Source organism: Marmota flaviventris, chromosome 19 (genome assembly GCF_047511675.1).
Source record: "Marmota flaviventris isolate mMarFla1 chromosome 19, mMarFla1.hap1, whole genome shotgun sequence".
Taxonomy (NCBI): domain Eukaryota; kingdom Metazoa; phylum Chordata; class Mammalia; order Rodentia; family Sciuridae; genus Marmota; species Marmota flaviventris.
In genome coordinates, this window is record NC_092516.1 from 39,469,243 (window position 1) to 39,577,647 (window position 108,405).

The 108,405-nt window shown below is 53.5% G+C and overlaps 2 protein-coding genes across 2 annotated transcripts; both read right to left on the reverse strand.

Annotated features, from left to right (window-relative positions):
* Positions 1 to 3,688: 3,688 nt before the first annotated feature.
* Positions 3,689 to 4,974, reverse strand: Foxl3 (forkhead box L3). The gene is made up of 3 exons (XM_027922761.1): positions 4,868 to 4,974; positions 4,311 to 4,479; positions 3,689 to 4,093 (listed from the first exon to the last, which is right to left on the reverse strand). Exons 1-3 carry the CDS (start codon positions 4,972 to 4,974, stop codon positions 3,689 to 3,691), a joined length of 681 nt encoding a protein of 226 aa, XP_027778562.1.
* Positions 4,975 to 16,269: 11,295 nt separating this feature from the next.
* Fam20c (FAM20C golgi associated secretory pathway kinase) lies at positions 16,270 to 72,394 on the reverse strand. The gene is made up of 10 exons (XM_027922781.3): positions 70,769 to 72,394; positions 68,832 to 69,010; positions 60,070 to 60,148; positions 30,450 to 30,542; positions 28,714 to 28,829; positions 22,381 to 22,561; positions 21,618 to 21,727; positions 21,332 to 21,413; positions 20,892 to 20,951; positions 16,270 to 20,203 (listed from the first exon to the last, which is right to left on the reverse strand). Exons 1-10 carry the CDS (start codon positions 71,359 to 71,361, stop codon positions 19,954 to 19,956), a joined length of 1,743 nt encoding a protein of 580 aa, XP_027778582.1. The 5' UTR covers positions 71,362 to 72,394; the 3' UTR covers positions 16,270 to 19,953.
* Positions 72,395 to 108,405: the final 36,011 nt, after the last annotated feature.

A 108,405-nucleotide genomic window follows, 5' to 3' on the forward strand; every position in this document is an offset into this window, starting at 1 on the left:
GGTCTGTATTTCTCCTGCAGTTAATAGGTTGCTGAGGAATGTGACATAGCTTGTCCACTTAAGCCAGCCAGGGTTGTAGGTAAATTGCTTCTTGGAAAAGAAAGCGTGTGAGCGTCAGCACAGTGGGCCCAGTTTATAGAATTATTCCCTGTGTTTCCACCTCTTGCATCTATCTGTCCCCTATCAGGGTGACTATCCCACCAGACTCTGCAGGAGTTAAACATATCAGAGAGAGAGTCACAGACTGGCACAGATGAGGGAGCTGCATTTGAAAAGTGAAAGGATGGTGAATCCAGACTGAACGGGGCTGGGATAAGCATGACAGGGCCTTCACACACACCATGTCCTTCCTGTACCTGCCTGCAGCCACATTAGCCATTCACCTGTCCTGAATCCTTCCTGACACAGGGCTAGGCTGACCTAAAATGTTTCTTTCAAGGCCTTGACTTTTAGCAGCTTTGGTGAGCTCTGCCTGGTCACCCTCTGAGCTAGCCTTGCACACACCCTCTTCTCAGAGAAGCCATCCAGTAGCAAGGCAGGAGGCAGATGGACAGTCATCTTGGTTGCATGGCATGGGAACTCCACGTGCCCTGGATGACTGTCTGTCTACCACCTGCCATGCTGCTGGAAGGCTTCCTGTGCCATTGTGGTTCCTGGATATACCCGGCACAGCTCATGAATATTTACCTAATGAATGAATGAACAGTCCCTGGGAGGTAGGCCAGACCTAACCAGTGACAGAGACCAGGAGTCCATTTCAGTTTGACATAGAGGGAGGTGTCCAACCAACCACACCGTCAGCCAAGGAGGCCTCTCTGGAGAGATGCAGTAAGGCTGGACCCCACCAGTCAGAAATGGGGAGAGAGCGCATCCCTGGGGTTGGTTTGATCCCTTAGACCTGCCTCTTTCCTCTGTGGGAAGCTGCAGGTGTGATTTTCCACCTTCCTCAAAGCCATCAGGGGCTTTTTTCTCATTCCTGCAGCATTTGGTGGAGGCTCTTGATCTCAGTTGCTATGAGAAGGGACACCTAGAATCTCCTGGTGGCTTGGGAGAGGGAACTCAAGGCCCCAGCACTACCCAGCCAGGAACTTTGGTCGGGACTAGGTAATTTGCACATGTCTCCCCCTGAGCTCCTGCTCAGCAGCACCTCCCAACTTTGTTAATGGAAACCTGGTGATCCATAACACGCGTGTGGCAGACATCTGCTCGGGGGTAATGTGGTGGTAATGTACATATCGATGATCAATCTGCGGATTTGCAAGAGAGGCATAAAGTATTTAATTATAATTGCATTGGGCCAGGCTGTGTGGTGGCAGCGACATTTGAATAGGTCACAGCCAGCCCTCACCCCTGTTATGTTGTCGGTATTAAATGCCATTCACTCTAGAGGCTGGGAACACTTCTGAAGTCGTAGGATATCACACACTGGCAAATTGAAAATGTCCCTTCGCTTTTAAAAACATGATTGATATCCTTTGCAAAACAAATGCTACACTTCAGAGTACACAGATTTTGACTGGTGTGGCCCATTTGCCTCATTTGGCTACCAAGTTGGCATTTGTCCATGTGTGCAGAGAAGATGGGTCACTAAGAACTCTCACTCAGAGGGCCACTAAGAACTCTCTCAGAGGCTGAGGCCTTCAAAGACAACCTGTCCTTCTTTGGGCAAAGGGCTTTGCCTTTTCAAATCAGACTTTGCTAACTAGAATGAAATGCAGGAATAATACAAGATCCCAAAAGATAAAATGCAAATTTTATTTGCTCAGTTGGTTACAGAAAAATATATCTTCAGATACTCTCTATGCCATACACTATGTATAGTACCATCTGTGCCTTATCACCATCTAAATTATTTCTAGTATAACTTAAATCAATTCTTTTAGCACATCCGACAAAGGGATATAAATAACAGGAATGCAGACAGACACAGGACACATACCAGCAACACACATGTGCACTTGGCCCTTCCGACAACCCAGACCAGTCAGAGGAAGGGGCCAGCAGGGGGCTTCATCCCTGTGCAGTTCCCACCCATAAAATGGCATAGGAGTGACAGCAGCCAGCTCCCAGGGCCTGGGGGATGCCGGGAGGTGGCGTGTCCTGGCTGAGGTCATCCTGGCTGGCTGGGGAGCCTCATGTGTAAGCCAGCAGAGGTCTGGGAATAGCAGTAGCACTTGCAGAGGAGAGGCCTCATTCTCAGGTCTTGTTTCTGCTTTCAGGAAAGGGCATTTGAGGCTGGCTCCCTCTCTTCCTGCTGGGCCAAGGGCGGCTCCTGGGCTCAGGCTGCCATTGGCAGGGCCTGGTGACCAAAGGAGCAGGCATCTCACTAGTTTTCAATGTAGAGTAGGAGCCCAGGCAGTTCACAACATCTGTCAGGAACACTTTCCCCTCTTCCCCAAACAAAGGCGCACACAGTCTCTATTTACAGGGAGGTGAGCAAAGGAGTACTTGGAACTAACAAAATGTCAGGCCTCTGAACAGAAACGCAGCCAGGTCCAGGCGGGCCTCACACGTGGCTCGGGTCTGCCTCAGCAGCCTGCCTGCCTTCATTACTCAGAGCCCATTTTTAAGAGAGTCCGATAATATACAAGACTATAATTCCCAATCCAGACAGCCAGCCTCTTTGGGTGTGTTTTTTTGCCGTTCACAAAATTAGCCAATCATTGTCACCTAGCGAATCCGATTAGGTGTAATCCATACTAATGTTCAAATTAAGTCACAGAAAGCAATTAACTCTGCGAAAATGGGCTGGTGAAAAATGATAAGGTTGGTCAAATAGTTTCACTGTGCATAATTGTGTTTTTAAAACTGCCTGTCTCTACACAGTAATTAAATCATTTACATTTCAAATGGAGTGTGCCCAGCTTGGATGCTTGGCTCTGCACCTCAGTGTGTGGGGCTCTACCAACAGTTTGCTGTCCACGCCTGCATTTCTGGGAAGCCAGCTGGTGCCCAAGCAGGAGTGGATTCCTGCTCAGAAGAACTGGCTTTGCCCAGTGCCCTCCCAAATTTGGGCCCCTCCCACCCTTCCTTTCTTCTTTCCCATATTTGTATTTGTGCAAGGGGCTTTTAAAACCATCATCAAAACATTGCTGACAACACAAGACACATCTGTTACTTCTGATCCTATTAGCCCAAACACAGGGCATCAGGAATGTGGGGTCATTATTGTTCATGGGGATCAGTAAATGTCTGTCTTCATCTTTTTTTACCTTATTATTTTTACCTACAGGGAGGTGTTAGCCAACTTCACTGACTGCTTACTGAGCACACACCAGTTCTAAAACACCTCACCAGGAATGAACTGCTATGTGGCTCCAGGGAATGTTCCCTGCATTCTCCCCCTGGAACTGAAATCTGAAAAATCCACAAGCAAACTCCAAAGTCAAACTGGACCCAAGAGGGTTGTTCCTGCTGGGGAACTTTTCTCTGAACGGATAAAGTCACTTCACAGTAAGCAGCTCTCCTCAGGCGGTCTTCCGCCTTTGCCTCCAACCCAGGAACTCAGGGTCCGACTGGGGAGAAAGTTCAAAGTTCGTGGCAATCCGCAATCAGGGGGCTTCATGGCTCAAGGTGGGGCTGAGACCTGCTTCCTGGGGAGAAACTAACCCAAGACCCCAGGCTAATTCTGCAGTGGCCACCAGGAAGCAACCTCAGTCTCATCTTTCACTGCCTCCAAAGTGGAGGTTCATTTGCTGGGGCTCCAGCGGGGGAAGCTCCCCTCCTGCATGAGACAGGGAGCCCTGAGCCCTGGAAAAGGGTCTGGAGAGGACAGGATGTAGTCGATGCTGAACTTGATGTCTCTGTGGCCCTCTTTTCCCAGGGCGGCAGGGCCGGCGGGGGCCAGGGCCTCGCGGCCCAGGGCAGGCGCTCCGTCTGGGGCCGGAGACCCGCGCGCGGCGGGTTCAGATGGACCCAGGGACCCCTCAGCGGCCTCAGTGCGTAGTGTCCTAAGGCCCTCTCGCTTGGGGCCGCGTCGCCGGCGCCGCCGGCGGAAGTTGCCGTTCTCGAAGAGGTCCAGCAGCGACTCGCAGCCGCCTGCAAACGTCCAGTAGTTGCCCTTTCCCTTCTCATGGCCCTCGGTCCTCGGCACCTGCGCAGAGCCGGGGTCAGTGCGCTCGACGGACCTGCAAGGCGCCGCTGGCCCTTCGGGGTAGCCTTGCTTGCCCGCAGGCTGGGGCCCCCTATCTCTGAGCAGGAGCTTCCCAACAGCTCCAGTCACCAAGGGATGACTGGCCCGAGTGTCGCCATGGCTGGGCACACAGGGGTCACTCGGGGGTCGTTCGCGACGGGGATGGGGTAAGGCTCACCTTGACGAAGCAGCTGTTGAGCGACAGGTTGTGGCGGATGGAGTTCTGCCAGGCACGCTGGTTGGCGCGGTAGTAAGGGAACTTGCGCATGATGAAGTCATAGATGCCCGACAGGGTCACCCTGCCCGCGGGGCTCTGCTGGATGGCCATGGCGATCAGCGCGATGTAGCTGCGGACGGGGCGTCAGGCAAGCGGGCGCCGGGCAGGGCGCGGGGAGCCAGGCAGCCTTCCCGCCCGGTGGGCGAGGCCGACTGCTCCGCCTCCCCAGGCAGCCAACGCGGGGTTGGAGGGGGAAAGGGAAGCGCTGTCCTGGCTGGAGACCCCGTGCTCACAGCTCTGGCTTCCACCCAGACCCTGGGACCTCTCCTGCACGCGGGGTCCCGCCAGGTGGGAGATCCAAGCTGCTTTCTCGGCTACCCCCGCAAAGTGCGCCTGGTGCGTTCTCTCCCAGAGCCCGCCCCAGGGAAGAAAGCCCCTCTCTCCCTCCATCCCGGACAGTCTCCGGCTTCGGAGCCCCTAGCTGTCCCCAGAGCCCCGCCACCGGCCCCCTCAGGCACCTGTACGCGGGCCGCGTGAGCCGCTTTTCCTCGTCTGAGCTGCCGGCGGGGTAGTCGTCGGCGTCGTAGTTGAAGCAATTGTAGGGGTACTGCGAGCTGTCAAACATCCTGGCGCTCTCCGCGCCCGGGGGCCGCCGCCGCCGTCGCCGCTGCTGCTGCCGCCTCCTCCGCGCCGCCCACCGGCCCCCAGTTCTGCACTGGGTCCTCCCGGGCTGGGCACGGGCCAGCAGCGTCTGCACGGAAGCGACTGGGAGCCTGGGCTTCTGGGGACCCCCCGCGCACGCCCCCACCCGGTTCTCTGGCGTCCAATCCTGGTGCGGGGGTGGCCCCAGTCACCGGCAGAGCGGGAAGCACAGCCGGGCTGTCTAGGCGACCCTCTGACCCGCTGAGGGAGGAGGGAGAGAGAAGGCGTGTTGGGTGGTCCGATGCACTGGGCGCCCACCCGCCTTCACTCCCCAACCCGCACGATTTGGAGGCTCAACCGGGATAGTACCCCGGAGCTGGAGTTGGGGACTCTCAGGTCGCGCTGCTGGGTAGCTTGTGTAGTGGGTACTCCCTGAGACTTGGAGATCGTTCCAGTGGTCATGGACTCTCAGCAGAGCCCACGGCCAGGGGCACGACCACAAAAAGCTGGGCAGATGCCCCCTTGGCTGCCCACAATGGGGTCCAGGGCTGATCTGTGGGGCTCATTGAGTATCCCTGGCTTGGGCACTGCGTTAGGGAGAGCATGGGTGGAGATAAAGGGTCCAGTGTCTCTTCCAGAGCAGGATGCCCTTGCATCACTGTCCATCCCTGCCAGAAGTGGCCTTCTCCAGGGGCCCTCCTTACTTGGGGCCCACAGTCTGGGGAGGTGGGCCTTTCATTTGAAGAACCTCCCTTGAGCTGGTGCTTCTAGCTCCAAAGCTCTGGTTTCAGAGTGCATAGGTGATTGCAGAAGATACAAACCCGGGAGGAAAGAAGTAGGACATTAGTGGGCATGCTTCCCAAAAATCTGCAGAAGTCTGACTGAGAACCTCCTTCAGAACAGCACCTTGAGCTCTGAAACACCCATGCTCCTTCCAGCTAATCACTCCAGGAGCAGCCAGTGCCTCTGACACCCTGGCTCCCAGCAGCTGGAGGTCCTGCTTGTAGAAGCCCAGGTACACCAGGGCTCCTAACCACTGGGGTGGACATGCAGTTGTCACTGGGGTAAGCAGCTATCTGGCTTCTGCTCAGTCCTAAGTCACAGTCAACAATTAATGGCATTGTCCTCTCCATTAGATGTCAGAATTTGGGAATATAAAATTGCACAGCCCTGCTCAAAAACAGTTTGGTAAGTTTCTTTAAAAACTAAACATGCAGCCAGGCATGCCCATGCACACTTGTAATCCAGGACTTGGGATGCTGAAGTAGAAGGATCACAAATTCAAAGCCATCTTATGCAGTTTAGCGAGATCCTGTCTCAAAATAAAAAAAATGAAAAGGGCTAGAGGTGTAGCTCAGTGGTCAAGAGCCCCTGGATTCAATCCTTACCACTGCAAAATCGAGGAAACAAACAATAGCCCCTACCCAAAAAAGTCCTAAATATGCAACTATAGGACCTGCTGGTTGCACTCCTGGATCCTCAACCCAGAGGGCTCCCAGGTCAAGGTCACACCAATGCTCAGAGAAGTTTTACTTGCATTATCCCCAAACAAGAAAAAAAGCAGATGTTCTTTTTTTAATTTTTAAATTGATTTTTAAAAGATAAATGACAGTGAAATGCATTACAATTTGATGTTCTTTTTTTAAAAAAATATATATCTTTTTAGCTGTTGATGGATCTTTATTTATTTATATTCAGTGCTGAGAATTGAGCCCAGGGCCTCACACATGTTAGGCAAGCACTCTACCACTGAGCCACAACCCCAGCCCGAGGTAGATGTTCTTAAACAGATGAATGGTTAGGTGAACAGTGGCACATCCATACCATGGGATAAGACTCAACAATAAAAAGAAGGAACTATCCATTTGCTCATCCACTAGGTGGATCTCCACAGATCAACCTCAAAGGGTTTCACACTTTACAATTCCACTTGTATAACATGCATGAACCCAGGTAGAAGCTGACATGACCTGGCTTCACCCCACAGTGCCTCCTCTCCAGCACAGGCTCACACAGGGGGAAGAGGAGAATGCAGACTGACCCAAAGGGAGGAGTGTAAGGTCATATTGTGAGGAGGGCAGGTGGCATGGGTGGTGCTGTGCAGCTGTCCTTGAAGAGATGGTGATGCAGCTGTATGTGGAATATCAGAGGCTATCGAGGACCTCTGATCTCTGCTGAAGAATCAGAGCAGTGGAAAGGCTGTCACCGTCCTTCAACTGCTGGGACACCCAGGGTGGGCTGCAGAAGCACAGGTTCTCCTGAGCCCACCAAGGCAATGGCTGCTGGGCAAGGAGCCATATATGGGGAGGGTAGGCATGTCTCAGAGAGGCCCAGCACCTGCTTCCTTGCAGTGGGCCACCCCAAGGGCAGGAAGAAGAAGCAGTTGGACTCAGCCTGTCAGTGGATTGCTCAGAGTGGATAAGGTCAAGTATGGCCAGCAGTGTGTGTGTGTGTGTGTGTGTGTGTGGGGCACCAGGGAGCTCACACACAGCAATGCCCCCTCCCCGACTCCCCACCCCAGGGATGCTCAAGGGATATGGGTTTGGGGGAGTGGAAGGAGGCTGGTCAGGCTGAGGGAACAGAATTGTCCCATCCCCTCTGTCCCCCGAATCCAGAGGAAAGGGCAAAGGGGCAGGGATGGGGCAGCTGCCTGGGAAGGGGCTGGAAGAACCCCTTCCTGGAGGGAGGAGTTGGTGCTGAGCCAGACAGTGGAGGCAGCTGCCCAGGAGGGAGGGGGAGAAGGAGGCTCACTCCCACCCCCCAGGACCCCACCTAAGAAACCCCGGACCAGAGACTGCTCCGAGTTGGAGGAGCAAGGAACAGCCAGCCCCACCCGTGGCTCGTGATGTCATCAAGTGTTCAGTAAAAGTCACTGCCCTCTGCTACCTGCAAGGCTATGGAGAGGAGGAAGTAGTGGCTGATGGGGAGCTGACAGGGGAAGACCTGGGCAAGGTGGCTTCTCTCCGCACAGAGTGCCCAGAGAGCAGCCCAGGGTGGAATCTGACACTAACGCCCCCTGGTGGTGAGGACCGTGCAGTGGGGGCGATTAGTGGCCGGATGGAGCGTCAGTTCCATGTTGGTACCATCCCGCAAGAAAAGCCCGTTTGCAGCCCCAAATTCACAAGACACTTAAGGGAATAAAACCAACGCGTTCTTAAGAGAGTTCCAGCAGAGCTGGACTCATGCAGGAGATAAGCATGGAGTCACCCACAGGTAACTGAAAGTCACCGTGAGTGGTGCACAGCAGAGAAGCTACTTGCTCCCGCAGAGAGCACCCTCAGCAGAGACGTGGAAACCACGGAAAAGAACAAATGTCCTAAGTAAAACTGTGACAGAGGAAATGGCCTCGGGCTCCTTGAGTGAGTGAATGTGAGGGTCGGTCACTGGGACTCCCCAGATGGAAAGGCAAGACCGAAAGAGAGGGGGGGACACAGGGAGTGTGCTGAGGACATGTTGGGAGAGGGACAGGTCCAGCAGGAGGGGAGCAGCAGAGAACAGGGTGAGGAAAGCTTGATGGCTAGAAACTTCTAGAACCAATGAAAGGCACCCCCTAGGTAGCAAGCTCAGAGAAGGAGTCCCTTCATCCACCCCACCCCCAGACAAAACCAAACTCAAAAGGAGTCAGACCTGAGTGTGAACCTTCAAACTATGAAGCTGCTAGAATGATCATTGGCTAGGCAAACGTATCTTTGATTTGGCAGCAAAAAACATGATACATACAAGAAAAAATGGCTGGACTGCGTGTCAAACCCGTCAGAGCTCCTTGTCCCTGAGGAATTAAAAGGTGAACACAGGGCAGGAGGTTATTTGCAAAGCAAACAACCCAAACTTGAAGATGGCTCTTCATCCAAGAAAAATACAGATGGCAAATAAGCACTTGGAAAATACATCCAATACCATTAGGTAGGAGGGAAATGTAAACTAAAATAACAAGATACTGCACCCGTTTATTAGAATGGCTAAACACACACACACACACACACACACACCTCACACCAGGCAGTTTTATGTGTCCATCTGGCTGACCAGGGACCAGATATCTGATCAGACACTATTCTGAGTGTGTCTGTGAGAGAGTCCTCTGACAAGACCAACATTTGAATGAGTGGATTTTGAGAAAAGCAGACAGCTATACAATGGGTGGGCCTCACCCAAGCAGTTGAAGGCCAGACCTGTGGGTGGGGGTGAGTCTCCACATTTAGTGGATCAGTGCCTTAAATTCTCTCCCCCAATTTCTGCACACATGTGTGTACACACATACACACACATACACACACACATTCTGATTCTGTTTCTCTGGAGAACTTAACCACCTGTCAGGTGCCGGTATGATGGGAAGCAGCCTGGACTCTCATTCTTTAGGGTGAGGGTGCAGTTTCTTCATGTCACATAGGCATTTGCACCTGGCCAGCCACCACTTCTAGGTGTTTACATATCAAACGCAAGCCTGTGTTTACGTGGAGAGTCTTCCTGTGAGTTTATGTGCTTTGGTGACCTTATTTGTTGTTACTAAATCCTACAAAGAATCCACAGTTTCTGGGAATAGATGAGCTGCCGTGGGCCCATCCTGTGGAGTACTACTCAGCAGTGAATAGGAAACCCCGCCACTCCTTATTGTCCCAAACTCATGTTGCTGAGTAAAAGAAGCAAAAGACTCAAAATTCCCATTGTGTGGTGCTGTGCCAGGCAAAGCCATAGAACACAAACCTCCTGTTGGCTGCAGGGCTGGAGTGGGGGGTTGGGAATTGAATGGCTGAGCACCGGTCAGAGCTCATTGTCCCTGGGCAGCATGGATATCAGCGTCCACATTGTCTTATCTGAGAACCTGGAGACCTTGGAGAAGAGTTGCTGTGTCACACCATTAGGCCAGACCCCACTGAAGACAAAATCAGGAAGCTGGTCCACCACCGTGCTGAACACAGCGGCTCAGGATGCACAGCACACACACAGAGGGCCAGGGAGGAGCTGAGGCTTCAGTGCCTCTCAGCATGTGGCAGGAGAGCTGGCCGAGGTGCCAAGTGCCAGGACTCCCAAAATCCACAGCAAAACGGAGACGCTTAGACACCAGGTGAGCGTGAGCCGGAGAGGATGAAGCCACGCCCACCTCCACATACCTGGTGGGGGCAGAAGAGCTGGGGGTGGGGCAGCTACAGGACAGAACGGGGACCACACGGAGGGAGGCGCAGGCTGGTGTTTCCAACTACAAGGCTGCAGTCCCCAGTCCCTGCAGTCATTGTTCCTCAAGCACCACGTGCAAGGTACCTTGGGGCGATCTGCTCTAAACCTGCCCAGTCCCCAGAGTCCCGTGTTGGAGGAGGTAGACTGTTGACAAAATTAATCAACATGATTCAGAAGGAAAAATGGACCGTGGGGAAGAACCAGAGCAGGGTCAGAGCTCCAGGGTGCTGTGCACGTGTATGTGTGAGTGTGAGTGCATGTGCGTGTGCACATGTGTGAGAACCTCAGTAGGTGAGTCACAGGAGGCTTCCTTGTGAGAGGACCCATGAATGAAGACCTGGAAGGGGGTGTGAGTGAGTGTGTGCACACCTGGAGGTGCAAACATGTGCACATCCACAGTCTGCGAGGAAAGAGCAATGGGCTGAGGTGCTGAGGTGAGCACGTGTCCACTAGAGGGCATGGGCGGGCCACACCTCCTGGCACCTGTCCTCTATCTCTTGGCAAAGCTGGGAGGGGAGGAGACGGCTGGGCAGGCAGCAAATGTGTGTCCCCAGCAAGGTTCTGGCTGAGCTCACTCTACATGATGCTCAAAAGCTTTTTGAAAATTCGCATCTGCCCAGAGGCTGGGAGAAGAAGATCCCACGTGCCAACATGCTCTGGGTGTGCGTGGACACTTGCTCCTGACTTTGCTCTGGGTGGGACTTGTCAGGTTGGTGGTGATGACTTAGGACAAAGTAGCCCCCAAGGGAAAGAAACATGTATTAGGCGCCGACAGAAACGCCTGTCAATCAGCGGGATCTCCACACTAATGCCTGTCAATCAGCAGGACCCCCTGGCCAATCCTGGAGTTCAGCCAACTCCCCTGACCAACTCCAATGGGACAAGGGACTCTAAAAACACCTTTTCCTGTCCCAAGCCCTTCCCTTCCTGCCTAAGCCCATAAAATCCCAGTCCAGTGGAGCTCCCACGCGGTTTCTCCTCAGACCCTCCTCCTGTCCACTCTATCAGTCTGATTGAGTTCCGCCCAGGAGTGAATCTCAAATAAAGTCTCGTTCGGAGGCCTTTTAAAATCTGCCTCCTTTGGTCGCTGCCCACCTTGCCTGATCTTACAGGATTGGGTTCAGGTGCCTCTGCAGGCAGGTTTGGGTGTTGCGAGTGTGGGTTTGGATGTCTCCATGGATCGTGGTGTCTATGGCTGACATCTTTCCTGGTGAGCTCAGTGTCAGGCATTCATCCTAATTCCTCACCTGCCTCCGTGGGGACAGGAACTGTCCATGATCAGGCACTGTGAGGTCAATCCTGGGGTTTCCGCAGGCTCCGGCCACTCACCTAGGTATTGCAAACCCTGTATGGCTCAGCTACTGTCGGCACCAGGTGTCCACAGGTGATTGTCATGTACTTCAGGAATTGAAGAATGGGTGACCTGCCCCAGCAGAGCCACCGGAAATCATGGTGCAGGAGTTGGGGGTGGGTGGGGCCATGATCACCAGCTTGGGGGCCTGGGGAGGCTGAGAGCGGGAGTGATCCTGTGTCCCCCGTGGCTTCAACTGGGAAGCTAGCAAACTCTGCTCCTGCAGAGACTCCTGACAGCCCACGGACTGGACAAACTGCTCTCTGGGGTCAGTCATAGAACAGGGGACTTTCTGCTTTTTGTTCTAGGGTCAGTGAAGAGGCATCACAAGCCTAAGAGGGGAGATGACCCCTGGCCCCACCTGACAGAACTTGCAGGAGTGTTAGGAGCGTCCCAAGGTCCCTCCCCTCTGCTAGAGAGAGGGAGGAGGGGTGAGGGACTTCATGGAGGATGTGAGCAGCCACATGCCCGGTGCCCCAGTGCTGTCCTCCTGCTGCCCACCAGGGGCTGCCTGAGGCCCCAACTCACTGAGAAGTGGGCCAAGGAGCGGGTGGCTTCAATTTCACGTGTCCCATGCTTCTCAGGCAGAGAGGCCCATGGATGCTTGGAAGGGAGGACAGAAGCGACCCAGGACTGTGGTTGCCTGGGGACACCACAGGGAGGGCAGGTCCCAGCTGTGAGAAGGCAGAGACTTGGGAGCGGGCTGCACCCTGGACCAGGGGTGTCTCCTGAGAGGTGCCCATGAGGGGAAGGTGCCATCTCCCAGGCCCCGGGTGCCAGTGGCTGGCAACTCCCATTCTGGCTGGGACTTGGCCGGGTGGGAATGGGAGCCCTGCAGGACACTGGAGGGAATGTTCATCCTGGATGTCACAGCCTGGCTGGTTGAGGCTTGGACACAGGCAGTGGCTCAAGGAGTGGAGGAGTCAGGCTGCTGGTGTTCCTGCAGGTGTCCGTGGTCATCGGATCGTGTCTGCTTCCCACTTGCCCCCAGTCTCACCCCACTCAGAGCATGCTGTCCATGTCCCCACCTGCTGTGGCCCCATGTGCTCTGTCATCCCAACCCACTGGGGCTGACTCTCCATGGGTGGCCCCGTTATTGCTGTGTATTGTCCCCCATGGGGCTTCTTGCTGGGATGGCACCCTGCAGACAGAGACGGCGTTGTCCCTGTCCCATTGCTGTCACCAAGGACAGGGCTCTACATGGCAGGTGACTGGCAGTTATTGGAGCTGATAAATAGAACCATGGCTATAGGCCCAGCCAGACACCAGAGGCATGCAGGCCTGGTGCAGTGGCCCTGCCTTGGGGACCTTTGTGTTCACACACTCATGGCTGTGGCTGGGGGTCTGTCCATGCTCAGGGTGGGGCTGGCTGCTGTCGTCCAGGATGGTATAGGACTCTCTCAAGCCAGAATTCTGCCTGGAGATGCCCATAGGGATCTCCCCACCTGGGGATGACCATGGGGACCTTGTACTTCCTGGATACCTGGCTTCAATTTCACCAGTAGTTAGATGTTTCTCCGCATCAGCTGGGCCCACCATGATCTATAAATTCCTGTCTATGTCACTTTCTCTTCCAAATGTCCCTGAGTTTTTTTTATCTGATGCACAGCATCTCCTAAGAATGAAACCAGGCTTCACTGTGGATGGAGACAGGTGTTTCCCATCCTAAGACTTCACAGAAAGCTTAGAAGCAAACCGACTGTGACCTGGAAAAGAGACAGAATGCCATCGTGTTTTTGGACAGCGTCAGCTGGCTGCACGGGGCTGGAGTTATGGCCTGCATGCTCCCCGGTGTTCCTGGGACTAGTACCCACCCAGGAACATAAGCACCTCCAATACCAGCAGGGAGGTTGCAGGGGGTGTGGAACTGAGCCAGTCAACGATGGGGCTCCAGGATGAGAACATGTGGGCCCCCCAGACTGCAAGGGCTCAGGCCAAGCTGGTGCCTCTGTGCCTCACTGGGGCCCAGGAATCTGTGCAGAGACAGAAGGTGAGCCTGAGGGTCAGGAGGCACCAGGCCCACAGGGTTGCCCTTCAGCATATTCACAGGGGACCTACGCTGTATGGGCTATAGCCTGCAGGCTGGGGATGCCACAAAGCAGAGTGGTGCGTGTGTCATGGAGCTTCCAGTCCACTAGGGCAGCGGATGCTGTCTGAGGAATCTCAAGATTACAGGCATGTAATTACAGATGCACTCAAGATGAAGCTGAGAGCTGAGTGTGAGGGAGTGCATGGCGTGGTGGGACTGGCCCAGCCTAGGAAGTTTGAGGGGTGCTTTGAATGGGAATAAACAAGGTGAAGAGGTGGTGCAGGGTAGGCAGCTCCCAGCTGTGCAAAAGCCCTGTGGTGCCAGGGAGGTGGTGGCTTCGGAGGCTTCCAGAGGTTAGCTTCCGCTGCCCTCCAGATGTATTCCGACTCCTTTTTGTGTCGAGGGAGAGTGTCTGCAAGACTTCATTGATGTGTTGTGTTCAGAACATCTTGGCACTCACTAAGCATTGTGCCTTTGAGAACACATTTATTCACAGGCATTGAGGGGGTCAGGACCTTTCTAGGTCCTGTGGGATAATGCAGGGTCTGGCCAGGGCTGTAGGCCTGGCGGTGAGAGGCTGGCAAAGCTGGAGGTAGCAGCCAGTGCCTGCTGAGGTCAGCTCTTGCTTGTCTCCAGCCCTCCTCTAGATGGTGCTGGGGAACAGGTGGGAGAGGTGCCTTCGGCCTGGCCTCCCATGGCCTTGGGAGACACCTGGTGGTTGTGGGCATGTAAGGAAGGTCCTGGGACCCTGGGCAGGCAGGGTGTAATGGATGTTTTTTGAGGAGGCTGGCTGACCCCCAGCCCCTTGATAATCTCTCGGGGTTGCCCTGACCTGGCCAAGCCTGGGGACAGTCCCCCCTGGTCCCATCTCCTACATAACCTACCCTACACCTTTCCAGGCCTCTCCAGGGCTCCATTCTCATTTCCCAGCTAGCTTCAGGGCAGGAACAGCTGCCTCTTAGAGGGGGCACCTTGCAGGAAGTGGCTCTTGTCCCACAGGGATCCCCACATGGGTGCAGGGACCCAGGACTGGAGACATTCTGCCCACCAGAGACCCCGAGTGCTGTCTCAACACTGTCAGCTGTGGGCTGGGGATATAGCTCAGTTGGTAGAGTGCTTGCCTTGCATGCACAGGGCCCTGGGTTCAATCCCCGGCACCAACAAAAAGCACCATCAGCTGGTCAGCTGGGTGGTATACTGTCAGCTGGGTGGTGTACTGTCACTGACACCTGGGTTGGACAGGTGGACAGATTTAGATAGAAGCCACCACCTTCCTGTTGGCCTTATCCAGCTTTATCTGGCTGGGTATAGAAACCTGTCCTCCTGGCTTGGGAGCCAGGCCATACCTCTGTCCCTAAGTCCCAGTAAAAGATGCTTTTGTACAGCTGGGGTCTGTCTGCCTGCTCTGTGGCCTCAGGCACCTTCCTTGTTTGGAGGCCGGGTCTCACATACCAGGATGAGGCTTTTCTGAAATGGAGGCCTTGGAGTTCTGCTCTGCTGTGGTCCAGCCTGGATCAGTCTCCCCATTTCCCCTCTCTCCACCTGGACAGCAAAGTGTCCCCTACCTCCTCTTTTCATCTCCCTGGGAATCTCCTGAAGGCAGCACTTGGGAGAGGTTCCGTAGGAACTGGGTGGGCATGGGCAAGGTATGGAGGGTGCGTCTCTTCAAGGTGGGTGGAAGTGAGGCTCCAGCTGTCTGGGGAAATGAGACCCTGAGGGGAGCCCAGGAGCCTCAGCGAGGGACCCCGGAGCAGTGAAGGATTGCATGGGGGGTAGGGGATGCTGAGATCTGGGCTCTTTAGCCCTCGAGGTGACTGGAGTGCAGGCACATGGGTGCAGGGACCCAGGGCTGCAGCCCTTCTGCCTATCAGAGGCCCAGAAGCCTCTGCTCTCACCTGAAGGGCAGTTGGTACTTTGTTCTGTGCCCACCCCAGACTTCTGGGGTGGGAGCTGGTAGACCAGCAGTCTGACGGCCCATTCTGGCCATAGGGCAGGGGTCATAGCGAGCCTCAGGTATGTATTTGTTTGTGCATTTATTTATTTTAATTCGGGGAGAAGGAGCCACTGCTCTAGCTGCCCTGTGACTTCTGCCAGGAGGTGGGAGGCCAGCCCTGGGCAGGAGCCCTCTGTGCCACTGCCTCCCCCTGCTCACTCCCAGACACTGCAAAATAAAGCCCAGATCTACTGAGGAGGTCCCCTCCCGTTTTCTAAAAGTCTTGCTTGAATTCTATCACATTCTGTTCTCAGGCGGCTCTGGTGGAAGGCCATCTGTGGAAGCACCTCGGGCCTGCCCCGGGGGGGGGGGGGGGGGGTTGTTGAAGCTGCTCCTCTCTTGGCCTGGGCTCCAGGCAGGTCTTGCTCCCTCAGCAACGCTCACTTGCTGCCTGGCATTGCAGGTTTGTGCCATCCTGGAGGCCTGGGGGCTTGATTTTGAGGACTGGAGAGAGCACAGGGTTCTGGGTGGTGGGCAGGTAGGGTTTTTCACTGTGTGCTGAACCCAGGGAACCACTTTACCTATTGGTGCCTCAGTTTGCAAAACTGTGAAATGGCTCAACAGGACAGTGATTCTTCTGGGAGAGCAACAGCGAGGAGCAGAGAGAACAGGAGATGGGGGCTGCTGGGGACACTTGGCAACCAGCACCGGGGCCGGGGCTGACCCTTTCTACCTCTGCCCAGTGTAGTCAGAGTTTCGTTTGAATTTGTACCAAAGCAATAGATCATAGTGTTCAAAGTCTTTAATGACACCCTAGATGAAGTCACGAAGACAGTCCCCTCCCCCAGCCAAGCCCAGAGAACATCCATTTCTGCAAGTTTCCCGGGTGTTTTGCTGTTTGGGGATTTGCCTTCCTGTGTCTAAACGACAGGCCTCGGCTGCACTGTCTCAGCTTCACCCCACGTCTGTCGACTTTCCATGCTGGAAAGGTCTTGTGCAGATCCCCCCAGCGGGTGGCGAGTGGCCTGACTTGCTGGTCTTTTCTTGGGTGGCCTCTGCTTCCTGGGGCGTGGGAGGTGCTCTTTCCTGGCTGACCTTGCCGAGGGCTCCTGTGTCTCTCCAGCAGAGTTGTGTTTCCTTCTGTTCATCATGCCCCTGGTGTCCCATCTGTCCACGGCACCAGGATAGCAGGGTCTCCTGGGACCCCATCATTGTCACTCTGACCCTTTGCCTCTTTGCATTCCTGAATCAGGTCCTGCTTTTGGAGGACCCGTCCTCTGGTGCCAGCTTTGTACTGTGCTCAAAATGTTCGCTGAGCATGTCTGTCCACCCTCATGGCCACTCTGATGTGCTGGGGATGAGGCTGTCTGGTGGCACTTGGAAGGAATCATTCCATCACCCAGCAGACCTGGAATGGCCCTGGAGAAGGCCACATGCAGGCAGCTCCTAGGCATCCTCTGGTGACATTGCTCACCCTTCTGCTTCTACCTCTGGCCCCCTTCTTTGTCTGGGGACTTCCGCGATTTTGTCTCCTGTGCCTTCCAGTTTCTTCTTCCTGTTCGGTCTCTCCCTATCATAACACTCCAAGAGCCCTTCCCGTTCTCTGGCACCCAAACTCTTCCCTGTCTTGTGCATGTCTCTGGGTGTCACTGAACTGTCCATTCTGTTCTGTGCTCTCCAGAAGGACTCTGAGGTGGCTGGGGATTCCTGCTGTTGGCTCACAGTCAGCAGCAAGGAGCCTGCCTGCTGGACACCGGCTTGTTCTGCTGGGCAGGGCTCCTTCTGTACACCGTCCTCCCTGGCTATTCTCCCCTACTCTCAGGCTGTCCCCTTGCCCCAGCCAAGGATGGCCAGGGTGTGCCTCATGATAATTTTTTTTTTAATGACCAGCCCAGACATCCCAGAGCCATCCTGCAGTGGGCAGGGCAGACCGAGCATACAGAAGGCTACAGTGGTTCAAGCCCCTGAGATCAACCTCCATCAGCCCAACCCCTTGAGATCTTTTTTTTTTTTTCTGTGTTGGGGATTGAAGTCAGGGGCACTCAACCACTGAGCCACATCCCCAGTCCTATTTTGTATTTTATTTAGCGACAGGGTCTCCCTGAGTTGCTTGGCCCCTTGCTATTGCTGAGGCTGGCTTTGAACTCGTGATCCTCCTGCTGCTGGGATTACAGGCATGTGCCACTGCACCTGGCCCCTTGAGATCTTTTGAAATGCTAATTCAGTTATATCATCGTTGTCTCAAGAACGCTAGCATCTTAACTTCCTGAGGCCTTGTAGGCTCTGTGCTGGGCTGACCTGGTGTGGCCACCAACTGGCCTCATTTGGTCTTGAGCACATGTGCCTCTGGCTGCTCTGCTGTCCTGTGACCTCTCGCATCACAGCTCAACTGTCCTGTGGACCTATAGAGGACTTGGGAGGGGGCCCTAGTGACAGCCTCTCCCGATCTGATGTTCCGTGACTCCTGGGTGTGTGACCCAGGACAGGTGACAGCCTGGCTTCCAGCTCGTGGCTGACGCCTGTATCCCAGTCCCCAGTAGCCTGAGGTGGGGACTTGAATGCGTCTTTGGCTGAACTGGTTGTTCTGGCCAGAAGTGGGCTGGCCGAGAGGAAGCTAGCGGGGTGGAGCTGCCCACGCTGTGGGGACACTGGTGCTGACAGGATGGGAGGCAGGCTTTGTGGCCCCTTTATCATCCTGCTATTTCCTTTAAAGATCTGTCAGCCTGAGGCCATTTACTGGTTGGCTGTGTGAAGCCCACATCTGAGCCCAGCCTCGCTCAGGGTCCAGGGGCCTCGTGCCCCTCCTGGGCTTTTGGGATTTCTGGTTCTGGCTCTGGCTCTGCCGTGTTGGGAGTCTCATCTGCCTTACTGCTTGTCTTCCCCTCTGTGGGCCTCTTTCCCACCTGTGAAATGACAAGATTCAGGGGCTGGGGATGTGGCTCAAGCGGTAGCGCGCTCGCCTGGCATGCATGCGGCCCGGGTTCGATCCTCAGCACCACATACAAACAAAGATGTTGTGTCTGCCGAGAACTAAAAAATAAATATTAAAATTCTCTCTCTCTCTCTCTTTCAAAAAAAAAAAAAGAAAAAGAAATGACAAGATTCAAACCAGTGCAATGTGGCTTTGGAGAAGCAGCAACCTGGTAGTCTGCCTCCCGGGGCCCAGGGCCCAGGGAGCCTCCCTCAGCACAGACTGCCCTGGGCAGGGAGGCGAGTAGCCGGCAGGGTGACAGGCAAGGAAGCACCTGGCAGGAGGAGGACCTCTGGATTTTCATGACCTGGAAGTGTGGGGGTCTGTGATGAGTCTCGGTCACATCTGCTTGTCGGCCTGCTCCCTGGGGTGGCACCACTTGCTAGGCCTTCCCTGCAGGCTGGGCCTGGTGGGTCTCAGGTTCTGGGGCCAGTGGTAGGAAGAGGCTGGCATCTCTCAGCTGCCCCTGTTTTGGAGTGGTTCCTGCTGGACACACGGTGTGTCTGCCTGACAGGATGTGGCCCTCTGGGCCTCTTGTGGCCTCAGTGGTCTCCACCCAGTCCTCAGAGGGCTCTGCAGCTGCCCTGCCCTCTCCTCGTGCCCACCCCTGCTTTCGGGAGTGCAGGCCTCGCCCGGCCTGTTTATCCCGGGGCTTGGCAGGCGGCTCCCCGGCAGCAGGCTGTGGGCTTTGGGCCACATGGGCATCGGGTACGCTGGGCCTTGGTCATGTCTGGCTCCAGGCCTTACTTTCTGGGAGGACTGACGGGCGGGCAGCTGAGCACCAGGGTGTGAGGGCCTGGCCCCAGTGAGGCCGAAAACACACGCTTGCCGTATCTTTATTGCACTTTTACCACATCGCAAACTACTCCACAAAGATGCCGGGGAGGTCGGCCTGCTGCTGTGGCCCCTGAGGACCCGTGTGACGTTCATACCAACTGTCCAGAGCAAAGCCGTGGTGCCTGCTGCAACGGGGAGGGGCAGGGCCACTGCTGGATACTGGAATAACTGGTCATTCACACTCGGGTGTCCATCTGTCCACACGCAGGCCCTGACATCCACCGGGAACCCCCTTCATCCCCAAAGGGTCTCTCCAGCCTCTAAATGCGGAGGCGTGGGAGGCAAGAGCAGAAAGAGAAGGTGCAGAGTGCAGGCGCCACACAGGACCAGGAGAGAGCCCTCGGGCAGGGCTGGAGGTGACCATGGCCTGTGTGGACGTCCCTCCCTTGGTACATTGCACCTTATGTAAATATAAAACAGTGAAATAGACTTCCTCTCCCACAAAAAGGACCGGAGGCCTCTACTGCAGCCACAGGCAGCACATCCTGCCTGTCCTGGGTCTTGGAGAAGCATGGAAGTGTCCTGTCGGAGCCCCTCAGGAGGCTGTGCCACTGGGCGGCAGGTCACTGCAGGGACAACCCTGTCCTGTCCACGACTTCACGGAATCATGATGTGGCGTGTGCAGCCATGCTCCTGGGTGGGCAGTGCGGGTGGTGCAGGTCACTACCTCTCAGTGGAGGTTCTGTGCCCAGGGTCCAGGTCGTCCTCCACCACGCCGCGTAGCCCGTCTCTCTCCACACAATCACGCACGGCCTGCAGCACGATGCGCAGCCGCCGGTCCAGAGCCTCCAGGTGTAGCCGGAACAGGACGGGTGCCACCCTGTCCCTCTGCAGAGACTCAGCCATCAACAGGCTCAGCTTGTACTCGTCCTTAGCCAGCAGCTGCAGGCGCAGGTAGGTGGACTTCCTGATCCTGTGGAGAGGGGGCTGTGAGCATGGGCTGGGGGTGGGGCAGGTGGCCCCAGGGGAGGGGTCGGGGGAAGAGAGGCTGAAAGAGACCTGGAGGGAGAGATGAAAGCTGAGAGAGTGTGAGAGATGGAGACCGAGAGAGACAAAGGCAGAGAGAGAGATGGAGAGAGGCAGAGAGAGGCAGAGGGAGAGACAGACAGATCCCAGATGGGTACCTCACTGGCCCTGCCTCTCACCTGCATGTGGACGGGGCCCCACCTTGCAGGGATGTGAGCAGGCACCCTGGGCCCTAAGGCAGACACAGGCAAGCTCACCCAACTGGCCTGGACCTGGGTGGGTGGATCCTGAGATGTCTTCTGAGAGAAGCACAAACCACTTTGCCCCGTAAGCCCGTGTCTCCAACTGTGGGAGGGGCAGGGGGACGGTCTGGTAGCTGCTGCTGGGGTGCAGGGTCCTTGGTTCTAAGCTAGTGTCTGCTCTGGGGCTTGGCAGCTTCACAGGGCTGGGGTGACAAGAGCCAGCATAGGTCCTTGTGGGGGTCCCTGGAGCTTGGGGTTGTGGATGGGTAGGCAGAGAGCTGATGGCCATGGTATGGCTATGGGCTGCCACCAGGTATGGACGCCTGTCTCCTGTGTCATGCAGGGAAGTGGGGAGATCTGGGCCTGCGCCTCCAGGGGCGGCCTGGGACCTACCTGCAGCACTGCTGTAGAGGTACCAGGATGGAAAGCTCGTCGTGCGCGTATTTCCCAAACCTGCCGTGAGAAAGCACAACCATCAGGTCCTTAGTGGGTTGCACAGCCTTTTTGGAATGGATATCCTCCTGCCTTGCTAACTGGGGGCCACTCTCTCCCAGATAGAGCCTGTCTGGGCCTATATTCCTGGGGCAACAGAAGGGGACAATGGGACACACCTCCCAGGGTTACTGTCATAAACCCAGCACCTGTCAAGGCCAACTGCCATCCCTCCCTGTGACGGGGACCCTGTTGCCTCGGAATGGAGGCCTGTATTTCACACAGGGATGGGTCTTGGGACGCCCCTGTTCACCAAGGCCTGCTTTTTCCTGCTCTGGGCTACGCCACCCACAGGGCAGAGGTGGCCAGCCTGCTGGGCTCTTAGACATGAGGGGACCCACCCTCTTCCGTTGTCCAGGTGGATGATGAATGTCTCATTTCCGAACTTCTCGAAAGTCTCGTAGTGGTGGCGGTCCATATTCCCTGCAGGGATAAGCACAGGTGCTCAGAGGCTTCCAGCCTGCTGAGAGAGGCACCTCCTGTCCACCCCAAGTACGGCCTCCAGGGCCACAACCCCGCAGAACCGTAACTAGTATGGTGCCAGGCTGGTCCACTGGGAGCTCTGGGTTGGCACAGGTGGACCTGGGCCCCACATCCCCAGTGGACAGCACAACCCACGGGACATACCCATGAGGAAATCAAAGATGGTCATATCCATGATGTCCAGGATGCGGTGGCCGCTGTCGTAGGGCGGAGTCTGTTTCACCTCCTCACAGTAGTCGGGGTCAACTTCCCACCTGCAGGAGAGCCAGTGTGAGGGGAAGTCCTTCATGGATAGGGAGGCCGAGGGAAAATTCTGGGGGCTGCAGGGCTCAGAACAGCACAAGCCAGTGGGGCCACTCTGGACAAAGAGGGCCTAGGATGTGGGCCAAGTATTTACAGAGAGACCATGCCTTGGCTGTGGGCTATGAGGTTGCATTAATAGGATTATGGGGCTGGGAGGGGATCATGCTCCAGGTAGAGGCCCCTGCCAGGCTTGAAGCTACTATCAAACTCTGGGTACCATGGTTTTGGAGATTCACTGTTTCAGAAACAGTGCCTGGACATTGCACTTATCAGGATACCTTGGCTGAGAGAGTAGGACATGTTTCTTCTGCACAAGGAACAAGAGGAATTGGAAGCAAGGGCCAAGCAAAAATACTAAGTCATGTTTTGAAGGACCCAGTGGTAAGGCCAGTGCCTTGGGGGCTTCTAAATCTCAGGTCAGGGCCCTTCCTAATCACCTAGCCCACTGTGCATCATACATGCTACTCAGGGTTGGATTCATGGCTGGCCCTGCCCCCCCTCCTGTCCCATGGTCATGAGAACCCCAAGCCCTCCCAGGCCTGGTGTCCTAGTTGCAGAGTGGACAAAGTCATCCCAGGTCCCCGGGGCCCAGCCCCGCACTCACTCTGCTTTCTTGCGCTTGTGGTAGGAGCGTCGCCAGGGGTTGCGCCAGGTCTTCCTCTTGGCCAGGGACAGGTCGGGCAGGAAGGCTGCCAGGGAGCCCTCTATCTGGTCTGGCCTCCCACACAGTGCGTGCTCTGTGGAGCAGTAGTAGGAGCACTCCCCGTAGAAGCAGATGTTGTTGGCTGGTGGGAGAGACAGACCCCATCACCTACAGCTGTCCCCACATGCCACCCCTGGCCTTTCAGGGCTCTGCCTGGAGCTCTTAAGGACAGGACTCACCCCCAAGCTCACTTGGCCTCAGTGATCACCTCCAGCCCCAGGCCATGAGTCAACCCTGCAGTGGGCTCCTAGGCCCCGCAGCCCTGGAGTCTGGCTTCTCCTCGCCCCAGAATCTAGGGGCTGCAGTCCATGGAAACTCCAGAGTCTCTGTTCAGTAGTCCCCAGAATGATTTGTACCATGAAGAAAGAGAGAACCCACAAAAATTGGAGAATCTTTGCAAATCACAAAGCTCATGGGGATGTAGTGCTTAGCGTATGTCAAGGACTTGTATGATTCAATAATTTAAAAAATCCAATGAATACATGGGCAAAGAACTTGAATGGATCTTTTTCCACAGATGATATACAAGTGGCCAATGAGCTCATGAAAAGATGCTCCTCAGTGGTCATCAGAGAAACGCAAATCCAATCCACAAGGAGAAAGCACCTCACACCAATGAGAATGGTCTTGATCATTGCAAGGGTTGGCGAGGATGTGGAACACTGGAACCACAGGGCCCTGCTGGGGGCAGTGATGTGCACAGGTGCTTGTTAAACAGGAGCTAGCATGTGACCCAGCGGCTCCACCTGCAGGCATCTACCTAAGAAAGATGAAATATATTCCCACCCTTTGCTTGAATGTGCTCACAGCAGCGCTGCTCACAGCAGGAACCCAGCCCCAAAGCCACCAGCTGACCAACGGCTAAACAAGACATAGGATTTTCACACAACCAAGTATCATCCATCCTTGGAAGGGAACAGAGTGCTGAGAGCCACGACAACATCTTGCCCAGTGAGAGAAGCCAGGCAGGGGAGGCCACACGCATGGGCTCAGGGGCATCTCAAGTGCTGGGGCAGGCTCTGGGGTCTTTCTAGGGTGGGGGAAAAATTCTGGGTTTGCACAATATAGTGAGTGTACTAAAACCACTGAATCATGCACCTCGAAATGGTGAGTTTTATGGCATGTGAATTATACCTCAATTAAAAGTTTAAAAACTTCAAGCTCTTTGCTGTCGTGGTTTGCGGTATTCCTACTGGGAGCACTGGGATGGCCGCATGCTGATCATAGCCTATGGATGGTCTACTCTATGCTTGTATTTGTTTACTGGGTGAATCTGTGTTTTCATGCTCTGACATGTTTGGTGGAGAAACCTGCAAAGGCATCGGGTTGTGGAGACAGGGAGGAAGCCTCTGGTGGAGCAGGAGGGGCCCTGCCTTGCTCCCTGTTCCTTCCCACTCATAGGGTCAGGAGAGTGGCCAGTGAGGGTCAGAGGGGAGCGGATGGAGAGAGGGGAGAGTGCTGGCACAGCTGCAGCCCTAGGAACACAGGATGTCCCAGCTGCTGGTCTCCCCATGAGCTGCCCCCTGCCTCTCCCCTTCCTGGCCTCCACCACAGCACAAAGTTGGATAATTACCACAGGTCCATCTTGGGGGATCAGCTAGCTGCACAGCTCTGGCTGCTGACACAAGTCAATCCATTTTCGGGGTGCCATGAAAGTTGACCATGCGGACAGCTACGTCCTCCTAAGCCAGTTCTAGACAGTATCACCTTAAGAGGGCAAGGATCCCTCCTCACCAGCTCTAAAGGGCATCTAGGGTGGGGTTGGGCTCTGAAAGTCAGGGTTCCTTCCAGTTGCATGACCTGGGTGAAGCAGCACACATCTCTGCTCAGCTCTTCACCTGCGTGTGAGGGACGAGCTGTGCCCACAGCCTGGGAGAAAGATCATATAAGGCAGCTATGTGAAGTCCAGAGAAGGTGACCATGCAGCAGAGAGGACTGCCCCATGTTGAGGGGTAAGTGGGCATAATTTTCACTTAGTAGCTCTAGTAGACAGAGAGCTAGGGGAAGGCTAGGGCCCCTCCAATAGTGTGCAGTGGACATGGGCTCCCAGGGCCTGGTCCTGACCGGGAGCACACAGCCCTCCTCATGAACCCAGAGAGTCCTGGCCTGCATGTGCAAGGTCCAGGATGGGCCTGTCTGAGGGATGGAGGTTGATTCAGGAGGATGTGGGTCACCATGCAGGAGGTGACATGACCACCCATCCTGGAATGAAGACCACAACATTGCACAGGACAGTGGACATGCCTATCACAAGGATGACCCTCTAGCTGCTGGCAGAAGACCCATGTTGGAAGCCCCATTCTTCCTCAGTGTGTATTTGAATGGGACTGTGTGGACAGTCTTGATGACCATCTGGGCAAACTCAGGCCAGTCTGGAAGAAAACGGGCCAATTTAATCCTGGGTAAAATCTCTATGCTGTGCGAAGCCCCAAGGAGTTGGGGGCTTTGAGGGCTGCCCATGACCTGTATCCTGCATGGGGGAGGCCACACAGAAGCATCCACCTTGCAGAAATTTACAGAAAAGGCCAGGGAACATGTTCCTTGAGCATATGGAGCTTTAGAGTGTTGGGCTCTGACCTGGCCCTGCCCACAGCTGTGTGGTATCAGGCACTTAACTGCCCTCTCTGAATGCGACTTCCACAGACCCCACCATGCCTGGGCTCACTGAGGGCTGTAGCCTGCTTCCTGCCTGCAGTGACCCTGGGACTTGAGGGCCACTACTGTGCCTCTCTTGTCCTGGCTGTCCTCCTGGCCACCTGGGGTCTTCTCTTTCTTGTCCAAACCCAGAGGCAGTCCTCTGCCCCGGGAGACTGAAGTCTCCCGTTGACTTGGCTCCTAGTGCAGCAGCGATGACAATCTTGGCATCGGCTGGGCCGGGAAGTGCAAGCAAAGCAGAAGTGATGCTGATGACTCTGAGCAGATTTTGTTTTCTAAAATGCGGTCAAGGCTGGCTCCCAGACCCCGCTGCTGCAGAGGAAGCCACACGTTCCCAAAGGCTCTGGGCAGAATCACGCTGAGAGCAGCACATGGTGAGGGAGTGGGTGGGATCCCGGGGGGCTGCACTCTGAAGTGGCGCAGAGTTCGAGAGCGTATTGTCCAGGTGCAATGAGCCACTGGGGCCTGGGGCCATCAGGGAGCTTCTGGAGTATCCTGGGTGAATCTGCAGCTGGCAGAAAATGTCATTGAAAGCCAATAAAAAGCCAGGGCAGATGTCTACTGTGGAGTCCCTGGTCCCCGTCAGCCCTGGCGAGGCCTTTAAAGGCGGGATTTCAGCAGTGTCACCAGCAGCCTCTGTAGGGAGCTCCTGGGACTCAGAATGGATAGTTCCCTGCTGAGGGCCAGGAGGGGGACCAAACACTAACCAAAGAGGAACGTGGTAAGGTCTTGATTTATCTGTTTAGGCTAAGAAGTGGCTCAGCCTTTTTTTTTTTTTTTTTAAAAAAAAAACAACAAACAAACAAAACTCCACAGTCCCTCTCTCTTAGATAATGACCTAAATCCATTGGTACTGAAAATTCTGGAGTGGGTGGCTTTAGCAGCTTCGGTGGCTTTGTCCTTTGGAGCCATTTGGGTTGTTGCACCCACCTGCCACCCATCAGCAGGGAAATCATGCCCAGCATGGAAACCTCTTGCTTCCCCTTTCCTATATCCTCAGACCCCAGCTTCTCTGCTTGGTCTTGAGCAAGTTACTTAAGCAGGTCCATCTGATGCCTGTGGACAGGTGAATGGACCAGCAGAATGTACACATCTCCCCAAGGCACAGTCCTCCACACAGATGGAACAATCTCCAGAGATGCAAATAACTGGGTGAACCTTGGAGTCAGAATGGTGATGGAACAGAAGCAAAAGATATGAACTGAGCCTCCAGGTGCTTCACACCACAGGGGGTGGCTGCCCCAGGGACATGCAAGGCAGCTCAGGGGGCCTGCACGGGCCAGGACGTGAGGTCCTGTGCTGATGGTAGAGGGCGCCACAGCATTGGCGTTCAGTGAGTGCCTCCAAGCTTAGCTGGCTAAATGCTCTGTACCTACCACCATAGGCCAACGCACCTCAATAAAACTAAAAGCAGGACAAGGACAACCTACCCCATAGGCCTGTCTTTGGAGCTGGGGAGGAGCTGCACTGCTCTTAGCCCTTTATCTGCTGTGCCTGTCACCTAGACCTTCCCTGCCTGCTCACCCAAAGATGGCCCAGCACTGCTGGGTGACAGCTAGAAAGCATAGTCCTGCCCCATGTAGTGGACTTGTCCCACCTGCCCATGCCACCAGGAGGAGCAGCCCTCCATGGGAGTGCTGTTAGCACTGTCAGCTGGGGTCCGGTGCTGTGGGGTGCTGGGCTGTCCTCTGCCCACATCCCTGAGGCTGAGCCTGCACCCCCTGGGCAGCAGGACTCATGACATTATCTACCTGTGTCCTCAGTCCAGGACCATTCTCAGCTTATCAGGTGCTGGGGAGTTGGACCCCTCCCTCTCTACCCCTGAACCTGTGTCATCCTTTGTCCTGAACTGAGAGCCTAGGAGGAGGTCTTGCTGAAATGCAGGGCATTGGGTCTAAGAATGTTGGTAACTGCTCACCTGGTGGTGGGCACCGAAGCCTGGGGGGTGTTATTCTCTTAATATTTTGAACCTTTGAAAAATGTCACTGCAAAAGTCAAAATAAAGAAAAAAAAAACCAAACAATGAAGAAGACTCACAGGTCTGAGTGCTGCTGGTATCTGCCCAGTAGCAAAGCTCCCAGGTGTGCATGGCCAGAGGGCTGTGTGGTGTCTCTGTAGGGTGTGCATGCCTGGACCACAGGGTGGTGTCCCCGTGGGCAGTAGGGCAGGAGGTGGGGCTGGCAGTGGTGGTGTTGGTGTCTTGATGGAGGAGTAACTTCATGGCCAACCTCAGGGTCAACTGCCACGCTCTGAGGCTGAAGGGGGCTGGGACTCCAGAGCTTAGGTCCCTGTAGGAAATCCTAAGAGAAGGCCCCTTCTTACAGCACCATGTACAGAGAGCTGCCTGTGAGTGACACCCTCCCATCTCTGGGGCGGCTTAAGCACAACCCACCCCAAAGACCCTGCCAACACACAGGCTCTCATTGGGTCCTTTGATTCTGTCAGGAGGGGCTGGTAGAGGGCCGGGGGAGTGGGGAGCCTTCTTCTCTGCCCTTTGGGGATTTCTGTCCTATTTTTCTCTCATTAGGAGGCTCTGAGAGGAGGAGACCAGATGAGCGTGCAGATGTGTGCTGGAGGACAAGAACAAACTCAGCTAACGTATGGATATGGATTCCCGGCCTCGCTTCTGACAAGCTCACCAATGCAGTTAGGAGTCGGTCCCAGCCATGCACATTGATCTGAGACAGATCAGGAAACGAGCTTTCGGGGTCGGGCTTTTATGTGCCAGCAAGTCTTAGGACACAGCTAATCGAGCCCTTAATTGGATTTATGTGCACGAAATTACGGAGCTGGGCATGTGGCTGGGGCCCTCCTGTGGTGTGAGCGTCTCCAGCCGGCCTAGTTCACACACCCACCACTTCATTCCGCTTTGCTGGCATCGCTGGAACCACTGGGCACCTTCAAGAATGGAGCGGAAGCGGGAGGGCTCCCCAGGGCTCAGCAGGCACAGAAGAATTGGTAGGAAGCAGCTCAGCAGGGGCCCAGTGCAAGGAAGAGCTCAGACAGTGAGGTCAGCGGAGCCCCAGTCACCAGGTCTAGAGCAACAGGGCTCAGGAGTGAGTGGGTGTGATCAGTGCACACTTGGGGTTCACAAGCAAAGTGTCAGGGCTTCTATGAGCTGAGGATCTCTGTGATGCACCCAAGAGTCCAGCACCTGTGACACCTCCAGGGGCACAGATATGGGGAGCTTCTGCTCTCACTAGTTGCTTCCTTGAGGGAAGGGGCTGCTGGCCTGTCTCCAGGTGTGGATGTTGCTGGAGAGTGTCTGGGAGGAGGGAGGACAAGGCCACTAGGAGAGACTAAGCATATCTGAGAGGGAGCTCCTTTGCCTTCTAAACCCAACAGTGAACAGAGGTAAAAATAACCCTCCTGCCTAGCACAGGGCACGTGAGTGAGGAAGACCCCCAACTCTGGTTTCTGGAGCCTTGTGGATGGATCAATAGATGGACTAGGGGCTAGGGGCACCCAGCCCTCTCCAAGCAAAAGCTGCCTAGAGGAGTGGCCTTTGCATGACCCCTCTCTAGAGGCTACCAAGGGCGCCACCTGTTGGGAGCCCCATGATGGGCCGTGCATAGCTACCTGGAGAGACAAAGAAAGTCCTCCACAGCTTCTTGTCTCGAGTGACATCCCGAATTTCTTTGGTCATGTTGACCATCCTGCCGGCCACAGGAGGGACTCTGCGGAAGTCCAGGATCCTGGCAAGAGAAGGACGGAGGAAAAAAGTCTTCACTCTCTGTGGTGCATTCCTGGCAGCCCAGGCAGAGGCTGATGAACCAGGCCTCTCCTGGCCCTCGCTCAAATCCGGCTTTGGGCTGTGGCTCTGCCTGGCACCATCAGCAACAGGCTGAACACACCCTGGAAGGACGAGTCCTTGTGCATTTGCCTCAGCCCTGCCAGGCACCTGGATAACTAAAACATGCCCTCATTCTAGGGCTAAATTGAAAACTAAATTAAATTACATGAACCACTCTTAATGGAACTCTTTCTGAGCTCCACGGCACGCATTGCCACTTGCTTAATTAAATGGAGATGCCGGATGCAAGTGTTTCCTGCTGACACAGGACTTGTGATAGCTGCATAGGTGTCCTCTGCAGAAGTGGCCGGGCGTGGAGGAACAGGTGGCATACCTGGGACCCAGGGTCCGGCTGGCTATGTGTGGCAGCATGCACCACCTCCCACAGGCAGGCATATCCTGGGCTCTGCTTCCCTGTCTTATAAGCACGTCGACTGGGGTCCATGTTTTCTAGAGAGAAACCTCATGGCTTGGGAGCCCCCATGGTTCTTTCCATAGAAAGGCTTTCTCTCAGGCTGGGCTGTTCTGGGAAAATGCAATGGTTGGAAATCTAACTTCTGGAGATTTCTGCAGTCACCACACAAGGTTTGTGATCATACATGGATCACCCGATTCTGTTAAAATGCAGATCCTGGTCTGTGGGTGTGGGGTGGGGCCCAGACTCTGCATTCAGCCAGCTGCGGGGGTTGGGGATGGTGGTGGGGATGACACTACTGTCCACCTAAGGCCCTGCAGAGCAGCCAGGAGGCTCCAGACGCAGAAGTTCCTTTCTGCTGCTGCCTGATGGGTGCTCTCTGACCTCCAGATCCCTTGAACCTGACCCCAGGGTCAGACTGTGGGCTGCCCCTCGAGGGTAGACACTGACCATCCCATGGGGCTCCTGTGCGTAGCCCCCACCTCTCTGTAGCCAGGTGGAACCTGAAAATGAGCTGCATCCTGCAGGTCAGAGCTGCCCCTCAGGAAGCAGGGACCAGGCCTCAACTCGTTTTGCTGTGGGCACCACTTTCTTCAAGTAGATTTTTTTTCCCTCAGAGAAGTCCCACCCTGTGATTAGCCATATTAAAATTCACGGCACTAATGCTTCTTCCTCTCTTCTTTCCTGCTTTTCTTTTTCCTGTGTTCTCTGAGACCCCAAACCTACCATTCCTCTGGATGCTCCTTGCTGGGCACACAGGAGGCACCTGCCTAGGTGATGAGCCACAGTGGAAGGGCCCATCTCTGGGCATGTATTTCTCTCAGGGCCTCAGTTTTCTGGTCTGTGGAATTGGGATGTGAAGGTCTGCCCCCCCAGGCATCATGAGAGTTAAAAGAACCAATTCTAGTAGGGTGTTCTGAACACAGACTGCAGAGATCGCCACGAGGAAATGACAGTGACAATACACTGTGGACCCCAGAGGCCAGGCCTGTGCCTTCTCGGGCACTAGCAGACCTGTGTAATTATGCTTGATGGGTGCCTGGCTCTCAGAGGAGGGGGCTCCCTTGTGCAGGTGGAGGTGGCTGCTCTGTGGAGGAGGGGGCTCACCTGTCCAGGTGGAAGGCAGCGATCTCCGCATTGTGCCGCTCGTAGTCAGAGAAATAAAAAAAGTCGGGGGGCGTCTCCTGCTCCCTGGTTTGCCTGGAGAAAATGGGGAGAACAGAAAGGGTTTGTCACTGATAAAACCCCTAGCTGTATGCTGGACACACTATGTCAGTTTTCCAGAGCTGATTTAAATGTCTGATGATTTTGCTAACCCGTTGTCACAGAGTCACTGTTGAAAATTAAATGATGCAAACTTACCATTAAATACGTATACTTAAGGGTAATGAGTGCTTAGACCTCACCGTTGCCTAGCTGCTACCTGCTTCACTACCCTCTGCAGCCTGGGCTGCAGGTGGAAATTCTGCCTGGGAGGCTGGGCACCTCCTCCCAACCCTGGTTAGTAACTCAGGAGCAGCTGTGGACAGATGGAGCGCTTGCCCCCCGGTAGACAGGAGCATTGCACCATGAGGTTGGTACTCCCCAAACCAGCTCCCCTGGGAGCCCACCTCCTGCCAAATGGCTTCTTGTTTAAGCAATGCCTCTGAGCGGCCCCGCTGCAGAGAGATGGCCCTGAATTGGACCAGACACACACCTCTCCAGGGCGTGGGCTTGGGTTGAGGTTGGGGGACAGTCTGCCTGAAGATGTGCCCTCCTGGATCACTGTTACCTCTAAAAGGGAGGCTGGGCAGCCTTCATAGGTCCCCTTTGTGGTTTTCTGTCCACAGGGGCATATGGCACTGGGGCCTGGGTTTCAATTTCTCCACTGCCCCGTCCAGCTTCCAAGTTGAGCTGTAATGCCCTCCTGTTTCCTGTTCTTATCTTTGGGCCCTCCATTCTTGCTTGCAGTTCTCTTGGAAAAGTCCACGTGTGTGTCTCAAGGAATGTCCAGCCTGGACGTCCCAGCACTCAGGGGTCCTCAATCAGAGAAGTTAAAGTTTGGGAAACAGGGCCCCTGGGAGTCCCCTTGCGCATTCCCGTTGTAAAGGCCTGTAGCCAGCGTGTCTGACCCATGGTCTCAGCCCTACACAGACTGTGGAGCCCACTTTCTGCCCAGCATGTCATACTGACCTGCAGTCCTGAGAAGTCTTGGTTTAAAGCCTTAAATGCAGCCATTTCCCAGCCTCAGTTCCAAAGGAAAATCCTTCATAAAACTTTCCCCAGTGCCAGCAAAGAGGAGCCACATCATTCCTGCTGCCCTCCCTGGCTGGTGTGCAGACAGAAACACTGGAGCAGTAAGGCACCACCTGTGATATCCCAAAGCTGGGCCACCAGCTGCTCTGGCAGGGTCCTGGCCCCTCACCTGCAGTGGATGCTGGCCAGCAGCTCCTCCCTGGAGCCCTGGCTTCCCTGCTGGCATGCTGGAGGTTGGTTTCCGGACTTTACTGCTGCTTGGGTGGCCTTGGACAAGGGACAGATTGTGCTGGGTCTCTCCCCTTAAGTTCAGGGAACAGCCAGATAGGATATGAGATGTCATGCCCAGTGCCTATCCATTCTGACTTTGAGCCTGGCTTCTTAGTACCAAGTGGCCAACTGTCCTGTTGAAGGCCTGCCTGGCCATAGTAGGCAGCCAGGTGCAGTGTCCCTGAGTTATGGGCAGGTGGGTGCCCTGCCAAGGGAAGAGCTAGAGGGTAGCTACCATGAGAGACCTGGCTCCCTTGGGTCCTTGCTGCTCATGGAGGGTATATCTGTGACAGAGGAAACTCAGGATTACAACTCTCCCACTTTATAGATGGAGATGATGGGGCCATAGAGGGGCAGGGACCTGTAGTGCTAGTGATAGAGCCCAGACAGCCCAGAGCTCCTCTGGAGGGTCCCACTGGTCTGTCTGTTTGGTCACTCAGTGAGGCTGGTGCTTGCTCAGTGTGTGTGTGTGTGTGTGCGCGCACGTGCGCGCGTGCAATCATAACCCTGGTCTGAGTCACAGGGGCAGATCCTTCCTTTGTGGGCACAGCTAGAGGCATCAGTGCTGTCTGGGATTCCACTTCCCACTCTTGTTCACCCCATGCACAGCAGTCTTGGGGCTTGGCAGGAGCTCAGGGCTGGGGAGCTGCACGCTGGGCTTCCTGGTCCAGCACTGCCTGGGCCCTTCCTCTCAGAAGCCCAGGGGCCTGGCTGGAGTGAACAGGGTGAGGGTGGTTGAGACCCAGGCTTCCCAGGGCTGCTTAGGGAGGACAATCAGGGAATCCACCAGCTGGCATCCAAGGAGGACAGCAGATTCTAACCAGGAGAACCAGGCCCAGACACAGGTCTGTGTCCCCTGTCCACGGTGCCGGTCATGCCACCCTCCAGGCTGCCTCTCTGGAGCTGCTCACAGTGCAGGCTGCACTCAGCCTGCTACAGGTGAGGCCGTCTGTGCTCCCTACAGGGGCAGGAAAGTTTCCATCTGTAAACTGCACCGAAACTCTCCCTGATCAAGTCACCACACACAGGGCTGCTTTGAAGGCCACCATTGCTCTGTAGACTTTGAATATCCCCAGTGTCTCAGGTTCTGGGGTGTTCAACAAACTCGGTGGGGAGACAGGGACAAGTCATAGGGCTCTTTCAAATGTTTGACTTTAAGAATTTGGAAATGTTAACCTATTGTTGCTCAAAATCCCATCAGAGAGCAGCAACGTTGTTGTCACGAAATCTGGGTCCACTGTGTCTCTGCCTCCACCAATAGTCCAGGAAACACGTCTCAGGCCAATCCTGCTGGGGAACTCCAGCTTAGGATCTGTGCTGGCCGCCTTCTTGGGTGCTGGAAAACATGGCCTGGGTCTCAACCTGCTCCAGTCCCACTTCCTTCACAAGTTGGCACTGTCATTCTGGGTAGGCTTGGATGCTCCCAGCAGTGAGACCCACACCCTGCCCCAGTCATGTGCCCATCCTTCAGTTTCCCTGGTCTGGGTCCTTCCTTCCAGATGTGCAGGTGAGCTCAGCCAGGGCTCTCTCGGCTCCCCACCCCAGTGCTGGCTGAGGTTGCTGCCCGACACAGCTAGGCCCGGTGGAGACCCATTGTGGTGAGCTGTGGCTTCTGGTCAGGGAGGATCCAGTCCAGGCTGCAGGCGATGGCCAGACTTTAGCTGGGCCCCTCCCCAGCTGTTCTTGGGAAGCAATGACAGCTGTCCTTAATGGTTCCCTGAACATCACTGGCCCCAATAATGGATTTCTTCATCAGCCTTTCTAGGAACCAGTGGAGGAGGTGACACACCAGGAACTAACCATTCCCCACGACCTATGAGTACTTGCTGGAGAGGACTGTGGCTGGGAATGTCCATGGCCTTGCACCAGGTCTCCATGCAACGTAGTGCAGACAGCGTACTGTGGACAAAGCACATTTCCTCTAACCAGCTGGGCTGGGGGTCCTGGCCATCAGTGTGTATTTTCTGAGACAAGAGAGTGGAGGAGATGGCACATAGGGCCTGGGGCACTGGTGGCAGCAGCATGAGACTTCTCTTGGGCAAAGGAATCTCCTGGATTTGAAATTAATTTAAAATTTCATTTTTTTTTTAAAAAGCACTACAGGTCACAGCAGGCTCATCAGTCCACTGGTTGCAGCCCTTGGCTCTGTGGTGGCAGCTTCTGTGGGAGCCCTTGAGGCTGAACACCAAGCCCTTGTATTCAACCCGGAAGCCCTGGCTCCCAGGAAAGCCCGTTCCCAGAACACAGTTCTCCTAGACTGTCGTCACTTTTAACTGGAAATGATATGGACGGAAGTGAGGTTTCCACCCTGTGAGTTTTTTGGAGCTTCACGTGTGCAGTGTCTGAGCCCAGACACGGTGCTCAGTGCCAGCCCTAACCCTAACCTAGCCATGGCATTAACTCTGTTGTGGAAGGCAGAATTATTTTGGTGGTAAATGCTGGCACTGACCACACTCATATGCTAGGTGGGCAGAGCTGGCTTCAGTCCCTGGGGATAGCCTGGCATGGAGGCAAGCGCTTGGTGGCCTCAGCAGCTGGCTGGTCAACCTTCCCTCTGTGATGCAAGTGTCATTCATTCTTTACCATACAGCACTGCAGCCATGGGCCACGCGTGGCTATAGGGAGCTCAAAAAGTGTCTAGAGCCCTGAGGAGGCAGCTTTTAATTCTATTTTTTTAAATTAAGTCAAATCTAAATGTCTAGTGGCTGCATGCTGGGCAGCAAAGCTCTGTGGACTGCCTGAGGCCTCCCTGGTACCTCTGATATCCCTGGCTGCTCTCCCTCCCCACCTTCCTCCCTCTGTGCTCTCAAGCTGTTCCCCTGGCCACCACCTCTGGGAAGCCCTTTGGAATCTCAGTCCTTTGCATGACGTCTCCCACCCATTCCCAGGAACACAACCCTGTCAGCAGTGGTGCAAAGCTTCAGGGAACTGTTACGGAGCCCCTCTCTTCTCCCTGCCCTGTATGCACAGCGCTTGCAGAGAAGCATCAGGTCCACTTCTGCTGTAATACAGACAGTGCCCCAGTTACATCTTCACTCTGCCACTGACCAGCAGTGTTGCCCCAGCCCCAAGTCCAAGCCCTGGCGGGAGAAAGATAGGACCTGCACCTGGGTGGCCTGGGATGCAGTACACTCCAGAACCCCATGGGTACCCGAGGTGTAGTCCACACTGGCAGGGGCAGGCTGGACATCCACTTGGAGTTGTCCAGGCTTGCCACCTTGGAGCCAGCCCTTAATGATCAAAGAGCAGCAGGGCCTTGGGGGAGCTGAGATGGGCAACTGGGGTCTAGGGAGGGACCGACCAAGTGAGGGACCCGGGGGATGGGCCAGGACACTGTGTGGCAAAGTTCTGACCATGCACTACAGGCAGGCTCACAATAACAAGGAGGCACAGGCACACACTAACCACTCGCACACGCACACCCTACAGAACCGAGCTGTCGGAAGGATCTCAGGAAGAAGGGATGAGGACATGTTCCTCTGATTTTTCTGGGCACATCTGTACACAGGGACTGGAAAAGAGCAGTCAATGGCTGTGAAAAGATAGTTTGATTTCCCACCACAAAAAGAGCTTCAGAGCTCCTGGGCAGATGTGTGACTTGCCTACCTGAGTCAATTGCACAGATCTGGCCATCAAAGCCGAGCCCACCCAACAGCTCCTGTCTAGTGGCACTCGCAGGCTGGGGCAGTGGCAGAGAATTCACCCTCGCTCTGGGCCAGGTGCCTGAAGCATCTAGCCCATGGCCCCTGTCCCCTGCCAGTAGAGAAGGGCTCAGGGCCCCTGGGCAGGGGACACCTTGGCCCTGTCTGATGCAAGCAGCAGAGCAGCCCTGAGGACAGCGGAAGCAAGTGGCTTCCGACAAATGAACCTTGGAAAGCCAAAGGATGCAGGGCCACCTCACACCAAGCTCTCCCACCCTGGCCTGGCGCTGTTCCATCAGGTACAAATGCCAGTTCAGCCCTTGGGCCTGCCCTCCTCCTGCTTCACCTGCTTCTACTGCCCCTCCATTGAGGACGAGCTGAGGCCCAAGCAGGCCCCCAGCTTTTACAACACTGTGTCTTGTTGGACTTCCCTCCTTGGTCTCCTTCCCCCTCAGCACTTCTACACGACCTTTTCCGGCAGCCTGGGACAGAACACTGCTCCTGGCCCAAAGAGCATTTGGCACACGCTACACTGGGCAGCATTGTGTGGATGCAGCGGAAGGGCCTGGGGGCAGAAGTGTTCTGCCCTGCAGATGCTGTGCCCAGTGAGACTTGTTTAGGGACGGGCATTTCATGAGCTGAGGATGAACAGGGAGCTGACAAGAGGTACAGGGCGGCCTCTGTCTCCCTGAAGCCTTTGGGGCCTCATTTCTTCCATCTCTGTCACCTCCATGTCACCTCCACAGTATGTGTGAACAGACTACAGACAGAGCAGAGGCAATGTTTGTGGAGCCCAACAGTGAGGGGATCCTTCAGCCAATGCCCCAGTCCTTCTCCTCCCTCACCCCTGTGGCCTTTTGAGCACATCACATGGACACCTGAAGTCCAGGTGGCTCTCAGCCTTGCAGCTCCAGGAAAGGTCTGGGCACTTCCCTGATGTCTTTCTGATGTCCTGGAACAGTTCCTGTTTCCGTATCACTCACCTCCTCAATGATCCCAGAAGCAGGCAGCTGTCCTAGCCCCACTGTGGCCCCATATGCCACCTGCAGGCTCTTTGGCTTCCAGGAACCTTTCTCCTGAAGGGCCCAGAGGTTCAGAGAAGTGGTGAGGGGTGCTGTCTGACTATGCTCTCCTCTCCCAGGAGTCTCCAAGGTTGCTCCAGCAAACCCCTCAGTGCACCCCAAATCCTCTCTGACCACTGTCAGCTCCTCAGCCTTGTTGTTGTGCCCTGAACTGTGTCAAGAGGGCAGGGGGAGCACTTACTGATGGTTGTGGTCCTCAGTTTCCCTTTGTGCATGATATGACAGAGAGCAAGACCCTTAAGGGGTCCCAGGTATCCCATAAAAGAAAGGAAAGAAGGGGTTATTCCAAGTTTATACCCCAAACAAACTGCCTGCTTCTAACATAGTGATCAGGCAGCTCCCCCTCTGCCCCACCAACTTGGTCTTTCCCCAGGCTACCTGCCTTTCATCCGGGCAACCACTGGATGACATTCCAGGACACTTCTCAAGATCCCACTGCGATATGGCACAGAGGGCAGTGGAAGGGCACAGGCTGCCCTCTTCTCCTTGGCTGAAATCCTGACCACTGCTCCCCACAACCTGGCCACCTGCTGATCCTGCCCACTACTTGCGACATCCTGACCACATCTCTGGAGAAGAGGCCATACCCTGTGAGCCAGCATTTCTTAAACTGGGTCCTGGAGCCCAAATGCCCTGGGAATGTGTGTTATAAGTGATTATAACATGACCCACCCTGGACCAGCTGGGTCAGAATGGTGGGGTAGGGGCTGCAAAAATCTCATTGCAGAGATCTCCCATGATTCCATGTCTTCCAAAGCTAAAGCTATCACTGTGGACATCCCTGAAGGCATCCTGATGCTCTCCAGAAATCCTGACCCTCATTTCCTGATGCTCCAGGAACCCTCACAACCTCTGAGGGACACAGCCTCCAGCCCACACAGGAGCCAAGACAGGAAGAATAGCCCAATGTACACCATGATCCCAACGGACAGGGCAGGGCAGGGAATGGGCTCATGGTGTAAGGCCTTGCTCAAGTGGGGGTGCTACAGCCCCTGCAGAGACCCCTGGGGAGCCAAAACCTCACAACTCCTCAATGGCTGGCATTCACCCCAGGTTAGAGGCAGACCTGTGCATTCTCAGATCTGTCTAATCTTAGCCTGTGGCAAGAAGTCCCAGCTCCAGGATGTTCAGAGAGGGCGTGGCCACAGCTGCCTCCCATGCTATGGCCATGTCCCTCATCTGAGAGACATATTTCTTTCTCTTCATCTCACCTCTGCAGAGGAGAGTTGGTCCCTGATCACGGCATTCCACCGGTAATGCACAAAACTCCAGGAAAGCAAACAGCACACGCCTGCTGGCCCAGGCCCACCCTGCATGCTCTGCAAGAGCTCTGTAAGAGCTGCAGCTCTGAATCCTGACCTGAGGTGGCATCTATTGCACTCATAGGCCCATGGTGCAGCCACGTACCTCTGTTAAGATGTGAAGAACTTGGGACAGCCACCATGTGACCCCAGGGACCACTGTGGGCCACAGAAGATTTTCTTAAACTGAGACCTGGTGCTTACAGCAGAGTCTGGTTGGGAAAAACTGGTGGCTGACCTTCCTGGGTGGTGCCGTCCACTTGACCTCCCTCAGGTCCTTTCAATGAGCCCACACCATGGGCAGCAAAGTGGGGCCTCAGCACAGGACGTCTGGCAGATCCACCTCGGCCTGGTCCCTGAGGCTACCTGCAGCTAGGTCCTGGGGCTACTGGGATATGGCTGAACCTTCCTAGCCCAAGTCTACTCTGCACCCAGCTTTCCTCAGACCCTCCCTCACGGTCATAAGGTCCTTCAGGCTTTAGGGACAACCTGAAGAAAATGTCACAGTTGATTGAGCTGTTGAAACTAAATTCCTGTCCTGGGCCCAGGTGGATGCATTGCTGGGTGGGGGTCACCCATGTCTCTAGTGACACCCACTTAGCCCCAGTGCAGCTGGGAGTCATCTGGTGAGACGAGAAAGCTCCCAGAGCTGGTCACACATGGATCCTCAGATTGCAATCCTGGAAGTGGTATCAGTTCTGACCACCAGGCTCCTTAGACCACCTGGCTCTGGATATGTGGTCCCATGTGACCACCCCCAACCTCCAGGAGTCACTGACAGGGAGGGTAATAAGCAGCTTCTCTTCAGGGCAGCCTGGCACCCACCGAGCCTCAGCCATTACTCCTTCCTGACTGTCCTCGAAGCTCAGCCTTATGGCACTGGGTGACAACTTGGCACTTCCCTGGGTTTGGTGACAGTTAGGAAAATCCCAGTCCCCCACATTGTCACCCCCACCCTGGAACACCCCTTCCATGGTCAACCTGCCTGAACATTAGCACTCTCCAAGCCTGGGATGGGGGCAGTGCTTTTAGGCCAGCCTGGGGGCCTTCTGTGTTCAAGGCAAGTCTTGTGTTGGGCCCAACATGTGTACCCACCAGGAATCGACACTGGTCAAGATGCAGGACTGCCACTCCCTTCCCTGAACTCAAGTGACAGTGGCCAGTCCTGCCCTGGCAGGCCAGGTACAGCTGCTGCAGACACCTTCAAACCTATGCTGGTCACTGGCAAGGAGATGCACTTCCCAGAAGGCCAGTCCCATCCTCACTACCATGCCAGTTTCAAGGCTGACATCAATACTTGCCAGGTGGATGGAGGGAGGCCGTGCCCTGGGCTGCCACCTTCTCTTGGCATTTTTGAACATCGCCCATGTGTTGATCTTTGCACACATCGCAGCCTGCTCCCTGGACACACAGGGGAGGAACGGTAGGCACGAGGCCTCTGCCAAGGCCAGGTGAAATCCTCCTTTTGTTCATGCTGAGAGTTGCTGTGTCCAATGTGGATGACATTCAGGTTTTGAGATCAGCTCCAGACAGCTCCTCAGGAAGCCACCCCACACCCATCAGGTGCCTGGGGTCAGGGCTCTGGGTCTTCCCCGGATGCTGCTCACAGGCTGTCAGCTCCTCGGGGTGGTGCCCAGTTTAATTGGTCCTGATAAGGTCTCCAGGCAGAGGCTGGCCAAGGTGGCACCTGAAGGAGAAGGCTGTACTACCCAGTAGGGCACAGCTCAGGAAAGGTGTGTTGAGGCCTCGAAGGGAAGCTGTTGGGTGCTGAGGACCCTCTGGGTCTCACTGTTTAAGGTCTGCACCAAAACAAGGGAGGGGAGAGAAGGCCAACTGGGGTAGGGGAGCACCAGAGAGGAGGGGGAAACGAGAAATGAGCAGCAGGGTCCACTTGCCCTCAAGTCCCACACCACTGAGGTAGCCACTGCCTAACTGCTGTAGGGTCCTAGCCACTAGCAAAGGCTAAAAGGATGCTGGTCTCAGAGCTACTTCTGCTGCTATGGGAGGCATCTGTGGGTGTGCTGCTTATCAGGAGATGCACTGAGACATTTATGGGGTTGCCAGTGACAAGATTGGGTCACCCCCTTACACCTGCGGGCAAAGAGGGTCCTATGGAGGCTCTGAGGAGGCTGAGTGGGTGTCAAGGTGTCCAAAAGAGCCAGCAAGCTGGTGCCCCTGATGCCCTCTCATTTTGCATGGAGGTTGTTGGCCTCCTTCCTAACCAGGGACCAAAGTGGCACCAGTGGCTCAGCATCAGGCAAGCACTGGAAAAGTACTGAACCTGCTGTGCCAGGTCGAGACAGACCGGTGAACCCAGTCACCTGGCAGTCTCCCCTTGCCCGGTGTCCAGGGATGGAGTGCTCAGGTGTGGAGGGCAGTTGAAGGGCGTGGCCTCTTCTTCCAGAGTAAAAGCAAGATGTTATCTGATACTTGGCTGGCTGAGCACCAAGAACAAAAAACTGCTGTGATCAGGGGGTGGGGGGGATAGAGCAGTGGGGGCCAACACTTCCTGGAATAGGAGGGTCTTGTGTGGGTGCACTGGGAGCTCAGGGTCCAAGGTCACTGTCCCTCTCCATCAGCCTGGCCCACCGCCCACCAGCTGCAGCAGAGCAACCTCATGTTTCCAATGCAGCTGCCCCAGATCCACAGGGTGGAGAGGAGGCACCACTCAGGACAGAGCCTTGCCCATGGCCTCACTGGATCAGGGAGGGCTCTGGTGCTTTCTGCAGGGGGTGGGGCGGGTGGCAAGAAAACAAGTTCAAAGGAAGGAGTTACTGAAAATCAATCAACCCATCAACTTTGCACTGGGCGAAATAAGGGGACTCCTGAGGCCCATTGAGGGAGGGACTTATATCCTGAAACCCACATGCAGATCCTTGAACCTATATGTCTTCCCCATAAACCTCACAGGTGTTCACGGTGGGTGACAGCCAAGGGATCAACACAGAAGGAGCCAGCTGCTCTAGGTTGGGTCAGGGTATATAATGCACTAAAGGTGCATCATATGGTGACATACAGGTGCCTCCTAGCCTGTCTTGACCCCTCTTGTTTCCAACACATGGGGCCTCCTAGGTGAAGCAAGTGCCCTATGGTTGTTCCCATGGGGCTCGTCCCCCACAATGGCCCTTGGGGTTCCCATGGGCCCTGGGCCTGTGCTGGGGGGGGGTGCTGGGCTTCCACATCTTAGAGGAGGGGTCTGGGCTCCACAGCCCCACAGTACAGGTGAGAGCTCTGCAGCTGACAGTGGGGAGGGGCTGGGTGTCCATCCAGGTCCTTGCCTAACTCACAGCAGGAAGGTGCTGGCAGGAGACCCAGCACCTGTCATCTGTTCTTCATAAGCCACTCAACTGTGCACAAAGGAGCCACCAGTTGGGTGCTGGGCAGATGCTGGGTGGGGGTCCTAGGGTGGGGCCTGGGGCTGCAGAGCACTGTGACAGCCCCTTCCTGAGTCTTCTGGGCAGAGTCCCCAAAGCAGACTTGAGACACTTACACCCTGTGGTCAAGACCCCAAGAGGCCCATGGATGGGTGTTTCTAGGTCCCTCCATGACTGATCTGAGCTGGTGCCCCCATCCCCCGGGGTCCCCCACACTCTGGAGCTGCCAGCCCCTGAGGCCTCTCAGCATTGCCCCTGAGGTCAGAGCAAGCCACATCTGACCATGCCTGGCTGCACCTGGCTTCCGTACTGAACAGGCAGGGAAAGGAGCCAGTTTCAAGGCTAATGTCAATACCTTGAGTGGGCCGAGGGAGGAAGCACAACTGTGGCCCAAGGTGGATGCCACAGTGAAGGACAGGCTGTGGATTCTACAGCTCAGGAATCATGGAAGGAGGAAAAGGAGAACCTGGAGAGAGCCAAAAGGGCCAGGACCCCAGCAAGATGTTAGTATACCTCTCTCTGGACACCTATGAATGCCTGGTGCATCTCTGCTACTTGGAGGCCATGCAGGACCCCAGAGGCTACTAGAAAGTTTGGCATCGTGAGGAATGCCAAGTTGTGGACGTTAATGTCAGCTGACACTTCATAGAGGAGCTCTGCCTTCTCAGGAGCCTCCTACAGCCTTGAACCATCTACATCCCTTTCTCTCCCAGAGGTGAATACCCACATACCTTCCTTTAGAGGAATTTCCCTTAGCTCTGACAAAAACACAGTAAGTATTGATTGTGCTCATTCATACTAAAGTGAGAATGACTTCTGGTCCCCCAAAGATGTCCAAGTCTGAATTCCCAAGCATATGCCATGGTACCTCACAATGACAGAAGGGACTCTACTGATAAGTTATGAAGGATACTGAGATGGGGGGATTCTTCTGATCATTCAGGAGGGCTTGATGCAAAGCTCCAGGGTCCTCCCAAGAGGGCTTGAGGAAGATTTGATTACAAAAGATGCTGCCTTGCTAGCTTTGGGACTGAGGAAGGAGCCATGAGCCATGGCAGTCAGGTACCTCTAGCAGCAGGGAAAGGTGGTGGAGATGGGTTTTCTGGAGCCTCCCAGGGGACACAGCCTGCTAATTCAGTTAGATTCTGACTCCTCATTATGAGAAGGGATCTGTACTATTTGAGTTGCCAGATTTGCAGTGTTTGTTACAGCAGCAACAGGAAACTAATACAGACTCTTTGGCAACTATGGCAGAACAGATGGGCAAAATAACTCAACTCCACTTTGGATCATGTGGGGCTCAGGGCCCCTCCATGCAATGACACATGGTTTCATTTAGGTCCCCACATGATCCAGGAATTCTCACGGCAAAACCTTAGACTTCAGCCCCTCTCCAAAGATAAGGTGACAGACAAGGGTTCTGGGATACAGCTGGACATCTTGGGGAGCCCCACCCTAGGGCCAATCTCAGGGAGGCCAAAGCCCAGAGAAGACAGATGCTTCCTTTCTCCTGTAAACACAGCAGGTCCCTGACTCACCAGAAGAAGGCATGGAGGCAGCAATTAGTCTCTCCGTCCCGGGTAATCTTCTCATCACTCACAGCAGAAAACAGCCTCCTTGCAGTAATGGGATATATTAAGCTATTTAATACCAGGTTTTCAACGGGTGAATGTTCTGGAAGGTGAGGGGGCTTCTCCTTGGCAGTAGCTCAGCATGACGTTTAGTCAAGTGCACCAGACACTTTGCGCTAAATTTGGCTTCGCTTGTTCTAGACCATGGGGGTGGGGGGTGTTGCTCATCTGTCTCATTTTCCCCTTGGGCACCTCGTTCACCCCCCTGGTCTCTCTTGGGTGGGGCAGAGTCCTCAGTGGTCAGTGCCATCTGAGCTGGGGGCGGCTTTCAAGCCACTGTGGCTGTGGACAGGAGTAGACCTCTTTGGGTTGGACCATACCTGCTCTTCACAGAACTTCTTTCCATCTTTGGGGGGCAAGTTGGAAAGAACTTGAGAATGAGGATGGTAAGAGCCCAGGAGGGGTGGGGAGGGCAGCGATGTGTCTGAATTATTTATGCACCGGCTGGAATAGATCACTGTCAAGTTCCCAGAAAAGGAATTCCTCACAGTGAAGGGAAGACGGCCTAATATACAGGCAGAATGCACTCTCTAAATGCCTCTGTCCTGGAAAATGGGCCTTTCACAAGTGTTTTGTGGCGAACAAGGTTATGGTTGAGACTTTCTAATCCTGAGGTGAAGGGGCCCTATGGCAGGAACAGCTGTCCACTGATTCTCCTAGCAGATTTGCCCCTGGAGGCTCCTTGAGGGGGCAGGAGCTGCACCAGGAGTCAGGCAGCTGCCTGGGAGTCCTGGAGTTGGTGCCCTTCTGCAACTAAGATTGCTGGCAGGTGGCATCCAAAAAAGCTTCCAGAGCCAAGTTCAGGGAGGAGGTGTCTCTGCTATGGGGCCCTCAGCGGTGAGAGGGGTGGGGGCATATGTGCTGAAGACAGAAACAAGAAATGGCCCTTGTCAGCAGGGCCAACACTGGCGGATGCAGGAGGGACGTAGTCTGGAGCAGCGGAGGCTATACTGCAAAGAAGATGGCTTCAGCAGTGGGTTGTCTACACCTGCCACCTGACTTTGTGATGCATTTGTTCTTGCCTGTGGAGACTGTGGCCTCCTGGAGCCCAGGGCTGCTCCCAGTCTCCCAGATTCTCCGTGGAGGCGTTGGGGTCTCTTAAAGGAGGGGTGAGGGTGTAAGCCCTGCTCTGAGCCATGACTCCGGTCCCTAGGCCTAGTCTCCTTCAGCTGCCTGGACTCTGGGTGTCCCCTTCTGGGCAGAGGGGCCTGAGCCCACATAGCACCAGAGAAAGACTGGGCTACCAAAGGCCTCTAAGCACTCAGAGGTTTCCAAGGAGCCTGAGGATGGGGGAGGGCAGGAGGCGCCACGCCAAGGTTGCACAGGGGAGGATCTCCTACTGACCTCTTCATTTTGACAAAACCCCTTCAACTAGTGGGAGATTTTGAGGACCACAGGGGACTTTGGAGGGTCTTCCTCCTGGGCTCTGTTACCCAGTGAGACCTGCGCATCAGACCTTGGGGGCTTTCCTATAGGCTCTAGTGGCCCTTGTGTGTGGCCAGAGCTTCAGAATGAAGCAGGGACATGCAGGCTTTCCGATGACCACTAGGAACCCTATTAACTGGTCAGACTGACCCCCTACCCCGGTCCCCTTCACCACGTCTGCAGAAACGGGGATGACAGCTCTTCAAAGTGGGATGCTGGAGCAGAAAAACGACTGGTTTCTTTGAGTGGAAATTAACTGAGACTAGACTCTTCACCTTCTTATGGTCGATTTAATGAAATCAATAAGAAGAGATTCAAAAACTAGTAACTATAAGGAAAGTCTGAAATCATTCCATTAAAAGATAATTGTGACAGTGTAGTCTCGATTTCAAAAGCAAAGGGGGAAGGATTTATTTACTAGAAAATGTAAGCTCCATTGTGGGTTATTTTTGTTGTTGTTGTTTGTTGGTTTTCGTGATGCTGGGGATGGAATCCAGGGCCTCACCATTCTAGGCAAGGGCTCTACCACTGAGCTACACAACCAGCCCCTCTACTGTGTTTTTTTTTTAGTTGTTGATAGACCTTTATTTTATTTATTTTTATGTGGTGCTGAGGATAGAAACCAGTCACACATGCTAGGCAAGAGCTCTACCACCGTGCTACAACCCCAGCCCTCTACTGTGTTTTTAAAAAACCCTCCTGTCACTTATCCAGGATTCAAGACCAAGGTCAAGGGGGCGTGGCCAGAGTGGGAGAGGCCGATGGAGTGGGCGGAATCCTTCTTCCACTTGCCTGAAAACAGGTGTTTCTTCTGCGCTTCACCCCTGTGGTTCATCATTTTATTTAATAAAAAATGATTTATTTTATTTAATAAAAAATGATTTATTATTATTTAAAGGCAATAAAACGACGAGATGACACTAACAATGAAGCTAGGGATGACATATTTAGCATGAATGTTATTGCATCATCTTGTTTTTCCCTCCAAGAGCCCTGGGTGTTTACAAAGTATCAATACGGAAAACAAACTGCATTCAGAGTGAGGAGCTTGCGTTCCAGCCCATTTTTTTTTGGGGGGGGGGGGCTTGTGGAAGATCTTAAGTCTGCAGAATTTCCTTTTGGGGCTTCAGAAACCACCAGATCTGATCAAACCACTTTTGAGCAAAATTTCCTGACTTTCATTTTGCTCCCCTGGTATGAGGAAAAATGAAGAGCATATTTTCTCTCCCTTCTTTTCATCTTTCCTCTTTTCCATGATGACTAGAACCATGGCCCACACACCAGCATGAACCCAAAGATGTAATGATCAGAGAAAAACAGACGCTTTCAATATCGCTGTGGGGAGAATGTTTCTGGAGAAAACAACTTGCTTGCTTTCATTTTTGCAATTTCCAGGAGCCCCCAGAGGAACGTCCTCCCATGTGGTCAGGCAGCTGGGTTGAGGTCTGGACAGAGAGGTGGCCAGAGAGGCTGGGGGCTGGCTGCCCAGGCTTGGCCTGGCAGCTCTGGGCATAGGCCATGGGCACACGCTGTGGCCTACCCATTTGAGGTTGGGCACGGTGGGCACGGTAACAACTGTGCTCTGAGGTTTTTCCTCCATTTTAACCACTCGTTCACCTCGCTGTCAGGTTTGCACAGCTGCTACTCTTTATCTTATTAAGCAAAAAAATCCCTAAATGCCATGCCAGAGCAGGAAGATGGCTAACTGTTGTGGCCAGCCTCAATGCCATTCTGGTCACAACTAAGGCCAGGGGCATAGAGTGACCCCTGGATGCCAGAGGACCCATGCTAGCAGACTTGGGCCTTATAAGCAGCTGGGACACTGTGATGACCTGTGCTATGCAAATAGGACCTGGGAGAAAAGAACAATCCCTAGTTACCTCATCATGTCAGGCCCTTGACACTGGGGCCACACAGTCACGGACACAGCTTTGCAGCAGCATGTTTGTGGGGTGGTGGTCCCCCAGCATGCTGGACCCTTATCTGTGAATGGAAAACGATGCTCCTTTATGGGGTCACATGAGTGTTAGCTAACAGACCCTTGCAGCCAGCTCAGTCAGCCCTGGGCTTGGGAGCCATGCATTCGTTGTTAAGCTAGTTACTTAACATTGTTATAGTCTGAATTTAATCAACACAGGTTATAGGTTATAGATTATAGATTAGAAATTATAGGTTAATGGAATATTAATTAGTAAGCAGAACAGGATTATAAGATAAGTGTTATAAAATTAGGAATGTTAAGTTTCTCCAGTCTGCCCTAGTTGTAAGAAAGAAAAAGTAACAGTACAACAATATAATCACTGTAAGACATAAGATTTAAGTTGCTAACAATAAGATATATAGATAATGTAAGGTGATAAGTGTAAGCTCAGAGGTCTAATATAGTTACAGATAGTTATAGATAAATATAGAGATGGATATAGGTTACTAGAACAGTAGTTAAGTATAAGAAATAACTATGTAACTCAGTGTAGCCATAGGGACTCCATCTTCTTGGTTCTCGTGAGAAACTTGTTACATAGGCTGTTCTCAAGGTATTATTTTTAAATTGTCTTGGTTTAGACCTATACAAATGAGGATTATAGACCTATATAAATGAGGATATAGATCCCCATAAATGAATATATGGTTTTCTGGTTTTGCTCTGCTAACTTCATAACCCTGTATTCTGTTTGCTTGCAATTTGCAAAATTTGATAGAAAAGACCCCAGGGGATGATTTTCTTCCCTATTTTTCTCCCTTAAATACCTTGGTTATAAACAACTTAGAGCTGCTGTTCTTTCAGAGAGCTACTCAGTCTCTGATGAAAGCAGTTCCTGGCCAGGTAAAATTGGCAACTGGTAAAATAGATAAAACAAAATTCTTTGATTTGTTTCAAATTTGGACTTTGTGTGTTTTCTGAGTGGTCTCCCCATAAGGACATTAGTTAAGCTAGTAGTTGTTCCTAAGCCCCCCACCCACCATCCTGAGCTGGGTGGCTCCTAGCCAGCATGTTCTGTGCATACAGTAGCTGAGAGGCGAGGAGAGGAAGTGACTATCCTGTACAGGTTGACATGGGCACTTGGACACAAGGAGAAAGGCCTGCAGGACCCCCCCAGCTGAACAAAGCAGGGCTGGTGAGGGAAGACCCTCCTTTCAAGGGCCCATGTACTCCTGATCAGTGCGCCCCTGCCCCACCTCCCCCAGGATCATGTGCACATCTCGTTGAGCTCTTTAACATCCACTTGTTCTGGGTGACAATGCCTCATGGGGCTGGCAGCCATTCTCTGATGGCATCCCGAGTCAAGGGGTAAGGGCAGACACAGTATAACTGAGAACCAAAGGCTGGGAGGGCTCAGAAGGGTACAGATTCTTTGCAGAGGCAGCACCTATAGGTTTCCTTGGGCCTCCTCGTCTAGCAGGGCTCTGCAGAGCCTCTTTCAGAATTGTCACTTATTTGTTTTTCAGATTAATAAAATTCATTTTTTATGACTATAAAAATAATCCAGGAAGCTGGAAATGACCTGTGTGTCCATAACTCAACCAGGAAGTACGTGATGGTATCTCTGGGATGCTTGGGAGGGATGCAGCCAAGTGCTCTGAAGAGGTACCAAGACCCAGTGTGGTAGCTGGAAAGCCCTGGTGGCACTAACAGGGCCTCTACTCCTCCTGCTTCGTGTGCAGCCATTGCCCTAGCCCACACAGGCACACACACACGTGAGCACACATATGCACATTCATATGCTCACATAGAAGCACTTGTGTGCACACTGTGTGCCCATGCATGCATGCCCATGCACAAACTCATGCATAAGAATATGCATATATAACCCTGCTCACTATGCACCCTTTCATACTGATGCTGACCGTATCTTGCTTGGTCCACTGGGGCCCCCTCCTTTCTGCCTCTGCTCAGCTCTGGGCCCAGGGTCTCAGAGCCTTCAGCGGACACCAGCTGCATCCTGCTCAGAGCTGGCACTGGCCCTGAGGGTGTGGACTGTTCTCTACCAGCCCTGGCTCCGCACACCGGGTCACTCAGTTGGCTTTTGGAAACTGAGGCTGGAAGCATCAGCCAGAAGCTCTGGAGATGTCCAGTGGCATTGGGCTGCTCTGGACACTGATTCCCTCCATCCTCACAGCCAGCACCCTGCCCTGCCTTTCAGGGGCTGTGCTCATTCCCCACTGACCCAGCATCCTGGGAACTTGAGAGAAGCACATCGCATCACAGCACAACACCCTTGACCTACAGCTGAAGTCCTGGCATGGTCCTCAGGGATCTGCATGGCCCCCAGTATTGCCCCAACCTTGGGTTCTAGACATCCACCTGTCCCTAATGTAGACGTCCTGGTGATCCCATGTTCTGCACACATTCCTCCCCAGCGCCTCCGGCAGCATCTCCTCTGTATCCATTAAAGCCCAGGTCCAAAGAACTGCCCATATTCAGCCCTGCTGAGGAGGCAACTCTGTGCCCTGTGGCCTGCCCAGAGTGGGTGCTCTGCAGAAACTGTGGGAGGAACCCGTGGAATCATGGAATGAGGCTGCTTGTCTTTACGCCCATCTCCACCATGCTCCTCAGCTTGAATCCTCCCCCTGGGATTTGCTCCTTTTAGAACCTTTCCTGCTTGTTTACTCTTTATCAACTGTCTCCCACTGAAACTTAAGTCCCACTCTAGGTGGGACCAGATGTGTCCTGCTTACAGTGGAATCCTGACCTGCCAGGCGGGGCTGGGGTTGTAAGGAAGAATGGAAGAACTTTCCCATAAGACTTATGAGGGACACCTTTCAGACAGGGCAAGAAGGCTCCTTGTGTGCTGGAGCCCACTGCCCAGGGCGTGCAGAGCTCCCAAGCAGCTCATCTGGCAGGAGGGGGCTCAGGCAGCTGCCCACTGACTGGGTTGGGATCTGACTGGGTCTTGGCCTGGCTTCCCTGCCAGGGAGGATGCTGAAGCTCCAGAAAGCCGGGAGGCCCTGGGTGGGGAATAGGCCTGGAGGTCGGCCCGAGCTGAATGGAGACACAAAAGGGTCCTTGTCCACTTCTGGTCAGGCTCAGGCCACTGCTGGCTCCACACCCACAACTAGCGATTGGGCAATCTGTTTGCTTTTGGGGCCTGGTGAAGGCACAGTGCAGTCAAAACATGAATTATTTATCAGCAGGACAGCAAATCCTTGGAAATTCCTCACCACTGCCTCCCGGGTCCTCAAAACCCTTTTATTTCCCTAAGCCTTAGTCTGAGGGGGACGTGCCTAGAAGGTTTCCACCATGATCACTCCTAGGAGAATTGCTCCTCAGCCTACATGATCCACCAAAGGCCTCTTGCTCACCCCAATGACCCCAAAAGATAACCTCCATGCTCAAAGACCTCTCACAGTTCTCCTGCTCACCCCAAGACTACTTCAGGTCTCCACTTACCCTAAGATCACTCACAGGTCTCCTGCTTATCTCAAGACCCACCAAGAGATAACCTGAAGACCCCTCATGTTGTCCTGTGTACCCCAAGACCCACTCAGAGCTAACATGCACACATCAAGGTCTCCTGCTCACCCCAAGACCCCTCATAGGTTTCCCATTCACCTGAGACCACTCCAAAGTCACCTGGTCACCCTAAGAGCTACTCAAGGGTCATCTGCTCACCCCAAAATGCACTCAAAACTCTCCCACCAGTGTGGCTAGGCAACTGAGATTTTTCTCTTCTCTTTCCCTCCAGCCCGCACACTCTTGCCCAAGGGTTGCAGATCTCTGAGTAGAAATGTGTTTGACCCACAGCCCAAGTGCTCTCTCCAAGGACTGTGCCGCAGCTCAATCCTGTGTGTCCAGCACAAGAGCAAACCAGGCTCTTATGACAAGTAGTTGATCATCCTCTAGGATGGTCTGTCCTGGGACCTCATCTACTCCCAGGTGGCAGGTCAATGGGTCTAGTGTCCACTCTCAGGCTCTGGACTCCCATTTCCTCTGATGGGCCTTTGTATGCTACAACTGTGTGCAAGGCCACAGGGTCTGGGCTGTACTGAGTTTCTGCCACCAAAACTATCTCCCTTCATATCTGGGCACCAGAACTTTAAGGTTCATGGAGGAAGCCTATGCTAGGTGTGGTCAGCCATGTCCATTGCTGGGCAGGTCTATTCTTTAGTCTTCTGAACACCACAGAATTTTTTTGCAAGGGCATCTACCAGAGTGAACACACTTGGATCAGGGACCATGTGAAATTCCACTCAGACTCCTGCCAGAGGACCAGAGAGAGCAGACACTCTGCTTGGGCAGCCTCCCAGGTGGTCTCTGGTTGTTCTTAAGTGCCGCCCTGTATCTCTGCTGAATTGTTTTATATTTGGGGATTTTGTCTGCACCAGGCTGGGCTCTGCATGGGCTCTGGCCTTTAATCCATGCTACATCAATTCTTGGTCCTCCTGAGGGGCATCAGCTAGTGGGGACCTGTGCCCCAAATCTAGACATCTTGCATCCAACTCCCTAATTCCCTGTCAGGGCCAAGGGTCTCCCATTCTGCTCTTGGCCTGTCCATGACCCAGACAGGGGCCCAGCCAGGATGCTTGGCCACTTCTGCCATCTTGGGCAGTCTTTGTTCTCCTTCACTTGCTCCTTCATTCAGCAAACACAGCGTGCACACTTGTGATGGAGTTAATGTGTACCCCAACCCCCGGTTCTTTCTTTATCCTCTGAGGAGTCATACCTTGTCCCTCAGACCTGTGCCAGCTCCTTCTCTGCCCCTGATGGTGACCAGGTTTCCTGTCACCAATCAAATGGAAGCACCAAGAAGGGACAATAGGGACTGTGGCATCACATCTAGTCTCACTGATACAGTGAGAGCTCTGTGCCCAGCTTCATGCCCAGTGCTGGGGTGAGGACCCTTGCTGACCTCCTGGTTGTGGCAGGGATCCTCACTGATGTCCTGGATGAGCACTAATGACCTCAAGTCATACCTCATATCTACTGAACTTAGGCTGGACCAGAATGGCCTGTAGGCTCTTGATCTGTCACCTGTCACCCACATTTCCCAATAAATCAATCAATGAGTGCTGGCTTCATGAGCCCAGCATAGAGAAATGACCCAACAGGCCCTGGGTTGGGCTACACTATGGACAGGAGTCCTGCACAGAGAGGACAGAGGGGCTGGAGCAGTGGAGAGGCCACCTGGTGTCCACATCCGTGTATGCTCAGCCCCACTGTCTTCCTTGGGGACCAGGCCTGGAGTCTAGAGTTAGAGTTGCATTCATCTCCAGCTCAGCTATGAGCTTACTAGGGACATTGCAGAGTCCCAATTAAGAATGTCAAAGGGGCCAGCCATTTCCCAGGGCTTGTGAGGACCCCTGGAGGTTAGTTACTAACAGCACTGGATAAAATGCCAGAGTGGGGGTTTGTGGGGCCTTGGGGGTGCAGGTGCTCAGAGGGTCAAGGCAGCTGCAATTAGGGTTAAAGTCTGTAACAGCTATGTGAGTGGACTGAGCCACCTGGCAACATGTCCCAGTGTGACACACTGGGCCACCATTTCAAGGATGAAATACTCTGAAGCCAAGGGAAACTGGCAGGGCCAGGCCTCCAGTATGTCCCATGTCACACACACCTCACAAAGCACCTGTGGGTGCCTGAAAGGGATGGTGGTCCCTGTGCACTATACAGGGCCTGAGGTGCATATCTAATGGACCATCAATAGAACGTTAATCAAAGAACGTGGTCATGGGTCTCCCAGTGCCAACATGCAGCAGGGAGCTGGGCCCTTCTGAAGGACTGGTGCCAGTTACCACAAGACCTCGGTGGAGACCTCTCTATGTCCTGTGCTTGCAGTCTGCAATGGCACATGCTGCAGGATGAGGCACGGGGAAGGCTCACTGTTAAACTCTTATTCTGCTAATACTCCACACGCCTTGCCCTCCATGGAACACGTGGCTACCATGGAGGGCCTGCCCCACCCTGCCTTGCCTACCCAGCCTCTCAGCACCAGGGGAGGCGTCAGGGGAAGCCTGCATGTCCCCAGGGCCTCCCTACACCTGGCCACCAGCTGCCACAAGCACTTCAAGGACAAATGTGACCTCCTGGTGAGCTTCAGCCCATCATTTCAGATGTGCCTATACAGGCTCTGAGCAGCATGTGTTGTGATTTTGTGCTCCCCTAGGCCTGTGCACGGTGTCCTCCTGCTCATGTCAGCCAATGAGTTTTTGCTGAGAAAGGGGACATCAGGGAGGGGCTCAAGGTCACAGACAGCCAGTGTGTGGATCACTGCTTCCTAGAGATGAGAGAGTCAAGGTTGATGGCCACTAGAGGCAAATGATGCCTCCAACTGGACATAGGTTGTGCACTTGGAAGGGGTCACTTCAGCTGCAGGGTTGTGGTCATGGGCTATATTAGCTTCCTGTTCAGATTGGTGGCCCTAGTGCAAGACTCCAGGGGAAGCCTGACCCAGGCCCCTGAGTCTGCATGCTGTATCTGACCCCTTCCAAGAGAGGGGAGCTTGCTGCCACACTTGGCTCTGTGGGACGATTCCTTGCCATGGTCCCAGCACCATTCTGGGCCAATGCACGACACTGTAGAGGAGGTAGCTGTTCACGATGGGCCCTGCTCTCCTGCCTCTGCTCTGTACACACTCTGCTGCCTTCAGAACAGGCCTTGGTGTGTATGGAAGGAGGGCTCGGATTTCTGCAATAGAAATACCCTCCCGGCCTGCAGGTTTCTCAGCAGCTGACTGTGTTTATGCATCTTGGCTGCGAGGAATTCCTAGGCCTTGGGACAGCTGTTCACAGAGTCTTCTCTGGAGACACAGAAACAGACATATATGTTTCTATCCTTTGCAAAAGGAGAGAAAACTAGACGACCTGGGAGGGAGGACCCTGCAGCCCACAGGGGGGCCCACGGCTGAGTCAGAGCCCAGAGGCTCAGCCAAGACCCAGCAGGGAACGGAAATCAAGGGAGGTGGACATAGAGGGCGGGGACCCTGCTCTGAGGACCACAGCTCAGCCCAGCTGCACATGCAAGACACACTGGAGTGTTCAAGGTCCCTTCACCAGGAAGCAGTGCCTCCAAATGCTCCATGGGGTGGTGGGGGGGCAGGAGCAGAAAATTCCAGGGCCTCTCTGAAAAGACTCCCAGCCACAGAACTGAGGATTCAAGCTCCTAGCCTGACCTTTCCTCAGTGGCACGTTGCCCAGAGGTCCTGGAACCAAAGCCAGGGGCCCTGGACTCAGGCCCTGGCCTGTACTGCTCACTGTTTACCTTTAGTTGAGCTTCAATTTCATCCTCCCCTCCTGGGAGGGGGCCTCTGGCACCACAGCCTGGTGGGTGAGGAAGAGCATCTGGGATGGGAGGAGAGGCTGCCACTGCAGATCCTGTGGACCACCAGTGCACAGCACGGTTTGGGGCACCTGTGCTCACCTCTGTTTCCCCTCGTGGACTATCCAGAGCAGGCATGGGCCAGAAGACCTGCTCTTGATTTCGTAATGTGGGACAGTTTTCCGTACCTACATATGCACACCTGCTGTTCACCTGCTCTCGCCCCTGCTCCCGCCTGGTGGGCTAGGTTCACTGCAGAGGGGCACACAGCTTCTCCTACCACCCTTATCTCTGTCCCTCGCGTTCTTCAGCATCTCCACGTGGCTGGCTGAGAGATGGTCCCTCTGAATCACTGGTCTGTGATTCTAGCTCTGTCTCTGCTGTCAAGGCCCTGAGTGGTTTCGTCCACCCTGAGGCATGCATCAACACGAGGACTTGACAGTCTCTGCTCCACGCTGCTGAGAGGCCGATGCCTAAGGCAGTGGTGTGGCTTGTGGGTGTTGTGTGGCTATTGGCACTGAGCGGCTCAGGGTGTTGTATAGATGGACAGTTGGGTGGTTGTATGGTACTGGATGGCTATAGACAGTTGGGTGGCAATAGGGTGTTGTGAGTATAAATACTGCATGGCTGTAGGGTGCTGGGTGACTATGGGCAGAGGGGTGACTGGGCATTTGGGTACCTGTAGGGTGTTATGGGTATAGGTAGTTGCATGGGTTTTGGGTATTGGGGGACTAGGGTATTGTGTGTGTGTAGGCAGTGGGGTGACTGTGGGCATTCGAGTGACTGAACCATTGTGTGACTTGTGGGAATTTAGTGACGTGGCATTTGGGTACCTGTAGGGTGTCGTGGGTGTAGGTAGTTGCATGGCTCTGGGTGTTAGGTGGCAGTGAGCAGCTGGCCGGCGATGGGTAGTTGGGTGGCTGTGGGTAAATGGCAGAGCTCTTTGGCACACATCATGTCCTATAACCTTTTATTCTGCTGCAGTGGCCCAGGCAGATGGGCTTCACAGAGCTCCTCTCTGGGTGGCTCATAGCTGCTGCTTTCTGAGAGCCGCTGCACCAGTGCACCTAAAGTTCTTCTTCCCACTAACAGTGGGAAGTGAGAACCTAAAACCCAACAGGGCCAAGAACCAGTGGAATGGACAGACTAGCTGTGGAGCAGGGTTGCAGCCCCTCTGCAGAGCTCCATCCAGATCCATATTTTCCCCTGAGACATGGGGTCTGGGCAATGGTAAGGGCCCTGAGTATTCCACTCTAGCCTCACATAATGAATATAACCAGGCCCAGAGTGGGCAATAAGTTTGACAGAGTGGCACAGCAAAGGGTGTGGACCCAAGACTTGACCCAGCAGCATTCCTTTATGCTCCAACACTATATGCCTCTCTGCCTGCACATCTTGAGAGGGACCTTGAAGGCCACCAGCCACCCAAGCTGGAAGCCTCCCCGCCTTCATGCACCCAGGTCCTATCATCTGGTACCTTGAAGGTCTCCTCCAGCCTTCCCACCCCAGCCACCCTGCACAGCAGCCAGAGGCCCAGCACTGCTGACTGCTGCTCCTGGGGACAATACCAGGCGCTAGCCCCCAAATGCTCCAGGAACTGGCCCTGCAGCCTGTGCTCAGACCCAGGACTGTTGGATACCACAGTGGCAATGGGTTGTTCTGCAACTGCACTCCAACATGGTACTGCACCACATGCAGCCAGCGGGCACTTGAGGTGCAGCTAGAGATGGAGCAGCCGCAGTTCAATCTTAACCCATAACTGACTTCATTGTAGGCTGCCAACTGCCACATTGGACCCTTGGACAGCCCAGCTCAGCCCTGTGGAGGCTGTCTGTCCTGGATAGTGTCCACCTGGCCTCTGGGATTTTGCGCAGGCTGGTCCTATGCTTAAAGGGAATGACCTTCAATTGACCTTACACTCACAATGAGGCTCAGCTGGAGGCTGCTTCCACTGCACACTGCTGATCAGGCTGTTCTTCCCTCAGCCAGACCCTTCTGGGCAGTGGAGCTGGTGGGTACCACCCCAGCTGGCCCAGGCTGTCACTCATTCCGCACACATCCACGAGGAGCAGACACTGGCTGCCTTGAGGCTGGATGTGCACTGCTCTGTCCTAACAGCAGCAGGAAATTTAGAGAGCCACTGGAGAGGAACCATGACCAGGGCTTAAGGCTTCCCCGTGAGCCCTGGGTCTGAATGATGTCTGTGTTCCCATCAGGGACTTGATGAATGTTATAGAGTTGGCTGGATGAACACTTCTGTCGGGAGGTGGTCATGGCTGCGTAATGGCAGCTGTGGGCATGCCTGAAAGGTTTCTTTCCAGGAAGCAGTTTGTGCAAAGACGCTGTGGGATGTCCTAGTTCCATGCCCCATGAGTCACCCAGTTCTCTGTTGCCTTCAGGATAAAGTATGTCTGTTCCCAAACCATTCCTACAGCCTTACATCTGCACAGGCCTTGAGACTTTTCTATAAGACCTTGTTGAAAAGTGGGTAAACTGAGTTCTGGTGGGAAAAGCATTTCCTGGAGGTCACAAGCAGGAATGGAGGCTCAGACCACTGAACTATGGACTGACTCATTTGAGTCCCAAAGCAGCTACTCTGCCAGCTCTGCCCAGAGGTACCTGCGCCATGGTTCCCCCAACAGCTGTGTGCTCCATTAGCATAAACACTGCACCAAGAGTGCATGCAGCAACAAAAATAAATAGAATGGACACCTAGGAATCCAAGCTCATGCTTGGATTTCAAAGTCTACCAATACATGACCACTGACCCATTCAGAGTGTATCGAGAACTCTCACCACTTAAGAGCAAACAGACAAATAACCCAACTAATGAAATAACACAAACTCCAAACTGAAGTCTCCAAAGAAGATACACAAATGGTCAAGCTTGTGAAAAGGCACTTGATGACACTAGCATTAGGGAAGTCAAAACACCATGAGATTCCAACTGACACACACCAGGATGGCTAAGATCAAGATGGCGCAGCTACAGTACAAACCAGACTCAAGTGGTTGAACACAGTTGCTACCTGACTTGGCATCTGCTCCTAGGTGCATGTCCAAGAGGACAGAAAATGTCCATGCAAAACTTGAGCGTGAATGTTCAAAGCAGCGTTACTCACTGTAGACAATGTTGTTGTTATCACCAACCCCAGGCCCATAAGCAAGACGCGCGCGGCCCGTGTGTACAGTGGAAGATCACTCAGCAATAAGAAGGAACGAAGCCTGACACACACCACAGCACAGATGAACCGTGAAACACTGTCATGTGAAATAAGCCAGTCACAATCAAAGGCACACTGAACAACTCCATGTCTGTGAAAGTCCAGAGTAAATAAATCCACAGAGGGGCAGAAAGGGGGATTAGAGCTTGTCATGTGCTGGGGGCACCAAGGGGGCTGGTGAGCAATGAAAATTTTAAGGAATTTCTTTTTGGAATAATGAAAAATTGATTCGAATTGACAGTGGTGATATGGCACAACTCTGTCAATAGACTAACAGCTACTGAGCTGCAGACTCTCAGTAGGGGAATTTATGGCCTGTGATTACATCTCAATAAAGCTGTTTTTAAGAAAGCTTAAGTACTCACGTTAGCACAAAAGCAAGAGTCTCCAGGAGCTCAGGGCTGACAAGCTGTTACATGTTTTCAAAGTCTACCAATACATGACCACTGATCCTTCCATGGTCTCTCTCACACCTGCCCATCATGCTGAGGGACCCCCAGGCACTGCCCTGGGTGCTGTTCTCTTGATGCTTTCAACTTACACCCTTATAATCCCAGAGGCAAAGTACTCTGCCCGTCTAATTAATTCCCAATACTCTCCTGAGAACGTATGCAGCGCAGGACTTTCTCCCAGGAGAATGTCCTTTCTTAAGGAGAACTGTTAATCATGGATTTTAATTTCTTAATACGTTGGTCAGGAACCACAGCTGTTTTCGTATTCAAATCACAGTCACTGGGGAATAAGAACCCTACAGGCATGAGCCTGAGGTCATGGGGTGAGGAGGGTTCCAGGTGTCAGGGAAAACCTACAAGACCTACCAAGAAGACCAGGTCAGGAAGACACGTGGGTAGTTTGCAGAACACAGTGATACCCTCTAGCATGGGTCTCCACCTCTGTTCCCATCCCTAATGCTTCAAAGGAGGAACCCCGGTTGGCTTCAGGGCGTGCAAAGCCTTGCTCTGGCCAGCCTTGAACACATTCCCCAGCTGCTGCAGGATCTCGACCTTGTTTCCACGGCCATATTCTAACAGGCCTCAACCTCCCATCAGCCCACGTCTCACACCAGCCTCACTGCCTGCTGCCATAGCCTAGACCCTCTGAGGCCTGTGCCTTTGATATCTGGAGCTGCTGGACCCCTCCCAGGACCTTCTCCATGGGGTCCTGGAGTCAGGGACTGCCATGGAAAGTTACTTGGCCTCTGAACTCACCAAGTTGGGATATGACAATGCCTGCCAGGCAGTGGGTGGACACTTAGGGGACTCTGTGTCTACCTGCTTCTCGGAGCTCCTGTCCCCTCATCTCCATGTGGCAGTGGGCAGTATGTCGTGCAGTTATATGGTGGGGATGAAACCTCGGCATAGAGCCTCCAGGCAGCAGGAGCCCATGGGATGTGGGCAGCAATAGCCCTGCAGAGCTGCAGCAGAAGACACCATGGCTGCTGCTGCGCACAGCTGGCCAGCCCAGCTCTGCAGGAGAAGCACCAGAACCTAGAATCTCTCCACTCTCCACTGGCCAGGTCACCTGAGCCCTTAGGACTTGCTCTCCCAAAAGTTCCAGCCCTGTGGAGCTCTCTCCCACACGCCTCCAGCTCAACTGAAAGCATCAGCAGACTGGAACAGCACCCCTCAGAGGACAGCAGAAATCTGTCTCCCAGACTTACCTCCCACGCCCACCTCCAGCACAGCTTGGGGCCTGGAGACATCACGTACAGCTGTTGTCCTGGATTCTGGATAGCAGCTGCCTGTCCAGGCTCATTTATTCACCTGACTCAGCCTGGCTCCTCAGTGGTGCCCCACACATTAGAGAATGGGGGCCTTGAAATAGCTCACTGGAGAGGCTGAGATCTCTCACAGCTGACCCTCCTAAGCCAGAGATGTGAGATGTAAAGAAGCCACAGGAGGCCTGTTCCCCACCACCCTCTGGGATGTCCCAGGAGAACCACACTGGCCCCAGCCACACTCCCCTCCTGTTGTGTGGGTGTCTCCTGCCCAGCTTACAAAGGTCAGGTGGGGGCAGCAGAAACCAACTGGCTGTCCACACTACTTCTGGTCACGAAGGGACTGTGTCTAACCGTGCACCTCACTGGGGCCAGTTCGTAGTCCCCTTGCACAGGGCAGATTCAGAGGAAGGCAAGAACTCTACTTCCACGCATGAAATCAGGGAAGAAGCCCCATTATCTCATAGCCAACACAGACTCGTCAGCCACAGCACACACTAGCCACCCTGGGCTGGCCCCATGGCGAGAGGGACAAGGGTGGAGAGCCTTCATTTCAGCCCATGGCATGCTTTCCTGGTCTGTCTGCCATTTCTACTGATGGCCTTTCCGTGGCCTGTGGCAATGTGTGGTGCTCAGTCCCAGGCTCCTAAAGACCTGCAACTGAGGCCGGTGGAAAGGATCCTTGGGAAACCTTCCCTCTTTGAGTCTTACAAAATATCTTAATGCTTCTGAATTAGTTACCATTTTTAAACATATGAATGCTAAAAAGGAAAATCTCTGCATCTCCAGCTTATCTTGAAAATTAGAAATCAGGCCAGATGGCTGAGATCTGATGAGTCAATGGACAGCTGTCCCCTTCTGCAGGGACCCACACCCCATGTGCCACAGTCCCTGTCTAGCCCCACACTCACGTCTGAGACCCGTGTGTGCTCCTGGGCACTTGGGTTGCAAACTGTGTTTAAACAAGGAATCTCCTGTCAGTGCAGAAATGCCCTGTTTGCAACTAACAGAAGACATGGTGCATGCTGGGACCCCTTGGGGTATCCAAGCCCCATGATGATCATAGTGGACGTGGTTTACGAAGTCATCTACTTTCCTGTGGGGTCATGTGTTGCTCAGTGTTCCACGGGACTTTGGTGACATGGTTTCTATTTTATGTAGGCAGACAGTCAACTCTAGCTGCTACCTCTAGCCTGCCTTTTTTTTGACACTCAACTTTCCACCGTTCCTGTATCGTGGGCCATCAGGACCACAGGACAAGCGTGAGACAGAACAGCCAACTGAACAGCCCTTTATGAGTCAGAGAGCCCACGTCCCCTTTCCAGAGGTTTCTTTGGTGTCCACACCCCCATCTCTTATACTTGAAAACCCAAACACCCTCACGGGGAGGGTGATGCCCCAACAGGTTTTCAGGTACATAATGCTGACGCAAACAGGAAGAGCAAGGGTGCAGGTCACTCTAGCTGCCTTTTGGGCTTCTACCACAGTCCACCCCAAGATCTTCTCTCAGAAAACACTGCCTCCCCGACTGCACACTCCACCCGCCCTTGCACTCGCCCAGCGGCGGCACTTACTTCATGGGTTTGAACAGTGCTTGCCCGTAGTTCTGGAACGTCATGATGAGCTTGAGCTGCGTGCCCCCGGACTTCATGGCTGCAGGGAGGAGGGAGAGAGAAACAGGGTCACTGGCTGCCTCAGGCCCCTTACTGGCCCTTATAGGGCCTGAGGGTAGATGGGCAGGCCAGCCCAACACTCTATCCTCCAGTCAGCTGGGATCCTCTGGCTGAGGGCCCCTCCCCATTCTGCCTGGGAAGTGGGGGGCTTCAGCAATGATGTACCCTTGGCTAGCGCAGGCTCCCCCCTGGTCCAGCTGTGGGAGCTGGGTGGACTCCTGCTGATTCCAGCTGGAGGTCTCAGCAGGAGTGTGCGTAAGTGTGTCACAGCACCAAGGGCCTGGTTTCCAGCAGGGATGGCTAGGTTGCTTACCTGCTAGCACAGTTATACACATACACACACACCCCTACATACACGCATACCCTTCACACACCCTAATACACACACAAACTTACACACAACACCTATACATTCCTAAACACAAGCATATATATATATATATACACCCCTACACATATTCCACACATGCATGCACTGCTATACCTGCGCTGCGCACACCCCATTGTGGCCTGGAACAGAGTGGAGATTCTCCAGCAAAAGCTCCTGGGATTTGCAGGAGATTGCAGAGTTACTCTAAGGAGATTATAAAGACCCTTAGGTGGGAGGCCCCTCTGTCATCAGGACATGATGCGCACTCATTTCCAGCATCTCATCAGCTCAGAAGGATGAAGAATTCCCCAAAGAACCCCTTTCCTGACCTTAGATTTTCCTTTCTGCTAATGGAGCAGCAGAAGGAAGGACATTTTCCAGGTTGGGGCCACAGTGAAGGCCCCGGGCCACCAGGATACAGGGCTGGGAAGGGAGTCATCCTACAGCACAAGCTGGCCAGGACGATGCCCACAGGAGCTTGTCTAGCCTGTGCAGAGGCTTGTCCAGTGTGTCCTGTGTCCATACTGCACCCCGGCCACACGATAATGTCACAAGTGGTGTCTAAGAGCCAGGTGTGCAGGCTACACATTACGAATCGCAAGATGACTTTAGGCTGCTGGAGGCAAGAGGCAAAGTGGGTATGTGCTGGTGCCTGAGGGGTGGCCTTTCTGGGAGGAAGGAACAGAGCTGGCACTACAGAGGCAGAACAAACACATTGTCCTTGGAGGAAGAGAGCTGATGCACTTGGGCCTGAAGAGCTGTTGCTGCCGCCCACTTCAGTGTCGGTGGGGCCCATGGCAGGTGAGGGCCCTATGGGGTTCCCAGGTGCTCACCTGGCAGCTTCAGGCTAAGGATGGAAGCTAGAGCCCGGGAGAGGTTGGGCTGGGGCAATGGCAACAGAGGAGGGTGGGCATGGAAAGATGGGGGTTCTGAGGAGCACTTTGATGGAATGGTGTGGGGTGTGGAGATGTGACCAGGATGACCCTTGGGTCTCAGATAGAGCCATTGTTTGGCTGGAATAGAGCAGAGACAGAGAAAGCCCAGTTAGGTGGGGAGGGTGGCAGCAACCTGGGGGAGATGCAGGTGGGCCAGCAGCCTGAGGTTCTGAACACTTCCCACAAGTGAGAAAAGCCTCAGGCAGCAAGGTCACCTGGGGGTAGAGTGCAGAGAACAAGGTGTGCACCCGTGCTTATTTAGGGGGAGAAAAGGCCAGCCAGGGTTGAGAAGCAGTTGTTGGCGGGTGGGCATGGGGGGCGCAGGCCATGCTGTAGGCAGGAACCTGCTCAGAGGAGCAGGTGAGATCATGGCAGCCCGGCCTGGGAACTCTGGGGACCCCAAGGGGAGGGGAGTAGACAGATGTGCTTCCCCTGTCTGTTCCTTCATGTGGCTGATTGGCATGTATGTGTGCTACGAGGACAGGACCTGGAGGGAGCAGGGCCAGTGTAGGGCCAGGTTTTGCCGGTGGTGGCCACAGGCATAGGGCAGGATGCCAGCAAATGGGTCAGTTTGTAGGTTTGGTGGAGAATAGTCCAGGGGGCTCCCTGTCGACCCTGAGGTTGGAGTTTGCTCAGCTTTCCTAGGCTGGGGCACCCTAGAGGGGAGAGACCTTCACCTTTCCAGCCTCAGTTTCCTCTTCTGCTAAAGGGGGCTCAGGAGGCCTGCCCAGCCTCTTCACAAAGAAGGGCCCCAGGCTGGGAATGTGCATGGTGCTACTCTTAGGTTAAGTGGGGGACCTTGCTTATGAGGCCACTTGACATTGCAGATGTCATGCAAGGTGCTTGACCCAGACCTGACCTGGGCCCAGCCTGGCATACTCCTGGGCAGCACTGGCCACTGTCCAACAGCTCACAGTGTGTGATGGGCTGGGTGCTGCATCCAGAAGATGGGCTGACATCTTGGCTCTGCCAGGCCAGTGCATGGTGTGGTGTGAGGCCATCCCTCCCAAACACAGGAAGGGACTAAGCACCCTGCATGGAACAGGTGCACTGTAACACTGCAGGACAGACTACAGTCTCACCCTCCTAAACAGAACCAAGGAACTTTCAGTAAGCACAGCATGGTGCTTACTATTTATAATCGGAACCATTTTCTTTTAAAAACTCGCGAACACAAAGCATGGGTTTTCAAACTCGAATGCGTAGACAGGCACCCAAATCCCTTGTTATCTCTGGGGAGTAGAATTCAGATGACTTTAATTTCCTACTTTTCCTTATCTGTGCTTTCTAGATTCCTACAATGAACATTTACTACATTTTTCATAAGATGAAAAAAGAAGTGATGATTAAAAAATTAGTGGCCCGATTAAATCCCATTTGATGTTCCCGTTTCCATTTAATAACCAGGGTTGCTGGATTTAATTATTCCTGCCTGGGCCAATCCGGGACAGCACATCAACTCTTTCCAGGGCTTGTAATCCTGGTTTTTAAAATAACCAAATATTATGCAAATCTGGTCAGTTTAATCATTCTTGTCTGGAAGCGAGGCCCATCTGCCTTGCCGTTCCTGGCCCTGTATATCACCAGCTCCCTGTAACCCCCATGGGGCAAACAGATGACTAGTATAAAGGGATTAAGCCTCCGGTGGACCCAGGTGCAGGCCCCAGGTTCAAGAGCAGATGGAGATGCCCTCACTGATAGGCCTCCTGCTTTGCAGTCCTAACCTGCCAGGCTGGGCCTCAGGAGCGTCTCAACTTGGCAGCGATTCTAAAAAGGCCCAAGGCCAGGTGGAGATGGGGCTGTCCTGGCACCCACCCAGTGCACCTCCCTGGAAATTCTTTATCCCAGAATGAGACCCAGACCCAGGTGACTAGTCCACTGAATCTCCACCTGATACCTTCTCTCCATCTCCTTCTGTGGCCACACAAATCCAGGCCACACCCCACCCAATCAGCACATGCATCAGAGCCCTGCTGGCCTCTAGGTGGTGTAGATGCCTATGCTCCAGCCACTTTCCCAGTCCTCCCCCCACCCCCGGGCTAGTCCCACCTTCTGCAGACCCAAGATGACAGCTCTGCATCTTCCCTGGCATCCCTGAATAGAAGGGTTCCCAGACGTGCTTGAACATGCATTGCTGATTGTTATATTTCTGAGCGCATCATTCGCTACACACATTAACAAATGCTAACAGAGCGCACTACGTGTTCATTCACAATGCCCATTGGCACCATAAATCCTATGACCCCTATGGGCATGGGCATTTTGCTTATGGTCTTTCCTCAGAATATGTCAGAAGGAAGGAGATTTTCGCATGTCCTGAAGAACCCTGAGAAATTCCTTAAGAAGGTAAATTCTATAAATGCACAGTTGTCGCTACAAGAATACTAACGCATGAGTTGCCTGTGTGACTGGGCTCTAGCACTCTGCTAGGAACTCCCCAGACGAAGGACAAGGGCAGCCCTGGGTGGAGAGACTCACCCCAGTGTGAGGGAGGTGGCCAAGGGGCAGGAGCTGCCAGGCCCAGCTCTGCCATGTGTGCAAACACAAGGCCACTCCTCAGTGCCCACAGAGGACGGGCAGTGATGGAGTGCAATGCCAGAGCAGCCCAGCTCAGCACTTGTTTTCCTGTGGGAAACCAATAGTCTCCCCGTTTCTAACAGGAACCCCAACCTGTATTTTAAAGGTCCCTCTCCTGACTTTTATAAAAATGAATTCTATTTTTTAAAGACCTCTGGACCACACAAACATGTCCATGTGTGAGAGGCTGCCCTGTGGCCAGCTGGGCCTCCAACAAGGCCACCCTTGGCCATCTCCTTTGAAAGGTGGAACAATGGCTGTCCTTTGGGTCACAGTCAGGTGGGTGGTTCAACTGTTTTTCAGTCTAACTGCCTTGTTTTAAGGGCAGGGTGCAGACTCTCTCTGAAAGATTAATTAAGACTTGCTCTGAAAGGGTGGGCTCACGTTTGGAGAATGTGACACCCTGTCCTTCCTGTCCAGCCTCACATGTCCCTGGGTTAGAGAGGGGGGTCTGCCATGTGACCCCGACTCTGGGCATTCTCACGGAATCCTTTATCCCCACTGTCCTTGGGCCCATGGAAAAGGGTGTGGGGTGTACCCACCTCGCCACCACCTCGCCAGCAGCAGCTTCAGGAAGAAGCTGAGCAGGAGCCAACACCAGTTTTCGGCTGGGTCTTTGTGCCCCCAAATCCTGCTGTGAAGCCAGGGTGCTTCAACCCCAGAGGGCGCAGCCCCATCAACACAGTCCAAGACCCCTGGGCACACACTCAGGCCTGCTTCTGTCCAGCTTCCTCCAGCTTGAAGTTATCTGTCACACTTGTCCTCCAAGCCGCTTATTTTTGGGGGTGGGGTGGGGGAAGTAACAGTCATTTGAAAAGGAAGCTACAGTGCTGCTCAGTGGAAGTCATGTCCCTCCATGCAATAGGAAGAGAATCAGCCTGAGGCCACCAGCACACAGCTGTAGGTTCTGGAGGTATCTGAGGCTGCAGCTGCAGCCTCTGATCAGCACGGAGAAAGTGGATGCCAGGGATGTCCCAAGTCCTCACCAGGGAGGGCTTTTTCTCCTGGCCTTCAGGCTGATAACTAGAGGGAGCTGGGCAGGGGCCAAGCTGCCTCCTCCCTGAACCCTGCAGCATGCTTGCAGGGCTTGGTCCTTTTAGGACACCTCAGGCGCCTCCAGCACTGGGTGTTGGTGTTGGCTACCTGGCATCTCCAGGTCTCTCTGCAAGCTGAGCCAGACCCTGGGGCTGTGCCTTGCAGCAGCAGGTGCCACCTGTCTAACTAGACAGGGCAGCTGTGCCCAGCCCCCCATCCTAGGCAGCTCTTCCCGGGCTGCCCCAGCCAAAGGCCTTTTGTTCCTCAAGCTTGCCGACCAATTATTCCAGAGTCTAGCTGGATTTGTCCTCCCCTTGGCAGATCAATTAGCAGGAGGGCTTCTGTCCTGGGAAGCAGGCTTCCTTTGTTCAGCACGCTCTCCCACCCTGGGCTTTGTCCTGACCTGGATGGAGCAACTGTGAAGTCTGCATCTTAGGCCCCAGGCTGCCTGAACCCTCACATGCCAGAGCACTTTAAAAAAAAAAAAAAAAAAAAAAAAAGCAATTCCAAGTGCAGAGTAGTTAATTGTGTCATTTATTTTTTGCATCCATAATTGTGCATGATAGAGATTTAATTATCGTGGCCCAAGCAGAAGGCGCAGCAAGTCTGACCTAAAGCTGAACAGAGGTGGATAAAGGCTGAGCCTCTTCAGAGGCAGCAATGGCCAGTACCAGGCAGCCAGGAGCCTGCTATAAATGACCCTCTGTGGCCACAGACAGCTGTGCCCTAGGCCACACAGAGCCTCCAGAACCGGATTGAGTGGTTCTGAAAGAAGAAATTTACTGGAACTACTGTGAGGAGAGGGCTCAGGATCTCCTGCACACTGATCTCCATTACAAACAATATTGCTGGCTCACACTCAATAGTGACAGGAACAACCTGAAGATTAAAGTAACCGTCCCCGGTGAACAGAACCCCAAGCCAGAAGTAAGTGCTTCCAGGGGCAAGCCTCTCCTCCTGAAGGCTGAAGTTCCCTGGCTGTAGAATGGGGGTGGGAAGGCAGGGCTGACTTTCAAAGGCTCCACCTGCTCTTGGTCACTATGCAGCCAGGCTGTGCTGGGCTCTGCCACAATGAGGGCCCAGCTGGGCTGGCTGCCTTGAGCAGCTGGGTGTTCATCAAAACCTCTGACTCGTAACACCCAGGAGGACCCTCCCAGCAGCTAAGGCTGAGTCAGATTGGCCAGAGCAGCTACCTCCAGGAGGAAGTGTGATCTCCAGGGACATGGCAGGGTGGTCAGGCCAACTCCTATTGGTGGCTCCCGGCAGAGCAGGATACTTGAAGGGCCTGGACACCTGGAGGGGCTGCAGGGGTTTTCTGTTGGGCATCAGGATTTCCTGCTCACTCAGGGGGTGGGTCTTTCCAGGAGGGTGAACTCATGGTGGGAACTCCAGAGTTGAGGCTGCAGGTTGAGTGAGGCCCTGGGAAGGTGGGTGCTTGCCTAGTCCTGAGCTCCTAGGTGGGGGACTGGACTCACCCTGAAATGCTGCTGCCATATGGAGACCCCTGCCTGGCTCGCTCTGCTGGATGCTCGTGCTAATGCCTGCAGCCTCTCTGCAGTGGGGCAGGAATCACCCCAGAGAGGTACCACAGGACATTTCTTCACAACCCTGGGCAACAGCGTTTGGAGCTTTTGATGAGGATGCGCAAGGGATGCATGCACTACAGGACCAGCTGGGTGAAGCTGGATCTGTGACCCTCTGAGGAACCTGCATCTCCATTCTGGGAGAATAGCACTGGCCACCAGGCCAGCCATCAGCTTCTGCTCCCAGAACATCCAGGTCCAGTCAAGTTGTTCTCAAATGGTTTGTTTTAGACTCAGATGGCAGGTCCACAGAACCTAGGCTATGACACCCTGACTAGCAACTTCAGATTCTAATCACAGCCACCCCTCTGGCCGGAGTGCTGCCTCCTGCCTCAGTGACAGGGCTGTCCATCACTCCATCCCCTCAACACCTGCTGGCACTTGCAGAATGATGTTTCCCTCCTGTTCCCAATGGCCCTTACCCCAAAAGGCAGAATTAGAATCAGCTTGGTCATTGTGGTCTTGGAAAAAAGGGCATGAAACCCTCCCAGGCAGCCCTCAGTACAGACCAACCAACGTCCAACCAGAGCCTGGGGCTGGGGTCCCCTGGCAATCAGCACCATCCACTGCACTGGGATGTCAAGAGGCCTCAGCCACTGCCTTCTGGGAGAGCTGGGCCATCCTATTGAGAGGGATAAGGATACCCAAGGTGGGCAAAATTGCTGGTGACCTGGGGGCCCCAGCCTCTCCCTGCTCTCTGGGTTCAGATCCCACATCTCTGCACAGGGTAGGATCCAGAGAGCATGTGGCTGATTGTCCTTGAGGGAATATGAGCTGCAGCGGATACCAGGCCTGCTGGCCATGGGGACCACAGCCCTCCCTCCACACAGCCCTGTCTTGCAGCCTTCTGAAGCACACTTCTATTCACCAAGAGTGTGGATGTGCCCTCTTGATGGTTGCAGGGTCTGCAATCACATTCACTTCTCAGAGGAACCTGTATCTGTCTATAGTGACAGCTTCTCATGGACTCACCCCAACTCCAACTCCCAAGGAAGTAGCCTAGTGAGCAGAAGATTCCCAGGAAATCTGCTGGATGGACCAAGTGGGTTGACCCAACTGGACATGTCTTTAACAGCCCCATCTATTTTCTGGAGCAGGTGACATCTTCTGAGGCTGCCTGTAAGACAGTCCCTGTCATCCACAAGAACAGCTCCCAGCTCAGTGGAAGCCCCCCAGTTTTGCAAGGTATGGCCTGGGGTGAGGAGTACTCAAGAGTCTTCCTGGACAGCACAGGGGTAGAAAGAAAGATCACTTCAGCTCTCCACTGGTGAATGACCCAGTGCTGGGGAGTTGTGAGGCCCGACTTCTAGGGCCAGGTGAGAGCCCTAGAAGGGCCAACAGTTCACAGAGCCACAGACAGCCTCTAAAGAGGCACCTACAGGCCAGTGAGTAACTCCTCATTGCTCTGTGTCAGCAACTGGACAGAAGCCCAAAACCAAGAGAGCCCTTTCAGCAGAACTGCTTTTGAGACACATGGAGACAGGGCCTGGAACTGCAGCCCATAACACGTGCAGAGGCCTGCCCTCCACCTTGGCTATGTGTACCAGGACCATCCCTGCAATGCCCCAGGCCTCAGCCTGTCCCCACTACCTCCCAAGCCACAGATGACTAATGAGACCTTCACATAACCACCTAAAAGCCATGGCATCAAGCCTCCATGCTCAGGACTGCTTCACATGATTCTGGGAATCAGACATTGAATAGCTTTTCTGTCTGATTCAGCAGATCAAAGCACTTGATCAAAGTTGCCTTCAAACTGCCCTACCCTAGATGCTCAGGCTCCGTTTGGAGGGAGTGGGCCCTGGTCACTGCCTGACAATGGAGAATCCCAGGAACCCCTGGCTGAACCTGAGGTTCTGGGTGCTGGCCCAGAACCACAGCAGCAGCCTCGGGTCTCAGCTGAGTCGTCTGCTGAAGCTCACATGCATTAAAGCAGAAAGAGTCCTGGCTGGAGGAGCTGCAGTTACCAGGGATGCTCCTGTCCCTCTTACTGTCCTCACCATGCCGTGGAACAGGAGTATTTCCAGTGCTGTGTGCATCCCAGGCCCCCATCCATCCCAGAAAGTGAGGCTCCAAGAAGGAGCAAGCTTTCCTAGACATCCAGGAGTGCAGGCCTGGCATCCCTCAGTCAGCACACACGACCGTTGGAGGCCAGACACCTACCTACACTGGTGATCTTCTGAGAGCCAAGGTCCTGCAGCAGAGCTTCGATGGCTGGGTTGTGTCTGGAGTACAGTTCGTAGCGGTTGATGCCAATGTGGAATTTGAGCCAGTTGGGATAGGAGTCCAAGGCCACCTCCCCAGTGGGGAGCAATTCTTCACCTTCAGCACCTTCACGTGGCCTACAAAAACAAAGATGTCACAAGTCAGTCAGAAAAGGAGTGTGCAGGACCATGAGGAGCCAGGGGAGTTGGATCTGAGGCTGGATTTGTGACTTCAGTTTCCAAATACAGGTTTATCGGAAGGTGCCTCCCCCTCGAGAGGACCCTGCAGTGTCTGCACTTTCCTCCGGGGCTGCGGTTCTACAGCTAATAACACACCGGAAGGCCTGTAATTCCTATTTACCTTGAGAGACGCCACAGACGGCTATAACTACAGCAAGTCCAAACCCAGGGCGTCGGCGCTATCCCTGCACGTCTACCCTGGGGTCGCTGACACTGCCCAGCAAGAATGAGGTCAGCCAGGGTGCAGGGGGCTGCTGCCCTTCCTAGAGCATAGGAGAAAGAGCTCTGACTGGGACCTAAAACCACTGGCACACCCCATGGGCCAGATGCCTTCCCTAGCTCTCAGATTTTGTCCTAACAACTGGGAGGAGGAATGAGATAGGAGCTAAATCTGATTTTGAGGAGAACAGCTTTAGCCGGGGAGCAAGGAAGCCTCCAGCACTCACTCCAGTCCAGGCTCAGTGGAGGATCCCACCAACAAGGCCTGTCCTGCTTCTTTGGTCATAGGGGTGTCTGGAGGAAGAGCTGACCTCTGCCTGCCTGCTGGGCTGCAGGGTGAGTGGAACTTTCTTAGCTCTAATTCACTGACAGGCAAGCCCTTTGGGTCCCAGTTCTGTCCTTTGGTGGACACAGAGGGTGGGCTAGAGGCCTCCCAGGAACCTCTCCTAGCCCACTTGCTCTGTACTGTCCCCTCCCCATGGACAGCCATAGGCTGGGACCATTCGTCTGATGTGAGTTTCTGAGCATTGCCTTGAATCTGGCCAGCAAAGCTCAGGGGCCACCAAACAACCTCATGTGTAGGCGCAAAGCACAGGTTAGGGCCTGGTCAGATTTCAGGTAGAAAGGGTTTTGCTGAGATGTTTGGAAGCCTAGTCTTTGTCTGTTGCTCAGGTAACCTTTGCAGGTAGCTATTTGTTCTGACCTTGCTGGTAGTTAATATTTCACTGCTCTGGGCCTGAGCATCTGTTTATTTGGGTCTGTAGAGCTGAGGGAAAGACTTTGGGGGAAGGGTTCAAAGCAAGGCAATTCAAACATCCTGGGGCAGCTTCTCTCTTGTTACAAAGCTGTGGCTTCTCTGCAGATGGCCCAGGGCAGCTGCTGTCCACACCCTTCTAGGAACAGCCTCTGTGCTGCACCTAGCTGCTGCGGGCACACACTCTTCTGTTAATTTTTGTCCTTAGCAACTGGTTTTAAAAGACTCCAGGGCTTTTCAAGGTGTCCACCCAGAACAGTGTCATCAAGCATCTGAAAGCTGGCAGCCCAGCACCTTCTTGGGGGGAAAGGAGCCTCACCCACTAGCTCCCTGGTTCTCTAATGCATTCATTCACCCATGCCAGAAACTAGGGCTAGCCAGCACTCTTTCCTGTAAGTGGAGCACTGGGCTCCCCTGGCTCTAGTGTCCAGCGCCACTTCCACCCCAGGGCTAGGGAACCTCCCAAACTAGAGACAAAGGCAGATCCAGAGCAGGAGGCTGGCTGCCCCGCCCACCAAGCACCCCATCCCTCTTCCACGGGTCCCTGAGCCTTCCTACACAATAATACCCCCCTGGGAGTGGAGAGTATTTTCCGTAGTGCACCTTTATCCTGAAAGGGTGAGTGACTCCCTCAGGGGTCGGACCTGCCAGCCCCACCCTGGTCACCCTCAGTCCCCGCTCACCAGTCCGGGTTCTCAGCTGCCTTGGGGTTGAACCTGATATCGCTGTTCACATTAAACAGGACGTCGTCCTCTGTCAGAGGCGGAATGGCCCCGCGGTAGAGCGGGTGCTCGAATAATCTGGCCAAGAGGGAGCCCTCCCTGCTGGGGCCAGGGGGCGGCGCGGACCGCCAGGGACCGGGGTCTCGCAGTAGCGGCTTGTGCGCCGGGTCGCGCGGCCGCGGGTCTCCAGGCTCCTGCCCTTTGGAGGCGCGCTCAGCCGGCTCAGCTGCAGGCGGCAGTTTCTCCAGAGAGTGGGACGTGAGGTTGGAGGCAGGGTCTGAGCTGAAGTCCTGCAGGATGCGCAGCGTGTGTTTGTTGGGCCAGCCCGCGTCGCCCGCGGCCGAGGGCTCCCCCGGGCGGCCCCGTGCCTGGGCCCAACCGGGCGCAGCCGCCTCGGCCGCGGGCTGAGCGCAAGAGCAACCGGGTTCACCAGAGGGCCGCTCGGCGCGGCGCTCCAGCTTGGGCAGCAAGTCCAGCACGATGTGCAGCGCGCAGGCCAGCAGGAACACCATCAGGATGAGCACGCGGAACCTGCGCACCAGGATCATCTTCATGGCCACGAAAGCGAGCGGGTCTGGGACTCGGGCGCCCTTCGGGAGCGCGCTCCACTCGCGCTGCTCAACCGCGGCTCGACACGAACGCGGCGCTGCCTCGCGGGTCAAGGTCCATTCGGTGCCGAGAAGCTACCAGCTCCGGGGCTGTCCCCGGGCGTGAACGACGTGGAAGATATCCGCCACCAAAGCGCCAGCTCCCCAGGCCATCTCCGGGCCGTTCCCTTTCGGCCTTTCGGGAGCGGCCAGCGGTTGTCGTTCGAGGAACTGGGATCGCGGGTGGCAGGGGGCGCAGCCGGGTGAGGCACCTCGCTCGTAGCGACCCGCGCAGGTCTTTCGAGTCGCGGCCGCTCTCATCAGGCGCGCAGGGCCGGGACACAGCTACCCATCTCCGCCCGGGTGCCACGCATCAGATCCACAGAGCGTTCCTCCCGGCGGGCTCAGTGGGCCACGCTGGGTGCCCGGCGGGCGAGAACGCGCGAGGCTCCTTCCCTCAGGGCTCGGCTTGGTCAGGCTGTGGCCGGAAGACTGGACCGGGGTGAGGGTCGGGAGGGGGCGCACGGAGCGGCCGGCGAGGCCGGGCAGGTGCAGCGGGTGTCCCAGAGCGCAGCGCCCGCACGGCCGAGCTCTCGGCGCCCCGCGCCCGGCCGGCAGATATCCGACCGCCGCGGAGCCGCCCCCCGCGTCAGCGCCCGCAGATTGGCGGAGCCGCAGCCCCGCGAGGCACTGCTGGGCCCGGTCGCTCGCTCGCTCTCTGCTTTCTCCTCCCCTCGGCCGCGCCCCGCGATGCCGCTGCAGCTCCGGGCCTTGGAGGAGAGGGCGCTTCCTCTCCAGTTTGCAGAGAGACCGAGAGGCTCCAGCGAGGACCGCGGTAGCGAGGGCGACGGTCGCCGACTCTGTCCAGAGGGGCTCCGGCCTGGCTGCCTCTCCAGGACCTCCGCCCGCCCGCCGGGGCCGGCGCCGCCGCCAGCTGCAGCCTTGCGGCTCCTCCCCGAAGAGCCGGGGGCCAGAACCAGGCCAAGTCCCTCCCCGGAGCCGCTGGGCGTCTGCGCCGCCGGATGAGCTCCCCGCCGGGCGGCGACCTTGCGCCCCACACCCCTGTCTCGGACGGCCGTACCGCAGCCGGCGAGAAGGCAGAGGGGGCGCCGGTGCCACCGCCGTGGGAGAGGACCGGAGGACAGCGCTTTGGGCCCAAATCCTAGAGGAAGCCAGAACAGCTGCGAGGCTGCGGGGCGCTGAGGCCCTCCCTACCCCACCCCATCCCAGGGGGACCACGCCTGCGTTTTAACCCTGGCTGCGCGGCTCCCAGCAAGGCTCGTCGGGCACTGGGACACGGGTGGAGGAGGCGGCACTTTCCTTGCGGTGGGCGGGGCGGGCAAGTCCCCACTGCCTTCGGACCCCCCAGCGATTGAGCGGTGCACACCCAAGGGGAGTGCTGCTGACATAGCCGGCCTCTTCTGCGGCCACAGGCCTTCCGGACCTCAAGCCCCCAGTAAGGAATAGGAATCAAAGCGGGGGGGAAGGTAAGTGGGGGAGGGTCACAAACAGATCCAGGCCAGGCACACAGGCCCTGGGCCCTCAAGGCCTCTGTAGATTTCCAGAGCAGGTCCAGGAAAGTCCCCACCCAGCAGCCTCTCCAGCAGGACTGAGGAGAGAGGGGCTTGTGGGGTGGGGGCCAGGCTAGGGAGCCGCTTCTTTGTCAGGCCTCCCTTGCTGTATTACCTGGGCTTCTCAATGCCCTCTCTGGGCCTCACTTTTCTCTCATGTGAATCCAGAGCTTTGGGCACATTATTCCTGAAGATTCACCGTTGAGTCTGGTGCTTGTTCCAGTGCCTAGCATTGAGTAGGCATCCGCTCGCCATCTGAGTGAAGGAGAGATTTCAACCCAGCTGGCCATTTGAAAGGGTGAAAAGGCCAAGTTCAGCTCCTTGGAGCATGAGGAGCAGGTTACATTGGTGTAGGGAGCTAATACCAGACAGTAAACACAGGTTGGACCTAGAAATGGGCCCCTGGAAGGGGAGCCTGTTCCTCCCTCCCTTCTGCTCACACTGACTGTGAACTCATGTGTGGACAGGGTTCCAGAGAGGCCAAGGAGGCATAAGAACTGAGGCAGAGGGTGAGAAGGAAGCCCGCAAGGCCTGGGGTCAGCAGGGAGGAGCTGAGGTCTGAGCCTGCTTTCCCCAATGTGGAATTTGAGCCAGTTGGGATAGGAGTCTGCTGTGCTGGGACCATCCACCTAAGAGGAGGGAGGAGCAAACCCATTGAGGAGAAATCTGACCCTTGGTGTCCTTGGTGAATGTACATGGTGGGTGGCCTGACTCTGGCGCACCATCCAGGTGCACAAGGATGCCATCGCTGTTGGGTTCAGGGGAAGAGTCCTTTAAGGATGTGAATTTCCCTTACAAAAGGGTAACTTCTATTCTTATTCTCAGAACTTTTTTGGTGGCTCCTGTATCTCAAACTAGTTCAACATAATCCTATGCTAAGCAGGCAAAAAAATTTGGGGCACATGTTCTGGTCTCCATAGTCATATTTGGGGACATATTCTGGTCTCCTACTGTCATATTTGAAGACATATTTTGGTCTCCTAAATGTGGAATGGAGCAGAGAAACAGTAGAGGCTGGGGACAAGAGCAGGATAACCCTCCAGTTACTCACAGGGTCAGGGGCCCTGGACACCTCTGGGGCTCTCCCAAGGAAGGTCTGAGAGGACACATCTCCTTCACACATCTCGCTGTCAGCTCATGCCAAGGGAATCTACCTTAGGAGAACTGGGCTGGGTATGCTCAGCTGCTGCCCTGTAGAGATGGAGGAGGGGGGCCAGGCTGCAGTGGTGGGTGCAGGTCTGTTGAGAACCCATTGGGAAGTTCTGTGACAGGGCCGGAAGACACACTTCCCAGAGAACTGGGAAGGAATCAAGCAGAGGTTATGGGAGGGGGCTCAGGCGCAGAGGAGAGCCTTGAGGTCCTGTCACCTGGGCGGCTGGAAACTGTGGCATTGAGAAGTCATCTATACGATCTTTCCTCCACTAGTTGATTGCTCTTTTGAGTCTGGGTTGAAGCAGAACTCCTGGGAGGAGCGGGTAATCCCTGAGCCCCTGGTTTGCAAAGTCCCCACTGATCTGGCTGAGGGACCAACGCTGATCTCAAGAAAAAGGCTGCTCACAGGTAGACAGATGGCAACGGGGAGTGCAGAGCAATTAGTATTCTGCAAGAAGAGAGAAGGAAGCACACGTGTGAGCAGGCCTGTTAGGGCACCGGAACAGAACTGCAGAATCCATGTGATCGTTGTTTAGTAGGTGGGCACTGATGTACAAGAGTGGGAAGGGATTGGGCATGGAGTGTGGGGTGGTGCATGGTGGGCAAGCACAGAAGGAGCTGGAGGAGAAAGCCCTCCTGGATCAGAGGCCAGGGGCATGCAGTCCGCAAGCAGATGCAGCTCTGTTTATCCCTGTTCCCTGGGTATCCTCAGGTCTTGCTGAGGGGTTAGCTGCAGGATGGCAAGCTTCTATCTAATTGGCCAGGGAACATTCCAGAGGGCCCAGGACTCCTTCTTGGGTTGGTAGAGGAGTACAGTACAGTCTGAGAGATGGGACAGTCCCCTGTGCCTTCCACACTGGCAAGCTGGCATGGCCCAGCCGGCGGGTGCGGAAAGGGAGGCTGCTGGGCTCAGAGCTGCACTGGCACCTCTGCATCCTCACATGAGCTCTGAGGCCCCCTCAGGATACTCACCATGAGCTCTGAGGCTCTGGAGCTGCTCACCCCAGGCAGTTCTGCTCAGACTGTTCTGGGGACTTGGGGGGTGGTGCGGGGGCTGGACTAGGTGGAGAGGCAGCAGGTGGTGTCACCTCTGTTGAGCATCCAGATGTTGTTCCAGGTACTTTACAGAGTGAGTGACTTTATCCTTGTCTGAAACATGACTATACCCCCATCTCAACCTCCCACCTGGCTTCGGGATGCTGGTGGGGAAGTGGGCCTTGTAGTGGAGAAGATGCCATTGTTATGAGGAGCCCTTCAGAAAACACTGTTAAGTCCAAATTCAAATCAATGAGAGCTTTATTTACCTGGCCAGAGACTGTCACCCACCCATAGAGACTGAAGCTCTGTGGGAGAAGAGCAATTTCGTGGCCTGTGTCCTGGGAACTTAAAGATGAAAACCACAACTCAGGGGCTTTCCTTAGTGTCATGCAAGCAAGCCAATCATAGAAGTTAAGACAGCAATTAACACAGCAACTCACAATTGCATCTTGGGTTTGAGCAGGTGTTAGACAACCATATCCTGAGTTCGAGCAGGTGGTTAGCAGGGGCAAGAATCTACTTCAAAGTCTTGGGTCACCAAGACCACCATATCCTGGGTTGAGTACACTTTGTGGGGTACAAAGTACAGAAAACAATATATTATAAGAAAACAGCTTTCATTTCAGTTTATCAGAAACAGCACTTATAACAGTTTTTTTTTTAATAGAAGGCCTGTCTATGACAGTTCTTTCTTTATAATAGTCTTATCTCACATATCAAAATCTTGTATCTATAATCTATATTTTTTTACTAGTCTATTACCTATCACTTATACTCTTATTGATTGTATTTATCAGTTCACACCACAACAGCCATCAAGGAAAAAGGAGCTGGATAGGAGCTGGGCCCTCTGGGCTGAGTTGGGAGAAATCTGGGGGCTGGCTGGGGAGCATCCTGTGGACCCTTACAGATGTCACTGGCCAGCCTCCTTGTTTGTTATCTGGGCTGTTCATCCCCCAACCACGGCCTAAGAGTCCTTGGAAAGTAGAACTTGGCTTTAAGTAAAAGCCGCAGATCAAGAAACAGGCAAATAGAGCAATTAAAAAGCTGGTTTTTATTTTGTACACTTTATATCCTTCAAATTGGTGATTTCATTTCTGTGATACATGGAATACTCACAAAAAGTGACCAACTTTGTACCGTAAGGAAAATGTCAAGAAATTCTAAAAGGCAGATGATCTACGTCTGCCCCTGAAGCTGCGCATAAACACGGGAACACACTCGTGTAATCTAGTGTGCTCAAGGAACACACTGCAGGATGACAAAACCCAACGTTAAGCTTTAGAAATATCTCTACGTGGAAGAATGAATCCGACATTATTACCCTATGTGCGCATATGGTTATGTGACCTGTGTAACTCTACATCGTGCAACCAGATGAATGAGAAGTTTTACTCCGTTTATGTATGATGTGTCAAAATGCATTCTACTGTCATGTATGAGTAATTAGAACAAATAAAAACAAAAAGAAATACCTTTACTTGGAAATTAATATCGCAAATAAAGACACTCATACATAATTTGGGGGGTTATAAAGGAAACCAAAAGGGAAATTATGGACTATTTAAAAATGAATGCAAATGAGCACAGTACCTATTAAAACCTGGAGCATGCTACCAAAGTGGCCCTCAGAGGAAGCCGAGCGCAACTGCACTTATTAGAAGTGCTAATGATTGAAAATAGGTGAACTCGGCTTTCAGGCTGAGAAATTAGAAAAGGAGCAATAAAAGAAGCCCAGATGAAGGCGAGCATTTACACGGAACAGGCAAAAAATGAATTCAAGGGAAACAAGCCGTGGTGGTTTGATTAATAAAGTGAATACTTCTCAGAAATGACCAGTGAATCTCCATGTGAGATTAAACGCTTGGTGGGATTAAGAAAAGAGAAGGCAAAAAAATTAGTGCTGGAGGAATGAGAAAAGAATTTAACCAGACACCAGACAGGCAGAAAAGTCAAAATCCTTTATAGAGGAACAGAGAGATGAAAAATTGTGGTATATATGTGTAATAAGAATTATAATGCATTCCACTGTCATTTATTTTTTTTAAATCAATAAAAAAGAAAAAGAAAAGAAAAGACACCCTAGACTGCTGTATTTGATGATGCAGAGGAAATAGGTGCTTTGAAAGAAAATTCAGATCAGTAGCATGCGTTCAAGAATTAGTGGAGAGTAGAGCGAGGACACCCCTCAGGGGAAACTGGAAGGGACTAAACTTGGATCCCTGGACCAGAAGCTGTGGGCAGTTCCTCCTGTTGTGTCAGATAGAAATTGTGTATGTTAAGAAATTGTCCCAAAGAGAAAGGGGAAGTAGAGAATGTAATTTCAAGAACTCTGGTGACTGCTGTTGCCCGGATGAGAAGCCATGAAGGCCTTTTGTGGTTCACAGACTAAAGAAGAAAGCATCTGACATCATGCCTTAGAACCCATGAACACCTTCTCTCTTACTGGGGCATCTGCTGGAAACCTGGGCCCCCTTGCACTCTGTTAACAGAGACTGAGGTACAGCCTGGGCACGTCATTGTCCTCCAGGAAATTTTCCTTCAGGAAACTGCCCACGGCTTCTGGTCCAGGGATGCAAGTTTAGTCCCTTCCAATTTCTCCTTTCCTTCATCAGGTCTCTTGGCTGCACCGGCTCACCTGTCTTGGTAACCGGATATCTGATGATCCCATCTCCTCATCCTCCTTGTCTCTCCCCTCTGTGAACTTAGTGGCTTCTTCTTGGTACCCTTGCTGGTCTTTGCACCTCCTTCCAACCTCCTGATCTGGGCAGATTGGCTCAGTCCCAGACCTTCACTCCCCCAAGCTGACTCCTGGTGTCCTCGTCAGTGTGATCCACGCACTGACAACCCCACACTGATGTCTCACAGCCTGGGCTCTCCCCAGAACTTCAGAGCTCTGCTTGAAAAACTGATAAGAACCTTGAATCCATCTCTCCCAAATTGAAATTTCCCCCAGCACCACTCCTCTGTAGATTCTGCTAATCTGTGAGTTGCTTGCTTAGGCTCCACATTGTGGAATCATCCTTGACATGTTAACATGGATTTTCAAAATATGTCCCAAATCAGCGTTTCTTACCACCTTCTCTCACCTGAATTCCTTCAGCAGCTCTGAACTGGCCTCTTGGTTTCCCACCCCCCTACATCCCCAGGGTCCCCACCTTCTGTTTTCCACACCAGCATCTCGTTAAGACAAATAGAGCAGGTTGTTTTTCTGCTCTAAGACTTTTAACTTCCTTCTCAGAATGAAGTCTAGGACTATGGCCACCAACACTGTCCAGGTCCCGTATTTCTCTGCCCAGCCTTGAACTTCCCTCCCTCTACTACCAGGAAAGCAGCCCCACTTCAGGGCCTTTAGGGTCCCTCTCTGCCTAGAGCAGTCTGTCTGCCCCCTTTCTTCCCCCAGATCTCAATTGCAAATGCCACATCCCTGGTGCCAGCCCCACCCACAGGGCCCTCTCTGTCCCTCACCATAACCTTATCACCAGTAGACACTACTCTGGATTTTGTGGTTTATTTACGTGCTAGCATATTTACATGCAATATATTTATCTTCATTATATTTAACTAAGTGGGAACATGGAGGATACAGACTTCATGGGTCTCCCAGCATACCTGAATCTACCACATCAGCCAGGCCCCAGAGGTGGACCCCACGATAGAGCATTTTTGATCCTTTTCATGGAGGGAATGCATAATCTTATACAATAAATGATGTGCTAAATTTTATGAAAGAACCACCTTCTCTTTAGTGGGAAAATAAATTGAGAGGACTGTGGAGCAGCAGGCAGGGATTCACATAGGCCTTAGCTGGGGTAGGGGGGAGGGCGTCTTATGTTTTAGACATCCAATCTACAGGATGAGTGATAAAAATGAGTGATTAAAACTGTTACCAACCATGGGTTCTTGGATCCAGAGTTGTAGACCTGAGGAGACACAGTTAAGGCTTTATTAAGGACATCTGCCTGAGCTAGAAGAAGACAGCATAGGAGGACAGAGACCCCAGGCTGACCCAAGCAGGAGCAAAGGTACAGAGCTTTTATGGCATCTGCAGGGAGGGCAGGAACTGGTCTCTTGATGTAGCCACAGGTGGAGGTGGGCCTGTCCCACCTGCGCTGTTCTTCATCATACCTCCTCAGGCCTCAAGTGTCTGGTCACTGATCACTACCTGGGTGTGTGTGTCACTGTGCTAGCAAGGTCCAGGTGACTGTGGTTACTCCAGTGACTGCTCTATGGCCCCTAATACTTGGAGTGGCCCTGATCATCTGGGACAGTCTCTGATACTGTTATTTTCTGAATAGTGCAGACCCTGCTTTGTCTGGGTTCAGCGGGGGTTTCAGCTGACCACATAGTCTTGGAGGGCTGGGCTGACTTTCCCTGGCACGTTATCTCACTCCTGTGACTTAGAGATGGTCGCCTTTTAACTACTGATTTTTTAATACGGCTATTAGGCCATGAGGCCAAGAGTTGGCTTGGCTTCTTATTTCCTCTGAGAGTCCTCTGAGGTCCTGTTTTTCATGGGGTCTTTGACTGTGTCAATACCACAGGTCAAGGGTTATAAAAACATGCTCACTGGTGGGTTAACCAAATTGCCCTCTGCAAGCCAAAATGGTGTCACGAAGTAGAAAATCACCCACGACCCATAATCACAGGGCAGAAGAGCATCAGCAGACCACTTTGGTCAGTTTAGTCATGGGGACCTTGCCGCCTCAGTGCAGGAATGAGGTCCCTGCCCCTGTACAGAGCAGGTTGCCTGGGGCCATGATGCATGCCAGCAGCTCCTTGAAGAGCAAAGCTGGAGTCTCAGGAATTTCAAGGAACATGTTACCCTTATTCCTGAATCCACCATTGACACCCACAGCAGGCTCCAGAGAGCCATAGGTGAAACTCGCCAATTCATGGAATTAGCCCTGAAAGAGAAGGGGGAGGACTTGGGCTTTAGGGTCCACACTGTTTTTCTGGGAAGTGGCTGGACACCAGACTGGTCTCTGCTCTGGGCAGAGTGACCTTCCCCTTGAATGTGCCTCTGCCTTGTCCTCTCTGCATCCACATTGTGGATGCTTTTCTTCATCCTCCTGGACTAACTTGCCTCCTCTCCTGCCCTGGACCCCTCCACCACTGTGTTCTGCAGTTTCCTTCTCCATTGTAACCTGGGCAGCCTTCCCCTGCCCCAGCTGCTGCAGCCCTGCCTGGTGCCCTGTGCCCAGCACCACCCTGCAGGTACTCAGCCATGGGCATCTGAAGAACTGATGGTGGGCAAATCAAAGGACACTGACACCTGTTTATCCTGTGCTCATTGTTGGTCACCTGTTCTCTGTTAGGGACAGAGGGGAATAAGGACATGAGTCCAATGTGCTCAAACATTCTACAGCTGGAATAACTCAGGACTTGAACCAAGAAGTTACTCATGGCAAAGACCAAACTTACAAAATGCTCTTCTTGTGAGGCCTCAGCTTGGGGCAGGAGAGGTCAGGGCTGGGACGGCAGCACCAGGCACCGAGCCTCCTGGAGGCAGGATATAGGCCAACCTTGGGAGACAGAGCTGTGGGGAGGGAAGAGATGCCTGGTGGTGGTGGCCTTCTGGAGGATGCCCAGGAGAGGAGTAATCAGTGACCTTTACAAACAAGGGAATGGACGGAGGCTGCCCAGCTAGGTGAGACCTCCCCACTAAGAACCATCATAGATGACAGCAGCCCAAAGGTGAGACCTGGTAGCATAGGGCAGCAGCAAGTTGAGTGTGACCCAGAGCACTGTGCTGAGAATGGAACCCAGGGCCTCACACATGCAAGGCAAGCGCTCTACCACCGAGCTGCATCTCCAGCCTTCGTGACTGTTTTGTGTAAATAAACACAAACCCGTTCCATGCTGCACTAGAGTCAGGACTGGGGTCTGATGTGAACTGACCGCTTGCTGTTCACTGTGTGTTCTTGTAGCTCTTTTTGCAGCATTAGCATTAGGGGATTCCATGGTGTATGTGGGGTCATTGGTCACCAATGGCTTGGCAATGCTGGAAAGAGCCACATTGGGAAGCATAGGATTGGGGACGGGACACCAACCTATGGCCTCATTGGTGGATTTGCCATCTTCCTGTGGGTTTAGCATGGTGGGCCCCATCCTAAACCTCCGAGGGCCTTCCCTGGGCCCTGCTGAGACAGGCCAGAGAACCCCCATGCTGCGGGCCTATGAAGAGATCCTTAGTTGGGCACAGGGCTCTGGGCCTCCATTCAGCAGGGTAGATGGGCAAGTGGGACTAGACCAGACAAGAGGGGAGCCAGAGGCCACCTCCACCTCCTGGCCAGGGCTCACCCCAGAGTCAGCCTCAGGGATACAGTCCCTGTGCTGGGCTTAAGGATTTTTGAACAAGGAGCCTGAATCCCCACTGCAGTCACCAGTCAGACTTCCCAAGATGCTGAAGGGGCAAGTGGAGTGAGATGAAGGAACAAGAGTGAAGTACTGAGGGCCTGGGAAAGATGTGGCCACGTGGGTGACCAGGGTTGAGGAAGGCCATGGTCAGCAGGGAGCCCAGCTGCACCCCTCACCAGCTAAGTGACCTTGATTATAAATCTCAGCCTCAGGTCCTCCAGAGAGGAGCTGTCTTTGTCTCACCTGTCATAAGGCAAAAGTGGCTGCCAGTCCTGACTGCACAGGAAAAAGCGAGGTGTCCCCTGGTCAACTGTGTGGCTCATCTGTGGCCTTCACTGGGCCACGTCTTCTGCCACATGATGCCATGACTGGGTTGGGCTTTCCTGAGCAGGGATGATGCCCTTGCCCTAGGGACCATGGGAGGTGACAGCATAGACCAGAAGCACCCTGAACACTGTGGGACCAATGAGTAAGTGAGTGCCCAGTAGCTTGTGGCTGCTGCTTGCTCTGCTTCCCACACGTGGCTCTGCTGAGCAGAGTTCAAGTGCCTCAACATTGCATAAGCATGTTCAGACTTCTACCAAGCTCCAGGTCCTGGACTAGGAGCCAGGTCACAGGGAACCCTGTGCCTGCCTCATAGTCGGGATGTGCTGGCCTCCGGGAAAGCAGACAGGTAGATACAGAACTAAGAACTGAGATTTTGGAGTATTGCTTTAGGACAGCTGGAGTTGTCCAGAGGCCATGGCCCCTCAGCCCAGAAGGACTTAGGTGAGGACATAGTTGGAGATATTATTTACAGTCTCTCTTTCCTTCAGGTAGAACAAGATTCTGGTGTCCTTGGGTGCTCACTAACTAGCATATAGAATGCAAAGGTTGATGAGATTTATAAAATAAAATACTTTTATCTCCCTGTTGCCAGTGACATCATTCTGTCTTCCTCAGTACAGGGGAGTTTTTTCACAGGAGGCATTTTGTAAAATTAAAAGGCATTTGCCAAACCTTATTTTTAGCATGAATGCCATCTATGGACTTGGTGATCAGAGATGATAATGTGAATGTTAGACAAATAAGACTGAATATTTAGAAGCAAATGCAAAATTGGAGTAAGGGAATAAATTATAGGGAAATGTATTCAAGGCCTCAAATTTCTGGTTCTGGAGCAAAAGACTTGGATTGACACCATGTGACATGGAGGGCGTTGAGGAACGGCTCAGCATTCAAATTCCCCTTGCCCTCAGAGTGGCTGTGCTGAGGGTAGGGGTGTAGGGAGGGCACTGTTCAGGCTCACATCTGCCCCATGTCCTTCTCTGCAAATCATAATAATTGCACTTTTCCTCCACCCCCCGATTAGGGGCAGCCCATGCACCTGCCCTTGGTTCCTCTGGACCCTCTTGCCGTTCTATATTCTATAAATACCAGGCTCTGCCCCAGCCCTGGGGAGTCAGGGCCAGAGGGTCTCCTGACAGGACACTTGCCAGGGAGGACACATACCTTCAGGGTTCCCTAGTGAGGGTCACATGTCCCAACAAGAAAATATGCTTTTGCTAACTTTACCATGGGTAACAGCAGCTGTAGGACAGGGATGTCATGCTCCTCCTGCACTGGCAGATCTGGAAGAGAGACAGAACCTCCCTGGCATCTGTGTCTGATTGCAAAGGTAGTGGCAGGTGAACACACACTGTCACTTGTCACCAAGCCAAGAGGCCTCAGAGCTGAACAGCATATTATAGACGCCTCATTGCTGCTAGCTGAGAGGAGAAGGGGCCCTGGCGCTGACATGGTGGTAGAGGCAGGTGTGAAGAGATTGCAAACAGCAGCCTCAGGTAACCTTCCTGTTGGAAAGCAGGCCGATCTCATGGCCATTGCCTGGCTGGCCTAGTGTGGCTTACGGCTTTGTCGAAAGGCAACATTCCCTTTTACAAATGGGCTTTTGTCACAACTCTGTGTGAGGTTCAGGGATAGAACTGCGAGGCCCTACAGGCAAGAGCCCAGGTCGTGCCTGGGCAGAGCTAATTCTCTGGCCCTGTATCTGCCCTAATCCTCCTGCTGGTCTGGTGGGTGTCACGGGAACCATCACTGAGTCCCAGGCTTCACAGCCCTGGTGCAGCCCAGCCCCAGCCCCAGCCCCAGGAGGACTGTGTGCCAGCCTTGTCCTTTGCCTGTGCTCCACCTGCGTGGAGTTCTGTGGCCAATTCTTGTCAACAGATCAATCAAGTCAATTCCTCTTTGTCAGCATCCAGGCTCCCTGTCCAAGCCTTCCTGGGCAGAGGCTGCAGCCCACTCTCTCTGCTCACTCCAGCTGACTGCTCCCTAGACAGCTGCCTGACCCTTTGGGTTCATGATGATCGTGGCTCAGATCTGCACCCTGTATCAGCACATCCTTGCTGGTCTGGTGACAGACTTGGAAGGAGGATTAGCCCTCTGTGTCTGTCCCAAATGGCCAATGGCTTAAATGTCTCTGAAAGTTGGTGCTCCTCATTCCTGTTCCTCTCCAAAAGCTTAAATACAAGTGTGGGGCAGATGGTGAGACTCCTGTTGGGGGGGAGATCACTCTTGGTTTTACTCTGTCCCTTGATTCTCGTGGGTAGCACTGCATGGACCCCAGCAGAGAGGGGCTCCTGAGATGACCACCCTGAGCTCCACAGAAAGCCCATGGTGTGATGACCTCTCTCCTGTCCCTCTAGGCAGAGCCTAAAGAAGGTTACTGTCCCCTTAGAGGACCTGATTATTGTCTACATTAGTGCCAAGGCCATCTGTGTGCTTGATTTTTCTCAGTGGGATCCCTGGACAGGGCTTCAGGGTGCAGGTTCTCCTTACCTACCCCTCAGGTGACCTGAGGGGGTGGCCCTGACTACTGTGTCTAGAATGGGTGTTGTGTTGACCCTCCCTGGAGGGCAAATCTCCGACTCCTGGCTCTGCCTCCCTCCTCTCTCTCTATGGCATTGTCCCCCATTTGTTGCGACCTCTACACTGATCAGCCCTGGGGACAGGGCCCAGGCTGAAGAGTCTGCAGAGGCCTGTCAGGCAAAGGGAAAGTGGGGTTCTGGGTGGGGTAGGGGATTAGGCCACACAGCAGAACAGCTGATCTTCCTAGAGAGCTCTGGTTCATTCTTGGGGTGGGGGGCAGGCAGCAGCCAATAGGTCAGTTCCTGCCAGAGGCCACAGGAGGAAGCTGCCCTCTAATCCTCCAATGCCAGTGGTTTGGGCAGGGCCACAAGGGTTGCACAGAAAGCCCAAAACCCTGACCCAGCAGGCCCTGGGATCTGGGAGAGAAGCCCACGCCCAGCCCAGGTATGTGTTGGATGTGTGCCAGGGAAACAAAGGCGTAGCCTGGCACAGAGACGAGGTCAGCGCAGGAATGGGATGGGGCAGAAGCAGGTGTGGAGAGGGGCCACTGCAGGGTGCTCTGCTCTTTGCTGCAGCTGCCAGTGGCCCCCCTTCCTTTGCTGATGTGCTGTGCCTGCTCCTCAGGTGCCGGCCGTTTGTGCTGCTGTTTCAGGTGTTGAAACCACATTGTGGGGGTGGGGGGGGGGTCCTTCATCCCTTTTCTAGTGAGGGGAGAGACAGCAAAGAAAGGGATGGACAGCCCAAGTGCCAGGGTCCACAGTGCACGTGGGGATCCATGCAGCTCAGAGACAGGGGCTGCTGGGAGACTTCCCCCTGGGCAGGAAGGAAGGGCCTTCCCAGGAGGGGAAGGAGGAGCCGAGCCCGTGGGGCTGCTGTGTTCAAGGGAGCGTCCCAAGAAGAGGGTGCAGTGGGGTGAGGAGAGGTGGGCAGTGACAGAGAGGCTCAGGTCTGTGTTTCTGGCTGTGAGGAAGATGTGGCTGCCCTGTGCAGAGCTTCCTCAGCCAGGGAGGTGGCAGGGGAAGGTTGGAAGAGAGTGAGGGCCAGGGGTTGTCACCTCTGGCCAGGACAGTGGGGACAGTTGGATGAACTTGGCAGGACAAGGTTTCCTTGGCTTGCTTTACATAGGGAGGCTGAGGGAACACTCCAGTCACCTTCCTGTCTCCAATACTGGGACACAGACCCCTCTGATAAAGTCTGTCTTCCTAGATCAGAGTCTAGTCTGACTCCCTCAAGCAGAAGGCCCCATGCTAGTTTTGGGGTAGATTAAATCCCATCCTCTTGCCCTGAGTAACCCAAGGGCTGGCTGCTCAGGGTGCCACAGCCTCTACCCAGTAGCAACAAAGTCAGCTTTTTACAGGAGAAGAGTTCAATTCTGTAAATTGTTTCCTGAAGACATCCCCAGAGGCCCATGCCCTGCTCTCCTCTGCTGCAGAGGCCCTCCTGCATGCTGCCCCAGTCCTGGCCAAACCTCATCAATGGAGTCCGGGTCCACTGAGTCTGGGCCCACAGCCTGACTCCTCTGCTTGCAGGGTCTGCTCCTTTCTCAGCCTCTGCAATGTACTTGCCTTTTCTCTATGGAGACCTCCCCCATTTCAGAAGCCCCTCCTGGTAGTCCAGTTGCCCCTCTGAGAACCCACAGCACCTGCACAGCCGAGAGGGCTCTCTTGAGCCTGAAAGCTCCCCTCCCCCGATTTGCACCATGAGACACAAATGGGATCCTTTTCCAAACAAGGGCCCAGATTGGGCACAAGCCAGGCTGCCCTGCCGTATGGAAGTGTAGTGGGGTGGGGAGATGGAGAGACCCTGGCTCAGCCTCCTGGCAGAGTAGCAGCTTCTGATAGAGGTCCCTGACATGTCATCGCTGGCTCCAGGGCCCTGGGGTGCTAGAATAGTTTATTAAAGTTAGTGAATGGTGCTGAGCGCGGTGGTGCACGCCTGTAATCCCAGTGGCTCAGGAAGCTCAGGCAGGAGGTTTGCGAGTTCAAAGCCAGCCTCAGCAAAAACGAGGCATTAAGCAACTCAGTGAAACTCTGTCTCTAAATAAAATACAAAATAAGGCTGGGAATGTGGCTTAATGATCGAGTGCCCCTGAGTTCAATCCCCAGTACAAAAAAAAAAAAAGTGAATTGAAAGCTAGGGGTGGGTAAGAACTGTCCCTCAGTGGCCATGATAACAGTGTCCTAGACTGAGAAGCCCCAGAGCACACCCTGAGGGGGAGAGGCCTGGGCAGGCCGGCTGGGGGAGGCCTCACTCTACCCTCTATACCCTGAGGATTTGCTACATGCAGAGTTGTACCTCCACCTCATCTCTGGGCTCAGGGTCCTGCTGGGGACCAGGCCCAGGACTCAGGGAAGGTGGAGACACAGCCAGGGCCATGGTAAGGGCAGGAGGTGAATATGCCCAACATGGCCGGGCAGAGGCAGGTGGAGACAGGGCCTCGCTGGGACATGGCACCTTCAGGGAGGGATGTATCCGCCTCCCCCCAGCTCTGGCACCTGAAGAAGGGGCACGTCCTCTGCCAGCCCATCCCTGGGCAGTCAAGGCTTCCAGAAAGAGTCATTCAGTCCATGTACATTCACCAAGGACACCAAGGGTCAGATTTCTCCTCAATGGGTTTGCTCCTCCCTCCTCTTAGGTGGATGGTCCCAGCACAGCAGACCGTGCCCAGTGGTGCCAGGTTTCTGTTCTCGAGACTAAAAGGCTCAGGGGTCACTCCAGTTGAACTGGGCTGACTGAGATGCACAAAATAACCACACAAGAGACAACAATGCCTTTTTGTTTGGGGTCGCAGTGACGGCTCCTCTGACCTTAAGAGTCCACAGGAAGAGAGAGAGAGCACACACGCTGACCCCTTTTATTGAGAAGCTATTCAAATGAGGCAAGGGGTCAGGTTTCAGGGGGCTGAGTCTATCTTCATGATGTCCACTGTCAGCAGGTTGACTGACACCTGGGTAGGCCACACCCAAGGACACAGTAAGAGAAGGGGACACACACAAGGCACTTCCATGGAAGATTCTATCCTAAACCGGGCAAGGGGTTAGATTATAAAGGAACAGGTGAGCGTAGCTTCACCCATGGGGCTGTAGCAAGACACACCCAGGCACGAGACGCTGACCCTCTAACCCAAGAAGGGTGAGGAAAGCTCTGTCACATTTCTGTGACTGAGCGCCTCAGCACCCAGCTGGGGAGTGACTCAGTCACGTGTAAGGTTGGTCTCCCACACAGTGGCAAAACCACCTCCCTCTGTCAGGAGGCCCTTGAGGGTGGGGACCATCTCACCCACTTGTGTCCTCCAGCATGGCCCAGGGTGCAGCCTACAGCTGGGCATCAGGGAGGACACTGGCTCTGTCCTCTTGTGTTTCCCAGGCTGACCCCCTCATCCACCTTGAGTGAGGGTCTCTGTGCTGCTCCTGCCTCTATGTGTGTATTCTTCGTGTGTCTCCTGCCTCCTCCCTTTTCTCATTGAGGCCCAGCTAATGTGGCCTCTATTTCCAACACAAGGGCACTTTTTGGGAAATAGAAATGACCTCTTGTCCCAACCCAATAAGACCACAAACAGTCCAACAATTACCACTTCCTGCTGTTGTGGCCCCACTGGGACAAAGTCTGCAGGAACAGCCAAGGCTGGTGTCCTGGAGGCCAGGGGAGGCCACTGAGGAAGGTCACTGGAAGCTGTCAGGAGTCTGTCTGAGAGGAGCCTGCAGTGGCTACAGTTAAGATATGTGTGTGTGTGTGTGTGTGTGTGTGTGTGTGTGTGTAACTAGGGATTGACTCCCAGGGCCTTGCACATGTTAGGCAAATGCTTTACCACTGAGCCACATCCCCAGACCCTTTTAAAAATTCCACTTTCACCAGGTGCAGTGACACTTGCCTATAATCCCAGTGGCTTGGGAGGCTGAGACAGGAAGATCAAAAGTTCAAAGTCAGCCTCAGCAATGGCAAGGCACTAAGCAACTCATTGAGAACCTGTCTCTAAATGAAAATACAAAATAGGGCTGGGGATGTGACTCTGTGCCCCTGGGTTCAATCCCCAGTACCAAAAAATAAAAATAAAAATCTACTTTTGAGACAGGGTCTCACTAAGTTGCTGAGACTGGCCTCTCAGCAAGTGCCATTCTCCTGTCTCAGCCTCCAGAGTTGCTGAGATTACAGGTCTGTGCCATTGCACCTGGCTAAAATCACAATTTCTAACTTCCAGCTGCACTTGGGGCTGCTGCTGATATTCCTACCGGAATGAGTGTTCGCTGTCTTAATTACCTCTGGATGAAGGGTTCTGTCAGCATGAATATAATATTCCTGACAGTGGCTTTCAGTCACGGGGATGACAATTTCCACCTATGAAACCTCAGTGCACAGAATCTGGCTATGGAGGATATGCACCCTGAGCTGTCACTGCCAGCTCAGGTCCCAGGATTCGATCCTGCATACCCCACCCCCTGATGCTCCTGGACTTCCCCTGTCAAGGGTCCAGACAGACAGACTGCTGTGAGAGAGTTGGGTGGGCATGCTGGGACTGGGATTAAGTGCTGGCTGATCACTTGCTGACCCAAAATGGGACACGACTGGTGTGGGCTGAGTGGGATCCATCCATGGGTGCCAGAATTGAGCTGACCTGGCTTCCTGCAGGAGGAGCACCTGGCCCCTAAAAGTGCAAGGAGGTTTTAAGAATGAGGAACAGGGTGGGGGCCATGTGTTGGGAGTATCTAGTAGCCACAGGATCTTGGGCAGGACCACCTTGTGATGACGCCCTGAGAAGGGAGGAGAAGTGTGGTTGCCTAGACCTCAGCTAGAGGCATTGCTGGAGGCCATAGAACATCCTCTAGGCCTCCACGGGCCATCACTCCGGCCTGCCTAAGGCTTGTTTGGCTCCCCCCGGGGTGGCCTGATGCTACTGGAGACCCCTAATTGTCTATGAGGTGAACCAAAATACCTGGTTCCTATCTTGAAGATGCCTGGGGGCTGAGCCCCGTTGTTCAAGGTCTGCTTTCATCTCTGGTGTGCCCAGGTGGACTGGCCTGTTAGGATCACACACAGGTGTGCACATTCCTTGGGGCATATTCAGTGTGCAGCAGAGCAAAGCACAGCTGCCTTGGCTACAGACAGAATTGCGAGCCCGTGTGGCCTCTCCAGGCTTCTTCCTCCCCTTCAGTTGCCTGCTCTGGTCCACGGATGGCATGTTGGTTTCCTATCTCCAGCCTCAGTACATGTCTTTTTCCTGAGAGAGCCTGGGCATGGCTGGCACTGCTCAATCCACACTTGAGGCTGTCACAATGGATAGATGAATGGAGTTGGGGGGTAATAACTGGAAGCAACCTGCTGCCTGGCCTGATGTAACCTCCCACTGTGCACTCCCACCTGGCCTACCTGCCTGTATGTATTTGCCCACAGTCCTGCTCCCACCTGTCTCCCTGCAGGACTGAAGCAAACAGGACCCCTACTCCCTTGCAGTTATGGGACATTTGTTTAATACTTGGAGCAACCTGGTCAATAGCCAAGGCACCTGTGTCCAAGACAACCTCACCCTGTCCTGGGGAGGCCTTGAGCCTTTTCCAGGACAGGGTAGTTTCTTGGATTCGGAAGAGCCCCTGGTACCATGTGTCCTGATGGCTTTGGCTGTAAGAGGCATTATCCTCAGAGCTGACCAGTCACCTGACTATTCAAAACCTGAAAAGGTGGCCAGCTCCGTGGTGCTGGTTGTGAGGCTGAGTTGCTGTAGGGCCATGGAGATCTATTCAATCTTTCCTGCTACTGTCTTAAAAGGATTTTGAACATGAGCCTTTGCACAATGCAAGGAGGATCCTTATTGTATCTTCCTGCCTGACAAGAGGGACTCCCAGGTGTCTCCAGACAGGATGTTCTCATTGCTGCTCCCCTGTGCACTAAGACCACTCCTCTCCATGGCAGCAGCAGAATGTCACCAAGGACTGGCCTTTCGAGATCTGACATGCTAGAGTTGAGATACAGGGTCCAACAGAGGGCTTTAGGGCAGAGGGTATAGGTGTGCAGGTAGACATCTGAGCTTGTAGGCATATGTACATGTGTGCACACACCTATATACATGTGTACAGGTATATGCTCATGCATGAATGCACACAGTGTCATGTATGTATGTACACAGGTAGAAGTGACCTATGAACCTCCCTGCCTGTATTGCAGAAATAGGAAGATATGTACACTTGCACATGTGTGCACTTTTATATACACATGCCTGTGTGTTTGCATGTGTTTGCCACACAGGTATGTACTTGTGTACACACATCCACATAGCCACACTAGGCAGGTCTTGAGTGTGCACAAAGGCTAGGGCCAGCAGGAAACACGCATCGTAGGCAGAACTGATCCAGAACTTGCATGGGGGTACCATGTAAAAGACAGGAATTAAACAGGCTCCCCAACTCCAGAATGCCCCAGCTGCTCGTATCAGCTGGATTTCCTTGTGGCTTTCTCTCTGGGTGGGAACCGACCCTGGGGACCTGGGCCTCCAACCTCACCCCATCTCCTTCTCCAACGTCCTTACTTGCAATAAAGTCCTATAGCTTGCTTCCACCTGAGTTTCTCCTTGGAACAAGGAGCTGGAGAAAAGCATGCCCTGTGTTAGCGCCTGAAGGCTGAGGTAGAACTGTGAGTCTTGAGCTGAAGCCTGGGGCTTGGATACATCAAGGTACAAATCCAGGGAGACTGAGCTCCTGGGATGGAAGGCATCATCCAGCAGCCAAGGCCCAGGTGCTGTAAGAGTGGATGTCAGCCTCTCTGAAGACCCCCTGTCTCTCTCCATGGCCTGGAGGCTTCTCTTGGAGTATCCAGTGGCAGGTGGTGCCTAGAGTGAGTGAAGTACAGGGAGGCTTGAACCCTCTCCTTGAATCCTCCAGGGAACCCTTCAGGGTGAGGTAGCTGGAGAGTCCAGACCTTTCCTGATACAAACTTTACTTGCATCCTCAACTTGCACTTGAATGCCTCTTCCTCAGGGAACTGGGACCTATGGCAGCCAGATGCTGGTCATCCACTCCCAGCCCCTCCCTGTGATGCATTCCTTGGAACATGAGGGAGGATGCCAATATCCAAGGGACTCAGCCTTATGAGGTTGCTTCTCACCTCTTGCCTTGAGGGAGCTGGGGGTCATTATGGGCACTGGCTTCCAGCTGGCATAGATGGCATGAGGCCCATGGGGGCATCTGAAGAAGGTTCCACATAGCACTGCCAGGCAGAGAGTGCAGGGCCCAATGCCCAGAAAAGACCAGGCAAAGCTATTAGGCCTGGAATACATTTCCAGCTTCCCCCCACTCAAAAAAAAAAAAAAAAAAAAGGCAGAAACTTTCTCTAGGCCAAGGATAAATTGGCTAAGGACAAATGCAGCGTGATGATCATTCATCATCGCCAGCCTGGAGAGGACCTGGGAGCCCGTCCTGGCCTGCGACTCAAGGTCAGAAGCCTCTGCTTCCCTCATTATTTCTATTTTTAACAATTGCATTCAGGCCTCCTGCAAAAATAGCAAGAGGTGAGACCATTTCAAACACTAGCATGCTCACTTTTTGTCAGAAAACCACGGGATGCAGGAAAAACTGGCCAGGATTTGAGCAGCATGGCACTGCATCCTTCCCTGCACAGTTAAAACACACCCTTAGTGATGCTCCAATCTGTTACCCAAAGAGTAGACTGAGGCCAGAGGCCATTTGGTAAGCAAGCCCCCAGAACAGATGTCCTGGCCCCTCTAAAGTGCAGGGCTGGGGGCCAGGAATTGGAGGCCTGGCTGCAGAACCAGGTTGACAATGGAGTTTTGGGCTCCACCAGGCAAAGAACCCTCCAAGGCAGAGCCACTGTCCAATGGCTGGCCAACTTCTTGCCCACCAAATGCAGGGGATGTGCCTCCAAGCAGCTCTGAGAGCTGGGCACTGCCCACCATCCCTCACAAAGAAGTTAGCACAAGTCCCTTTGGGAGGTAGCTGAGGAAGGTGGATGAACTTGGAAGTCTCCTTTGTGCACACAGATGCACACATGCGTGTATGCATATGTGTGTGAATGTGTGTGTATGCATATGTATTCAAGTGCATTCACACACATGCTAGCACATCTATGCATGCACGTATACATGTGTGTGCATTTAAGAGTATGTGCTGATGTGTGTGAATGCACACGTATTCAAGTGCATGTGTGCAAGTGTGCGTGCATGTATGTGCACACACTCATTCTCAAGGCCAAAGGAACCACTTCTTTGAGAGTGTCAGGAGGTTCCAGCAGCAAAATGCTTCCTGTTGCTGGGGGTTTGGGCACTGCCCCCCTCTCAAGGCATGAGTCTGAGTCACTCTGGGATGGCAAGGTTCTTGTCTGTGTGGCTGTTGGTGTTGCTGAGCAGGTCACACTCTTGAGTGATGGGTGTGTCCGTGTGGCTAGGCCTGTGTTTACCTGTAAACCTGGAACCCCCAGCATCCTTCTGCCCAGGAACCATGCCCCACAGCTCCACTGACTCCCTGTCAGACTCTCTAGGATTGGGAGGCCCGATCCAGCTGGGGAGAAGTTTCCCTCATGGGGTGTTGCTCTCATTGCGGGCACAATGCTCTGAGGCCCTTGGAGAAGGTCCGCCCTTTGCATGGGCAATGTGGAGTTCCTGTTGGGCGTTGGCTGACCCTGAGACCACCTGCCTGGCTGGTCTCTGACCTGCTCTGTCAATGGGCATTTTTCAGGCTTCCTAATTTTCTAACTGCCCACATCACCCTTCCCACCCAGTGGTAGAGCAGATGTGAGGAAGGGGCCTGGAATGGGTCATTTGGGAGCTTTTGCCGGTGCCTGTCTCCACATACCTGCTCCCAGGGCTGCTGTGAGGCCATGCAGGGTATAGCAAACCGTCGTCATGTCAGTCAGATGCTCCCCATGAACAGCCAGCCACCCCTCAAGTGCCCAGGTCCTCCTAAAAGGGCTGAGTCTGGAATCCTCCAAGTTTGCCTGGCCTGACCCCATGAGTCTCAGCCTTGCCACTAAAGGGGGAAGCCAGACACAGGAGAAGGATTTTCTGTGGGTCCCTTAAAGGAAAACCTACAAGAGACAAAATGCTTCTGTGGTGTTGGCAATCAGGACAAGGAAAGTGGGGAGGCAGGTAAACAATGCCCAGAAAGAAGTGTCAAAGTAACCAAATTGTGAGTGTGTGGCACCTCAGATTTAACAAAAGCACATGTGTTTGCTAACACAGAGTTGGGCAAGGATCCTGATGGGCGGCTGGCCTGCAGGGCCCAGGTGAGGACAGGCAGGCAGGCCCAGCTGGGAGGGAGCAGCTCGCAGCAGGGGTGAGCAGGTCTGAAGTCTCACTGGGCCGCCAAGGCAGGCTCATGGTAATTAAAGAAACAGAGATCGATGGTGCTAACATTCTCCTAAAATGATGATGGAGAAACTAATTACCGAGAAAAAAAAAGGAGATAATGAGGGTAGGGTGTGTGCGCATAAATATTTTTACCTTTTAATCGCTCATGATTGGAAAAGCCGATGCTTGGGACTCGCATCTGGTGGGAAGATGCACAGCCTTCCTGCACCATCCTGGCCATTACTTAACCAGGGGGCTGACGGCAAGGAGCAACCATCCAAGGGTTCATTTTATGGCTCATTAAGCAAGCAAAGCAGACACCCATTTCTCCTTTTTGGCATTAAGGAGATTTTGAAACACATGCATTGCTAATGACGCTGGAATTAGCAAAGGTCAGAGCGAACATTAATGGAATTCTTAGAACATTAATGGAATTCTTATCCGCTCAGCCTAAGTGGATCCATTTCCTCCTCCTGGTAATGGTGGAGTGCTATTAAAAGCAAGCTGGAACCCACACAGTGAGGAAATGGCACCCCTGGCAGGAGGCACCCAACCTACTTAATGCACTGGCCCCCACCCTGGGCTCTCACCCTGGGCGTCCCTCTGGGAGGTGTGGGACAGACACTCTCTCTCTGTCCAGTCGGACATGGGCAGAACTGATGTTTTGGGGTTGGTTGGTTGGTTGTTTTTTGTGGTACTGGGGACTGAATCCAGGGGTACTTACCAATAAGCCACATCCCCAGCCTTTTTAAAAAAAAATTTTTTATTTTGAGACAGGGCCTTGCTAAGTTGCTTAGGGTCTCATTAAATTGCTGAGGCTGGCTTTGAATTCATGATCCTCCTGCCTCAACCTCCCCAATTGCTGGGATTACAGGTGTGCCACTGTGCCCAGACTGACTTGAGATTTTTATCCCCAAGAGCCCCCCTTAGATCTTTCTCCCAGGGCTTCCCTGAGGCAGGGGTGGCTCAAGCCCATCTCCCTTTGGAATAAGTTTTATATACTGTTTCATTTGCTTTTTGAATTCTGAGAATCTGTAAATAAAATTGAGCAAACATGAAAACAAAGCTTCTGGGAAGTTGCCAAGGGTGTGGGCTGAGCTCCCCTCGCTGAGTCAGACCTTGGATGCCAGGACATCCCTGTAGCTCTGTGGGATCCTGAACCCCTTAGGGTCCCTGCACTTGGGAAATCCCAGCCGTGACTGTGGATGGGCTTGGCCCAGCCCTGGGACCCATGTGAGCTTCCTCCAAGTAGACACTGGTTAGAAGGGCAGCTTGATGCCCAGAACCTTCTCCCAATATGAAAAGCCCTGTGCTGCTAGAGATTGGACCTGCTGCTGGACAGTCCAAGGCCACAGCCAGCCTGGCATCCCCAGGATGTCCGCCTCTACCCTCCACAGCAGCTGCCCCGTGGTCAGGGCTTGGTTGGTACTGCTGGCTGAGCCCCTCCACTCATCACTGCCAATTCAGGACCAACTAGAGGAAGTGACACTCTCCCAGAGCCTGGCACACAGGGTGACTGCCTGGCTCAGTGCCTCCATGTCTCCTTTGCTAGCCACAGCCAGCGCTGCCTTCCCACTGCAGAGCTCCCCGGTGCCCTAGGGGGTGCTGAACCTGAACTATAGCAGCCTCCAAACAAACAGCCTCCAGGTAGGTTCACTTGGGCCTTCGTTCACTGCCCAGGGCCCCAAATATCTGGCCGAAAAGGATGAAGGGTGCCTGTTTAGATTTGACAAAGCACTCAGAAGTGCACTCAACCGGGACAAAGCAAATCCTCTTCTGTTTGCCTTTTCTCACGGGATGTCCTGAGACTGCAGTCCAGGTGAAGCTCATAGTACGAGGTGTGAGGGCTGCAGTGCCTACTGTCTTTGTGGGCAAATGACATTTGGCTACAGAGTATGCTGAAGGTGCAAACCTGGTAGGAAGATCGTCAGAACCATAGGAAGCTCATTTTAAAACTGTAAGTTATTATGACTGACCAAACAAAAACAGAGCCATTATCACATGGGTACTTATCGGAACATGGATGTAATTTTGGCCAAGCCTCAGCACCTCCCACTGAGTTCACCCAAACACTGCACCCTGCAGACAGTCCTTGGCCTCCTTCAGCTGTGTGTGTGTGTGTGTGTGTGTGTGTGTAGGGGGGGTGTCCTCCACAGCCCACTTCTGATGTTGGCAACTCCTCATAGGCCTGGGGAAAGAGGCTGCTAAAACTGTTCCTTTCTCTGGGTCTTTCTCTGCCATGAAGGGGCAGAGAGGGCACAACTCTCTGGAGAGCTTCAGGGGTACTTCAGGGCTGGGAGAGAACAATAGCACACTAATGTTGACCTGAGACCACTTCTGGGTCCCCACTTGTGGCTGCCTGTGCACTTGGATGCTCCAGTTGAGGGGGAGCCCCAGACCAGCAGGAGCTGCAAGACAGATCTGCAGGGTCAGGGGCTGTGAACAGTGGGGGCCCTCCCCAGAGGCTCCAGCTCCTCAGAGACCCAGCCTCTGCTCCAGTGCAGCAGCAGCCCCAAGGAAGGGGCTGTGAGCCCTGCCCCCACTACCTTATTAGTGACTGGGTAAGGTGGGCCTTTTAGACGTGGAGTTGATGGGGTCAGTTTTTAAGCCATGGTAGTCACAGGGTTTGGAATGAGCAAATCCCCATCACTAGGGGACTGAGGCCAAGTCCTCATGCAGAGCACAAGTTTTCACAGAGCTGGGACAGCCACATGTGGGGAACCCTTTTGTCACCCTGCTGAGACTGGTTGGCAGAGGTAGGCTGTCATGGTGTGGTCATCCTGTTTCTGTCCCTGTAGCTCCTCGGGGACCCACCAGGACCCCACACACCCATGTACCCACCTAGGGCAGGTCTCATGGACCCCCAGGTAATGCCAGGTGTTCTCAGCACCAGACCATAGGTATCCCACGGGGATGCTGAGGCATTTACCAGATGTCAGGCTGTGACAGCTCCTGGTCTCTAGTGAGCCCGGTGCTAGGATGTGGCCAGGGAAGGGTGATATGCTTCAGGGCAGATCTTCTTGCCCCACTGAGTGCCTGGCCCTTCTTCAACTCCCATGTCCCTCTGGCCCCTTTGTTACTCTCTTCCTCATTGTTTCCTTGGGAAGCACGTGGCACTTGCTCCTTCCCTATCTCCACTAAGTGAAATGGTCCCACCCCCAGGGTGCAGATGCCATGCTCCAGAACAAACCTGGTACAGCTGCTTGGCATCCCAGCCTCCTGTCTCCCAGAGCCAGGCTGAGGGGGCCCTGTGGGCTCCTGGGGAAACCACCAGTGGGACAAACCCTGTGGTGTTGCACTGGAGGAAAGACAGCCTGACTGGGGTGATAGGCACATAACAGAGCAGCCCATAGGGAGCAGCCCATAGGTGTCTCTCCATTCGCACCTGCCCTTTGTGAGTGAGGCAGAGATGGGTCAGAGGCACAGCACATTTGCTTATGGCCAGAAGCAATATTTGGTTCTCTCTGCACCTCCTCAGAGGAGTGGATCCTGTCTGGGGTATGAGGGAGAGTCTGACTGTGGGCTAAAGCTTCAGATGACCCTAGTCTGCTAGACTCTAGAAGTTGAGAATCCCCCACAAACGAACCTCAGTCAGAGAAACCTGCCGTCACCATGTACCTGGAAAGGAAGCAATTTCCTCTAGAAGATCCACTATTTAAGACCATGTGTTATGCTCGAAAAAAATTAATAATATGTTATGCTCGAATTTGGGACCACCCCCCCCCCCGGGACCACCAGAGACCAAGATCGATGTAAGCAGCAAAGAGGTGTTTATTGCGAGCTAGCTCGGTCCTCCACGCGCACAGCAACTGGTGATGTTGAGAGGCCCCGAGCCCAGGGTTTGCAGCAGTTTTATACACTCTTTAGAGAAGGCAGGGACTTCACATACATCAGAGCATCTCTTAGCAAATCATCACACACCACGGGAAAATCATAAAACAACTCTAAAACATGATTAGCACATTCACTGGTGGGAACAAGTTGGGTTGGGCTGATGGGTTAGTACAAGAAGGGGATTCATTTGAACTGATTGGTTTAGGCCACGAGGGGAGTATGTGCTGAACTACATGGTTTCTCAACATGTTATCAACCACCATAAACTACTGGGAGGGTCATCTGGCGTGCCAGGTATTTTCCCTGTCTCATGCTGATTGGTGGCTGCTAGGGGGTTGCTATGGGTCCCCATCTAGCCTGACTGAGTCAGGGACACCTGGCGCAGTAGAACTCTCCTGTTATTTGTAGATAAACAACTCAGCAGGGTGGGTATGTGCCTAGGAGTGCTCTGTGGGTCTTTCCAAGGACAAGGGTCATGCCCCCTTCCTTGGACAGGCTTTGCTCTGAGGTAGAGGCTGGTTTTTCACATGGATTTATCAGAGGCTAATGAAGAACTAACTTCTCAATTTATGGATCAAACTCTTCACTGACCGCAGTTTTACTCTGGGGACCCAGGTCTTCCGGAAAGGGCTGTCCAGAGTCAAAAAGACACTGTCAACCTCAAGGTTAGGGACACACGTTTGCCAGGAAAGCCCCGTATTGGTATTGCAGCAGCATCTGCTCAGAGGATGCAGGGGACCTGCACACTTGAATTTTTGCAGATGGATCCACCTTCCAGAAGGACCAGACTAGAAACAGCTGGCAGACGTGTCACTCTGTAGATGCACCCCTGGTGTGATGTGCACCCCTGCACCCCAAGAAGCTTGCTTTTCTAACACATGGGCTGGATGGGAATGAAACAAGAAGCCCAGGGAGTACAGCCCCCACTCCCAATGCTAACAAGGAGGGGTTCTGCTCCCACAGCAGGGGCCAGCTCCCAGCATGGGCGGGTCTAGGGCCACTGCTGCTGCTGCTGCAGAGCAGAGGTCTCCACCAGTGTTTCTCCTTCAGCATTGACGTGGAAATTCCCTCTGACCTTTCTCCAGGGTATAAGCTGAGCTTCCCCACAGGGGGCCAACGAAAAGGCAACTGAGAGAGATGTCCCTGTGCAGGTGCCCATTAGGAGTACCCACACGATTCCAAAGTGCGCTCTGCTCAGCGTTTAAGCTCTTTGTTGCCTTGATCACTACAATTTCTTCTTCATCAATCTGTAAGTAAGGACCAGAAGCTTCTTATTTTTTACTTTGCAGATAAAATGTTGTTCAGTGGTCCTTGCCTGGCAGTGGCCCAGTTCCATCTGCCCTGCATGTCCTTGGTGGGAGGTATCGGTCTCACCTCTGGAATGCTCATTCCCAAGTCCCCCCACCTCCCCCACCCCTCCGCAAGGAGTCTTTCAAGCCTGACACAAGGAGTCGTTCAAGCCGACGTGGATGTGAACACATGAAGGACCACATGTTCAGACCCCTGTGTCTTCAAAGCAGCTGAGGCCACAGGGACCTGAGTGTGACACCAGGGCTTGCCCACCAAGGTCCAGGAGGTCCTGGAACAGCCCTTGATCTGAGAAAGCAGACTGCGGCTGGCCCTCCCATGCACAAATTCATCTGTTATCCTGGGCAGAGGGCAGCTGCTGTTCTGGGGGGGATGGGGATGTACCTTTTTCTTACTCCTCGTGATTCAGGCACCTGACTGAGAAGGTCCAATCAGCTCCCGGCCCCAGGGGGTCACTGGCTCTGGGAGGACTGAGCCTCGAACAATGGTACAGCCTGGTTGCTACTCTCAGAGCCAGCAGGAGGGGAACTCTGAGCTGGCAGGAGGGGAGGGAGGCCCTCCTAACTGCTTGGCTCTGCACATCCACCTGTCTTTGTAAGCCAATCTTTATTATGCCTTAACTTTTGTCTGGCTTAGTTTTGCTTTGGTTTTTATTGCTTTGGAACCAAAAAAATCTCTGGAATCTGGAGTTTTGATGGGCAAAGGGACTTATCCAAGGTCATCCAGAGAGGGGCAGGCACCCCCCCCACCCCCCCCCAGGAACTCCAGCAGTCCTAATCACTCATCCAAAGCTTTTTGCTCTCAAATGGGTTCACAGAGGGGCTTGTTATGCAGATTGCAGGGCCTGCCAGCAGGGATTCCAAGCAGTAGGTTTGGGCAGGAGGGACTCCTGTCCTCTGCTCACCGCACCTCCATTTCTTGTGTGTCACAGAGTTTAGTGCCCTTTTTGTATTGGGCACTGGGAAGCTTATGGGCATTTAAGTGGTCCACGCTGGAAGCTGAATAAGAACCCAGGAGAAAGGTTCATTCTGCGGGAATTTCCTCAGGCTGCATTAGCTTTCTTCCTCTTTTTTCCCCTCCCTTAGACCCCTCCAGTCTGTTCCTTGTTTAGTAACTTGGGCATCTCTGTAGGGGCTTTCAAGGGGCCAGTTTGGGGTGAGGAGGGCACCAGCACTGACTAGCACGATTCTGTTTATCCCTGGAAGTGGGCAGTTCTGATGATGGAGACTTTGCCATTTGAACTTGTTTCATAGGCTCTTTCTGTAGAAAAGTGGAACAAATAACCATTAATAATAAATCATTAAAAGATAGTTGTCGCTGGCTGGCGTGGTGGCGCATGCCTCTAATCCCAGTGGCTCAGGAGGCTGAGGCAGGAGGATTGCGAGTTCAAAGCCAGCCTCAGCAAAACCAAGGCGCTAAGCAACTTAGTGACACCCCTGTCTCTAAATAAAAAGTACAAAATAGGGTTGGGGATGGGGCTCAGTGGGGTTGGGTGAGCCCGAGTTCAACGGTAAGTACTTCCCCTAAAATAAATAAATAAATAAATAAATAAATAAATAATAAATAAATAAATAAAAGTTAATTGTCTTCAAATCTGCTGGATAACACAGAATGACCACAGTGCTTCACGAATGACATAGCTTAATACAGAACTTCAGAACCCTCAGTTTGCGGGGATTTTAAAGACACAGACCAGTTTGGTGGGTGGGCTCAGAAGGAAGAGGTCAGCCACTGACCTCATGAAGTACCCACCTCCCTGACATGCCCAGCTCTGCTCTGCCCAGCAACCGTTGACGAGCTGACTTCTCCCCCTCATCCCTCCAACTGCTGGCACAGCAGCCCTGTCCCCCAGCCTGTACCTTCCAGAAATGTTCAGCTGCCCTTCAAGTCAGCCTTCCCTGCTCAGTTGGTTTGATCTGGCCTGTCTGGCCTTTTTTTTTTCCTTCAGAACCTCTCAGCATGGGGTTCCCACAGTACTCAGCCTTTGGACCCCTCCTCCTCCCACGGACTCTTCCGCTCTGCAGCCGCTACAGGGCACAACTTCTTCATTTAGCACCAGAGAAGCCTCCCGTGATCCCTGGCTCTGCCCACTGCCTGTGCTGTCTCCTCTGGGTTATGCAATGTACCCTGGTCCTCTGAAATCCATCCCCAGCCTGTTCTGCAGCTTCCCCTCTGCAGGGAAGAGTGACTTCACTTTTTCCAGACCCCTCTTTTTGATGACTCACATCACTCTGTCTGAGGCACACCAACCCCCTCTCTGCCTCCAAGTTTCTTATCTGGGCAGAGCCCCTGTCTTCCTTGCTTTCTACCTCCTCTGCCCTTGCCCTGGTCTGCTCCATCCTGGCAGGCCACCTCTCTCAGGGAAAGCCAAAGGAAAGAAGTTTGTGAAATGGCAAAATCTTGTGACAAAGATTCAGATGCCAGGTGCATCTTCCAATCCTCCTTTCTCTTTAGTGATGGATCTCCTGGCTTTCAGGTGGGCATACACAGTCACCTGAATTACAGACATGTTTCTCAGCCCTCGCAGTTGCTAAGGTGGGCAATTAAGTGATGGATGATGACCCACAATAAGCAGGAATGTTCTGAAACCTCCTTTCAAGCTGGGGAGTGGCCAGATGTGAGAACTGGAGTTCCAGCAGCCACTTTGCAAGGAAGAGTTGGGGCCATGATTGGGAAGGGAGGAATGGAGGGATAGAGCTGTGTGTTTCCCACTGTGGTGCCAGCCTCAAGCTTCCTGTACCAGAAGGCAATGCTCTGTGTTGTTTTAACCACTGCTATTTGGGGTTTCTGTTTGTGCGGATGAACTAATCATAAGGAATACGGAACCACACTGGCCAACTTGCTGGATTACAAGGCAGTTTCTCCTCAGCATAATGACCCACTCCCTGCAGCAGCATCTGTTTATGTCCATCCCGTGGTGGCACCTCCATCCCTAGGCTGCTCCATTAGGACTGCGAGGACTCCCACCCACGCTGGCACACTCAGGAGCAGCTCTGGCTGTAAACACATGGCATCTGTCTCTGGTTCTTAGAATCATCCCAGTCCCACTGACCTGAGAGAGGGCATAATTATTCTCACCTTATGAGTAATGCAGTTCAACACCTGGCCATCACCTGGGGGTGCCTGGGAAGCTGCAGTCTGCACTCACCTCCTTCCAGCTCTTCCAGGTCGCCTGTCATGCAAGGAGGGATGCAGAGGCTTCAGGGATGCCTGGAAGAGGGAGGGGTGGCTGCCTCCTGGCTGGGTCAGTGGGAGACCCCCTCAGTGCAGCAGCATGTGGTGCTTGTCGCCCAGCAGCCTGCTGAGGAGGACTTGTGGGCCAATGGCTGCATGTAGTCACCCGTGGGTCACTATTGTGCATCTAGCACTATATGACCTGGCTTTGGCTGTGGCCACCGGAGCCCAAGTCTGTGTGATGTCAGTACCCACCTAGGGACACATTTGACATTAATGAGGCCCTGAGCTGCATGAGGGAGAGCTCCACCCAGGCCAGACTGGAGCTGGTGGGCATCAAATGTCACAGCATTGGCCCAGTCTGGCCACCAGCCTTGTTCTGCAAATGCAGCAGGGCTCCCAATGACGGAAAACCCTGCAAAAAAGGCAGGTCCAGTAGGTCCCAAAGTACTGGCCCTAGGATGCCAGGGAGAAAGCAAAGTGGCTAAGAGAACCTGGGCTCTGAGGCCAACCTTACAGCCCAGGGCTTGGCTCTCTGGTTGACTTTATGGCACAGGGTTGGGCTCTCAGGCTGACCTAATGCACAGGGGCAGCTCTCAAGCTGACCTTACAGCCAGCTGTCCAGTTCTGTGTCCAAGTAGCTAAGTAGCTGACTGAGACCCATGATCAACCGCTCACTGAGAGTTAGGCTCTGTTGGAGTTCACAGGCTGGTCCATCGTCATCCGTCACAGTGATAGCTTCAGATAGATAGGTTGCAAGTATCTGGTCCTGGTAACACCCCCCCAGTAATGTTTATTTTTTTCTTTAAAAAACAGAAGAAAAAAAAAAGCAATGTTGAGAGCAGCATCACCATGTGGGTCCTGGAGAGCTGGAAGGGAATATGCTTGGTCACACTGACAGGACTTGAAGGGTGGCCCACTTCAAAGAAAGAACGAGACTGAAATTATTACAAAATTAAAAGTAACAAATATATATTTTAAAAAAATACAACAACAACAATCAGAAAGCTGTCCCCTCCTTTCTTGTAGTGACTGCAGCTGGCAGTGGGGCCTTCTGGGTCAATCAGAGAGGAGGTTGCCCTCATCCTGTTTCTGGCTTCCCCACAGACCCTCATCTGCAGTCGCCCATTTCGTGTCCCTGGGCAGGGCCTGCCAAGTACAAACACAGGCCTCCATCCAGAAGCAAATCACTCTTGCACCTCAAGGTTCAAGTTCTCACCTCTGCGAAGGGGGCCTCTGAGGGAGGGGACCGCCTGGCCCTGGTATGTGCAGGGGGAGGCCACTGTGCCTGTGTCCTGGGTAGGGTCAGGTTTCTGCCACTCTCAGGAGTGCCTGGAGCCAGGCTCCCAGCTCCAACAGGCCTGCAGTTCCAGCAATTCGTCAATCCATTGCAGTGTTGTGTGGCTTTCGGCTCTGAGAGTGCCCATGTGGGCCAGGAGAGGGGCAGGTACAGGCAGAGAGGGCAGCAGTCACAGAGCTGAGGCCTGGAGAATCAGCAGGATGAAGACAGGTCTGGAGCAGTACCAGAGACTACTGGAAAGGAGACACAGTGTGTATGCCTCCTTGCGACCTCAGACATTCAACTTTCTGAGGTGTCAAAAGCAGGGAGTGAGGCTGATTTCTTCCAATATCAATGAGCCTTCCAGACAGAAAAGCCCAGAACAGGCCCAGAGCAGTAATGAGGATACTAGTGACAGACCCTTCCCATCACTCCCCATCTGCACTGAAGCTGGGTCCAGAAAGCCAAGTAGATGTCAGTAGATGGCAGTCACCTCTCCCTGTTTCCAGGGACTTCTGGAGTATGGAGCAACCCGGAAGGAGGGAGCTGTTGGAGCCCTTCATGAACCAAAGCCAATACCCTGTCCCTGCTGGGAGGGCAGGTCCTCTCTTCCCAGGCAAGGAGGGTTTAGTCTGTGGGGTTTTAGTTTGAGAAGGTTCAAATACACTTAAGCCTCAGTTTTTACTTGAAAAGAATACAGCTTCAAGCCTCTAGCTGTAGGCGCAGGGACTTTTCCCAATTCAAAGACCTCTTTTTTTTAATGTTTATTTTTTAGGTGTAGATGGACACAACACAATGCCTTTATGTTTATGTGGTGCTGAGGATTGAACCCGGTCCCGCCCATGCTAGAGGAGTGCTCTACCGCTGAGCCACAATCCCAGCCCCTCAAAGACCTCTTAGTGTGTTAAGTTCCCAGGTTAACCCAGGAACCAGACAGGTGGCTGAAAAGCCCAGGACTCCACCCCTGCCCCCTATAATGTCTCTCAAGATGGACCAGAGAGTTCAAACTCACTTTAACACAATACCGGGAAAGATAAGGCGCTCAGTTACGAGAAGATCAGTCTCTCAGTTACGAAAAAAATCAGTCTCTTAGTGACAGCTGCACATCTCAAGGGCAAGCACTTGGAGACTTGACCACCCAGAAAAACTATTGACTCTGACATCCAGAAAATGCCACTTGGTGCATCAGCAAAAGACCTCCCCTGAGGCAAAAGGATGCCAAGTGACCTGGGTGGTGATTTGACAAGAAAGGTGGATCTCACTTGGTGTGCACCTGGCCAGGGTGGTTAGTTGACTGCTGAGGACAGAATCTTCTGTCCAAGTGCCAGTTTTGGCCCAGAGCTTCAGAAACAAAGTCACTCAATGTGCAGTTTTCAGGTTAATTGTACTTTTAAAGTAAGAGGCTTGGTTTTATCAATGGCTTCCTGATTGCCTCTGTGTATGTAAATGATGCCTGGCTGTCTCCAGGGTATGTTGTGTGACCTGCAAGAGGGTCAGTGCCTCAGCCCTCTGGGTCTTTGCAGGTGCTGACCTGCCTGCAGGGCTTCTGGGAGGGTCCAATCTTGTGGGTGACATCTTTTGTCAAGGTATGCTCAGGAAAGAACACAAGGGGCATCTGCTGAGAAGCTCAATAATTTGTCACAATTATGAAAAGAGTTAAACACAACCACTGAAATCCCCCAACTTTGCAAATCAGGGTGTATCATGAATTCAAGAAATCTCCTTAGAAACCAATTGGATGAACAATTAATAGCTGAATTTTGCATAACTGCAGATACAAAAACTGCCAGTTTTTGGCATAATATGGAATAAAGATTTACCCATGGGGCAAAAATAGTACATGGATATACTGTGCTGGTAAACATTTAGCAGCAGAATCTCAGGGACAAAATGTATGTATGCAAGTCCCTTTTTTATAAGTTCCACATAACCAGCTGATTCTTCTTATGTTTCCTGCAGACTCCTGAATCTTTTGGGAGCCCTGGCTGTTTGCAGGATGGGTGGTTCCCACAAACACTGGGAGATGTACTCACTTACCAGCTTCATAAATGGGTAAGACAGAGACAAAACAGAAAGGGAAATCGGCCGGGTGTCTTCTTTGGTGAATTGTGGTCCCATAGACTTGGAATCTGCCAGAGATTTGCTCTGGTACTTCTGACCCCAGAATTGTAAGAAGTAGACTTCTGTTGTTTATAAGCCATCAGTCCAAGGCATTTTGTTACAGCAGCCCAGACAGACTGACACACTTTTATCAGAAAGATTAAAACAAGAGCAATTATAAACTGCCAGAAATAAAAATGTCTTAGTATAAATATAAAAAAAGAGTCCTAAATGTGCCATGACTTCTGAGAAATAACAGAGAATTTACAAAAACAAAAACCTCTTGCTGGGTATGTCTCTTCAGATGGCTGTGGGGAGACACTTGCTGTTCTGGCAGAGGGCGTGGCCTGTTGCACATTCTTCATACAGATGTGGACTGATGGAGATGGCTACAGGACCACAGTTATAGCTTATCAGCTATACAAAATGAAAATAATCATCTGATGGGATTTGGAGGGAGGGAAGGGAGTGAACTCCCATTATAGAGCAGGGACCATCAGAAAAACTCAGAAATGGATAGAACAAGAAACAGAGATAGGCATGTTGATTTTAAGTTACAAAGGACAGCAATAGACAAACTGCTGTACCCCTAGCACTGAAGCCACTGGACATGTGAGGGGAAGACAGCCGAGTCCTCATCTCTTGGGCTGCATCAGTGCAGATGTCTGCACATTTCTGTCTACTCACCCCTCTGTGGCTCTCTCTTCCCTGGTGGCTATACTTCTCATTTATTGGTCTCCTATTTCCCAAGACCCTCTTATGATGAGGCACGGTAAAATAGCATTTCTTTATTAAAATCCATTTATTCCAAAGCTTTTAGGCAGTGTTATAAATATTGGTTTAAAACATTAGCTAGGGATTATTGATAAAATATAAAGTAGAAAATGTTTCCCAAGGAGGTTTCATCTAAAAATACACTGGTTTCCACTCTCACCTTGTCTTGGTGGAGCTCAGAGGAGGGGACTCTGGAACCTGGGTCAAGGCAAAGGTCATTCTCTTGTGTCTCTTCTACAGTATTCCCAGGAATTATTCAACAGGTTTTTAAAAAATCTGTAAGACAATGTGCAGTTGTCTAAAAATAAATAAGCCTATAAGCAGGCTTCCCAGCTGGGAAAAACTATGCATAAATAATTCAGATAAGCTGGTTCTGAAGGTGTGCTGCCCACCGGGCACCTGGGGCCCTGGCCACTGGGTGGATATTGAAAAGCTGTGCTGAAGGATTCTGTGGATGTCCTGTCTGTGTGTTGCCCCTTTACCCTTTGAGAGGCTGCCGACTCCCCAGAACAGTGAGGGGTTGAGGAAGCAGGAGTCCTTCTGCCCAGGGCCATTGAGTTACAGATGACAGATAGGCTATGTCACTGTCACATGCCCTTGATTTCATTCTCTATTTGTGACAGTGGAAATTCCATAACAACATTGTCAAATACTCCAGTATTGTAATTGATTTTAATTGGCCAATAAAATCTTAGTGTACTATAAATCTTGATTAGCCAAAACCGCTATGGCTATAATTGCCAGTTATTAAGAGAGATGGGCCAAGTAGAAATATAATAAAAACCCAAATTATAATACACATTCCAGCAGCATTCAGGGTTTGGTACATATCTAGATTGGTCAAACACTGCCCACCCTGTAGTGCAGGACGAGTTTAAATGTCCCCAACCTCTTCTCCTGGGCCCAGCCTGTTTATTCTCATTTTAAACACTGGGCTATTGGCTTGGCCACGATTCCTTGACCTGTATTTGCTGTCATTCATGAATATCTCACTCCTGCCCCATGAAAGGTCGCAGACTCCCTGTTTGGGTAACAAGTGGGTCAGGACTGTTCTGTGTCTTCCCAACCAGTTCTTGACCTTGGCCGGTTCAGCAGGAATCCTGCTGGGCCAGTCTCCTGAACATCTTGTACCCCTAACATCCGATCCAATGCCTCACCCACCTGCATTAAACCCTGTTTACCAGAACCCCCATATTTCCTCTCAGTGACCCCCACTACAGCTATAACCTCACTTACTGCAGGAGCCACTGAGGCTCTGCTTGAGGAATGTCAGCGTCACCATCTTCAACAGCATCTGAGTGTTTTTATTTTCTTAACAGAGATTTCCTTAATAGGACCCCCCTCCCACTGCCCATGCACCCCAAGTCACAGACCCCAAATCTAAAGAAATACAATGAGTGAGGGCTAGGCTGTTGGGGGAGGGGTTTGGGAGATTTAGACAGTTCCAGGTAATCCCCTAAGCTCACCTGCTACCAAAGTCCTGTGGCCTTCTCTAGTCTCTCCATGAGGAGGTCTCTGCCTGTCCTTCTCTGGCCCTGCCTCCCACCCAGCCTAGCTTCCAGAAGGTGACAAATGTGTCAAGATATTGCCCCCTTGGCCTGGGAGCAGGGCCACAGGGGTAAATTCCCATGTACCCCAGCTTACTTTGTGCACTTTCCCCTGCCACCAGCCCAACAGTTGGGTTGAAGCCCCCAGGACCTGTTTCCCCATCTGCAAGTGAACAGGACCCCTTAGGGCCCTTCTGTTGTGACCCTGCCAGTGAGCTGTCCCCTGGTAACTGCTGCATCCTTCAGGAAACTCTTCCCCTCCTCCCTGCCTCTCCCCAATTTTTCCCCTTACCATGTCATGTTCTCTCACCCCTGACCTCCTGCATCCCTTCTCCCAGATCCCCAGAGCCTTGCACAGCTCAGTCTGGGAGGCAGTCAACCTGGACATGCAGGACATCCCTTGTCACCCTGGACCCCAGTCATCTAGAACAGCTCTGGCTCAGGCTGGCACCTTGACAACCCAAACAGCGCAGGCGGGCAGGGTTTGGTGTTCGTGGCCTTTGTACTGCACGAACAATGGGTGCTGCCTGGTCCAGAAAGGGGGGTGAAAAGGTTAATGTGCTTGAGGACTTAGGGGGACTCGGAGCATTTATTTATTTGTGGCATTGAGGATTTAACCCACGGGCATCTTACCACTTAACCACAGTTCCATCCATTTTTATTTTATTATTATTAGTTTTTATTTGGAGACAGGGTCTCGCTGAGTTGCTTAGGGCTTCAATAAATTGCTGAGGCTGG

Coding starts and splice junctions, on each gene's coding strand:
- Foxl3 (XM_027922761.1), bottom strand. CDS start 4,974: ATGTTTGACAGCTCGCAGTACCCCTACAATTGCTTCAACTACGACGCC. Junction 4,480..4,867: donor CTCACGCGGCCCGCGTACAG/GTGCCTGAGGGG, acceptor CCCCGTCCGCAG/CTACATCGCGCTGATCGCCA. Junction 4,094..4,310: donor TCAACAGCTGCTTCGTCAAG/GTGAGCCTTACC, acceptor GGCTCTGCGCAG/GTGCCGAGGACCGAGGGCCA.
- Fam20c (XM_027922781.3), bottom strand. CDS start 71,361: ATGAAGATGATCCTGGTGCGCAGGTTCCGCGTGCTCATCCTGATGGTG. Junction 60,149..68,831: donor TCAGAAGATCACCAGTGTAG/GTAGGTGTCTGG, acceptor TCCTCCCTGCAG/CCATGAAGTCCGGGGGCACG. Junction 22,562..28,713: donor GACTTTCTTTGTCTCTCCAG/GTAGCTATGCAC, acceptor CTCTCCCACCAG/CCAACAACATCTGCTTCTAC.